Source organism: Phodopus roborovskii, unplaced genomic scaffold (assembly GCF_943737965.1).
Source record: "Phodopus roborovskii unplaced genomic scaffold, PHOROB, whole genome shotgun sequence".
NCBI classification, from domain to species: domain Eukaryota; kingdom Metazoa; phylum Chordata; class Mammalia; order Rodentia; family Cricetidae; genus Phodopus; species Phodopus roborovskii.
Window position 1 is genome coordinate 33,968,002 of NW_026126480.1, and position 139,571 is coordinate 34,107,572.

General features: G+C 46.0%; 2 protein-coding genes across 4 annotated transcripts; one reads left to right on the forward strand and one right to left on the reverse strand.

Annotated features, from left to right (window-relative positions):
* Positions 1 to 32,017: 32,017 nt before the first annotated feature.
* Kdm8 (lysine demethylase 8) lies at positions 32,018 to 50,331 on the forward strand. The gene is made up of 8 exons (XM_051192901.1): positions 32,018 to 32,223; positions 40,173 to 40,682; positions 42,793 to 42,959; positions 44,445 to 44,577; positions 44,970 to 45,014; positions 48,710 to 48,859; positions 49,744 to 49,836; positions 49,913 to 50,331. Exons 1-8 carry the CDS (start codon positions 32,116 to 32,118, stop codon positions 50,075 to 50,077), a joined length of 1,371 nt encoding a protein of 456 aa, XP_051048858.1. The 5' UTR covers positions 32,018 to 32,115; the 3' UTR covers positions 50,078 to 50,331.
* A 3,748-nt stretch (positions 50,332 to 54,079) lies between these two features.
* On the reverse strand, positions 54,080 to 82,993 carry Nsmce1 (NSE1 homolog, SMC5-SMC6 complex component). Of its 3 annotated transcripts, none has more exons than XM_051192897.1 (8): positions 82,886 to 82,993; positions 75,923 to 76,069; positions 60,008 to 60,129; positions 59,769 to 59,846; positions 58,771 to 58,917; positions 55,833 to 55,949; positions 54,772 to 54,892; positions 54,080 to 54,305 (listed from the first exon to the last, which is right to left on the reverse strand). In XM_051192897.1, exons 2-8 carry the CDS (start codon positions 76,056 to 76,058, stop codon positions 54,226 to 54,228), a joined length of 801 nt encoding a protein of 266 aa, XP_051048854.1. In that variant the 5' UTR covers positions 76,059 to 76,069; positions 82,886 to 82,993; the 3' UTR covers positions 54,080 to 54,225. The 3 variants fall into 3 exon arrangements, with proteins under 3 accessions (XP_051048854.1, XP_051048853.1, XP_051048855.1); XM_051192896.1 differs by lacking the exon at positions 82,886 to 82,993 and adding an exon at positions 77,050 to 77,067; XM_051192898.1 differs by lacking the exons at positions 58,771 to 58,917; positions 82,886 to 82,993 and adding an exon at positions 77,050 to 77,068.
* Positions 82,994 to 139,571: the final 56,578 nt, after the last annotated feature.

Sequence of the window (139,571 nt, forward strand, 5' to 3'; positions counted from 1 at the left end):
ATAGAGAAACCCTGTCTCACAAAAATCCAAAATAAAAAGAAACATATAAAGTAAAATAAAAATAACCTTAAAGTTATATCAATATACAAAAATTCATACCAATATAAAATATTTGATACTAGTAGTTATTTAAAAGTAGACTCAATAATCCACCCTTTTATCTCACCATTTCTAAACTATATCTCCCTTTTTCCCTTCAGAAAGAGATCCCTGAATCTAATCTCCTTTGTTCAGCTTTTTCCTTGACCATGATCAGTAACCAACCCCCCTAAATAATGACAAATATTCGTAACCCATTGAATGTCCAAAACCACCCATCCCACCTCCTGAGAATGTGGAAATCGTGTTCTCTAGACTGCTTCCTGTTGTCTGGGACTGATGAGATCTTTGGAGAACCCTGAGAAAATAATGATAATGGTCAAGTCCTGGAAAACTAACCATAACATTTGTTCTTTAGTCTCTGTGCAATGGAAAAGTACAAGGCTTATCTGTAGTCCTGGTTGGAGTAGTCTATGAGGCTGAACCATCTCAGCCACCAGCCTTGAAGCTGTTCTGGATATAAAACTCTGAGTAAACTGCACCCTGAGGCACTCTGAGAGGCTGGATTACCTGGGTCACCTGTTTTCACTCTGAAAACACAAACTTTTAAAGGTAACATACATATCTGCATTAATGCAAGTGTAGGATATGCATTGTACATAAACCAGCCAAAGATGATTTTTTGTTGTTTTATTTTTTAGCAGATAAAATATATGTAACCTGTTTTATAGTTTTTAAGGTTTATTTCTTTATGTCTGTAGACAGGATTTTCAGATGGTCTTCTCTGATCAAATCTGAATCCACAGCCTTTCATTTTCTGTGGAAACAAGAGTATAACCAGTGCAACGCATCTTTTGACTTCAAATTTGGAGTTAAGACATTTTTAAATGTATAGGCTGGTTTAATTCAGCAGTCTTTCCACAATCCAGTGTCTCTCAGCAGCTGTTGTCTGTCCATTAGCATTCAAAAATTAAAAATTAACAAAGCACCATATAAGGTTCAAACTCCTTACATGGCTTACTCTTTTTTTATTACTTTACTTCTCTCTTAAAGACTTCATTATTCTTAAACACTTTTTTTATTTTTCATGACTGTTTATATCATTTTTTCTTGCTTTCTTTAAGCCTACAAACATTGTTAAACACACTGAAACCTGTTTAGAGGTTTTTGTTTTTGTTTTGTTTTGTTTTTGTTCGTTTGTTTGTTTTGTTTTTCATCTGAACCTGTGTACCTGTAATCTTTTCTGTCTGTATAAATAAAACCTTAAACCATCACACAGCTTAGCTCATGGCATGCTGGTAGCTCAAGCCTGAGGCAGAGGCCAGAAGACATCTCTCTGTACCACAGCCCTCATGAGAGACTTCGGGACTAGCAAGAGCATTCGGCTAGCATTTGTGTATTTGGAGCCTTGTTTTAAACCTTCTTGGGTCTTGTGTGGAAATATGTGTCCCAATAAGGACATGGAGACTTATTATTAATTTTTGAAAGCTTGGCCAATAGCTTAGGCTTGTTCTAACTAACTCTTATAACTTAAAGTAACCCATTTCTTTTATTTTACTTCTTTTATGTGAGTCTACTCATGTTGCTTGCTCTGCATCCTCTGGCATCCCCTCCTTCTTCTTCCCAGCATCCTCCATGCCAGGAAATCCTGCCTAGATATTGGACATTCAGCTTTTTATTAGACCAATCAGAGTGATACATCTTCACAGTGTACAAAAAGATTATTTCATATCATTGCCTAATTCACTTTGCTCACATTTCTAACCCCCACTCTAACAAGTACAAAGCAATTGTCCCTAGACAGGGTCGCTATAGTCACTTTTCACTGTTGTCTTGTTGTGACAACATGCCAGGCAAAAGCAATGTAAGAATTCTTCTTTTTCTGCTATTTTGAAAGGACAGAGTCCATCAAGGGGGAAGGGCACAGCCGTAGAAATGAGAAGCACCTGGTGGCATTGCATCTGGAGTCAGGAAACAGCATGAACAGAAAATGGAGATGGGCTACAAGCCCTCAAAGCCTGACCCCAGGGACTGGCATTTTCATGAGTCTTTGCTGGCTGGAGTCTTACCTTCAGACACCTCTCCTGGTCCCAGGAAGCTGGAAGCTTCCTCTTCAGCCTTTCTCAGCTCCTGACTTATAGGATTTTCCTTTCCTCAGCCAACTGCACGTTTTTCTGTCTTTCTGTTCAACAGGTCATTCCTTCCTACTACAGACTTGAACACAAGCAGAGAGGTGTACAATAACCATGATGCCACAGTCTGAATACCATCCTGCCACCAAACCCATTTGTCCATTACTGAATTTAGCCTCCCTCAAGTTCTCAGGGCAGAAACAGAAAGAAGCCAGCTTCTTAACATAACCTGAGTGGCCTCTAGCCCAGAAACCTAGTCCTCCTCTGAAACCTGGTGGGCCGGCCCACATTCCTCTTGGTGATTCTAATCTTCTAAACTCTTGCCAGGATGGCTCACTTACAGCATCCTGGGGCTTTTGTAGCTCAAAGCCCAAACTCTTCCACATTCCTCCCTCAAAATGGTGTCAAAAGCCTAGGAACTACATGGCCAGGCTCATAACAGAAGCAGGCCTATTTCTTGTTATCAATTTTCTGTATTTTTACTTTTGCCCAACAAAAGCAACATTAAAAAGGAAAAATTTATTTTGACTCACAATTTGAGGAAATGTAGTCCATCAAGGCAGAGAAAACATGGCAGTAGAAGGTAGATGGTCACGTTGAATCTAAGGAACATAAAGAAGCAGAGAGTGAACAGACCTTAAAACCTGAAGCCCCACCCCCCCAGTGACTTATTCCTCCAGTGAGGCTCCACCCCCTCAGGGTTCTACAGCCTTACCCAACAGACACCTTACCAAGTATTTGAATATTTCATATTCAACCCATAACATTGTGCACACACATGTACAAACACACACACACACACACACACACATACACACACGCCCCAGCTCCTGACTAAACAGTGTTTGGACCCACGATCTCTTTACTTTATGATGGTGTGAAGCACACACATGCAGTCCTCCTGCCTCTCACTGTCAATATAATATCCAATAGACTACATGGCAAATTCCATGTACTGTTACAAAATGAACCTTATGTCAGGTGATTTTTGCCCAACCATGGCATATAAACACTCTGACATGTTTAAGGTATGCTACAGTCCTCGGTGAGTTTAGTGTATTAAGTACACCTTTTGAACTAGGACATTTCATTTTACAGTGAGTTTACGGGGACATGACCCAGTGTGTCCAGGAGCATCTGTGTAAGAATAAGTGGACATGTTTCCCTATCATCCCCCTTAGAGGAGGCAGACCACACACAGGCTTGCCTTTCCCCCTCATTATTTATTGGATACTCTACCACAGCAGTATGTGTAAATCTGTCTCATAATTTTTACCAGTTATGGAAAAGCCATAATTTATTTAATGGGTACCCTTCATGAGTTATTAAACATCACGGCTGGTCACCACAGCCTCTGGGACTCACTCTACTCCTATTTCACTACAGCAGTGATGAGAGTGGGAGGCCTCTACCCTGCATGCTCTATAGAGTTAGAAGAGCCAGGCTGTTGCATCACGCTTGTGGGTCCAGAGGCAGGCTCTCTACCTCCTCTCTGGCATTTGCTCCCCAGAGTCTACGATAGGCCCACCCAGGGTTTACAGTAACCCATCTATCTGTTTCTATTTTGTATTGAAGTTGCTAGGCCTTCCTGTGACACTACTTCCAGATAATTTCTTGGAAAGTTAATCTGCCTGGTCCTCCTCAACCACTATTCCTTGGAGCTGCATTTGAGTCCACCCAAGAGACAGCTGTTTCAGCAGGAGCAGCAGGGCCTTCCTTTCTGAACTGGACTGTCCCAGGCATGAATGCAGAAAAGGGTAGGTAGGGACAATGAGACAGACACTATCAGAGCAAAGAAAAGGAGGGGAGACAGGGCCAGGCACGGTGACACATCCCTGTAATGCCAGCATTTGAGAGGCTAAGGCAGAGAACTTCAAGTTTGAGGTGGCCTGGATTATATAATAAGTTCTAGGCTAGCCTGGGATGTAGTGAGACCTGGCCTCAAAAACTGAAAAACAACACTGTTCCTTCTCTGCCTCCATCCCGTCTTAGTTTTTGTTGCTGTAACAAAGTACTGGAAGATGAGCAACTTAAAAATAAAAAGGTTTATTTAGTTCACAATTCTAACTGAGAAAGGGTCCCAACTACAGACCTGAATCTCTCTAAGAGCCCCTTGGCTGTCTCACACATGGCAAAGAAGCAAAAGGAAGCCACAGGGGGAATCTGACCTGATCTTCTAAGAACTAATCCAATCACAGGAAACGTGATCCATTTCCATTTTGAGGACACAGCCAATTACCTAATCACCTCCATCAGGCCCCACATCCTAGAGGCTCCAAAACCTAGACACTGCCATACCGGGGTCCAAGCATCCAGTGCATAAACCTTTGGGGAACACACTGCCTCCACCACACCCCACCAACTACACAAAGAGGTCTTGTATTTATTAGCTCAAAAGAAATTTCCATCAAACAAATCATAAATTATTAAGACTTTTCTATCAATAATAATTACTGCTGCTACTGAATGCCTACTGGGTACTGAGGAACATAGGCATCTCTACTTGCAAGGAGTGTCATGGCGAGGAAACTACAGCCTAGATAATTAAGTGCCTAAGTGTGTCAGTCAGTATAGGTGAGGTTATACCATGGTAACAAAAAGCCCTAACAGATTCAATAATATACAACAATAATGACAAAAGATTAGCTCCCTTTCCATCATTGAGGTAACTCTTTAAGAACTGAATAGCTAGGCCTGGAGAGATGGCTCAAGGGCTAAAAGTGCTTGCTGCCTTGGGTGGTTTGAAAGAAAATGACCCCAAAGGAAATGGTTCTTTTAGGAGGTGTTGCCTTGTCAGAGTAGGTTTGGTCTTGTTGGTGGAAGTGTGTCACTGTGGAGGTGGACTTTGAGGTCTTATATGCTCAACCCATGTCTGTCTAGTACCTCAGACTTCTTCCTGTTGTTTTGTGGGTCAAGATATAGAACTCTCAGCTACTTCTCCAGCTCCATGACTGCCTGCATGCCACCATGTTGCACCATGATAACAATGGACTAACCCTCTGAAAATGTGAGCCACCACAATTAAATGTCTTTCCTTTATAAGAGTTGCCATGGTCATGGTATCCCTTCACAACAATAGAAACCTTGCAGAGGACCAGAGTTCAGTTCTCAGCACCACAGTTAGCAACTGACAACTACCTGTGACTCCAACTCCACAGAATCTGACACCCTCTTCTAGCCTCTGAAGGCAAGTGCACTCACATGGGCATACACATGCACACATATACATGAATGCAGACATAAATTTTTAAATTAAAAGAAATAACCAAAGAACGTTTTCCCCGGCTCCAAGTGCTTCTTGATGACCCTCAGAGACGAAGTGGTATGTGTGTCTGATTGTGTGAATATGTGTTTATTGTTTTACTGATACAAAGGATGCATATTGCACAGCTGAAGGTGACAAAATATGGAGCTCTAAGTGCCCTGTGGTCAGATGAGTCTCCTAGAAAGCTCTTGCAATTCATAGTCGACTCAGCAGGGTTTTGGTTTTTGTTTTTTCTGTAACTTTCCCAAATCCAGACATTCGGACAAATAACAACGTTGTGATTTGTACTGTTCATTGGTTTCCACTGGCATTTTCTCAATCTACAGAAGATCCTGCACACGGGGCTGGGAAGAGCTGTGTGATGACACAGCTCCTTTAAACAAAGCTCCCACTGCACAACTGTGAATTCCTCATCAACTCAAAAAAGAGCAAAATGTGCAACAGTCAGGAAGTTAGGACATGGTCTCCAGTTGGTGGCAATACTTTGGAGGACATGGAGCATGTGGGAGGTAAAGCCCGGTTACTGGAGTGGACCACTGGAGGATAGATGGCCTTTGGGGGTGATTTCACTCTGGCTCCAGTCTTGTGCTCCCAGTGTTTGTTGACCACCATGTGAGGAAGCCACTACCTCACGCTCCTGTTACCACGGATTGATATTCCATCCTGCTGTCCCTGCTATGGTAGACTAAACCCTCCTAAAACCATGAACCAAAAGAAAAGCTTCCTCCCTTAAGGCATTCGTGCCAGATGTTTTGTCACAGCATCATGAAAAACAGCTAATAAAGGAGTGTTAACTTAGGGGTGTTTTTTCATTTGTTTTTAAAGGGTTGCGTTTAGCTGTAAATTTCCAGTGGGTTAGCTTTTCTTGGTGGCAATATTCAAGAGCTGGTTCACAGAATTCCAGAACATGTAATACCCAGCTCCTGGTAGCTGAGAGCAGTCATGTCAAGCCCCTCCACTCTCTCCAACTTCAGCCTTTAGCAGTCATCACTGCCCTGGGACTATCTTGAGGGGAACAGCTCCATACCCCAACATCATATCATCTTCCCGGGTTTGGTCACAGCTGGAATATGGTACTGTGGGGCTACAGGGTATCACTAAAGGACCATTCAGCTCCAGAGCTCTCTAGAAGGCCCGGCCTCCATCTGCCTGGCCCTGTGACCTTTGCTCCCAGTGAACACGGGTTCTGGAGAAACTGCCTAGGACACTTCAGCCCAGGCAGTCTTGATCTGGAGCCTCTGTCTCCAGAGCTTTCATGCCGGCCCAAGTTAACAGCACACTACTGTCTGCAGCATTTGGATTGACTGTCAAAGAGAAGAGAGATCTCTGGAGGGTCTCATTTCTGCTCACAAGTCATTGGTCTGACAAAGTCACATGACCCTACCTACTTTCCCACAACAAGAGAGTCAGACTGCCCAGCAAGCAACACTAGCGATTACATCCTTTTATGCTTAGAATCTGAAATGGCTCCAAAGGCTTGGTCACCAGCTTTTCGGCCTCTGGAGGGTGGTGGGGTCTTTAGGAAGTAGGACCTCATGTGAGGAAATGAGGGCTCAAGAGCAGCAGATGCTGGGCGTTCCTTTCAAGCCCTCTGACTAAGATGCACAGGCAGGATGGGGACAAACTGATGCCCCCAGAGTGCTCATTACCAGGGGTTGGAAAGCCAAACTTGGCCCAGAAACTATCCTAGTAATCCACCTTAATCAGTCAGTGATAATATAAACAGTAAAACAGCAACGGTAGTGACCAGGGCTGGGGATCAGCAGTGGAGCACTTGCCTGGCACACAAAACCCAAGGTTCAATCCTTGCCCTGCCCAAAAACAGCAATGGTAGTTGCCATTTACAAATGTGCTAGTCAACTTTCTGTTGTTCAAATACCTAAGATAATCAACTTACCAAGAAAAAATATCAGGCCAGGCATGATGGTATATGCCTTTAATACCAGCACTTGGGAGGCAGAGGCAGGAGGGTGTCTGTAAGTTTAAGGCAAGCCTTATCTACACAAAGTTATAAAATAGAAAGGAGTAAATAGAGAGATCCTCTCTCAAAAAAAAAACAAAAAACCAAGAGAAAGAAAAAAGATTAGTCTGGACTTACACCTTAGAGCAGTGGTTCTCAACTTCCTAATGCTGCGAACGCTTAATACAGTTCCTCATGTTGTAGTGACTCCAACCATAAAATTATTTTCATTGCTACTTCATAACTGCAATTTTGCTACTGTTGTAAATTGTCATATAAATATCTGTGTTTTCTGGTAACCTTGGGAGACCCCTGTGAAGGGTCATACAGTCCCTAAAAGGGTCCCAGCCCACAGGTTAAGAACTACTGCTTAAGAGTCATCTCTCCATGACCAGCTGTTCCCATTGCTTCAATCCTGTGACAGCAGATGACAGTGGGACAATGTGACAAAATAAAAGTAAGGGTTTGACTCGCTTGTTGGCCAAACACTAATCTTTCCTACTCCTGGCAAGGCCCACTGCCCATCTGTGGGAATGACAAGTGAGTGACCTGGAGCTTGGGAGCCAGAGGACACTGAGGTCTGCAGAGCAGACTGAGAGGGCAAGGACAGCTCAACCACACAGGCACAGGCCGGCCAATAAGGAGGTGTGATCCCAGGACCAAACTCATACCCAACCTAGCTGTATATCCCCAAGGTCAAGTGCAATGTCTGGCATAGATTAGGCGCAATTTAATTCTTGCCAGCAATAACAGTGTCATAAAACCACAGCCACTTTATCTTGCTCATAATTTTATAATTCTGGGCTGACTCATGGAGGTGGCTTACCACACTGGTGAGCAGGCTACTTCCAGGGGACATCAGCCAGACCAGTTCTGCTGTTCTCCATTGGTGGGCTCTGGAGTCTACAGGCCTCAAGAGAAGACCAATCCTTGTGTGCAGTGTATGCTTTTCCAGCCTTTGCAGGCATCCCATATGCCATACAACCCAAGATCATCATGTAACCAAGCTGAAACACACACTGAGTGCTGGCCAGGTTTCACGTCCTCATGGGAGACACCTCAAGAGAAAAAGGATTTTTGTGTGGGACCCTGGAGAGACCATGAAGGTCTGCAGATCTTCAAGATGCCACCTTCCACAGTGATTGGGATGCAGCCAATGGGTAGGTGAGTGGACACAACGGCGGGAGGGAGCAGCTGATAGGCAGTGTCCAAGTTGAGCCCCTGAATTCCACCTGTCCTCAGGAAGGCTTCTACTGTTCTGTCAGACCAAGGGCAGGGAGAAGGGAAGAGCTGCAGGGATGTCTGACCAGAAAGAGGACAGCGCTGTCACGAGTTAGCCGGGTCTGTGTGTACACCTTCCCTACAACCTTGCCCCCACAGGCCACTGTGGGAAGCTGTCCCCTCTGCCCCAATATCTATACCCCTACCTCTTGCCCTCTCTGATCCTGTCCCTAGTCCCCTCTGAGCCATGTGTGCTGCATGATGCTAGGGAGTATAATCGCTGTGGTGATTACTAACAGCCATTACATTAAGTTTTAAAATGTTCCCTTCATATTGAACAATGTTTTTTCAAAGTCAACAGCTGGTTCACAGCTTGAATGCAACCGTTAGGATAAATTAAATAAAAAGGGTAATAAAATCACAGTCTAAATTTAATTTCTGAAGAGTGCAGAGGCTCCAAAAAAACTGCATTTTAAAAAATGCCTTTAAAATACAGCCTGAAAAAGCAGAAGTTAATTCACTCACTGATTAAGTCAGCTAATGGACACACTGGTGCAATTAACCACATAACTGCCCTGGTGTAGACCAAACTTCAAGCTCAGTCTCGGGTTCTGTAAGCTAAGCCTCAGGGTCCTCATGGAAAGGGGGTTTTGTTTCAGGACTTGTGTATTCAGGCATCTTTGTACCTATAATCTCAGCAATGGAGAGGCAGGAATATTTTGAATAAATTAAATGCAAGCCTGAGCTTCCCTTAAAACTAAATAAATAAGGTGGTAGCCTGGCCTCGATCCCATGAAACCCACTGTATGTGGCTACCTGCAACTTCCCTGGCAGGAAGGCAGGATGGCAGAAGCCCCTCCATACCTGCTCCTCATGGTCTACAAATTAAATTACAGAAACCTGAGACCTAAGAGTAATTCACTGAGTGACCCACCTAGAAAGACCCCAGCCCTTCAGCCAGGGAGCCTCACCCTCCACACTCTGGAGTTAGTAGGAGCTTGAATCTCATCTGGTGGACAATTGATCAGCTTGGTTATCTGAGCCTCACTCTCCTCCTCTGTAAAAAGGAAGCCGTTTATTCTTTCCCACGCTCAGCACAGGGTTAGGGAGCCCCTGCTTGGAAGACGCCCAGGGAGATGGAAGGAAGCAGCTGGATCACATGTCCCTATGAGGGGGCTACACAATGAACAAGATCAGAAAGTGATGCACATAGAATGGGAAAAGATAACTGGTGATCTTAGGAAAACAAAGGCAAGTAAGAGAGGAGAAATGCTGTGCTCCTAGATGTGGTTCTAGATCCAGAAGGAGGTGCATGAGAAAAGGAACAGAGTAAAGACCTGGAGGAGCAGTGGAAGTCAGATGTGGAGATGCCTCAAGTGAGTCTCAGGAAGGGAGCACGCAAAAGTCCTGAGGCTGGAGTGGTGCTAAAGAGACTCAGAAACTCCAAGGAGGCTGCTGGGTAATCAGAGAAAGGTGGGAAATGACGGCAGAGAGCGGGAGCAGTACTCAAAGGGGGCACCTGGGTGTGAAAGATGGAAGGGCGGATCTATGGCAACACCACACAGTATCGGAAACATGGTGTGTAAGGGCTTTGAGGCAATGGCTTGAGACATCCACTGAGGACTTGGGATGTAGTCTCTAAACATAAAGGGGGGACTGTCATAATAAAATTCAATCCAAAGTCTAACTCAATTACTCATGTAGAACTTTCTGAGTGGTGAAAATGCTTCAGAGAGTGGGTGCATCCCTGTACTCAATCTCTGAGTTAGGCCAGCAATGGGAAGGCAGCAATATTAACCACAGGCTGGCAATATGGCTCAGCAGATAAGCTTGCCACCAAGGCTGAAACCTGGGTGAAATTCTCAAGATCCACATGGTGGGAGGAAAGAACCAATTCCCACAAGTTAGCTTCTGACTGCCATGTGTGTATCATGGAATAAGTGAGCATGCACACAAAATAAATAACTGTCATTTTAAAAATTTTAAATTTCAACTAAAAATGAAAAGAAGAAAGAGGGAGGGAGGAAGGAAGGAAAGAAGGAAGATGCTAGATGACAGAGGTGAGCTCCTGGAATCTGAGACAATCAGCTCATAGACACACTTAGAACTGTGTCCTTCCCCTGCTTCTCCCCTAAGTGAAGATGTTGCCCCAGTACTAGAAAATCAAGTTTTGAAACCAATAGAGCCTCAACGTCTAAAGTCTCCTTCACAGAAATGCCCAGGCGGTTGGGTTCTTCATTAATGTCTTTCCAAACATCTAAAGTTGTCACCTCAAGAACTTTTTCCATGTCTGGAAAGGTTGTGGCTTCATGGAAAGGAATGTGATCAGGGGACTCCCATGAAGTGGACCAGGGAGAAGCCACAGCTAATAACAGAATTTATTCCTGCAATTTATTCCTCTACCTTTGTGGAACCTTGACTAGACAACAGGTCAGTTATAGCAGGATGGGGCTGTGCCTTCATGCATGTGTGTGCATGCATGTCTACATGTGTGTGCATAGAGATGTATGTATTTGTGTGGTCTTCTATATGCAAATCTGTAGCCTGACTGCAATTTACAATTTACTTATTTCTCCTTACTCCCCAACCTGGGAAACTCTACCCAGGTTGGCCACCAGGGGGCGCTCATGGTTGCCCTTTGCCCCTTCCATCAAAATAGTGGGTCCCAATGGTGGGCATGCCAGGAACCACCAGTTCAGACTTCACCTTGCATAAGCAAACCCATCTCCGATGCCCCATGCACACACTCCCTCTTTCTCCTGAATGTAATCCATGAAAAGCCTGATTGGGGGTGGCAATAACTTGAGGTCTCCTGGTTATTAGCAGTTTCCACCCTGGTACCCACCAGGTCCACTTCTATGCATGCCTCCTTTTTTTTATGGCAGCCCTGGGGGCTATCTTTATGCACCTGAACATAGAAACTAAAACAAAGTGTGACAGGCGCATCCTTCACCTCAATTCTGACTAAAGGAAACTCCATGTTAAATGGGTCCCACCTCCAACTGAAGCATAGAACAGATTGAAGGGAGATGCCACTCAAAGTCATCAATAGGCACAGACAGGCTGAGGCTGAAGACCAAGGTCTAATCTGTAGGCATCTTGAACGTGAACTGGCCAACACCTGAAATGGGGAAAATCAAGGCTGCTACTGTTGCTGCTGCTGCTGCTGCTGCTGCTGCTGCTGCTTCTGCTGCTGAAGCCATTGGGCCTGTGGCAGTGCCTCCAGCAGCCCAAGCAAGACAATAGCAGGGCCAGGGGCCATATAGAAGGCTGCTCTCTCTGGGCTATAGATCAGGTCTCAAAGTGACAGGCCCATGAACTCACAGTGAGTGGAGAGACAGGAAGCAACCTAGCTGCCCTAACAAGCTAGGACTGGCCACCTTTCCTCAACAGACCAACAAAACAACAGGGAACAGTTGGGGGGGTCAACCTGGGGAGAGGAACAAAGAATCAAAGAGGTGACCTCCCAAGTTCATCTTCTAGGTCAAAAGGCAGGCAGGAGGCATGCTGTGGCAAATCAGTCCTAGTCAGGGTGGGGTTGCCCATCGCTGACCTCCAGTGTCTGCTTTAAGGTAGTCTGACAAGCTGACAGAACTGTGTGGACTCTCTATGACAGCTAAGATCCTCTGGCCACACTGGCTTCAGCCTTTTCCTTTCCTGATTGTGAGATTCCTAGGGAAACCACACCATGGCTACATTGTCTCCACAGACAGCACAGGTGTGACCTTAGAATATGTCTCACTCCTGCCATTCTTCACATTTCTAAATCAAGTCACACCCCCATCAGTGACTCCCAGAGTCCCTCCTCTCTGTGGTCTCACAGATGTCCCAGGATTTGGTGTCAGTCCCTGGAGCTTCCCTTCTCCTATTTCTTGCTTGAAACTATAAGGCAGAGCCAAAAGGAGACTCTGTAGATTCTTGCCCAAATTCAAGTCCCTTTCTGCTACTCACTGGCTGTGTGGACTTGGGGAACTTGCTAAATTTCTCTCTGCGTCAGTGTCCTTATCTGTAAAACAAGAGTAATAATGGGGCCTATATATATTGGTGTATTGAAACCAGGGAGAGCTGTCTCAGGAGCTCAGCAAGTTGCTGATCAGGGTTGACAATGTCACCATCATGCATAATGTTCACCAGCACCTGCCGTAGGCAGTAGAAGGGGTGGTGGCAGGCGGTCCTTTCTGGTCCTCTGCATGGTTGCAGGACTGTTTTAGGGTCCATGCACTACATCCCAAGCCTCAAGAACCATGAGTCCATTCCTGATGCCGTCTGGGAGGGCCCTTTGCAAAAGAGCCGCATCTGTGTCTTTGTCTTGTCCACGTAATCCTCCTCTGTGGTGCTCTGATCTGAATGTCCTTGAGCCTCAGGCTCGTATTTGGTACCCAACTGGTAATGCTATCTTGGGAGATACTGCGTATTTCAGAAGGTAAAATCCAGCTAGAGGAGGCAGGTCCCTAGGTGAGCATGGGCCCTTCTGCCCCTATGCTTCCCGCCTGTAGTGGCGTGAAGAATGGCCTCCACCACTGTGATGTCCTGGCCAAGTGTAGGGGACTGAGTGCCCATGGACCAAACCCTCTGAAACCATGAGCCAAAGTAGATCTTTCCCTCTCTTAAGTTGATTCCGTCACACATTTTGTTCCAGGAACAAGTAACTATGCCTTCCATGGAGCTCACACACCCAGCACTCTCATTGCCCACATCAAAGTTTCATGAAGTCATTGTTAAGTGCAGAATCCTGGGCCACCTGGGTTTTTGTGTCTGTGCGTTTGTGTATAGTGCATTTACATAGATGTAGACACCAGAGGTACATTCAGTATCTGCCTTATTATTTTTTATATATTTATTTACTTTATGTGTATGAACACTCTACCTGTATATACACCTGCATGCCAGAAGAGGGCACCAGATCTCATTACAGATAGTTGTGAGCCACCATGTGGTTGCTGGGTATTGAATTCAGGTCCTCTGGAAGAGCAGCCAATGCTCTTAATCTCTGACTCATCTCTCCAGCCCCTCTGCCTTATTATTTTAACATTATTATTATTATTATTATTATTAGTATTATTATTATTATTATTAAAATATTATCATTGGGCCAGGCTGGCTCCCAGGATCCTCCTGTCTCCACCCCTCAACACTGAGGCTACCATCCCAGCCATGCCCTATTTCTTACAGGGGTACTGAGGATTCAAATTCTAATCCTCATGCTTACACAGAAAGTATAAGGCCTACCTGATAAGCTTTCTGAGGTCCCTCTCTTCCCTCCCCACCCCTCCCCTCTGACAGCAGCTCCCACCACAAATGTGGAGGAGCAGTACTCAAGCAGTAACTTCTTAGCCCTCAAAAGCCTTCCTACTCACCCATCTTGTCAGGGAACCCCCCAAGCGGCCCATACCACATTGTGTAAATTAACATCATGCAGCATAGAAATCAGGCCTTTAGAAAACTATTAGTAAAGACTCACTGTGTGCTCAAAGCTTGGAACAATGCAGACTCCACCTTACATTTGCCTCCTGACTCCCACCCCCAACCCCAACCCCACCTGGAAATGGAGTCTGGAGTAATGCTGACTTTGGAAATGAAAACCTTGCATAAATTCCAAAAAAGGCCATCTGTTTATGGGTTAGGACTCACAGTTAACCCGGTTTCCCTTTCGGAGTTTGTGTGTGTGTGTGTGTGTGTGTGTGTGTGTGGTGGAGGAGGTGGTGGTGTTGCAATGCCTCATATCAGAAATACTTGAGCATGATGTGGCCCAGGGTTGGGTAAACCAGTTTTGTTTTATTTGACAGGGCCACATGATACCCAGTCTAACCTTAAACTTTAAGCTCTCCAGCCCTTACTCCCCAGGTTTGGGGCTCAGAGCTCTTACAGCCCTCTCTAACCTGCCCTAAGTTCCCACTTGGCAAGTATCATTGAGGTGAATTCCTTGGCTCCAGTGGCAAGTCTTTTGTTTCTTTACTACGATAGACCCTGGGGACCCTGGTTTACAGTGAATACTCCTCCTTGGAAACTGCCCAAGGGAAGAGACCCAGCAGGGTCTCAACTTTCCTCCCACCCTGCATGCACATCAGAGCTGGCCGTGGGGATGCTCTGTGTGGAGCTTGCCACACAGCTTTTTCTTGCTGCTGTTCCTGGAGATGTGCAATCAAGAGCTGAAACGTGAATGTGTCATGATGGATGGCCAAAGCAGGGGGTGGGGCAGGAGCTGCTTGTTGATGTCCCAGTGTACCCCAATGTACCAGACTTAGCCTTCTCTTAAGACCTGGGGAGGTAGATGTGGTGACCTGTAATCCCCAGCACTGGAGAAAGCCAAGGCAGGAGGATTGGGAGTTTAAGGGGGGGTCTCCAAACAAAAGGACTGAGGGTAATGACTGCCTCTAACCTCCTTGATGCACTGATCTCTCGCCTGTGTGAGCCAGGGCCCAAGGGACAGCTCTCAAAATAGACGGAAAGAGTAGTACAGCAAAGGGCACAGCTGCCACTCAGGCCAGGCCCCGGGACACCTGCCAGACCTGGCAGTGCACAGGCTGGGAATGCAGCGCTACACGCTGTAAGGTCAGCTGCTCAGCAGAATGGGAGGGAAGGTCCCCAGAAGGACTCTCCCTGGGTGTCAGAAGTCACAGGGACGTTCTTTTAGCCATGAAAGAACAAAGTTTTATCGTTCGCAGGAAATCAGACACAGTGGACCCACCATATGAAGAAAATTAAGCCAGTTTCAGAAAGACAAATGTCATTACTTCTCTCTTGTGGTTGCTAGATTTTTATATAGCTACATATGACATGAGAGTAGCAATAAAACTTCCCCAGAGGACAGAGAGGACTAACGGGAGGCAGGGGGGGGGGGGGTGAGGAAGAGAGAGCAGAGGGCCTGAAGGGAATGGGCTCAACCCATGTTCATGCTGTACAACTAAAACAGTGCCTGGCAGTGTTACATTCTCCCTGCACACACTCCACTCCACACACTCTGCTGCTGCTGCTGCTGCCTGCCAGGGGCCTGCACTCAGTTCCAGAGCTGGAACTAAGAAGCCATAAGCCTCCGCCCAGCATGTGCGTTTAAGGAGGCCCTCACTCTCAGGTCTGTGTACATGCAGGGTTGCTGTGTATATGTAGGGTTGCTGCTGAGTTGGAAGGCCTCCTTAAAGGCTGTGTCCTGGAAGTCTCCCTCCCCTCTTCCTTTTCCTGGTCCTGTTTCCTCACTGGGTTTCCTGTCAGATCCCAACATATCTGAAACCTCTTAGAATTTCCTGGACTGACCAGTGTGTTTGCCCAGCTGCCTGATGGAGTGATACTATAACAAAAAACACTTCCTTCACCCTAACCTTGTACTGGGTACATGGTCATGTGAATATTCCCATGTTACAACTTCTGAGGCACAGAGAAGTTAAGGGGCTGGCCCAAAGTCACACAGCAAGGAAGTAACACAATGAAGTAACAATATGAGTGAACCTATCTCCTGACTACCTCTGTCAAGCCCTTCCAGGAAAGCTGCTGCCTGGCTTTGAGGACCACAGGAAGCAGGACTCACAATTATTACATTAATAACTCACTGAATCTTCATCTTAGAACCTAATTGTCATTAGTAGCATTTGTGGTCTGTTTTGATGATGTCACAGTTACTAAGAGAGATATGGCCATCAAGCTATCACTCTGGGTCAGGTGGTGTGACAGAGCACATGATGCCCTCAGTACAACACAAGTGGATGGTGTTATTGTCTCTGTTTTACAGGTGGAGAAACCAAGACACAAAAAGTCAAACATGTTTCTCATATCACACAGGAAGGCACAGAGGAGAGGAGAAACAGTGAGGGGTAGAGATGTGGGAGGTGAGGAGCAGAGCCAACCACACATGTCCAGCCCACCCACCAGGCTCCTGAAATGGGCAAATGGGCGAGAGCCACCACCTGCTGGCCTGCCATCTGTGGCCAGGCTCTGACGTCCGGTTTGGAACAGATGTTTTGTCAAAATCCCCACCCGACCCCCTAGAGACATCAGCCTTCCAAAGAACCACACACACACACACACACACACACACACACACACACACACACACACACCCTTAGCAACAGGAAGCAAATTTTTCTCATCTTTAGCTTTAAGCCAAGAGACAGCTCATTAAACTCCAAAAAGTACCTGCAATTCCATAATAACCAATGATATCACTCACACATTGTGACTGTCAAGTCCCAACCTCTCAAGAGGTTGGAGTTCAGGCTGAACTCTGACCCAGGACACACTAAGCATTCCTCTGAAACCTTGTAAAGTGGGTTTTTGTTTGCCAGGAAAAGCCATCATTTTCTTTCTCCCAACCTCCAGAGAGGGCATTCAGTTCTCTATTAACTCAAACAAGCCTCCAACAGATCAGAGCCCCCAGGCTGCTCCAGCTAACTTGCCGTCTTGCCCCGCAGCATAACCCTTACAACTGGCAGGAATCTGCCACCGTTTTTGCCATCTTCTCTGCCCCCATGGGCCTGGTGATTGCCAGGCTGTTCTCTCTCTGCCTTTTCTCTTTGTTCCTCCCTGTTTCCCCAGAGGTACCCATAGCAGACTCCCCCAAATGCCTCTGGCTGTTGTTGATCTCCTATCTACACTAAAACCTTCCCCCAATCATGGAGTACCCATCTCAGTGGCTTCTTTGCTGTGCTTTACTGTGTCCTTGCCTGCAATACCAATTCCATGGCATCACTCTACAAGGCTGAGAAATGCGAAACTCCACAACCAAGTTAGTCAAAGACAGCCGTAAGATGTAGAAAGGAGAGTGCTGGGACTAAGGGCCTGCACCACCATCACCTGGCAATGTAAACCTTTTAAGTCTGCTATAACCTCAAGGAAAAGCATATTCAGTTTTCCTTATAATCTCCTGAATAACTTAACTTTCTCCTTGTTTTTACTAAAAGAAGTTTGGTTTGCAGGGCTGGAGAGGTGGTTCAGAGGTTAAGAGCACTGGTTGCTTACTCTTCCAGAGATCCTGAGTTCAATTCCCAGCAACTACATGGTGGGTTATAACCATCTGTAATAAGATCTGGTGCCCCCTTCTGGCCTGCAGGCATATATGCAGACAGAACACTGTTTATGTAATAAATAAATAAATAAATCTTTAATAAAAAAAATGTAAATGGAAAGAGGAAGGGTGTATTCTCGGTGTATTCTCTCGTGTCCAGAAGGTTGTCTAAAGGCAAGCGGAGTGGGTAGGAGCAATGTCCTGCAGCAGGGGCAGCAGGGGCAGGGGATGGGTGAGCTCATACATTTCCAAGAGTGAAGTAGTGGTGTCTGGGGTTCGAGGCAGTGGGCAGTGGGCAAAATACCTAAGACAGTCAAGTTAGAAAGAGGGAAAGTTTGTTTGGGATCACAGATTTGAAGTTTCTGTTCTGTTGCTTAGGCCTATGATGGGGCCCATGTTAGTGGGAGACCTTGGTGGAGGAAACCCTCCCTCAGGACAGCTAGTGGGAACCAGCTCCTTCCTGTAGTATCTTTTGCTCATCAGCTGTCCCTCTTTCTATCTTGGCTGTCTTAGGCAATGAAAACTGGCTAGCACACCCACTACATGCAGATGTTCTGAAAATGCAATCATAGAAGGATGGTTAGATTCAATCATCACCTTGCCACACAGAGTCACATGGGAACAGGGTCTCAAGAATGACTGTCTAGATTGAGATGGAGATTTTTATTAATTGGGTTAACTGAGGTTATGTGGGCAGTACCATTTGATTGACTGGGCCCCAAACTATGAGTGAAGAAAATGTACCTACAACTGTAACATGAAACTGTAACCAAAGAACCCTTTTCTCCCCAAGCTGCTTTCCCTGGGGGTGCCTTACTACAGCAACGGAAAAGAAACAGGGCTCTGTGCTTAATGTACGCCAGGCATTGTGTGTTACTACAAGTAATATGAGCGCTGTGGCCAACCTTGGGAATATTGGAATTTTACCCAAAAAGGCACATATTTCTTGCTCATAGATACCCAAGCGTGGGGATTTCCGGCATCAAGGCAGCCAAGGACTCGCTCAGCCATGTTTTCTCCCCAGGAGTACCAGAGCCTCCTGCTCTCCAGGGGACAGAAGAATGTCACATCCTTAAAGTCAGCACACACAGCTTATGGTATGGGGAAGGGTGGAATAAACCCACAAAGACCTTAGCCTTGGAGCAGGAGAGCATATGAATAAGGCTTCACAAAAAGCCTTGACTTCAAACCAAACCCAAAGCCTAGCAGTTATCCTTATTTCTCCCTTTTCTTTGTCCAGTGTGACTGCTCCATCTAGGCAAGTGGCACACCCATTAGAGATCACTGTCCAGCTCCCCGAGTCACCACAATCCAGCATAGAACTCTAAGGAGTCCATAGATGAGCCTTGGACACGAGTGGAAACATCAGACAGATGCAGGACAGTGACCCTGAAGCCAAACCCCTCCCACCCATATCCCTGTTCTACTGCTAACCAGTTACAGAATCTTGAGATATTTCTATTTATTTGTGTCTCAGTTTCCCTTTCTGTAAAATCACAATGAGAGCAGTACCAGGATCAGAGGGTTGGGGTATGAACTTAATTGATTTAAAATCCATAGGCTACCTAGAACTGTGCCTGCCATCCATAAATATCATGGCTGGCTCCCCTGAACCCTGGGACTGCAGGCACCAGCCTCTTGGGAAATAGGATGTGAACAACCAAGGTCACAAGTCTGGCTTTTCTTCCTTCCCTGGAAGAAACTGCCCTGAGGTAGCAGTACTGACTCTTAACACTCCTGCAAAAAGAGCTGTCCAAATGTCAGCTGCTGCATGTCACCTTCACTGATTGAAAAGTTGTTCCGCCTGGTAACAGCCCAGAAATTAAGGTGCCTCTGTGTTCTACATGAACCTACATGCCATGGCTGGTTGTAAGCTTTGTCACCTACCTGTCACTTTCAGTAGAGTTGACGGGAGAAAAGCTGGGGAGCCCAGCAGGCCCCAGCAGCTGACCTGGGGGTGGCCTTCCCTCTGTGGGCTTTGCCTTGAGGTTTGAATGTAATGCACCAGGCCTTCCTGCTGCACCCTGGCTCAGGGTGGCACTGCGCCTTATTGTGCTCTCTCCTGTCTCACTCAGCTCCTGACCATTGAAACAAGACCTGCTGGACGTGACCTAGGAAGGAAGCCAAGGTCAACCTTAGCTCCACCCTCCTGCACACTAGAAAGGCTAGATCCCATCCCTGGTTAAGGGGGAAGCTACTAACAGTGCATTTCCATTGACAACCACCCTCCTCCCTCAGGGGAATAGTCATAGACTAGCTGCACATGACAATGACCTGGGTGGCGGTGCTGGTGGATTGCACACCTACTCCATGACTGACAGCACTATTTGGGAAAGCAGTGGAACCTTTAGGAGATCCGGCCTAGGTGGTGGGAATAGGTGGCAGCTGACCTGGGTCCTGCCTCACTTCCTCTTCCTGCTTCCCTGGCCCACTAGGATGCGACCAGCCTCTGCAATGTGTACCCACTGCCACAGACTGAACTGCTCAACCATGCTACCCTGTCCTGAGCCGAAGTAGTCTTTTTGCCCTTAAGTTGTTTCCTTCAGGAATGATGTCAAAGCAATTCAAAAGTAATTTACAAAACACCTACGCTGTGACCTCATCTTAGTCAAATGAGCTAGGATGGAGCTCTGACCATGTGCAAAGTTGTTGGGGGAATTCAGATGTACAGTTCCAGACGGGATTCCCAGACATCTCGTAACTCGGATCATCTTCCCCATGCTATGGAAGGCTCAGGGCAGGCAGTGGTGGTCACCTTACCCACACACACCATCTTGGTGCTAGAATAACCGAGGCTCAAAGAGAAACCACTTGCCCAGGATCACAGGCAGCAGCCTGTAGCTAAGGAGGACTCCATTGTGTGCTATGCTCCCATTCTATCTAATTCCTAAAGGATACACTCCCAGCTCCCAGAAACTCTGACTCCATGCTGTGAGATAATTAACCGATTGTTCTGGCTTTTGTGAACCCACATATTGCCGTGTGCCAGTGAGTAAGACAGTCCTTTATGGATATATACAGGGGGAGACAGACAGCTCCTCACAGCTGAGGGGAATAAAAGCAGAGCCTCACTCAGCTACATATCACACAAATGAGATCATTGTGGTGCCCACCTTTAAAAATCCCTCTAGCCTCTTCTGCATGACACACCTTCAAGCTGGCTTTAAGACCTGCTAGCAGTAACTGATAAATTCATATAATTATAATTTGAATCTAGTCTATGGTCTTTCCCCATGGGATTCAAGTGTCCCCCCAATACACACACACACACACACACACACACACACACACACACAAAATCACACAATCACATACTCACACACTCTAAGGCCATCCCAAGGAGGCAACATAACAGGCAGAAGGCAGAGCTGGGAACTATAAATGTTGAGTTCCTGTCAGGCTCCCAGGGGACCCTCAAGACAGCCCATTGCCACATGTTTTTTTCTAGACAAAGGTCACATCTGGGGCTGAATTTCCTAGAGAAATCTAAAATATCTTGTAAATTACAATTTTTTAATTTACATTTATTTATTGAGAGGAGGCTGGGGGAAGTGGTTCTCCCCTTCCACCATGCAATCCTGAATGTCCAACTCAAACCATTACATTTGATGGCAATCACCTTTACTGGCTGAGTCATCTCCTCAGCTTCACAATTAAAACAAACAAACAAAAAAATTCAAATTCTGCATGGGCCAAAGCAAGCATGACCCGGGACTCCAGCTTTCTACAAAGCTGCTTCTGCAGGTCCCTGCAGCAGCCCCAGGGAGGCACAGGGCATAGGGAGGAGAACCCATCAGATTCACTGCCCCCCCCCCCCCCAACCCCAGTCTCCTCCCCCACACAAGAAAGGCTCTACAGTCTGCAGACTGAGTCCTGATTGCCCCACATTGCTCAAAGCCCCTGGTGGCACCTTACCTGTTCTGCCTTCTCTTCTGAGAACTCTGGATTCTCTTGAAAGAGAAGAATCAAAAACCTACCTGGGCTCTTTCTTCCTTCCCCTCTAGCCTTTCCTCCCGCTGTAATCAGAAGAAAAGGGGGTGGGGGTAGAGAAAGCAGGACAAAAAATACAAAGGAATATATCAAAACATGCAGCTTTAGCTGGGCATTGGTAGTGCACACCTTTAACCTCAGCATTAGGGAGACAGAGGCAGGTGGATCTCTGTGAGTTCAAGGCCAGTGAGTTCTAGGACAGGCTCCACAGCCATACAGAGCAACCCTGTCTCAGCGGGGTGGGGGGCAATGCAGCTTTTTGCACAAAGGCATGTGAGAGGTGGTGGAGAGGTCTGGTCCCACCTGGATGGGTCCCCCAGCCCTTACCTCTTTCTTGGGTTAAGTGGTCAGTGGAGTGCTCAGGGCAGCACTGAGGAGGTCACATTGAAGCTGATACCTGAAGTGCAAAGGTCATTCATGAAACCAGCCAGGGAGAAGACTGTCCTGGAAGTGGAAGCAGCAAGTACCAAAGGCCTGGAACGTGGTCAGAGAAGCAAGATGATGAGCATGGTCAAGCCCAGGGAGAAGAGAAAGACTGCAGAGGAACCAGACCGTGGTGGAGACGGTGGGGAGGACTAGGGACTTTTCTTGAGTCATTTGGAGGATGAACTTGATCTGACTGACAGTTTCATGAGATCAGTCTGGGTAGAGATCAAAGTGCAGGAACCCAAGCGAGAAAGCCAAAACCTAGGCACTGAAGGAAGGTGAGGGTGGCTTCCAAAGAGGAGCTGGAGGCAGGGCTCGTGCGCAGGGAAGGCATGCCTCAGAGACGCTGTCGACTGCACCTGGTGGTGGTGGGCATGGAACAGAGAAGTGCAGGATGTCCTCTGTCTTTGCCTAAAGCACTCTTGAGTGTCAGCCTGGGTCACTCATCGGCCATTTCCTTGTTGAGAAAGTGTTTACTAAACACCTATTATGCTCCAGTACCTGGCACACAAAATTGGTATCCTCGGTGACCTAGGCTTTCCCTGGCCCCAGAATTTCAGGGGAGGGGTAGAAAAAGTGACAGCATGTTCGCTAACAGGAAAGGTCGGCACACTGCTTTTGTACACAGTGAGCATCGGCTCCATGCCATGCATGCATGCGTCAAGTGCTAAAAGAGACACATCAGGCCCAGGGCCCATTAAATTCTATGTAACTGATGGAAAATCCATGAACAAAAGGGGATGTATGTTACTTAGAAAGACTACACAGAATAGAGGGGGAAACTAAAAGACATGGAGGAAGAGAGGGCCTGAGAGATCTGAAGTGAGAGAGCAGGGCTATTGTCTCAAGGCTAAGCAGGAAGTTCTAAGCAATAGTCTCTGAACACAGATTTGAGAGTGGAAGCCCAGTGAAGGAGCTTGGAGGAGCAGAGCATACAGTAGGCATGCCATAAGTGTTTCCACCAGGCTTCCCTGGATGCCAGGGAGGCCAAACAATCCTGGGATGGGCTCTCACAGGCTCTCCCCACTCCCTAGCTTGCTAGCCTCTCCCTGGGGTTGGCAGCATGTGAGTTATAGGTCCCTCTGGGGGACTATGTATTTGGGGGCATCTGCTCCCTTTTTATTGCTTCTGGCCAGGGCTTTGAAACTCCACCAATCAAATCACCACCTTCCTTCCCACTAATGCAAACAGCTGCTCCCTGCTTGCCAACTCCCCCGCTCTAATCACCAAGGGAAGAATTATAAATAAATGTGTACAAGCAAACAGATGCTGTCATTTAAAAAATTGATCCATCCAGCAGAAATGCCCCACTTAGGACTGAAGTGGTGACTGTGAAGCTGTGTCTCAGTGGCATTTTAATGAAATCAGGAAACAATGGCAGAGCTTGGGAACGGATTCTAGAGGGCAAGTGAGCAAGGAAGAGAAAGGGAAGAAGCGGGTGGGTAACCATGCCTGGCCATGACATCCCAACCCCAGAGTAGAAGAGAGGCTCCTATCCTAGGCACTCTTCGCTGCCCTTTCTCTTCTCTAGTAACCCCCATTTATGGCATCTAGTCAGACTCAGTCTCAGAAGCAGTTAAGATTTTGTTGGCACAACAATTTCTTGGGACTAAGATCAAACTCGCTGCAGCTCCTCCTTGCCATCCTGAGCATGCAGCTAGTCACATCTTTCAGCTCCTGTGATCAGCAGTTCACTGAGAGACTGAGAGAATGGAGACAAAGGTGACAATCACCAGGTCTGGTCCATAACATTTCCCCAGGAGGCCTGCCTGGCTCTGTCCCCATCTTCTAGCAGAAGAACACTGAGTTCTTTAAAGGGGATGGGGCATCCAACATGGAAGTGTGGTGTCCCTGAACCCTCCTGTCCATCAACATCAGAATGTGATGGAAGGAAAGTCAGTAGATGTACCACTGAAATCCAGAAGGAATTTGTTACTGAAGGAACTCTAGTATGTAGTGAGTTCTAGAATTCATCACTTACTCGCTGAGCACATAATAAAATAATGTCTAATGATCTTTAGACATCTCAACGATTAGATAGAAAGAATAGTATAGGCCTATTTTTCTTTCCTCTTAAAATGTCCTTAATTAATGTGCATGGGTGTTTTTGCCTCATATATATCAGTGCCCATGGAGGCCAGGGGATGACATCAGATCCTGGGACTGGAGGCTGCTGGTGAACTCTCATGTGGGTGATGGGAATCAAACCAGGGCTCCCTGGAAGAGCAGCAAGTGCTCTTATCCACTGAGCCACATCTCCAGCCCTAGGCCTAATTTTCAGATGGGGAGATTGGGGTTGGGAAAGGCCAAGCACCTTGCTGGCAAGCAAATGTTGATAGCAACTACTTACTGAGCACTTGCTGTATACCCAGCATAGTGTTGGATGCAGTGTTGGATGCTTCTTGCTTATGAGACTCCTTACCTACTATATATAGTACTTTCAGTTTGCAGATGAGAAAACTGAGGCTTACAGGAATGGACCCACTGGCTCATGAGAGGAAGGAAAAGGAAAGGAGGGAAGCAGCAGAAAGGAGAGGACTGAGAAAAGGCAGAGAACTTCAAGTACACACACTGGCGCACATGCACGCATGCATGCACACATAAGTACGCACACACACTCTGTAAAGGTTAAACTCATTGAATCCAAGTAAAACATATGGTCACACAGATCCTCATTTATGATACTTAATCGGAAGGGATACAATTAAGACAATGAATATTTTAGCACTTTCTCAACATGCAGGCCACTGTGCCAAGACCCACTCATTCATTATGCTGAGTAGCTTTATGTCAATGTGACACAAGCTAAAGTCATCTGAAAGGAGGGAACATCAATTGAGAAAAATGCCTCCATGAGATTAGATTGTAGTCAAGCCTATGGGGCATTGTCTTAATTCGTGATTGATGGAGGAGGGCCCAGCCCATTGTAGGTGGTGCTGTCCCTGACCTGGTGGTCCTGGGTTCTATGAGAAAGCAGGCTGGGCAAATCATGAGAAGAAAGCCAGTTGCAGCACCCCCTCCATGGCCTCTGCATCAGTTTCTGCCTCCAGGCTCTTGCCCTGCTTGAGTTCCTGCCTTGACTTCCTTCCATGATGGACTATGATGTGAAAGTGTAAGCTGAATAAACCCTTTCCTCTCTCGTTGTTTTTGGTCATAGTGTTTCATCACAGCAACAGAAACCTAAGACACTGGCTAATGGGCATGCAGCTGGCTTTGGTGCAATTGGGCTGTCCATTACCTGCCTCCTCATGGCTGTGTTCTGATGGCCTCCCGTCCGGTCACTCCTCACTTACTCCTCAATAAGGAGCACCCCATGCATAGGAAAACTTGGAAAACCGGAGTTGGATCCCCAGAACTGACTGCTTACAAGTTGTTCTCTGACCTCATCATGTGTACTATGACATGTGTGCCCCCACTTCATAGAACACAGGGAGAGATAGAGACAAAGACACACACACACACACACACACAGAGAGAGAGAGAGAGAGAGAGAGAGAGAGAGAGAGAGAGAGTCAACTGTGACAGTGTACACTTATTATCCCATTGCTACACATGTGTATTGACTGCCGGGTGCTAGGCAGCTGAACAGACCTTCCCAGCCATCTCCTTGGCCTGACTTTTCTTCCTATAAGTTGATTTTCTCAGACATTTTATTATTGTGATATAATTTAACAGTAGATTTAGACTGAACACCTGCCCTCTTACTCTAAGCAGGAGTTCCACAATTCTTTCCTGTGAAACTATCCAGCCTTCTCTGTCAGCTAAGCATAGCCACACATACTGTCTCAGCATCATAACCACTGTGATGGGTGTCACTTACAGTAGTTGCCTTCTCAAGGGGTTTTGCTAGGACTCTTGGGAAAGAAGTTCTCTATTTTCACTTAATATGCTGGCACAGAGGTGCCAGGGCCACATAGAGGAATCTATCTGGAAATAATGACAGTTCAGAGGCAAGTAGATGTTACAGTAGCTGAAATATGTTAACACTATTTGAACACCTAGGTCCAACCTTGCTGGAAGTTAAAGCAACCCCTGGGGTTTTCTGCCATGATTTAATAATAAATGTCACTTTTTTGCTTGCACCGATGTTTGTTTTTGTTGTTTGCAGTGCTGGGGATGGAACACAGGGCCCTGTGCACACTAAGAAAGCATTCTGTCACGAACTCTGTCCCCAAGCCTACTTAGAGGGATCTGAGATCTAAGATGGATTTCTGTATTTCATAACATAATCTCATGACTATACACATAGTAGGATTTATATTTTCATTTTTCTTCTCCCCGCCAACGGTAAGCACCCCAAGGCCTAATATGCAATGTGTTTCTCCATCTTCCTAACAGGACAGGGCGCTATGACGTGTGTGTGTGTGTGTGTGTGTGTGTGTGTGTGTGTGTGTTCAGGCATGCATGCATATGCATGTGGAGGTCAGAAGGCAAGCTTGGTAGGATGTTGTTCCCCAGGCATCTTCTACTTTTGTTTCAGACACAGTCTTTCATGGCTTGGAACTTTGCCTAGTAGTCTAGGCTAGCTGGCCGGTGAGCTCTACAGATCTGTAAGTCTCTGCCCTCAGTCTCACTATCACTGGAGTTAAAAGTTCACACTATGCCAATAATTTTACAAAGGATCTAAACTCGGGTCCTCATGCTTGCGAAGCAGTTCCTTTACTGACCGGGTATCTCCCTAAGTCATGATGGTTAATTCTGACTGTCAATTTGACAGGATCTAGAATTGCCTAGAAGGCAAATCTCTTGGCATAACTATGAGGGAGCTTATAGATTGTGTTAATTGACATGGAGAGACTCACCCAACTGTGGGCAACACTCATCCATTGACTGGGCTCTGGAATTGAATAAGAAGGGAGAAATCTGAATATGGGTGCCCACCCCTCTCTGCATCCTGATAAGGCACACAATGTGACCACCTGCTTTGTGTTCCAGTCACCATGCCTTCCCTGAAACTGGAGTCAAAATCAACCCTTCCTTTCTTTGGTTGCTTTTGTCAGCTATTTTGTCACAGCTGTGAGGAAGGTGACCAAAGACATAGGAAAGACCAAACAAGACCTTTAATCTTGCCAAGTCTCAAAGTTAGTGTATTAGGCAGTTATCTCTCACTGTGACAAAATACCTGAGAAAAATCAACTTTAAAGGAAAAACGGTATATGAATATGAGGTATGTGTTCCTCATAGCTTTAGCTGTTTCAGTCATGGCCGTTTGGTCCCATCATTCTGGGTCTGTGCTAAGGCAGAATGTCATGGCCTGTGGTGCCAGGTTCACCTCCTGGCAGCTGGGAAGCAAAGACAAAGGAAAAGCAACTAGAGTCCTAGTGTGTCCTTCAAAGATACACCTCTACAAATCTGCTTTCTCCAAAAAGAAGTACCCACCACCTAAAATTTCATTATCTCCTAAAACTGTGGCTCTCAACCTGTGGGTCAAGCAAGACCCTTTTCACAAAGGTCACATGTCAAATATCCTGCATATTGTGTATTTACATTATGAATCATAATGTAGTAAAATTACAGTAGCAATGAAAGTAATTTTATGGTTGGGGTCACAACAACATGAGGAACTTTATTAAAGGGTGGCAGTATTAGACAGTTAAGAATCACTGTCTGAAAAGCATCATCAGTTGGGGACCAAGATGTCCACAAATGAACTGTTGAAGGACACCCAAGATCCAGACTTAAAAAATAGTGGCATTAGGAAGTTAGAGCTCTCTGCACCACCTGTAGACAGCCGGAAAGGTGGCAAGTCTCCACCCCTGAGTGGGCCTTACTGCTTATGTAATCTCATGGAGGGAGGTACCTCGTGCATCTGGTGAGTCTCAGGGACTTTGTGCGTCTTAAGGGGCCTCTCTTTAGAATTTCTTGAATCCTATGGAGCTTCCCTTCAGATGGAATATTTCAATTCAGAGGGAACTGCATCCTAGAAGTTCTCAGTCCTCGGGCATAATTCCACCATTACTAGGAACACATAGAGCTGGAACACATATGTTTAGAGACAGGCCAAACAGGAGATGTGGCGTGGGACGACCAGCAGACTTTTCTTGGAAACAGATTATGAATCCCATTCCATAGAGGAGGAAGATGACAGTAAGGTCCTCAGCCAGCCTGACTCGGTGTCTGGACTTCATTGTTGTTCTAACATCCAAAGTCATTTTGTTTGGAAATCCTAAGGTCCTAGCTGAGGTTATTGTAGGCTTGCTCATCAGCTCCTTGCTGAGGCAACAGTGCAACTGGAAAAAAGGCATAGCATAGTAAATAACCAGACCTCCATCACAGGAAAAGGAAGAGCCAAAAATTAGAAAGTCTCCACTCATCTCTTTGAGAAACTAGAGTGCATTAAATATCTCTCCCGCTGCCACACTAAATGTTGTTTTTGAGTTTAGAGTCTTGTTTGTATATTTTAAATAAATTTCATAATTAAGCCACAAATGTTCCCAGAGCACTTGGACATATTTAAATTATAGGCTTCTGATGTAATGGAGAAAAATCACAAATATGGGCATTAATGATTCCTTTTGTTTGTCTGGTGCCTTTCATGGCTCTCAAATGGGTCTGCCAGCTTAATGGCCAATTCCAAAGCTGCTGGGGATGGGGGGAAGGTGGTGACAAGATGACAGGAAGTAAAATCCCTACAATGGCAAAAAAAAATTACAGTTCTTTTAAGAAAACATTTCCTTTGTGCCTAAAATTCATTACAAGCCAGTTTAGAATACACAAACAAGGCTGGTGGTGTAGCTCAGTGGGAGAGTGTGTCGGTATGTGGGAGACCCTGAGTTTTATCCCCAGCACTAAACAAAAACCATAATCAAACTGACAAAGGAGTGTCTCTCTAGCTGGCAGTGCTCCATGCCATGTACTGCTGCCAGAATCCCATTCCCAAACTCTGTGCAAGTGGGCTTTGGAACCTGCAGGATCTGGGTTCAAGTCTACTTTGGTGATTGCTGTGGGATCTGCCTGGACAACTCAGAATCTGATGTCTACCCAACCACTTGTAGCAACCTCTCAACCACTAACAACTGTCAAATAAAGATCAAATTCAAACCCAGTAAAGAGGCTTTATTTTTTTATTTGAAAGATACTTGAAAGGAGGAAAGAGACCACAGCTGACTGTCGTTACTTTTCAAACCTGGACAAAGAGCTGAGTTGTCTAACATATCAAAGCAGTCCTGGCCTCCGAATTCTTCCAGTAGCCCTTCAGTCCCCACCTGTTACAGAGTATGACTGGCATAGCCTGCCCTCCACCCTGAACTCTCCAGCCCAGGGACTGGGCTGCACTCCCTCCAGAGGCTCTTCCCTAGATAGCCCAGCCATTTTGATTACCTGCTTCTTTTGTAGCTTTGGCCTCCTGGCTGCTATACCTAGTTCCTCTCCCTCTGCTCTCCCTTTCTGTCCTGCTTCTCATCAAAGGGCTCAGGGACTCTCTGCCTCTGGCTATGTTTCCTCTTCACCTACAATAAACTTTCTCTTCCACTGACCTATGAGCAGTCATCTTTCCTTTCCCCTTTCTTTCTTTCTTTTTCTTTCTTTCTGCTCTTTACTGCAGTAAAGAGCCTGTGACCAAAAGGTATGCAAGTGCCCTTTAAGGGTAGACCAAAAGCAGAGAGAGGAGTGGGGATAGGACATGGAATTCAGAGGCCAATATTAGGCATTTTCCCAAACTGCTCTCCACATTATTGAGACAGCAGCTCTCTAACCCTGGACCTCACCGATTCTGCTGAACTGACAGAACAGCAAGCCCTGGGGGAACCTCCTGTCTTTGCCTCCCCAATTCTGGAATTGCTCCTACACTTGGGTACTGAGGATTTGAACTCAGGACCTCATACTTGCAGAGCAAGTACTTAACTGACTGATTGCCTTCCCAGTTTGAGCTTCTCTTTCACAGAAAAGAAATCCAAAGCTAGAAAATCCAAGGAGGTATGCTGTCATAGCAGGTCAGAGTTACTGCACCCTGGGTCACCCTGTGTGCAGCTATATGGGGACCAACACCTCTAATTTGGTTCTCCAGCATTTTGTAGATAAGTGGAAACAAGTAGTTCGGCTAATCACTTATTAAATCCAGCATAGAGCTTTGGAGGGACTGTCTGGCCTGTCACAGGGAATGAAGGTGCATCCTGGAGTTTTCCCTATGTGCTATGGGAAGGATGTTTTCCTGCAGTAAGTTGTTTGCTGCAATGCAAAGGGATGACAAGATTTGTTTCTTCACTGTTTTCCAAGGGTACTGTATCCAGGTAAAATTCAGCACTTACTACGTGGTGGATGTAAGGTAAGCAGGTTTAGTCACCAGCCTGTGAGCCTAGTGATTATGACAGCTTTTTGTTCTTTATTTCTTCCCTCCATAGCTGGGAACAACAGCTAACTATGATTTTAAAGTTTTCTAAGGGTGTGTGTGCATGCGTGCATGTGACGTGCACATGTAAGAATGGAAAAATTTAGCCTAATTTTCCCTAGACTCTGTCTGCCCCCTAGCAGTGAGTAGGCAAAAGGTCATTCTTGACTGTTTACAACAGGGCGGTTTACCGACAGCATCTGTGAGTGAATGAGAACAAGAAATGAGCCTTATCACACTACCCAGAAGGCCTAGCCAAAGCAGACTTCCTGGGCTAAAGCTGGCTTAGATAGTTCAAATTGGTTGGTCCGCACTGGATGCTATGAGATTATTGGTTTGTGATGCGCGGGCGGGCTTTGTTGTAACCCTATAAAAGCTGTCTGATCCCTGTACCCAGAGTTCCCAGTCCTCTACCCCACATGGAGTATGCAGTGCACTGGAATATAAAAGACCTCATGCTTTTGCATCAAGACCACTTCTTGTGAGTGATGGGGGGGGGGGCGCCTTTCCTGAGTCGGGGCGTGAGGGTCCACGCCCTCCGTGGGTCTTACACACACTCCCTACAGGAAGGAGTTAAGGCTTCCAGGTGGGCACACAGATCAGGAAGGAGCCATGGCCACTAATAAGGAGTTGCATTTCCAAGATGGCCAACTTCTTGTGCACCCTTATGACCAGACAAAGGCCTGGAAGCTTAAAACAAAGGCCTTGTAGCAGGCGGTGGTGGCACTGGCCTTTAATACCTGCACTCAGGAGGCAGAGGCAGGTGGGTCTCTGTTAGTTCAAGGCCAATCTGGTCTGCAGAGTGAATCCCAGGACATCGAGGGCTATGCAGTGAAACCCTTCAAAAAGGGCCTTGTAGGCTTTGTCACCCACAAGCAGGATCCCTGTTGATCCACTGGCTTAACAAGTTATGGCCAGATCAGGACATGTAACAACAGTTGCAAAACAATCAAACATCCTTTCTTTAAACCCACCAACCCTAAATTAGGGAAGGAAAAGATTTTTTTTTTAAATCCCAGCCCTTTCAGCTCCACCCCTTCTGCTTTGCAGGGGGTGTTTTCCCTCTGTGTTTACTGCTGTCTGTTGTGTTTGAGACTTCTCTGCTGCTACCTTTTGAGCTTGAGATTCTTTCTTTCTGCTTTTTAACTCTTTAACTGGCACAGATAACGAGCGGGGTGAAGACCCCTAGACTGTATCACCAACTACAACACCCAGAAAACGATCCGTTGCACTGGCCTTGAGCAAAAACTCCCACCCACTTCCTCATCACTTAGCAGGATTGTTAGGAGTGGGGCACCAACTGAGCAGTAAACAAATTCCCTAAGCTTTTCTAGCCACACTCTAAACCCAAGCCTAGCGGATCTTTACAGAGCTTTGGTTGCTGCTACAAATCCAGGAAACTCTGAAATTCATCAGGAGAGAATGCTCAAAACACAAAATTCGTGGTGACTTCCACACCACTCTGCACCTGCCTGTGTCTGCACGGAAACCCGAGGTTGCCTCACCGAAACCAGCCCCGAATGCCATACTTATGGGTTCAAATTATACATGTGATTTCCAAAACTCTGTAGCCATTTTGTTCCACCTCAGTTTCATACTCTGTAAAATAGAATTAATCATCTGAGTTGGAAGGATTAGGTGAAATCGTCAGAAAGAGCTCAAGCTGCCACAGGCTTCGACCTGAAGAGGGCGGGGCTGGGGCATCGATCGCTCGGCGCTCCTCTAGGCTCTCGTCGCGATCAGCCGAGTCGGGAGTGATCGATGCTCCCTGGTGTAGTTCGTGTGAACCAGGCCAGCCGTGGAATCTTCGCCCTGTCGGAATCAGTCGTCGCCGGCGATAAGAAACAGGCCCATGCAAGCGTCAGACAGGTTAGTTGAAGCTCGGCAGAGCTCTGGCACCTAAGGCTCCTTAGACACGCTGCGTGGGTCGTGAAGGACGAATTGCGCAGGCGCCACACTAAAGCCCCAGAGCGGTCGAGCTGTGGGACGGCTTCGCGCAGGCGCCTTGGGAAGCTTGGGAGCCGCTCGAGTTGTAGCTGGCTGCTCGCACATCTAGTGGTGTCAAAAGCGCATGCGCAAAGTTGCTTCGCCCATCGTACTGCCATGAGTCTGCTCCGTTGTGCTTTTTCTCTTCGCACACACTTCTTCACTGTGTGGCTTTGGTTAATGTTTCAAGTGTGGAGACCGGCCGAGTGGCCAGATGGACCCACCCTACGTGCCTGCGCCGTCCTTCAGAGAAGTGTGCCTTTGGCCACTGCTAAAAAAGGGAGGTTTCCAACCTCCACCCTGGAGCCCGCCCAAACCGTCCTGGCCCCCGACAGCTGACCGAGTCTCGCTCGGCCGACCACAGACTTCCTGGGAGTCGGGGCGTCTTCTGCCTAGGCCACTTAGCCAGCCCTCCACACACACAGAAGGGCATGAGCAGCTGGGTTTTGCGGGTACTTTGAGAGAACGGCTGCACGTGCTTTCTTAGACGTTTGTTCACACTAAGGCCTCCAGCAACCCGCCTGGCCTGTGCTCTCACTGCAACCAAGACCAATTTTTGTAAGGTGCCCTAAAAAAAAAGAGCATCAGGCCTATATGTGGTTCCTTTGTCTTTAGTGTGAGCAGCAGGAAGCCTTAGCTCCTGCTAGGTTGGTTCCCTTACAAAGAACCACTCAGGTTAGATCCTGCATCCTTACTCAAAAAGGGTAGTTTTGTGCACTAACAAGCCTTTCTTTAAAATACCTTTTAGAATTAGGGCAACAGAGAAAAGTTGTTTTGTGCAGCCTGCAACCGACCTTTACCCGAAAGCGGTGCCTTGTCCTGACAAGTGGGCTTGGAGCACCTTGAAGGCCACTTTGCAAGCAAGGACACATGTTCATCAGACTGTACATTGAGAGCCTCTCCCACATTCAAAAGCAAAGCAAAAAGCCTCGTACGGCCAGCAAGACATTTTAAAGGCCTATTCCTGTTGTATTTTGGGAAGAGACTTGTAATGTGAGCATATGAGGCCACTGAGACTAGTAAATGTGGCCTGTGCTTCGGTAATTAAAGCTGTCATTTTTATCAGGAATAATCCCAGATTTTGTCTAGGCACTTAAATTTATAGCATCCTAGTTTAGATGGCAAATTCCATTGGTAGTCCTCCTATACCTGACTATTGAAAGGCTATCCAACTCAATAAACTTTTATAATGGTACTCTTGATAGTTAATTTAAAGACTTAAAGTTTAGGTGCTATGTGAAAACCTGGTTTATACACCATGTGGTTGATTCCCTCCTGTGGAGGGCCATTTGGTTAATACAGCCTTTTCTAAGAGGCAATTCAGTGAGAGGTTATAGGAAGCTAGTCCATACTTCCAGATCACAAGGTCACTCAGGCTGGTCCCACCTATCAGGGTTTGAACAAACACTAGATTGTGGACTTAAAGCCTGGGTTTGGGGCTATATAGAAAGGCAATCTAGAGAACATACACTGGGAGGCATGGTCAGGCTGCTGGCCACGTGAAGGCTGTTGCTTCTGGCCCACACAAGGCCAGCACCTCTGGAGATAGTCATAGAGCTTAGGAGCCCCACTATGAACAATTGCTGAATCCTGGAGCTCTTGTAAAAAAAGTTTGGGAAATTGGCCATAAAACCAAGGCCAAATGTGGCTTCACCTGGGGTATGTAGTATACCTATTAGTGACTAGAGTCACCAATAATGCATTAATGGCATGTTAAGGAAAGAAAAGTATTTTCCCTTTGAGTCATTTAGCCAAGATCGAGTCCAGATTTGAATTCTCAACACCATGCCCCTTGTGTATTCTGTCATCTGTCTTGTCTGTTGCATGAGTCTGAATCTGTGCCTGCCCGAAGGCTATCTTGTGAATATTTTTGGCCCTGTGTCTATGTGTTTAAGTGTGTCTGTCTATTTTGTGTGTAATTGTCTGTGTCTGTGTTGTATGACTGTCCCTCACAAGAGGTCTCACTCTGCATTGAACTAATGTGATTTCTGTTATTATTAAAACTTGGGGACAAATACTGAAGATAAAAACTGAGATAATTGCAAATGACAGCAACACACACAGCCACACCTAGACTCCACCTCATCCTTTTCTGAGGGTCTTTCTTCCTCTCCTTGAGGCCTTCAGGGAACTCCATGTTCCATTCCAAACAGCTGAATGTGAACCCTGCTTCTTAAACCAAATGCTCTATTCCATTGGACACCAGACCACAAATAGACAGAATTGCTATAACATTAAACAGCACCAAAAACATCTCATAGAGAAGGAATTGGGATACTTTAGGGGCATCTTTTAACAGAGTTTTACACTGTTAAGTCACTGACTGGCTCCAACTTACCCAAACAATGACCATCATTGTTTATCAGCTAATATCCATAAATGTTGCTTTCACCTTTTTTGGTAGATTTTAGAAATTTGTTTTCAACTTCTGTAATTGCTGCTTTTAGCAAATAACTCAATTGCATTGTCCGGTCCTGAGGCATGAAAGAATACATTACTTAAGATTACAGCGATGCATTAGCTTATGTTGTAAAAGTTAATTATTGGAAACCCAACACGAGTAACATTGATTGATACATCGTTCTCTTAAAGGCAGGTTAAACAAACAGTTTGAGTACACAGTAACATGGCAGTCTTGTCTTGAGTGACTTCAAGGTGTATTATTAACTTTAGCTGTGAGGTTTAGCTGTCTGAAGGCTGTTTTGTGGATCTGTTTGGCCCTGTGTCTGTGTGTTCTATGTGTCTATCTTGTGTGTAACTATCTGTGTCTGTGTTGTGTGACTGTCTGTCCCTCACAAGGGGCTTTACTCTGTATTGAATTACTGTGATTTCTTTAATTATAAAATAAAAACACGGGGGCAGATATTAAGGATAAAAACCTGAGATAATCACAAACAACTGCAACACACACAGCTACGGTTCACTTCCCGACTCAAAAAGGCCACACCACCCGCAGGTTCTGTCTCATCCTCTCCCAAAAGTTCTAGTCACTTAGAATACAAGAAATCTATAATGCCTGCTTTTAAAATGAGTCATTAAGTCATTTTGGATGGATGTCTGTTGCATAATACAATGGTGGAGGCTGTTTAAAGGGCCAGGTAGGTTCTGAGAAAGGCTGTGGAGGCAGCCATGAGACCACTCACTGTGGAATTTCCTCACACTGGGGACATAAGGCCCTGTGGGCAACTTGTATTTAATGTCAATCAGTAGACCTGTCAGAAGCCACTTCAGGTAGTCACCAAGTCACCCTGACAGCCACTATAGTACTGAAACTTACAACCTAACTGAAACCCCCACATCTGGAAGTTATGTTAAAACATTACTAAGGTGGGGCTCAGTGAGGGAACACACTTGCTGCCAGGATTGACAGCTTGAGCTTAACTCCCAGGACCCACATGATGGAGGGAGAAAACCAGTCCTGAAGCTATCCTCTGACCTCCACACATACACCATGATACAAGGTCACCATCACACGTGTGTATGCACATACACACAGATAAATAGGTGTCATTTAAATTACTTTTAATTACTAAGGCTAGCTCCTGTGGCTGAGAAAGGATGGTTTACTATAGCCAATGTGAGACCCTCTATAGAGTGCTCTTTCATGTCGTCTGCAACATGAGGCCCTTATCTTCAAGGCCATTGGAAGTAGCAGTGTATAAGTGTTAGTTATCTGAGGCAGCATCAAGACACACAAGGCAGAGAGAGCCCAGCATCTGACATCAATAGATGGGAATATTTATTTCAGGCAGTGAAGGACCCACACTCTTATGTGGGAAAAGGGGTGCTTCTAAGAAAAAAAGCTGATGGAACCCTTTATAGGGGCAGGGTGCTGGGCTTAGGGGTGAGGAAATTGTTGGCAACTGTAGGGACTACATATGGGTCTGAAGTCCCTATTTCCTGGAATTCTCTCTTTAAGCAAGACAGATTATCTTGGAAGACAGGCTGTCTCTGCCAACATTCCTACTGGGCTGTGATGACTGTTCTTGGTTATCAGCTCAACTACATCTGGAATTAATTCAACCAACCCCAAGTGACTGGGCCTTTGAAAGAAGTTCTTGCCATTAGCTAAACAAGCTGTGATGGTTTGAATAAGCTTGGCCCTCATAAGCTCATGTAGTTGAATGCTTAGGGAGTGGCATTAGGAGGTATAACCTTGTTGAAGTAGGTGTGGTCTTGTTGGAGGAAGTGTGTCACTGAGTATGGGCTTTGGGGTTTCAAATGCCACAGCCAGACCCAGGGCTTCCTGCTGCCTGCTGATCCCAATAAGGCCATACCTCCTAATTGCACTCCTTAAGCATTCAAATACATGAGGCTATGGGGGCCAGTCTTATTCAAACCACCACGATGGTCAGCTATCTCTCCAGCACCATGTGTGCCTTCTCACCACTGTACTTCCCACATGATGACAATGCACTCAGCCTCTGAAACAGTAAGCCATCCCCAACCTGTGGAGAAACCCAGAGCAAAGTTAGTATCTTAACAGCCATCTTTCCTACTACTCTCTTAGATACTAACACACTGGTAATTTCCCATTCCCCTATGACTATTTTCCTGTTAAGCATACGGTGCAGCCTGACCCAAAAAGAGTCCCAGAGGCAGGTTTATCGTACAGCAACTTATCTTATAACAGAACACCTGCATCCTGCTTGGAAGGACACTCTGCCTCCATCACATCCTCCCTTTGGCCCATTCCCTCATTTCTCCACTACTTAAACCCTGTGACTGTATTCATTAAACGAGACTTGATCGGAACACTGTCTTGTCTCCATCTCTCGAGTCTCTTGTCCCCTCATTCTCATTCCCTCCCTCAGGGTCCCCATCACTGACCCCTCAGGCCAGGGCACCAACTAAATGGGGTCTCTTCACAGCAATAAAAACTCTAAGACACCATCTGAGGCCAACATTTTATTTTCCCCAGTGTGAGGGCTGTTCTTGGTTGTCAACTTGACTACATCTGGAAGTAACAAAAACCCAAAAATGGAGGGTACATGTGTGAAAGATTTCTGCTTAATTTGAAGTGGGAAGATCTACTTGTAATCTGGATCTTTGAGATGGGAAGACATACCTTTAATCCAGATCTGATCTGGGCCACACCTTCTATGGGAAGCCTACAGAAGGACGTGAAATAAGGAAGGTTTTGCATCTGGGCTCAACTGGACAGGGATCTATGCCTTCCCCACACCCCCCAAACCCCAGGTTCTGTTGTCAGAATTCCATATGGGTGTGGGCAGCTACTGGACATGGAACCTCCTGCTCCTTGCTGTCTGTTAGTTATAGGCTCACTTCATCTCTTTGCCTGTGGCGTTTCCAACATGGTGTTATGATCCAACACATACTAGCTGATTGGTCAGTAGAGAGTCACTAAGGGAGCCAGATCCAAGCTCATTCGTCTGTCACTTCCCAGTACCGTTGGTTTATTTTTCTCTTGCTGCTAAGTAAGCTGCCATAAGCACTGGATGTAAACAGCAGGCTTGCGGATCTGTGGGCTGGGATCTGACCAGTCTTGCAGGGCTGAAATCAAGGGCTCAGCAGGGCTGCCTTCCTTTCTAAAAGCCCCAGGAAAGAATCAATTTCTTTGATTTTTCTCAGCTTCTGGAAGTTTCTCTGAATTCTTCTCAGCTTGTAGCCTATTCACTAGTCACCAGAGCCAGCCACTTCACCTTTCTTTGACCATTCTTTTGAAGTCACACTCCTTTCAACTCTGACTTGAGCCCAAAGCAATCCTTTTACTGTAACACATGAGTCCATCCAGATAATCCAGGATAATCTCCCACCTCAGGTCCCATTTTCAGTTACACCTGCAGAGTCCCTTTTGCCCTATTAGGTGTCATAATCACCATTCAAAGGTAGGATATGAACATCTGTAGGAGCTGTTACCTGTCCATCAGCGCAGACTAACTTGTAAGAAGTACCATGAGCAGTCTACTAACCAGCTAAGTGTGCTTATCTTTTGCTCAGGTCATTCCCACGTGGATCATCCAGGCTCAGGAGCCTTCCCACAATTCTCTTTTCCATGTGGTAGCTTCCTGCTACCTGGGATTTTTATTCCCTGGAGTCTGAGAGCACTCCACTTCCACCTTCTAGGGTACCTGTAGGAGGTGTGTATGACCAGACATCAGTTACTGCACATGTTCCTATAGCACGTGCTTCTGTCTCAGTAAATTACATGGAAAGCTTGTCTGACTGAGTCAAGAAGATAATGGTATCTTTTCTGCTTGTTGGCAGTAGCACAGGCCTTTAATCCCAGCACTTCTGAGGCACAGGCAGGTGGATCTTTTGAGTTCAGAGATGCGGCCAGCCTGGTCTACATAGTTCAACGGCAGCCAGGACTACACAGAGAGATCCTGTCTCAAAAGAGGAGGGCATCTTTTCATTCTTTTCTTTTGCCCCATGCCAGGAATGAAACCCACAGGTAAAACTCTAGTACACAAAAAAAAAAAAAAAAAAAAAAAAAACAGGAGTTGCCAGACTACATTTGGTACCCTATACTTTTTTATAAATAAAGCTTTATTGGAACAGAGCCACCCCTGTTTGTTTATTCTGGTTTGTGAAAGGCAAAGTAGTGGGAACTGTGACTGTGTGGACAACAAGCTTAATGTTTCATATTTGCCCATCTACATTCTCTGCCAAAAACATGCTGGTCTTCCTCACTCAACATCATGGGAGGCAGAGGATGCCCTGCTCTATCTAAGGTTGTTGTAGCAGACTGTCTGGCGGTTCCGTTCTCTCCAGTCTCTCCATCTTGACTCCTCCTTACTACTTCCTCTTTCCTCTTTGTCTCCTAGTCCCTCCTATCTTCCTTTCCTATCGGCCAACAGTGTTTTATTCATTAACCAGTATGAGAAACATATATACATAATGGCATCTCCTATCAAGGGTGATAACAACCACCCTTGTAGGAACTAGCCCACTCTTGTAAGATGGGTATTGATCCCTTACAACAGTGATGTCCTTGATCTAATCACCTCCATCTGGGCCCCATCTCACAAATGTCCCCTGCTGAGGACCAGACTCCAAGCCCATGAAAGTTTCGGGATAAATCACATCTAACCCACAGCAGATGACACAGCTGTTAGGACAGTGCGGAGAACATAGAGCAGCACAGATAGCAATGGTTGTCTGTGAGCTGCAGGTCCTGTTAGTGATAGTTGTCATGCCCATATGACACTCAGGCTAAGCCACCACACTCCAGTGCTGAGCATTTTCTTTCTGCTTAGGTTTCTATGTTTGTTAGCTTTCCTTTTCTGTAACAAATATCCGAGATAACTTAAAAAGAAAATTTATATTGGCTCATGATTTTAGAGGTCTCAGTTCAGGGCTGCGTGGCCCTGTTGCTTTGGTCCTGTGGCAACTCCATCCATCAGTGTGGGACTATGAGGCAGAGGATGCCTGTTCACGTTATGATGACAGAGAAACAAGGCTAGTGTCTTATTGTGTTCACAGGCATGTCACCATGACTCTTAAAAGGCTACACCATTCCCAGTACCATGACAGTCTGGGGACCACTTCAACGTCAACACACAGGCCTTTGGGGACACTTAAACGGAGCACTTCCTTCTGCACCATACTGAGACTTATCTTAGGCTCTAGGGAAACCAAGATGGGATGTGCCACAGCCCAGCCTTGGAGAGGCACACCACACTAACATGCCCGTGGATGTACTTTGTGACAAATGCCAGGCATTGTTCAGGTCCCTGAAAATAGAGCAGAGACCCCAAAAGATGGCCCTGTACCAGTGGAGCAGCCAGCAGCAAAGGCCCTGTTGAAAAGCACTGTTATGAGCTTCAGGGGTTGGGTGTGGTCTCTGATTCCTGTCTTCTTCCTCTCAGGTGCTGATCATGTCAGAGGATCCTAGGGGTCCTACAGAGCCCCTGGTGGGGTCCAACACCCTCTGGAAGGACCTCAGGGTACTCCTGCCTGATACAGAGGAAGAGCTGAACTTGGAGCTCAGTGAGAAGGTGGACAGGAGCATGACTATGCTGCTACAGCAGGCTGTGGGGCTATTCTATGCAGGACACTGGCAGGAGTGCCTGCAGGCCAGCGAGGCCATCCTGGACTTCTCCTGGGAGAAGCTCAACACTGGGCCCTGGCAAGATGTGGACAAGGAATGGCGCCGTGTATACTCCTTCGGCTGCCTGCTGAAGGCCCTGTGCCTGTGCCAGGCACCACAGAAGGCCACTACAGTGGCTGAAGCACTGCGGGTGTGTGACATGGGCCTATTGATGGGGGCAGCAATACTTGGAGACATCCTTCTCAAACTCGTCACAGTCCTCCAGTCACACCTACTCCCAGGAAAGCAGCTTGCCTGTGGCCCCCACCAGGATCAGCCTGCCACCAAGGTATGGGTAGTAAGTCATTACCAGCAGTCCAACCCATCTTCTAGAAGAATCTACTCCTCTCCCTGGGTACAGCCTCACACAGGCAGCCTCTCTGCTGAAAAAAAGCATTGTGTTGATTTGGGGAGTGAGCAGCTAGACCCTAAGTCTGCAAAGGCAGGGCCTTTTAAGAGGGGGAGGTGGCAGCTTCATTAATCTATGAGAGGCAGCTCACCAGAACTAGGCAAAGCCAGCCTTCTGCAGATCACTTCCAGGCAGCTCTGAAGGAAATCCAACATGCCTTCTTACCACCTAGTCTGGGCAAGATACTTCAGCCAGAAGACTGAGGTTCAGGAGGCCACTGTGTTCTGTCCCTCCAGTCGTCATGGAGGTTGGCCTGGTATTTAAGTGTCCCAGAGTTCCTTCCAAACCTGGAGCACAGCTTACACCCAGACTTCACCCAGTTTCTTCTGGATGAGCCAGAAACTATCTACTCTGGGCCTCAGTGTCCTCTTCCATAGATTGTCACATGGTCCTGAGCCCCAAAGAGGAAAGGCCAGGGCTGTGTTGGATACTAGCCATGGAATTCGGTACTGTTTCTCACGTATTTCTCAGTGCTTTCCTGCAGTCTTAGAATGTCCTGTTGGGTGTGATTTATGTATAAAAAGATGTGATGGATGTCATTAGCATATGAGTGTGACCACAGTGGAAAAGAGATCCATCCACAAGCCAGGAACTGGGGTATGGTTGAACCTTTCACCTCAAGAGTTGGAGGGGTCAGTAGGGAAAAGCTAAAGCCTGGACAGCCAACCACTGGCCTCTGTTTACCAAATGAAGAGAAGCTAAGCGCACATCCATAATCTGAGAATCTGGGAGGCAGAGGCACAGGATGGAGAGTTTGAGGCTAGCCAGATCTACAGTGAGAAAAACAAACATCAAGTGAATAAATAATAATAACGATAAGTTACAAATTGAGAAGCAGCCTCAGGGACTGCCAGCAGCCATGATGCACAGTGTCATTTGTGGGCCCATGACAGTCTACAATTCAAGACAAATGTGTCCCCTTTGGCCTAGGGCACACACTCCCATCTTCCCACCAAGGGTGTCCCAAGGAGATATTGTGGGGGACTCCTGCTCAAAGTGTTCCTCTTCTGTTGCTAGAGGACAGAGGAGGCTTCTGTGAGGGACTGTTACAAGCAAGGCCTATGCTGGATGCGGCAACAGTACAAAGGAAGCAGGGCCAGTTCAGCCTCGCTAGTGGTCCTGGGTACCGCATGTGGATGCTATTGTCATCATCAGTTTACAGATGAGGAAATGGAGGCCCAGGAGTGGTAAGTGACCACTCAGCTTACCTGAGGGAAATGGCTAAGGAAAGTATGGTGCAGCCACTGGGTGGCAGTGTGGAAACTCCTAGGATAGTGCTTAGATGCAAAGCAGAGCTACTTCCTCATCAAGACTACTGTTGCCAGCAGTGCTCCAAGATTATGAGATGCAAAGAAAAAAGGGATCTTGAGCTGGTGAAAACAAATAGTATGGAAATTTTGTCTACTACTGAGTGTGGTAGGCACTCTGGGATTTGAGGCAAGGGAATTCTGGGCTTCCTAGTGAAACTGTCTCAAAAAACACAAAACAGCTCAGAGTAATAGTGAACACCTTTACCCCATGCACTTGGGAGGCAGAGGCAGGTAATGTAATGTCTGTGGGTGTGAAGACTGCCAGGGCTACATTTTGAGACCCTGTCTCAAAAATAAAACAAAACATGGGACTGGGGAGATAGTTCAGTCAAGAGCTTACCACACATGTAGGAACACTAGAGTCTGATCCCTAGGGCCACATAAAAACTTGGCATGATGGCATGTTCTTGTCCTTCCAGAGCTGGGGAGGTAGAGACAGCTGGATCCCAAGGGCTTGCAAGCCAGCCAGCCTAGCTGAATCAGTGAGCCCCAGGCCACTGAAAACCCCATCTCAGTAAGGTAGACAGACAGTGCGTGAGAAAGAGCAACAGCTGAGGTTGCCCTCTGCCACACACATGTGCACACACAAACACTCACAGATCAAAACAAAAAAGAAATGCTACTTGCTGATACAGGTTCCAGAGACAGCTGCCCTCTTACTTTGTTTGGATTCTAAACAGAAGGCGAGGTGTGACTCTAACTCAGCGCCCGGTGTGGTGGTAGAGCGGGCAGTACCCAGGCTTCGCTGCCCAACCCTGCAGTACTTCAGGAAGCACTTTCTAGTCCCTGGGAGGCCTGTGATCCTGGAAGGTGTGGCTGACCACTGGCCGTGCATGAAGAAGTGGAGGTGAGTAGGCACTGTGGGGAACGGAGGCCCTGCCTCCTATCAAAATGTCCCCAGGGCTCCCTCAAGGCCTCTTCTGGCCACTCATAAGTGACTGCCCCAGACCACTCTTCAAAAGCCCCTGGATTGATTGCAGAGGATTAATGAAGACTTTAATTTAAAGTAGGATATTGTGGGGCTGATAAGATGGCTGCAAAAGCCTAGTGGCCTGAATTCAAGCCCTGGGACATACACAGGTAGAAGGAGAGAACCACAAAGTTGTCTTCAGACTTTCTTCCACACATGACACAGTGGCATGCATGCCTCCCAGCACATGGAATAATGAAGTTTTCAAAATTAACTAAAAATGTGAGGTATCCTGAGTTCTGCAAGGTCTAAGCTGCTCACTGACATGTGTTTACCCTGAGCAAACCCTTAAGAATGCCTGAATAGCAGGCTCAGCAATGTTAGGTGTTAGTGCCAGATCTCGGAAGTCCCACAGGCCCTCCTTCTCAGAGCTGGAATCACCCAAGAGATGGCTCCTCCTGGGATTCAGACTGTCTGGATACCTAAGATCTGCTGCCTGAGAGAGGTATGAGGCTGCAGCTGAGGGGGTACATTTGCCTCCTTCCCTGTTCACTGTTCTTGTCATCACTATAAATCAGAAACACAGTGGGGGCTGTGAGTGAGCATGTGGGCTGCCTGGGCACACCCTTGTTTTCTCTTGTTATTCCCTAGCTCCCCAGTGGAACAGCTCTTTCTATGGCCTTGGAATTGCAGTGGGTAGCCTAAGTAGTCATGAGATGACTTCAGACACTGGGGAGCTTAGTTCCTTCACACACTGCTGTTCTATAAGGACTGGAGAATCCTGATTACAGCATCCACAGTGGGTGTATAAGCGGTACCACGGGCACTCTGCAAGACAACTGTAGCTCAGGGGAGTAGGTTGAGTTGAGTCGGCCTGTTGTGAGTGTGCGAAGTGGCCCCTAAGAATGAAGTAAAGAAAAATCCTGTAGAAGCCACAGCATAGCAGCCATGCTCCAAATGAGGCAGATGAGGATCGAGGACTCAGGAAGGCTTACTCATGAAAGGATCCCCACCCCACCCATCCCGGGCTCAGAGTTCAGAGCTAGCACTTCACACTCAGGCACCCATACCACCTTCAGTTTGTCCCGAGATGTCTCAGCTCGTTGACAGGGTAAATGAAGAGTTAGCAGAGGTGGTCAGCTTACAGTGTGTGTGACTGAGGTTGAACCTTGAGTGTTGGGCATGGTGTAGATAACTATCTAGATCCACATGCAAAGCCACATCCACTGTGTGGTCTTGGGCAAGTGTCGTCACCTCTCTTTGGTGGGACCTATGTCGGGAGAGTGAAGGCAACAGCACTCTCCACCCCCTGAGGTTTTGTGAGGATGAGAGAACCAAAGAAACCCATTCCTGGATGACAGGGTGAGCAGCAGTGATGCAGGCTGACAGCTGTGGTGACGGTGTCAATGCCTACTCTTGTAGTCTACAGTACATCCAGGAGATTGCTGGCTGCCGCACTGTCCCTGTGGAAGTGGGTTCAAGGTACACAGATGAAGACTGGTCCCAGACCCTCATGACCGTCAATGAGTTCATCCACAAATACATCCTGAGCAAGGTATATGGGAGTTAATATTTAACAGATGGACAGTGTGACTGAACTTAAAGGCAAAATTTATGTTATGTACACCCCACCATGATTTTTAAAACAACTTCTGATGAAAAGCAGCAGCCCTGGGCTATGCACCACACCTACATTATTTACTCAAGGGAGAAGCTGCAGAGGCTGGCAGCTCATTCAGACAAGGCAGAGCTGCACCCCAGGCCCTAAGTCTCCTCCCTTGGAGGCCATTGATCACATTAGGTCCTAGGTTGGGGAAGGGGACCACTCTGGACAGTGGTGGGTGGAGCCAGGGCAAGGGCTTAGCAACCAACTAAGCAATAGAGCCACCAAGAGGTACCCAACACAAACTAACCGATGGTCACCTCTGCTTTCCTCCTCTGGTTTAGGCAAAGGACATTGGGTACCTCGCTCAGCACCAGCTATTCGACCAGGTAAGTCTGAGACCATGTTCCTGTCCTGCATCCCTCACCTGCTCCTCTCCCAGGGAGCATACATGACTATCTTCTGGTGTGAGGGGTCTCCCTCATTAGCATGGGCGGCAGAGCACTGAGGCAAGTTGAAGTGCCAGGCTTGAGAAATTATGTGCTGAGTCTGGGCCAGGTTTGAATCCCCAGGTTGAGCTGCCAATGACTGAAGGTGGAACTTGGCTGAGCTGGAGTGGGAACAGGTAGGATATTCCCATTGAGAAGCACCCCAGCACCAAAGCATGCTGAGTACAGAGGCCACCAGCCAGTAGGTCATTCACCAGAGCCAGAGAGCCAGGGGGTAGAGGTCCTGAAGGCCAGACCAGGACTCTGGATTTAATCTGGACATGGTGGAGTCCTGGGAGGCCCCTGATGAGCAAGGAGGCTCCCTGGAGATCCTGAGCACTGTGATAGACAGTGCATGTTTCTGCAGGGATCAGACCCTTAAGAGTAGATCAATAGGTCCACCCCTCCTGAAGTAGCCCCCTGCCACCCAGCACTGGCAGCTCAGGTTCCTCTAGAAAGCAGGATCAGGGTTAGCCAGTGCCTGGCCACAGCAGATGTACCTCCACAGACCTATGGAGAGAGGGCAGAGAGCTGCCTGATTGGGGGTAAAGTAAGAAAATCAGGATATACACTTGTCTAAGTGCTGTGTAACAAATAGTATAGGCAGGATAAGTTGTAACAATAGTTTATCTAGTTCTGGAGTCTGGGAAGGTCAAAGGACCACAGTTGATGAGTGCTATCTAGCATATCAATGGCTTAACAAAGGATGGCATGTGACAAGAGAATAGGCAGGGTGGGACCTACTTGGTTTTATAGCAATCCTGTACCTGTGATACACACAGTAACAGCATCGGTCTCAGCATCCATCTGTCCATGAGGCACAGCCCTCGTGACTAAATCACTTCTTAGTTTTCAGCCATAATTTAACTTTAACAGAGCACACAGAAACCAGAAGCCAGTGGGTTTTCCTCTCCTGCCTGAAGCTCCCACATCATCTTCATGTATGGCCATCACTGTGGGAAAACAGATTCTGTTTGCACCAGCAGCGAGGCTTCCCTTCCATTTAGGGTGCAACAAGAGGTTCTTAAGTTCAAGGCCAGCCTGAGCTGCGTAGGGAATCCTTCCAAGCTATCTGGTTATCCTTTTTATTCAGTGTGGTGATTCAGCCTATAGCATAGCACTACCCACATTCAAGGTGGATCCTTCCAACTTAATTAAAGCTCTCTGGAAACACCCTCCCACACATACTCAGAGGTGTCTAACTCTAAACCCAAGGCTGTAAGGCAAAGCTGCCCTTTAAGGTGAGTCAGAACTGTGTGCGGCTGCTTCAGCCAGATCTTGCTGTTTAGCTCTGGCCCTCAGCTCCCCAGTTTTTCTCTGCTGCTCAGACAACCTCAAAGAGGAGTTTGAGCAGCCAGGCATTCTGGGGACAGGGCACAGGCTGTTTTTCTAGGACCTCTGTGTCTACAGGAAGCTTAAGCTATTGACAAGTCTTAGAAGCCTCTGACCACTGCCTTGGGCTTGCCAACAGTCACATTTGCAGAGTATATATCCTCTGAGGATTTCTGAATCCTTGGCCAGTAATTTTGATGAGATCCAGCCAACCAATCACTCTTCAGAAATCCTGATGACATCATCAGGAACCAACCAGAGTTATGTTCAGCATGCTGTGGCAAGGCCTGGTGCTTTGCACTAATGTGGTATGCTAGGAACCTGGGGTTCTAGCCATGTTGGAGACTGTGAGACTCTTCAAGGACTCCCTGCAACACTAGGTCCTCCAATGCCCAGGCTATCAGGCAGCAATTCTTACACTGGCCACAGGAGATAGTGAAGTAGCTGGTACAACCTCTCTGCTAGAACATTCTGGCTTCCCAGCTGGGTTGGAAATGGCCTTGGGCTTTCTGACCTGCAAGAGGCTGTAGTAAGGTCAATGAAAGAATGTCAAGGAAGACTTGCTCTCCGAAAGGCTCTTGAGTTTCATCTGTTCCCATTCATTTCAAGGTTGAAATGTGCCCACAAGACCTGCGGCATCATGCTGCCTGGTGCTAAGGGCTAAGCCTGCACCCTTGGGCAAAGAGTTGCAAAGGGCCCACTAGGGGTAGAGGCTTCCCAAAAAGTAGCTTCTTCATGCCAAGGCCACAGCTCACACTGAACCTGACAGTGGCATTATTCCCTGGCAGAAGCTGTCCCCAAAGCTTTGTGTATCACCACATTGTGCACCTCTCAGACATGTCTCATTAGGGGTTTCTTTGCCCAGGCTTATCCTGCCAGGGAACAAGTTCATGGTAGCACAGACCTGGGTTGTGAAAGCCAGAAGCCAAGAAAAATCCATACCACCATTACAGATGTCCCCTCCAGGGAGATGAGAATGTAAACTGTTGAAAGACAGTGTAGGAGGCTGCGGAGGGAAGTAGGGGCAGAAGCAAAGGGGCATCATAGAGGCATTTCCCAATGCCACCTGGTGGTAGGGTACTCACTGCTACTCCACAGCCTCTGTGAGAAGTCACTTACCACAAAGGAACCCAGTGCATGCCCCCTTCCAGTGGCTCAGCCCATGGTGCTCTAGAAGGTTTGTACTGGTTACCAGGTCACTGTCAGGCGCAAGGTTCAGCAGCCTGTCATAACCCATTGCATCAGGCCATCTTCAGCTTTTGCTAATGTCATTAGTGGGAAATGTTGAGTGCTGCAGAGTCAATTCTGTTCACTTGCTAAGACCTAAACCCTCCCTCACCACTGATAGGCTTCTGAGTGCCTGCCTTGGTCCCCTAGTGGCTGGGAAATGTTCTTGGTTCTAAAGCCCCCTTTTCTGGCCTCTGAACACTGTTTACTAACTCTTACCTTGCTAGTCTTTGTAGTAATTCATTTAAAATACACCAGTTGTGATTTCTTCACAGGTAGTAATTTTTTGAAAATCATCCCCTCCAGAGATCTGATAAATATCCAGTGCACTTGACTTTTGGGGATTGTTTTTTGTTTTTGAAACAAAGTTTTACTATGTCACACATGCTAACCTCCAACTTGTCATGCTTCTGCCTCAGCCTTCCAAATGCTGGAATTACAGCTGTGCACAAACAAGCACCACACCTGTGGTTTTATTATATATACTTTTTAACACTTGACTGGTGTGGTAACTCATGCCTTTAATGCCAGGAAAAGCAGGTGGAGTTCTGTGAGTTTGAGGACATTCTAATCTACATTGTGAGTTCCAGACCAGCCAGGGCTTTAAAATGAGCCTATTTCAAAAAAAAAAAAAAAAAAAAAAAAAAAAAAAAAAAAAACAACATTATTTTTAGTAAATGGCAGGATGCTTTTGTGGGGGAGGTGGGATAAAGAAGCAATACCAGGTTTCTAAAAAGAAAAAAAAAATCTATGTGATAAAAACAAATATAAAGCAAGATTATAATTCTTATCTTTTATTTATATCTTAAAATTTTATTCATTAGGATATGAACCTAAGCTGGGTAGGATGGCACATACCTGCGATACCTGTACTTGGGAGGCTGAGGGAAGAGGATGAGGGAGATACAGAACTGTCTCAAAAACAAATCAATGAATCAGGGAGTGTATTTGGCTCTGTCAGGTAAGGTAGTCAGACATCAGCTGGGTCCTGGCTGGCATACCTAGCCCTGGCTTCTGCTTTCTGCCACTACCCTCAGATCCCAGAGTTGAAGCAGGACATCAGCATCCCTGATTACTGTTGCCTGGGTGATGGGGAAGAGGAAGAAATCACTATCAATGCCTGGTTTGGTCCCCAAGGAACCATCTCCCCACTGCATCATGACCCCCAGCAGAACTTCCTGGTACAGGTAGGAGTTGCTGCCAGACAGGGGCTGAGTAAGGAGTTTGTTGTGGTAAATACCCATAATTCCAGCACTTGGGAGGTTCAAGGCCATCATCAGCCACCTAACCAGTTCAAGGTCAATCTGAGCTACATGAGACCTAGTATTGGAGTGGGGGGGGGGGTGTTAGTAAAAGGGATGTAGACAGGACAGAAACATAAAAAATAGTTCTGGGGTAGGGCTTCTCCAAGGTCAAGGCTACACCCAAGTGGATTTCTCTGGGGCCAGATAGGAAAGCTCTCGGGAGGAGGGCCTAGCACATTCTGGGAGCCCCATGCCCTCTATCACCTGCCAGCCACCCTCACTCTCACTGCTAGCTTGCACCTATGGATAGGGCCAAGGGAACAGGTCTGTCAGCCATGGCTAGATGTTCCCAGAGACTCAGCCAAAGGTTGTCCCAAGGGAAGCAGTACACACCCTCTGCTGTGAGAACTTGTCACAAACTGAGGTGCTAAAAAGACTTAATGAGAGCATTCCTGCAGAGCATTGGGCCAGCCCTGCAAAGCAGCTCAGTAGCAGCTAAGAGCCAGGGCCCAGGAGCCCACCGCCTGGCATGCCCACCAGCTGTCACCTTAGTAAACTTGGCAACATTTTGCCTCTTTGCTTCAATTTCCTCACAACTGAGGTGAAGAGGAAACCTGAAATTAAGCCAGGTCCACACTCAGTGCTTGAGCTTAGCTACATGCAGAACTATAAGGCACCTGAGGTGAGCACTCTCAGAATGTCAGAGCATGTGGGACAGGGCACCAGGACACAAACCACCAGAAAGGCCTGGAAGAAACAGGCCCACAAGCCTATAGTCAGTGGGACAGCCTTGCTGTCCTGAAGCTGATGGGTCTCTTCTCTCCCAGGTGTTAGGAAGGAAGTATATCCGGCTGTATTCCCCACAAGAGTCTGAGGCAGTGTACCCTCACGAGACGCACCTTCTTCATAACACCAGCCAGGTGGGCATACGGGGGATCAGAGACATGGAGCCTGCTGTCTCTAGAGACCAGCAGATGACATTCTTGCTTTTTGCAGGTTGATGTGGAGAACCCTGACCTAGACAAGTTCCCCAAGTTCTCTGAGGCCCCATTCCTGTCCTGCGTCCTGTCCCCAGGAGAGACCCTCTTTATACCTGCTAAGTATTGGCATTACGTGCGCTCCTTGGACCTGAGCTTCTCAGTCAGCTTCTGGTGGTCATAGCCAGGGCCAGAATGCAAAGGACCTACCGGGCAGACACCTCACCCAGAGGCAGTGAGCCTAGAGGAAGCAGAGGCCCTGGATGCTGCTAGATTCCAACAGTCCTGCTCCCCCAGCCACTCTCTGTAAGACTCATGTGGGGCATGAGCTGCTGTGTATTCCTAGGCCATCTATATTATAGATGCTTCATTTCTTTTCTTTGTAACTTAAATTTTTTTCCATAACATAAATAAAAATATTTTCTGAATGTAAAAAAACTGTTTCTCCAACCCAATTCCCGTGCCGACCAAAGAGGCATTGGGAAGGGAGGGTAGCGAGTATGGGCCCTAGAAGAGAGACACCCCTGTCCATCCATGGACTCTTTAGTGGCAAGTACTGAAAGGAGCCACATATGTCACATAAAGGATGCTGGCCCAGAGAAACAGAGACCAGAGCAGGACAATGAAAGGGTGGACAGACAGGAGCTGGTTAAGGTCAAAGGGCCTGCACAGTGGGTGGAGACTCTGGAGCCTTGGGAGGATGGCAGATAACTGAAGGTGTTTAGAATGTGCAGGCCCAGCTCTGGATGGGCTAGACTAGCCTAGCTTGTTGGTGATAAAACCCATCCTGGCCAGGTATGGTGGTACAGGCCTTTAATCCCGTAACTCAGAGGAGGCAGAGGCAGGCAGATCTCTGTGAGTTCGAGGCCAGCCTGGTCTACAGAGGGAGTTCCAGGATAGCCAGGGCTACACAGAGCAACCCTGTCTCAAAAAAACAAACAAAAAAATTCTGAACTAGTTTAGGTAAAACATGTGGGTTCCTACAGCACTCTTGGGTGGCTCAAAACAGGTCTAGACTCAAGGCCACTGTTCCCTACTTCCCCTCCTCCACTGCTCTGGTCTCCACTTGATTTCACTGTTTTTGCTCTTCTGGAAGTGGAAGAAGGGGGGAAGCTCTGACTTCATCTCCCTCCCCACATCCTGACCCCAATGTCAATTGCTGGTCCTTTCTGTTCAAACCAAGGATCACCAGTAAGGATGCTGGTGGCTAGGCCTGGGGCAATCCTTGTGGCCTAATGATTGACAGGCCTAGTTCATCACACCCCATATCATAAGGTGACCAGGCCAAAGAATGTGAGCTTGGCCACACAGGGTCTGAGAGTCTAGACCATCAAAGTATGCCTTTTTAGACAGCTAGCTTTGGCAGGGAGGATGTACAGCAGGCTGAGGCTGCCCCCAGGGAGTAAGCAACCAGAGGCCTTAGAGGTTGTCATCCTGTCTGGCACTAGTAACAGTAATCTCACCTGACCAATTACTGCAACAGCTGTGCTGTACAGAGTACTAAGGCATAGAGTAGGAAAAGCCAGTATTCCAGGTCTTGTAGCCTAATGAAGAGCCACACCTCCCCTGGGGCTCAGGCACTGGCACTCCTCACTAGATGTGCATCAGCTGTATTGACTCCACCTTCACACAGTGGCCTGGCCCTTACAGTACACCCTATGACAACCAACCGGTAGATTCAATACTATCCTGGGCCAAGGCTGAGCAGGTGCCATCACCAGGTGGGAAGCAGGGAAGATGGAAGGTTGCTGGAACCTGCCTGCAGGCCTGCCTTCTCACTGGGAAATGAGGGAGGGCTCTCAAGCTGGCTTGGAAACAGCACCAATAGGCCCCTCACAGCCAAGAAAAGAGCAAGCGTGAAGATCCACCAGCCCATCATTCACACAGCACACTGGATCTGCTCCACACCACACACCATGGTCCTGGGCCAGGCACTGGAGACATGGTACTCAGCTATGTGAGCTTCTTGTCCTGGTGTTGAACACACCATGGAGGAGGGATCGGCAAGACCAAAATAGGATAAAATGGAACCAAGCTAAGTATAACAGGGTGACAAGATAGGAAAGGGCAACAAAGAGGGATGGCGGGACGTGTTTGGGTGGCTGACAATATAAGGTAAAGCGATGAGGGGCAGAACAGGACTTCAGAGTCCCAACAGCAGGGACAGCAGCTCTACTCTTGTTGGGTTTTTTGTTTGTTCTGTTGTCACCTTGACACAAGCTAGTCATGGGAAGAGGAATCTCGGTTGAGAAAATGTCTGTCAGACTGCCCTGCAGGAAGTCCGTAGGGCATACTCCTGATTAATGACTGCTATGTGAGGGCTCAGCCCATAGAGAACAGTGTCACCCCTGGGCAGGTGGTCCTGGGCTCTATATGAGAGCAGGTTGAGTAGGCCAAGAGAATAAGCCTACAGTAAGCAGCATCCCATGGCCTCTGCCTCAGTTCCTGCCTCCAATTCTCCCCTACCCTGAGTTCCTACCCTTCGTGTTAGACTGAAAGCTAGAAGGAGAAAGTCTTTCCTCCCAAGTTCCTTTTGGTCATGGTATTTATCATAGCAATTGCAGTAAACTAGGACAAGCCCCAAGAGGGACAACCAGGCCTGGGAAAGAGAAAGGAAGAACACAGCTGGCGCAGCATCATCGCTGGGAGTGGGATAAAGCCACAGTATAGACGAAGACCGGGAAGCGGAAAGACTGGGAGCCGGGAAAAGCAGGAGGGGCCTGGTCTAGTCAGTGATCACCACCCAGTGGCACCAGTGGGACCAGAGGTCAGTGGCAGAGAGGGCAGGGCAGACTGCAAAGGCCTAGATGAGCAACAAACTAGGATCTGGGATTGTGAAGGCCTTGTGTGGGGAGTATCAGTTCCTTTGAGATGCTTACACAACTGGTTGCTACCATGGTAAAATACCAGAGACAGGGAGCTAGGTAGCAAGAGAGCTGCTATCTCCAGAACTCCTTGCTCACCCTCAGGAATGGCCTGAACTGTAACACTGAAACATGGGACAGGAAGGCAGCTGACCATCCCAAAGCATGGAGTGGAAAGCCACTTTACCCAGTGCAGTCCTGAGGGTATGACAACAGGGACTGCCCCTAAACTACACCATGAAGACTCTGAAGGTGCAGGGCATCCTGAAACTAGGGACTCAAGCTCCCCACCCAAAGGCCCTATCTCCAAGCTCTGGCTTTTCTAGATGGGTTCTGCTTTCTTGCCAGAGTTCAGCAGAGGTAAAAAGTGGGGTGACCTGTGACATCACTGGATCCACCACCCTAGCCCCTCCAGAAGGAACCTGTGGCCATCCTTCCTCATTTGGACCAGTATGGATTCTGACATGTTGGGGCAGAATAGAAGCAGGCAGGGAACCACAGTGTGGCAAGAGTTGATCAAGGAAGGACCTTGTGGTGGTGAGCCCAGAGACCAAAGGGGAGGGGTTGAGGAAGGAAGGAAGGCCTAGGTGAGGAGGTGAGAACCATCACTGTGAGTCCTAATTCAACCCAACCATCTGTAATCAGCAGGGTGTGGCATGTCCAAGGAGGATGGAATCAGGGGCAGAGCAGGGGCTGAGGATGAGGGGTGTACTCTGGTTTGGACAGCCAGTTGTTGGGGCTAACAGCAAGGGCTGGAGAGGATCTGAGGGCAGTGTGGTGTAGATGCAAGGGCTGGAGAGGATCTGAGGGCAGTGTGATATAGGCGCAAGGGCTGGAGAGGATCTGAGGGCAGTGTGGTATAGGCGCAAGGGCTGGAGAGGATCTGAGGGCAGTGTGGTGTAGGTGCAAGGGCTGGAGAGGATTTGAGGGCAGTGTGGTGTAGGTGCAAGGGCTGGAGAGGATTTCAGGAAAACAAGAGCTTGATGCCAGGGACAAGGAGGCTTGACTGACTCTCAGGCTACTTGCCGAAATAACTGGTGGGTAGATGGGGAACAAAAAGCCCCATGGGAAAGCACAAATCTAGCCCAGCCCAGCCTTCAGGGGGCTACTGTACTTGGGGCCACAGTAAGGTCGTACTGTAGCTGTGGAAACCTAGGCCAAGTTAATGGAGCAAAACCGCAACAATAACAAAACCACCCTGAACCAGACACAGAGGCCCTGCCCAGGGCTGACAGTGGCTCAGATCCAGGACTGCCGCTGAGTTCACCCACCTCACCATGGGGAACCCAGCCCCACATAAGCTCTAGTTTGCAGAACATAGCAACCATCAGAAAACATTTACTAAAAATGTGTTAAGAGCAAATATCAACAAGGGAGGCAGTTCATGTGCCATGTGGATGGCCAGGTCTCTGGTCTAAATGGGCTGTGAGGGTCAGCCCACCAACAGCTGGAACCATACAGGATGCAGCTAGTGCTGACGGGTCCGCAAGGACTTTCTGCTCGACTTGGAGATGCCAGCCTCCCTGTCCTTCTCAGGGTCGAAGACTTCTGTGTATAGAACAGCAAGGAGACACAGTGAGCAGCATGATGAACAGACTGATCACACAACACAGCTGATGTCTATAGCTAGCCCCCATGAAGAGGACCTGTCCTGACTGTAACACTCATTGTTAACCCTCCTCCCCCAGCACGTGAGCCAGGCAGCAAAGCTCACTGAGGGAGCTGGGAAGTGGCTTTCCCATCCCTGTCTCTGGATGGCTAGGAGGAAGGAAGGCCTTGTTTGGGACTCTCACAAGCCTTGAGGTTTCTAGTGCATTCTAGAGCCCTTTAGAACAAGGCAGGCAGGCAGCTTTCACCTCTGCTTCATCAAGGTCACCAACACTGGTCTTCATGCTCAGAGTCCTTCTCAGCCCGCCCTCCAAGGGTGCTCTTGATGCCCAGCCTAAGAGCTGAGGTTCACAGACAGCCTGTTACAAGGCCACCCCATCCCACGGGCACTCCAGAGGCCATGTACCTGGTATGTCATGGGGCCAGAAGTCATTACAGTGGGGACAGCGTGGTTCAGAGGTAGACTGGAAGTACTTGGCCACGCAAGGCAAATGCATCCTAATACCACATGTCTCACAGCTTTGACCCTGAAACAAGAAAGGCTGATGACCATGGAGCCAGAACATCCCTCAACTTCACAAACATCCAGAAAGCTGCAGGGTTGTAGGGTCCAAACTTCCAAACTCCAACTTAATGTTAGTAATAACCCAAGCCCTACTGCAGATCCGTACTACACAATTTTGAACAAGTGAACATAGGTGGGAGAAGCCGAAAACCACACTCCCCACCAAGCCTCTGTAGCTCCAGACTCAGGCTCACTACTCAGAGATTCTCCCCAGTGGGAGGCATAGACCTAGAGCTTTTCAGTAAGCCCAGTGGCAACATGTATCACATGCTTAGGATCAACACAAGCCTGGGGTAAGCCACAGACTCCACCTCTAAGAGTCTGACCATGGAAACATCAGACACCCGTGGATAGTCATGCAGAAGCTCAGCATGGAGCCTGGTTGCCCAAGATAAAAAAGTGTGGCCACCCACCCTGCAAAACTGAATGGTGGGGACAGATAGACATTTGTCATAGAGCCACCAAGACTTAAACTACTTGGGTTTTAGTTAATTCCAGATACAGTCAAGTTGGCAGCCAAGGATAGCCATTACAACCAGTAAAATGAAGTTTTGCATCTGTGTTGTGATATAGCTGTGCTGAATTTGGAGAGAGAGCTGCTCAGTGGTTAGGAGCACACTCAGCTCTTGCGGAGGACCCATGTTTGGTACCCAGCATCTATACTGGGTGGCTTTTAACCAACTGTAACTCTAGTTCCAGGGACCCTTTCTACTGAAAAGTTATCATCCAACACCCACCAGCACCTTGGGCTAGGAACTGAATGGCCAGGGGGAGATCTAGGGATGCACCAGCAGGGGAGTGTGTCATGGCCTGTCCAGAAGGTGCCTGCTCCTGGTGGCTACAACAGTGGAGGCCCAGTGGAGCTGAGCATCAGGATCCAGCTCCCACTGTATCATCAGTACCTGGATAAGGAGGCCGTGGCAGATGTTGCATATCTTCACAGCATCCGGGTAGGTCTCTCGGATGAACTGTTCCATCTCCAAGATGGCCCGGCCATGCAAGGTGAACTCCCCCTCCTTCTGCAGAGACACAATACATGCTGGCTCAGTGCTGACTCCCTGATCCCACAACCTAGAGTGCAAGAGGACAAGGTCTAGATGCTCTAGTCGCTGTAGGCTGTCACCAATCCCAGCCAATTAATGTCAGCAATGTCCCCTTAACCAAACCTCAAGAAAGAGAAACTAAAATAGAGATCAAAAGGACAGTGGAGGGGAGGATCCTCACCCTCAGACCATCTCTTAGCTTTTACGGATGTAAAAGACCATCTTCACAGCTGCTCCTCAAGTGAGTCACAGTAGTGTCTTCAGCAAAGGAAGACTGAGGCCACGTAAGAGAGGCAGTATCCCGCTGAGTGACCCAAGACAGCCCCAGCCAGGTGCCCACTTTCCTACCCTTCCCACCACTGCTCCCACATCACTGCCAGCCCTGTCACTTTACGAATGAAGCAGGACAGAGGCCCCGTATCAGTGTGAGTGGCAGAGCCTACAAAGGAAGCCAGGCCTCCTGGTCCCCAGTCTGCACACAATCCACACCCCAGGAAGGCCAGGAAACATAACTATGTAGCTATATAACTATGTAGCAAACACCGCCACCTATCAGGCAGAGGCAATCTGCTGGAGGGGCTATCTTGCTTCATTGATGGGAAGCTAGAAGAGCTAGCATGGAGTCTCGGTGGTCCTGGGCATGTGAAGTGGGCAGAGGGAAGCTGACAGCTCAGGCCACATAAAAAGATGGCACTGTAGTAGAGGGAGGCTGAGATGGCAGTCCCAACAGTCCTCCTCCTGTCACTGTCTTTGACAAGCAAGAGCTGACGAGTTTGGGACAGTCACACGCTTCGGTTCCCTCCCAACCCACCACATGGTGGGAGAGGGTGCTTGTGGATCCCAGATCCATAGTGGCAGGCCCACTACTTAGCCAGCTTCCTGACCCACCTTCCCCTGCTCTTGAGGCCAAACCCCACTAGAAGGCAGGAACCTAGCATGTAGGGAGATGTGGTTAGTCAGTAGTGGACCAGGCTCTGATGCCTGCACTTACCACCCTCCAGTCCAGAGCCTCCCAGTGGGCCTCCCAGCTGACAGTACCCCAGAGCCAAGCCAGAGCCCCCAGAAAGGAAAAGTGCCCTTGAGCCCTATGTGGGAAGCCTTCTTTAGCAGATGAAGACTGCATATCTGAGGCCAGAGATGACTCTAAAATTCAGTCCCCCTGATCAAGGAACCGGCTGCCCGGGGAAGGCTTGTCAGGGACCATTCAGTAACCCAGTCATCTGTCCTTCAGTCGATCCCACGGAACACACAGCCACCCTGCCACAGTGAGCAAGCTTTTCTACTACCATCTGTAAGTTTCAAGTACACTGTCTCTAGCTTCATCTGCTAGCCCAGGCACCCATTCAGCAAGATTTATTGAGCACTACAGGTGTCAGGCACATTCTGCAACAGGGCAATGAAGTCAGAACCCCTGCTTTCAAAAAGTTTGTCTCAAAGAGAGCACACCAAGAACATTCCACATTGACAAGCCCAGCCCAGAGGACAAGAAACTGAGAGTCACTGATTTGCGCTACAGGCACCTAACCAGGCTTGTTATCTGGGCTTCTGACAGCAGGGTGTCAACATAAGCAAATCACAAAGGTGTGGTCAACACACCTTCACAGGACACACAGGATGTCCCCAAGCTGGCCCTCACTCCCCAAGGCCACTCCAGCCTCTCTTCCCAGTGATAGCCAGTTAGAATCCAAGCAAGCTTCCCAGAAGGGAAGTTAATGGCAACTGAAGCCACATACAGCAGTCTCAGGCTCTGGGTCTGACGTCCCAGGGAAGAAGTGAGAGACGATGTAGTTCTGCTAGCAGATGAGGGCTGGGGCTCTCAAGGGGCAGAGTTGTGATCAACCTGGCCAACCTGAGTCCAGCCAGGAGGCTTCATCACACAGCCTGTTTCTCTCCCAGACCCATGGGAGAGAAACCCATGTGTCTACATGTTCTCTTTGTACCTCTATGGTCAGTGTAGCAAGTGCTAGGACCAGAGCACTGGACCTCAGCAAGGTCATGCCAACAATGCCATCACAACAGGCACTCTAAAAGCCTCCTATGGCAGGAGGCCCAGCAAGGTACTTAACACTCTCACACTTGTCCTTTTATACCAGGATTCATTTCTCCCCAGGTACAGGAATGAAAGAGCAGTCACCTGCACCAGGGATCAGACCCAGGCAAGTTTTGGGCCATGCTCATCCCAGCAAATTGTCCTTTATCTTACTTTGTCATTGCTGTGACTGAGGAAACTTACAGAAGAAAGCATTTAATTTGGAGCTCACAGTTCTGAGGGTTAGGACCATGACCACTGTGGCAGACAGGCTTGGCACTGGAGCAATAGTTGACAGCTTACATCTTGATCCATAAGCAGGAGGCAGAGAGCACACTGGGGATGATGGGAGACTTTTAAAACCTCAAAGCCCACCCCCCAGTGACACACCTCCTCCAGCAAGACCATACCATACCTCCTAATCTTTTCCAGACAGTTCCACTCACCGGGACCAAGCAGTCAAACATATGAACTGGCTGGTAGGGGCTATCCTCACTCAAACCCCCGCACGATAACTCTGTCTGCACCAGGGATAGAATGAATCCTTCAGTGATTCTCTGGCCTTTTTCACTTGTGACTGCAGCACCCAAGACAGACCATGTGAGTGTCAGGAAACACAGGAACTCTTCATAGGTCACAAAAGCTTACAGCAGAGAAGGAAGGGACCCGCCTGGCTCCACTGACATTAGGTGGATATGCATATGGATGGATTTGGAAGAAAAACCGTTGTGTACTTTCAAGTGAACCAGATGGAAGGCCATCAGGTACCTCAATCAGCCACTTGCTCTGCACGAATTTCTGCAGCACCTGCTCCGCTTCCTTCTTCCTCATCTTTTTGCCTTTGAGTTGATCAACCAGGTTCAAAATGTTTGTAGAAGAAGCAAAGCCAGTTTCTGAGTCAACAATCAGTTCTAACTGCAAGAGAAAGAGGTACCTCCTTCATCTACTGGGATAGCAAACACAGGACCTAAGCCACCTGCTAGCCCTGGCAGAGATGGGCTAAAACAGCCCCAACCCTGGGAACACAGGCCCACAGACAGCTCTTCAGCAAGATAATTTATAATATATATCAGGAGATATGTCCACTCTAACTGATAAGATGACCACTCCTGTCATGCCACCCCAGAATAGGGTTCCTGCCCTGCTACCATCTCCCGGAAGGAGGAGAAAAATGAATTGTCTGGGTACATGAGGCAGCATCTCTCCTCACTGAGAGGTGGAGAATCAGAGCCAGTGTGGGTCAGGAGAGGCAGCAAGGGCTTGGACGGGCTAGGCATATTCCCTAAGACTTTTATCTGTGGCAGGACAGGTGCCAGGTGTTCTATGTATGCCCAGGTGTGTCCCAGCCTTATTCTCCACACCTCTGCTGACAGCCCAGATCATCATAAAACCACAGAACTAGAAAGTCTACCTGTCCTGGGCCAGAGGGGCACTCCTTTCTTACCTTCCCAATAACTGTTATTTATATGTTTCCAGGACTGAGATGCACGGTGTTGGGCTGAGCAAACTGCTCCAAAGCTTAGAAGAACAGGACCCTGGCCAGTCAACATTCAGTGCAGGTTTGGGTTCAGCATTCTCAGGCAGGGACTGCAACCATGCATTCCAACAAGCTCTCAGGTGATTTGTTTGGCATGTGGTTTAAGGCCTGTCATTCCCTGTGAGACCCAGGAAGCTAGGGAGCATGACAGTGACCTCCATGACCGCAGTTTCTATTTCCTCCCATTAGAAGTACAGCCAAAAGTAGCAGGGAAAGCTACTGTACTCACAGCCTTTCTAAACAAGTCCAGCTCGTTCTCTGCAAAATCCGTGGCCATTTTGGAAACTGAAGTTGTAGCAAGATTCACCTAAAAATAAATTGCAGAGGGATCAGGCTGGGTCTTCACCACAAAGTTGATCACCACCAGCTTTCTCCTCCCTCTCAAGAGTGGATCAGGAATGAGCCACCTGTAGAGCCCTCTGCTCCAGTTTCCCAAAATGCCACTAGAGGGCACTTTCTCACACATACCAGAGCATAAATGGGTCTCCCATCATCTTCCGTGACTCCTTTCTTTATCTCAATATACAAGGACTCCAAGACACTGTTGATATTGTTGATGAAGTCCTCCAGCTTATCTACAGTAGCATTTCCTGGAAATAAGCGGGTAGAGGTGGGGTGGGGGTTGGTTCGTCAAAAGAGTACACACAACCTGTTTCAATCACTCTGGCACATGACCTCACTGGCAGCCCAGCCAGAAATGTTTGGGCTCTCTTGGGCCAATGCCAATGCTGTGTGGTTTCTTTCTTCATGGAGTGCTCAGAGATAAGCCGAGACAGAGAGGGTGCAATGAGGCAGAACGGCCCCGGAGATTGCTATCTTAGACCTCCTCTGTCCCCAATCTTCATCCCCAGAGCTCCACAATTTTCTCCTTCAAGGAAGCCATCCAAGACACACCTGCAGACCCTGGACCAGCCCAGGCCTAAGTAAAGAGCCACAGCAGGGTAAGAGAGGCCCGTGAAGCAGCCATAGCATAAGAGGCCCTGTTCTGAACAGATTCCTTGGAGCCATAGCCCAAACTGACCCTGCTCAGGACCCAGCACCCCTCTGGGCACAGGCTAGGCTGGTATGATCTGTGGGAGCCTAACTCTAGCAGAACCTCATGCTATGCCAGAAGGAGGCTCCTCAGGAGCCCTGAGTCTGAGGAGGGGTATAAATCCAGAACCACTACTGCAGAGGACTCAGGTGAATAGACATTAATTAGCTGGTGAGGAGGAACAGGAAAGCCTGCAAAGAGAGGGGGACACATTTTACACTGTCCCAGCTCAGAGACCTAGCCCTTCTACAGGCAGCAGAACCTTCTTTGACACAGAGAAGGCAGACAGCCAGCTTTGAATGCTGGAATTATACTTCCATCGTGTGACACTTTCAAGCCAAGAGTATTACTGTTTTCATTTATTAAAACAACTTCAAGTTGGGAATTGGTGGCACACACCTTTAATCCCAGCACTCAGGAGGCAGAGGCAGGTAGGTCTGAGTTTTAGGTCAGCCAGTTCTACAGAGCAAGTTTCAGGACAGCCAGGGCTATACAGAGAAACCCTGTCTCAAAAACAAAACTAAATAAAATGTTTTAATTTTTTTAAAAAAAAAAATCACTCTAGGGGAAAAGTAAGAAAAAACAAACAAACAAACAAAAAACATGCCACCACTCATGTTGAAAACCATACAGAAACAACAAAATCACACAGAGAAAAAGGCTAGGTTGCTCCCCTGCTCTGCATAGATGACTAAGGCTAGACTAAGAAGGACACTCATCTAAAAAAGGTCATCACAGGGACCTAAGCTGTGGCCAGTTGGCTTCCTCCAGAAAGCAGGCATTTCTAACCTTGTGTAATGAAAATGAAGACAGTTTAAAAACAAAAGGTCATATTGGTAGCAGAGGACATACTTTATTAAAGGCATATAAGGACCCAGGCTCACTGGGTCACCAAAGAACAGGCAGTGGAGATAATGACAGATCACCACTGTAATAGTAACATACATATGTTTGCATTGCCTTTCTTTTCCTTTTCTTTTTTAATAAATGCAAATTAAATAAAAAATCAATAGTAGTTAATAGGTGAAAAACAGTGATGGGGAAGGAAGCCAGGACTCAGAACCAACATTCGCACCTCCCACTGCTGCCTTCTATCACAAGAGCCAATGCAAAGGGCTTCTCATGAAGTGCCTTCCTTGGCATGTGAGAGGGCGGTACACACAGTCCATGGCCAATACAGGTTGAGGACCCTTTCTGACCCTCAAGCACCAACTCTGGAAGACTGACACTGACTCTGGCAAAAGAATCAGGTGTTCAAGACCCACTTTAATAGAAATGGCATGCCTTTCCAGGGAGGAATCACTCACATGCTTTGGAATGAAAGACCAGTATGCCTGGCTCTGGCTGATGCACAAGGAAGAGCTGGCCTTGAACAGGTCACACTAACTGTGGGCTTATGCAATTTACATACTTTGTCATCCATAAATTTCTTTCAGGTTCCAGCCCCAAGGAACACTTTGAACAATTTAAACAGAGACAGGAGACTGCAAGTCTGTCCACTTGGGCAGATGGGAGGTTTACAAAGAAAAGATAGAAATAGCTCTTGAGTCTACCAGTGTTGTTCTTTTCTAATAGTTGCTGCCCAGGTCCATCTTGCCCACCTGGCAGAATAGTGCTTTTCCTGCTAAGAGCACAGGGATTTAATGCAACCGGGACTGTTGATGTTGGGACCCTGCACTGCCCCTTGAGCTGCTATTCTTTGGGGACAGTTCTAACTACTGGTTCTGCATCAGTGCAGTGCTGTGTCCTTTGTTATGGGGATGGAGCCTAAAGGTTGGTCCATCCTGGTGAACAAACATTAACATCCTAGCACCCTAAATTTCCCTTATCTCCAACAGGCCTGGTTAGCAGACTACTTAAGTTTGGGTATTTTGGAGGCAGAACTCAAAATTCCACTGTGTGACTTAAGGTTTCCTATGCAAATCTATTAGTGAGTCCTTTATAACATCAATTCTATTACGTTGAGTTTCTTCCACATCATCACCTCTCACTGCATGACAATATACCTTGTAAACAGAATCATCTCTGTCCACCCCATGTGACATAAGTGATAAGTCTCACCTCACTCTGAAAGGGACAGTTCATATTTTCCATCAAAGGAGAACCTCAAGGTGTCATTCAGAAAAATGTACTCTGTGGGCAGATCAAAGGCACTCTAGCAAACTGTACTTTCCAAGTACCCTGGGGGCGAGATGAGATTCAACCCTCTTTTCACACAACCCTCTAGATGGGCCACATCCATGTAGCTGCCTCTACTGATGACCTTGTGTTCAACAGGTCCCCACACCCTCACTGTCTCCAATTTGGCTTTGCTATTTGGTAGCAATAGGGACAGTAGCAGAGACCTGCTTCTCTGATCTTATTTTCTTTTTCATTTCTGAAGGCCAATACATGCTTTTACCTCCAACCCTCTCTCAACCACTCCAGCTGACCTACACAGCTCTCAACAGCATCCTCTATTCTCCACAACCTCCTAGCCAGGCTCATCCCTAATGAGACTAGCCAGAGTTCCCAGCTCAGCCCTCCATGGTTCTCAAGCAGTACCTCTGCATGGCCACCAATTACCACATCTGGCCACCCACCCAGGCAGGAGTCATCTGATAATGCCTGGCTATCTCACAGCCAATCAAGACCAAGACCACACCCTCCTCTCTTCTTCAAGCTGTCTTTCCCTATCATGTAGCTTGGGTTTGAGTAATTCTAGGGACTTCTATTCAGAAAAGCAGATACAGGAGGCCCCTGAGAAGCCAAGAGCTCAAGTCAACCAGAAGGGGACCCAGAACCCAGGCTGTAGATATGTGCTAGGACAAGGACAAACTGGTTATGCTGCCAGCCCAGTAGCCACTAGGAATGGGAAGACTACTCTTGCATGTGTTTTGTGCCTGGTCCCAGATGTCAAGCAGCCCCAGGTCCTCCCAAAAGCCTCCTGGGACACTCCATTCTAATCTAGTCAGCACTGGGGTCTCTTGTGCTATCAAAATTGGGGATGCTGCCACTCAGTGTCAAGGTTACACATGGTGGTGCTTTCCACCCTGTAGTATTTGAACAGTGAATGGTCACTGGTCTACCTCTATTGCTCTGGGAGGTCTTGGTCAAGAAACTACAGTCTACAAACCTGCAAAGTCACAGGGATAAAGCATTGTGTCCCATATTCTGAGCGCATAGGAAGAAAGAGATACTGTACCATGTGACTCTAAGGCAACTATTACCAATCATGAAATCCTACTGTGAAGGATTTAAGAGAATTGCCATGACTCACACCAAACCACTCTTTAGAATCTTGAACCTACTGAAAATAATGGCATATACTTCAAACACCGAGGGTCACACAAGCTAATCAGAGGCTGCTTCCCCAATGGCATCAACCCACAGCTGGCAGTATCGAGTGCCCCTCTACAAGGAAAGCAGGCTCTAGGCCTAACCAGGATCTATTTCTTTACTTGTCATGCAGGCATCTGCTTTTCTTCTAGGCTATGATCATGTAACTGTAATGCACCTTACAGCCTGCAGGGCAATGGGCACTGGTGGGGGCATTCATCATTACAACCACCCTGCCAGGTGTTATTATTAATATCTTCTTTATACACTGGTTGCCTAAAGAGAGTAAACAACTTGCTCAGAGTTTCCCTAACTTGGACATGGAGATGGCCTGCCAGACTCCAGATCCTGAGTCCTGGGAACTAAGCCATACATCCTCAGTAGAGAAAATCTGAGGCCCGCCCACACCAGACCCCAGCATCATCGCACCACTTTAGGCACAAAAAGGGGCTCTGCTAGAGGAAGGGAGTGCAGCACAAAAACCACAGCACCCCGGATGAAGGCATCAGAGGGGCTACTGAAGTCAGAGATGCTGCACTGGAAGCTAAGTAGCTGACACCAGTCCAGCCCCACTCCTCTGGTATAGTCATTGACTGGTCCCACCCAGCATGGGCTGCAGAAGAGGCCCGTGAGGGGTGAGCTCTACTGCTTCTCTATCAGGGCATGCCTGACAGAGAAGGAATTAGAGGCTGGAGCCCAGCTTTATGGGGTGGGATCACACTAACCAAAGCATGCCTCTCTGACTGGAGTTTAGTCCACTGAGACAGACCACTTTTCTGTGGCTTAGATGCATTTTCTCCCTTTCTTAGTCTGCCTTTCCTGATGAACTTCCTACTAAATCAGAACCTGCTTCTACAGGCTGTGGGGCTACAGTTCACTGCACACCTTACCCTAACAGCAGGAGGCCAGGAAGTCTGCTGCCCTAACCTCCAGCCAACAAGTATTTTTGTTTTAAATGAGGTACCAAAGATAGAAAATGCTATTTTTAGGCAGAGAAAATAAGAGTAAAAATCAGCCCCTGGGGACCAAACCATTGTGAGCCAACTTGTCCCGTGACGGCAAGAAAGCAGCTCTACTGAGTTTACCAGCAAGCCAGGCCCTGCCACAGATCCAAGTGCTGGGCAGAGCTGTCTCAGACTCTTCAGCTGGCACAGTGGTTCTCAACCTTCTTAATGTTATGATCTTTAATACAGCTCCTCATGTTGTGGTGTCCCCAAACCACAAAATTATTTCACTGCTACTTCATAACTGTAATTTTGCTGCTGTTGCAGATCATAATGCAAACATCTGATGAGAAGGATATCTGGTATCTGTAAGAAGACTGTCCAAACCCTGAAGGAATCTCAACTCACAGGTTGAGAACCACTGAGCTGGAACAAAGGAAAAGCTGGCAAGAAAGACAGACACAAGGGCTGCATGGGGCTCTAGGTTTTCCTCCTTCAGCGTGCATCACTCATCAGTCCTAGGGAAAAGGCTACCTTGACCCCTAGACATGTGCACACAAAAATGAGAACACCAGAGTTTGGCAGTGTGCCATGCTGGGAGGGACAAGGTGAAAGGTGAAGCCTTTCATTAAGCATAGAATTCATCTGAATCATAATCGCACAGGGCCACCCTTTTGGTTCAGTGGGGAGGGGAGGATGTCCTGCATTGGTTGCCACCTACTATGGTTGTTCTTCCATGCAACATTAAGAAAAAGTGCCTGGGCTCACAACTGTCTAACTTGAATCCTCCATCTTCAGGGGTCAAGTCAAGAAAGAGGAATGCAGACTGCCTGGTGCCTGGCACCTGGCAGACTGACTCTAGGCTGGGATTAGGAGATGGATTTTCCTGTTTTAGTTGGGGTTCTACTGCTATGATAAAATACCATGACCAAAGCAACCTGGGAAGAAAGGGCTTATTTCAGCTTATAGTTTCACATCACAGTCCATCAGTGAGGAAAGTCTGGGCAAGAACTCAAGGCAGAAACCTGAAAGAAGAAACTGAAGCAGAGGATGTGGAGGGGAGCTGCTTACTGGCTTGTTTCTCATGACTTAATCTGCTTTCCTATTGCACCCAGGACACCAGCCCGAGGGTAGCACCTCCCACAGTGAGCTGGGCCTTCCCATTCCCATTCAATTAGCAGGGGAAAAGCACCACAGACTCGTCTACTGGTCAATCTGGTCTGGGCATTTTGTCAATTGATGTTCCCTCTTCACAAATAGTTCCAGCTTGTATCAAGTTGACACGAAACTAACCAGTGCAGTTAACAAATAGATTCAGGTATTTTTGTTTGGTTTTCTTCCAAGCATGCTGCAACCACTGTTTAACAAATGAAGACAGACATGCTAGCCAGCAAGTCTATTCAGCTGCACCAAAACAGGATGGCATCTCACTGCACAGCACCTAACTGCCCTGCCTCTGCCCATGAGCACTGCCACCCCATGCACAGTCCAGCCATGCAAGCACATCCCCTGGCCAGAGGCCTGCTGTGCAGCACTGCTCCACACTGCCACTTTCCCACCATGGTTGAGTTCTCAATGTCAGCATGAATCGTCACAGAATATGCAAACTTGTTAGCAGAATTTTACTGGTGACCTATTAGTATAGATTCCACTACAACTACTCTTACTGAAAGCAGGCATCCATCTACCCTTTACACAAGTAGCAACTGTGACAGCTCTGTGCCACAGGTCTCCCGCCTGCTTCCTGGTGCCCTTGTGGAGTACCTGGTAGAGGGTGCTTTGAGGGGTGGGAGAGGCCCAGCTGAAACCACAGCAGCCCACCTTGCTGTCTCCCTGATGTGCAAATATCTTCTCAGGTTTCTTGAGAGCAATGCTGGCTGGCAGCAGGAAGTGCCACTGTGAGAACAGAAGCCCACCAAGAGGGCAGGCTACGGCAACTGCACACTCAAGTCAGGTTTTTATTAAAAACAAACATACACAAACCTGGTGTTTTCTTTTTGGCATGTTAACTGACTTAGACCACTACAGGGCACTGCATACCACCGGGCTGTACCATTTTCAAACTCCAGTGAGGGCTAGAACCCTGGGAAGAGACTTAAAGGATCCACACCCTGTTCCCTGGCCATTTGATAAAGCTGTAGTTTCTGACTGAGGCAGGATGGTAAACACTTTACTCCAGAAACTGGACAGACAGGCAGTGGCCAACCATACATAAAGCTTAACTGTGAGCCAGCAGCCCAGGCAGCCACAGGCCTACCTCAGGAAGCTTAAGCTCCAACTACACTTGTGGTAAGTCAGACCACAGCCCTAACAACCAGCCCAGGAAACAAACCACCTACCCAGAGCTAACAAGATTATGACAGTCTGGCCATGTTAACAACTAAAAGCTTCCTACTTCAACTCAGGCCAAGTGTGCATCCCCCCCAGGATCTGCCTGCTTCCAGCTTTCCCAGGCCAGCAGCCTAAAACGGCCTATCCAAGGCCTCCACACTCTTCCTCCCAGGGCGGAGCAGCCCCTGTACAGAACAGGCTCAAAGGGGGCAGCTCTGCAGCCCAGCTGTAGTCCTTCAATACCTTATCCTTTGGGTGTGAGGCAGCGCACAATCCAGGGGGCTAGATGTGAGTGCTGCCATGCACTGTCACAATGACTCTGGGTTCACACTCTGCACAGGCCACTCCTTCTCTTCTTTTGAGCCCCTGCACCTTGCACTCAGGCAGTGGACTAACTGTTCTGCTCCATATATTGCCTGAGTGGAGCCAGATGCCATGTCCCACCTTCAGGCTGATCTCTTTACTCTTAACCACACCCTCTCCCTCCACAGGCCCTCCTCTCCTGATGAACTTCATCACCAGTCTTGGCTCAGAGTCCCACTACACCTCAGCACTCCTTCCAAGGAAAGCAAACCCAGACTCAGGTGTGCTTATTAACTGTTCATCACAGCCAAGGAAGACAGGTGCATAATGAATTCATTAAAAATACAAGATCATTTTATTTGGATTCAGCTTCTAATTACACTAAGTCCTCTCTGGGAAGAGGTGTTTACAGTGTGACAGAATGGAACATAACTAAAATGTCAGCATCAGTATGACTCACCAGGAGAACAAGGAAAGAGCTGTGGGTGTGTCAGCACCTTGCTACAGTCACACCTGGGAGATGCAGGGAAAGGTTTGCAAACACTGGGAAGACTCCCATGTTCAGTGGATACGGAACTTACAGAGCTGTTTACACAGCAGATGCCAGGAACTTGTGTTAGGCTTACTTCGAAGTTTTACTTACTTATTTAGTGTCTATGGGTATGTTGCCTGCATGTATCTCTGCACTACATATGCAGGAAAGGGCACTGAATCCCCTGGAACTGGAGTTACAGATGTTTGTGAGCCACAATGTGGGTGCTGGGAAGTAAGCACCAGGATCCTCTGCAAGAACAGCTACCTCATATAAGGGCAGTGGTGGCACACACCTTTAATCCCAGAATTTGGGAGGCAGAGGCAGGCGGATCTCTGTTTGAGGCCAGCCTGGTTGAAATAGTGAGTTCCAAGACAGCCTGGGCTCCATAGAGACCTGGTCTCAAAACAAAACACAAAAAAAGAACAAAGAAAAGAGAGGAGTAGCCACCCCTGAGCTCTTAACCCCTGAGCCATTTCTTTAGCCAATAATCTTTTCGTTTGTTTGGTGTTTGTTTGTTTGAGACAGGGTCTCTCTATGTAGTCCTGGTTGTCTTGGAACTAGCTCTGTAGACCAGGCTGGCCTCTAACTCAGAGATCTGCCTGCCTCTGCTTCCTGAGTGCTGGGATTAAAGGCATTCATCACCAAATCCAACCCCTAATTTTTTGTATCTAAATTTGAGATATTTTATCCTCAGAATCGTAAATTTTAAACTTGACTAAAAGTTGGCATAAAACTTAAAGCAAAATCAGTAACAAGGTGTCAGGTGGCACTAGCAGCCCCTAGAGGAAGAATTTAGGGAGAAATGCTAATGGATGATGAGCCAGTGGGTCAAAGTGCACATTACCTTATCTCAAAATGCCCCTGGGGCTTCGGAGATGCTCAGTTGGCAAAGCACTCATCATGAAGGCAGTAGAACCTGAGTTCAAGACCCAGAACCCACATAAAAGTGGAAGGACAGACCACACAGAAGCTGACCTCTGACCTCCACAAGCACACCTTGTAGGCAACCCCTACACCCACATACATACACGACAGTAAAGAGTATTTCTTAAAGCATCGCCCCACATAATACATATTGGCCCCTTTAGAGAGCAGACAGCATCTCCTCCACACTGCAGCTCACCTGGTGGGCAGAGAGAACGCAGCCCCAGTTTTACAGATCTCTGCACACGCTGAAAGCAATCTGGATCTAAGCAGGAGAGGCTTCAGACAGCAGAAGCTGGGGAGCTGCCTACAGTTCTTTCATGTAGCTACTGAGCACTTCAGCTGTGGCCACTCCAAATTAAGATGTGTTCTAAGCGTAAAATACACACTAAACCATACGGCTACAGCATTTTTAAATAAGCAAAATGTTTCTTTAGTAACCTTATATGAGTGTATGGTGCTGAGCCTGGAACCCAGTTTGTTAATAGGATGAATTATATAATTACTTGGGTTGACTTTCTTTTCTTCTATCATGCATTTCCAAGCCAGTCTTGAACTATCTCTGTAGCCAAGAATGAACTTCTGATCTTCTAGCATTCACCTCCTAAGTGCTGGGATTGCAAGTGTGCACCACCATGCCCAGTTTATGTGGTGCAGGGCTAGAACTCAGGACTCCATGCATACTAGGTAAGCACTCTACCAACTTGAGCTACATGACCTCACTGGTTGACTTTTGAATTTTAACTAACCCAACACTCTTAGAATAAGCCCACTTGATCATGCTGTATCATCCTTCTTATACAACTCAGCAATATTAGGTTTAGATGCTATGGTAAACTACAGGTCTATGATTTCTTTCCTTGCAATGCCTCCTGACATGGCAATGATGTAGGCCTCATAAAATAAGGGAATAAGTACTATCTTGTCTTCGTCACAGTTCACTCAGTCAGGGCAGACTTACTATTAGTCAAGCATTTTGGACCTTTTCAGATTTTGAAATACCTGACTATATATAACAAGACATCTTGGGATGAGACTCCAGTATGAACATGAACTTCACTCAGGATTCCTATACACCCGATGACAAGCTAAAGGTAATTTTATATAACAGCTTAAAAGAATGTTGTGCATGAAAGACTCAGTGTAGAACCTTCTACTTGTGTTAGACTGGTGCTCAAGAGGTTCCAGACTGTGGAGCTTTTGGTTTAGATATGCTTAATCTCCATTGTTAATTTTATGTTCCTTTTACATTTGTTTATTTCTAAGAGGGCCAGAGACTTTGTTTTCTCTTTCCACTGTGTAGGTCCTGGGAATTGAACTTAGGTTGTCAGGCTTGGTGGAAAGTACTTTACCCATGTGCCATCTTGCCAGCCAGCTGTCAATCTATATTTCTTACTTAAATTTACTGCAGAGGGTTCTTGAACTTAAAAGTGGCAACTCTCCCAGTCTTCACAGAAGCCATGTGACTCTCTGGCCTTCAAGTGGTCATTTATCTGGTGATGGGACTTTCCTGACACACTGGGAACCTCTGAGGTGCTATAGATGTGCTTCCAGCTCAGTCTGGGCAGGCTGCTGTGGCTGAAACCCTGCACAGCTTAGCGCCAGGACAGCTGCAGTATTACCCCATTGCAGCCTACAATACAAGAAATGACACCAGCCTCTGTCCTCGGTTTCTGGCACAGAACTCCTAAAAGCCCTGGAATTTCCAGGCTGACAAAGGTGACAGGGGCTCCTTTTGTTCTAATGAGGAAACTCTAGGTAGCTTCAAGGTAGGGGCTGGTCACCAGAAAGATGACGCGTCAGCATCAAAACCCCCCAAACTCTAGAGAGAGAAAGGACGAGAGACTGAATTAATCATAGATAGGTATGGTCTAATCAATCAGACCTAGGTAATGAGACCCTCATAAAACCCTTGAACAGTAATGGGGTCCCAGGACCTTTAGGTTCCAGGAGGGTGGTACACTTAGAAGGTTCAAAAGCACCACATCATCTCGCCTTCCAAACACCACCCTATCTGCCTATGTCTGAATTATATAATTGACAGCAGGCATGTCCAGCCTGAGGCCAACATGCCCCATGCATCTCAGGACAGCTGCAGATGATGACATCATATCACAACATCACTAGGCCAGAGACTCCACTCCTAATCAACCAGCAATGTACATAGAGTACTTTCCTGAGTGCTCAGTCAGTCTAGCAGAATATCTAACCAGAGGATGGGTCACAAAAGCCTTGCTTTACAGCCAGAAGCACAGGTGACCCGAGACTTGCAACTAGCACCTGGAATTGGGACAGTGTGTGGGACTGTCACCTTTAACTTGTGGGATCTGATGCTAAGCTTACAAAGACAGTATCAAACTTAAGTCAATTGCTGGACAGCAGTTACTCTCTGGGAAATGGACAAACTGGCATGTGTCTAGTGTAGGGCAGGGGACCCCACAGTATGTCTCTCAGGAGCTCACTGGCCTTCGTTGGCATCTTGTCCATCTTTGGACTGTTAGGTCCTAACCTCAACTTGCCATGTCTGTGGCTACTAAGATTGTCTACAGACTTGATATGACTTACGAGATTCTGGTCACCAGTCCCTGGCACTGAGCTGAGCTGACAGTCTCAGTACGTATTGCTGGAACAATGTACATGCACATGGATAGAAACCATGGATAGAATCCAACCTCCTCTAACAACACAGACAAGTATCCAGATTCTTTCTGTGGAGTGAGAAGGTGCTGTACCAGGACACCAGGACAAAATCTACAAGCTGCCCTGGCAAGGAGAATGGGGAATAAACATTCCCCTAAAAGCAGTATAAGAGGACGTCAGGACAAGCAGGGCTTTTGGTGTGCATGAATGAGGCAGGGCAGTGGTCTACAGGCCATTCAATACTTTGTACCACACTTCTCTTACAATGGTTTCCCTATTGTAAGGGACATTCCTGGGCATTGCTTCAAAATATAAGAGAAATAACACTCGAAGTCATGTAAGCATTTTTGATCTCACATCATTTATCTCCATCATCACTTGTTTTAAAATCTTTAGTAACAAGAATTCTTGGAAAGCAGCCCTTTTCTTTCTTTAATAGTGGACAGGAAATGACAGACTGGCTATACCCTGTTTACCTCAGCATATGCAGGCACTAAAACTGTTGCACATGGCCAGGAGTGTGGCACACCTTTAATCCCAACACTAGAAGGCCAGAGTTCAAGGCCAGCCTGGTGTACAGAGTGAGTACTAGGACTACAGAGAGACTCTGTTTCAAACAAGAAAGGGGAGGGAGAGAGAGATGCAAACTGTGACAGTTGCAGAAGCCTCCCTTAGCCAACGTACCACTTTCTGGTGCTTTACTCACCAGATGTCTGATGGGAGATGTCATTCTGTATATGTTTCTCATACTGGTTAATGAATAAAGCACTGTTGGCCAATAGGAAAGGAAGATAGGAGGGACTAGGAGACAAGGAGGAAATAGGAAGGAGGAAGGAGGGGTCAACATGGAGAGTCTGGAGAGACTAGAACCACCAGCCACCTCTCGCTGGTAAGACCTCGTGGAAATACATAGAAATGGGTTAATAATTAACACAGAGCTAGCCGATAAGAAACTAGTAACTGGCCAAAAGAATTATATCATATACAGAGTCTCTGTGTGTTATTTGGGGCTGGCACGGCGGCGGGACAAGACTCGGCAGCGGGAGGAAAAACCTTACTCCTTACAGATGTCAGCCACAGTCAAGTCGGTACAGGACAGTATGGTGGCATGGGGACAAGAGCACACATTCACTTGACTTTTATCACTGTTTTAACTCTTCTATACAAACACTGTGGTAGTCTCCTGCTATGCTTACTTCATACATTAGACTTTATTGCAGGCATGTATAAACAGAAAAAAGCACAGTACATTCATGGTTTACTACTAGCCCTAATTTCAAGATTGCAACTGGGGATCGTGGGACATATCCCAGCAGATAAGGGGGCACTGCTATAAATCAACTCCCAGACACATTCTATAGGACTTTCCTAAATAGGTCATAGCAACTTAGAGGTCAAATAGAGGCAAGAACACTTTCATTCTGAGTACTAAGACATCATACAGCTCCAGCACAGCACCACAAAACTGTCCTGTCAACAAGAAACCAAAAGGAAGAGGCAAAAAACCGCCCTATAGTTAAGGGATGGTCTTGTGCCAGGGAGATGTGTCTCAGCTGGGGAAATGGCAGTTACGTAAGCATGAGGGCTGGGTTGAAGTCTCCAGCAGCTATAGTAGTGCACATCTGTAATCTCACTGCTCATATGGGGAGATGGGGCAGAAGAGTCCCTGCAAGCTTGGGCAGGAGACTGTCTCAAACAAGATGGAAGATGTTCTCCTCTGACTTCCACATGCACACCTGCCTTATCCTCCCCCCCCCCTCTCTCTCACCTCCCCAAAGCACAAGAGACGATCTTGTGGCTCATGGCCAGGCCACCTCCTGAAGAGGATGCTGAGGGGTAGATGTGAAGTCCTGAGGGGCTTGAAGAAGGGAGGAAAGGTGTAAGACTCCCTCTCAATCAAGTTCCCCTCCCACTGCTCTTCAGACAACTACAGTTCACAGACTTCTTAGAGGACAGTTCCCACGCAGCCACTAATCACACTTCCCTGCTTCACATCCTCCCAGAGGTCTGCACTGTGCACAGAGCTCTTCATCTGGAAATACCTCTGACCTGTCTAGGCCAGCCAGTTTTAGCTCCAGAGCAGAGGACATGTCTGCTGCCCTGCCCCAGGCCTCCAGCCTCTGCTTGCCCTGTGCAACAGGTCATTCTGGAGTTTCCCAGAGTGTTTCCAGTCCCACTGCTTTGGAGAACAGGCTTCATGCTGCCTTCGTTCATTCTTTCCCCATGGCACATCTTGAAAGAACCCCATTTCTACACTCTTCTTCCCCCTTTCAGTCCCCTTACCTCTGTACAGCTCCAACCGCACATGCTTTCCTCATTGCTCTCCCGTGAGTCCTCCACCCCCATGATCCCCACTCCTCCTGTGAGTCCTCCACCCCACCCCTTCCCCCTCCTCCTCTCAGTCCTCCACCCCACCCCTTCCCCTCCTCCTGTGAGTCCTCCACCCCACCCCTTCCCCCTCCTCCTGTGAGTCCTCCACCCCACCCCTTCCCCCTCTTCCTGTGAGTCCTCCACCCCCATGATCCCCACTCCTCCTGTGAGTCCTCCACCCCACCCCTTCCCCTCCTCCTGTGAGTCCTCCACCCCACCTCTTCCACCACTCTTCCTGCCTTGGCTCACTTTTCTAACGCCATTTTTGTTCCCTTGAAAATTAGAAATACAGGGACAGAAACAAAAATGCAGAACAAAACCAAACACCTTCATGGGCACGAGTTAGAAGAGACTATCAAGAGCACACTAACTTTACAATGTGCTCACTTCCAGTTTTTTGTTTGTTTGTTTTTTGTTTTTGTTTTCTCTCTTAAAGGAACACAGTGGAGCTGAAGAGATGACTCAGTGGTTAAGAGCATTGGCTGCTCTTCTGAAGGACCTGGGTTCAATTCCCAGTGCCCATATGGCAGTTCCCAACTGTCTGTAACTCTAATTTCAGGGGATTTAACACACACACAGACACACATGCAAGTAAAACACCAAATAAATAAATAAGAACAAAATAAACTAGCCAGGCAGTGGTGACACACAACTTTAATCCCAGCATTGTAGAGGGAGGCTGGCAGATCTCTGAGTTAGAGGCCAGCCTAGTCTACAGAGTGAGTTCCAAGACAGCCAGGACTGAGAAACCCTGTCCCCAAAACCAAAAATAAATAAATAACTAAACAAACAAATAAATGGACAGCATAAGATGAAGTGTCTCAGATTCCCACTGACTATCCTCTTCTACTACCTACCACACAAAAGCCAGCAACTCTGGCACACACAGCACAGCCTTCCAGTCCACTCTGGTACTTTCCTGAGCAAGGAATGTAATTATTGCACTTTCCCAGAACCTAACAAGCAATATCAGAGAGCAGGGTCAATTTTCCTTTTCAGTCACCAATTCCGCCCATAGAGACACTCAACATGCTGGCTTTCTGTGATTCCAGGGGTCTTTTGTTACTGACCTCATTGTTTCTATAGGAGGCCTCAGTGTATGCCAACTCTCATCCCTAAGTACCATCTTACACCTCCCAGTGACCTGCAGAGGAGATGCTCCAAATGCATAAGGCTAGCACAGGACACAGCTGGCATGCCTTCCAGGGTTGGCTGGGTCTAAAGCCATGTCCTGCTGGTGTGCTAAGCTGCCCTCTTCCTAACAACAGCCACCTGAGCACTCCTCCCACGCCAGGCATTCTGCTTAAGTCACTCCTCAACTCCCAGGATCCTGTGAGTTACACTCACTCTTCCTACCTTAAAGACATGGACACTGTGATGGTTTGAGAGAAAATGGCCCCCAAAGAGAGTGGTACTATAAGGAGGTGTGGCCTTGCTGAAGTAGGTGTGGTCTTGACAGAGGAAGTGTGTCACTGTGAAGGCGGGCTTTGAGGTCTCATATATGCTCAAGCCACACCCAGTGAGACAGACCACTTCCTGTTCTCTGCAAGTTAAGATAGAGGACACTCAGCTATTTCTCCAGCACCACACCTGCCTGCATGCCACCATGTCACACCATGATAATGGACTACATCTCTGAAAATGTAAGTTACCTCAATTAAATGTTTTTCCTTTGTAAGAGTTGCCGTGGTCATGGTGTCTCTTCACAGCAATTGAAATCTTAATTAACTAAGACAGACAAAGCTGGAGCACATACTGGAATCTTGCTGTCAAGTGTAACTTCACACCTTCAGAGTCCAGGCTTCTGCCTATCAAACTAAACCTCAGAGTCACTTCAGGGAGGTGGAGAAAGATGAGATCAGAGTTTTGAACGGTCAGGTCAGGGCTACCAGACAACTTTTCTTGTATCGTTATCCCAACATTGCTAGTCTCTGATCAATACAGTACCAGAGGCTGGCTGCTGGGAACAAAGACACAACACTTACGGTCATGGACCTTGTAGCAGTGGTTCTGCAGGCGCCTAACCTCCCACTCCTCCAGCACACCGTGAGTCATCAGCAGCTGGAGGAAGCGCCGATGGACATCTGTCATGGTACCCGCTCTTCTTGTGCTGCCCTGCATGTTGGAGGGACCTGAAAAAGAAGTGTCACAGTCACCTCCATGCACACAAGGGCAATGGTGCAGGGTCTGCAATGGTTTATGCTGAGAAGCAAACACTGCTTGTGGTTGTCAGAGTTCAGCTCCTTGTACTGATGACTCCAGAAATGAAAAGAACAGGGGTCAGGGCTCAAGTTCATTCCACAGTTCTGAGCAGTGTGAATTGAGGGCTTCTGGAGCTACAACAACTGATTCACTGCCCTCCTGGACTAACTACTTATGAAGTGATAGACAAGGAAACTAAAGTCCCCATATTATTCAGTTTCTGGTCTGCAGAGTGGGAACAATGACAGAAATGTTCTCCCAAGAACTCCTATAACTCAGGTGAGTTAGTTAACACAGGTAACAGCCTACTACCACAGCAAACACCAAACCTGTGCCAATTACTACTGAACAATTCCGAGTCTGGACCCTGATTGGACCACTTACCAGCTCGACAGTCTTGGAGGAACTAAGCCAAGGCTTTGTGTTCTCCCTATATAAGTATGACACACACTACCGAGAACACACCTGAGAAGCATCTAATAGACTGGAGTTTCCTTCCCCTCTTCCAAGCTGCCAATAAAACAGCTGTCACAGGAGGACTGAACTATTTCTACAGTCCTCTGCAGTCTCACAAAAAGGTATCTTCTGGGTCCAGCAAGACATTTGCCACTAAAGCTCACATCCTGCGTTCAATCCCCAGGACCCACATGGAAGAAGGAAAGAATCAACTCCTGCAATTTGTCCTCTGACTTCTACACAAATGCTATGGTCCACACCCACACAAAGACATACATACATACAAAAATAAATGTAATAAAAACGTACCTTTCTAGAAACCACAAAGATCAGAGCTGATAAACATACAACACAGGGCAGATCAAAACACCTGCCCCTGTCTGGCAGGCGGGGCCCTGTAAACAGTAAGCACATGGGTTTGAAGCTGGGTGGAGGCACTGAGAGTTTTCCTTACTAGTCCTACCTGGTCTTCACACCATCTAAACCGTACTACAACTGAGCCCCTTTGCCTGGCTGTTGCCTGCAGTGTGGCTCAGCATGCTGAAGCAGTTGCCATTCACCTGAGGTGATCCTGTGTTCCAACAAGAATATTGCCAACATGTTAGGTCAAGAGAATGTGGCAACATTTTTAGCTATTATGCCTAATCTGTTTATCTATAAAGCAATAAGAAAATATATCTTTAAGGCAAACAAACAAACAAACAAACCACAATAGATTTTAAGTGAGACAACACTACCAAAAAAGGCTTAGCAACACCCTAAAGGCACACTACCTGTGTCCACTTTCTGTCTTCCTGCCAGCCATCTTCAAGAACACCTCACCAGCAAGCCCCAAGTCTGCCCTTCTCCTTCACCCACTCTTGTCCATGGAGGCCCTCTCTGTTTGGACAGTGCAGGCCAGGTAACCACATACCTGAGCATCACACTCCGGTCCTCCTCTCCCCAAACACAAGACAGACTATAAAAAGGAAAACTCTGCTGAGGATACCCAGAAAAGCTCCATGAGTCTTGGAGGCTAGGCTGACCCCCAGAGCAGAAGGCAAAGACTGCACTCTGGAGTGACTGACAGCCTGCTTCCTGCCCCCTGTCAATCAGCTTTCTGAAGATGAGAAGAGGAACACAGACTTCTGTTTGTTTGTTTTGAGAAAGAGTCTCACTATGTAGCTCTGGTTGGCTTATATGGCACTATATAGACTAGGCTAGCCTCTAACTCATAGAAATCTTCCTGGCTTTGTTTCCTGAGCATGCTGAGATAAAAGGCATGCACTACCATGCCTGGCTCAGATTTTTCTTTTTTTAATCTAATTGTATCTTCCCAGCTCAATGACTAAGCATGGCGTAAGGATTCAATTTCTGCCTTTGCGTGACAGACAACATGAATTTCAGTTATACAATCAGATTAATAATAACAATGAAGAAAAATAGTATAATAACCGGGAGCTCACCTACAATGCACCAGGCCCTAAGTTCAACCCCTAGGACATGGGAGGGGAGAAAAGATTAGGGGAAGAAAAGAAAAGGAAGGAAACCAATTTAAAGATTAAAAACTCTTTGACCAGATTTTAAAAGTATGTACTGTAACTTCTAAATGCTAGAAACCAATCTGTCCTGCAAACTGAGAGAACTAATGTGGTTTTATTATTGAGTCAAAATAGACTATGGTAAAATAAATAAATGAAGGATGAGCAGAAATAGAGATCATCACAAAGTAGCAAAAGGTCACACAAGAATACACAAGTACTTGAAATGTTTATCCCTTTACCACGAGGCCTACGAACCTCAAGGTCAATTCATCAGGGTCACAGAAGCACACTCTAGTCCACACTAGGGTGGGACAGTTCACAGTCCTCTGGTTCACATGATGAACAGAACATAGTGCACTGGGAGAGGTGATGTGCATGACAGTAAAATGTGAAGGGGATGACCAGGCCCACACCCTTGCTGCGGAACAGGACAAACCAAGGCAGCCAGAGAGCCAGGCTGCAGACTGTACTGACCAAGAGGCAATGAAGTCAGAAGCCAACACCAAAAGGTAACTAACAAGTCCATTTGTTCAAAATTTAAGGAATGCAGTTATAAATAATCCCTTCTAGCCAGGTCTGGTGATGCAGGGGCCCCATGATTCCAGGCCTTGGTAGGGTGAAGACAAGAGAGAATAAAGGAAGATATATAAATAATCCATTCCAGTAAAATTAACGCAGTGGGAGTCAGAATAAAGGAAAAAAGCAGATATGAAGTCAGTACATACAGAAAGTAAGTTGTTAAAATGTGCTCACACTAAAAAGCTAACAAAAACTGAATGGAAGAGAACTACGTGCATGCATGCATATGCATAATACTAGGGGGTCCAACCCCTGGCTGTACCCATGCTAGACTGGTTCTCTACCACTAAGCTACACTCTTGTGCTGAAGGAATTGTCTTGTATCTACGAAATGACACATAAAAGTAACTGCAGCAAACAAAGATGAAAGCAGCCACTTCAAAATGCAATTGGATTCAACACTTCTGAACCAATCCAAAGCCAATCAAAATTCGAGTAGGCTTTATGAATTATCTGGATGTGATTGATGTGCTGATTCTAAAACTCATTACAGGCAAAGCATCAAATATCTTTAAACAAAAGGCAGGAAGACTTGTCCCACCAAATGTCAAAAAGAGGACTAGTGAGCAAACAGTGACAATGGTACAGAAATTGACAGGTAAGACCAATGGAACAGAATGGAGAACTCAGAAAAAGGTACGTATGTGTATGGAGACATGAGATGCTGGAGAACAGGGCTCAGACCAAAGCAAACCTCCAGTGAAAGGTGCCACGGACGGTTTACTAGACAACTCAGTCAGGGGTAAAGATGCTTCCTGCCACGCTCAAACCCGACAACCCAAGTCTGATCCCCAGGCCCACATGGTGAAAGGAGAAGCAACCCTGAAAGGAGACTTCTGCTTCACCTGCATAGAGTGGTGTAACACACACACACACACACACACACACACACACACACACCACACACACATTACACACACACTATACACACACACCACACACTACACACACACATCATACACACACTACACACACACCACACACACTACACACACACATCATACACACACTACACACACACACCACACACACACACACCACACACTCACACACACACCACACTCACACCACACACACACCATACACTCACACACACACACCACACACACACACTCACACACACCACACACATCACACACACACTATACACACACACACCACACACACTACACACACACATCATACACTACACACACCACACACACTACACACACATCATACACACACTACACACACACCACACACAACACACACACACACCCCACACACACACCATACACTCACACACACACCACACACACCACACACATACACACACCACACACACACTCACACACACCACACACACACACCACACACACCACACTCACACACACACTCACACATTCACACACACACACCACACACATACCACACACACACAAACCACATACACACACCACACACACACTCACACACACACTCACACATTCACACACACACACACACCACACACCACACACATACCACACACATACCACACACACACAAACCACATACACACACCACACACACTCACACACACACACACACACACACTCACATACGCACACCCACACAATGCTGAGGCAACTGATTAGCCATATGTGAAATCTAACCCCTACCTCACACCATATGCAAACTCAAACCTAAAGAGCCATGATTTTAAGAACTTTACAACTTTAAATGATACCATAGGAGAATATATGATCCAAAAGTAGAAAAGGATATCCTTAGAAGATACAAAAGCTACAAAGGTCAAAGCAAAAAAGAATATATTACTGACTTCATTAAAGAACCTCACAAAAATACCAAAGGAGGGGAAGGAAGCGGAGGAGGATACAAGCTGGAAGGTGTTTAAACTACAGATAACCACAAGAGTCTTCTTTAGAATACACTAAGAACCCCTGCAGATCAAGAAGGAGAAAAATAAAGAGAAGAGTGAACATAGAAAGAGTGGAAGAGGTGATGTATAAACAAGAGTACATCAAGAAGCTGACCAACCTAAATGTGATCAGGCAAGTGAGTAAAAAGCCACACGGACACCATCACAGTAACGCATACCAGTAATCCTGGAACTCAGGAGGCTTTGGCAGGAGAAAGAGCAAGTTTGAGGTCTCAATCCCAAACACAGCGAGTTTCAGGCCAGTGTGAGCTATAGGAAGAGACCGTCTTCAAAAAGAAAAGAGAAAGGAGAGATAGCTTAGAGGTTACAAGCATATGTTGCTCTTGCTGGGGACCAGTGTTCTGTTCCCAGCACTCTCAACAGGCCACTCACAACCACCTGTAAGTCAAGCTCAGGGGATCCAAGGCCTCTGGGGGCATCATGCACATACCTATACTCAAACACACATATACATACATATAAAAGATAGAGGAGAAAAGAGGAGAGTATGGGAGAGGAGTGGAGAGAAAAGGAGGGGACGGGGGGAAAGGGGATCTTCGGATGGGTAAGAACAGGGGAATGTCTGGCTGTGACTTTACTCCACTTCTGGGAGAATATAGATTCCAACAAGATTGCATGTCCCCAGAAACACCATTATTATATACATTCCTTACAAATATGTCCTTACTGGCCCCAGGAAACATGTTCATAGAGGCATCATGTAATGGAACTCTGGCAACACTATGGATGCCTATTAACCAAGGAATAGCCATATAAAGGGATTCTAATCACATTGTGAAATCCAAGACAGTAAAGAAGGAAACTGGAAGTCAGGCAGTTGTGGCTCACACCTTTAATCCCAGCACTTGGGAGGCAGAGGCAGAGGCAGGCAAATCTCTGCCAGTTCGAGGCCAGCCTGGTCTACAAAGCTAGTTCCAGGATAGCTAGGGCTGTTACACAAAACAACCCCCCCCCAAAAAAAAAATGTATCATTAAAAGAAGGAAGCAGAGCTACTTGCATCAACATGGATAGTGGATCTCTCTGAGTTCAAGGCCAGCCTGGTCCACATTGCCAGTTCAGGGTCAGCCAGGGATACACAGAGACCCTGTTCAAAAAACAAACAAACAAACAAACATACCATATGCAAAGAACAAATCACACATTCACACAGGATGACAAACACCAAAAGAACTGTATATGGTAATCACAGGCCCACACAAAAGTCGGTGAGACCTACCAACAGCAAGGAAACACAGAATTCAGAGCAGGGAGTACTTTGAGGAGGGGAGAGGACTTAATGGTGGTGTGGGGGATGGGATAATATACTTGTTGGTAGTGCACATGCAGGAATTCACTTTTTGTTTTTCATATATTTTTAGAGACATGTAACATAATGAAAAATACATAAGGCCAACTTAAGTATCAAAGGGAAGTGTGGTGGAGGAAATGGTCAGATGGTGTGATTTGAGAGGAGGCGGTCAGAAGTGGGAGTGGGAAGGATGCACAGGAGCTGCGCTTGCTCATGGCTATGCCAACCATCTACAACCATTGGTACTGGCTGCTTACCCAAAGGGTTTAAAACTCAAGTGTCCGCACAATAAGGAAAGCTTGGGCACAGGATGGGCGGTCTGTGCTAGGTGGTGTTACCGCTCTGACCGCACAACCTCGTTTGGTTCGCCCCCAAAAACCTCATGAGGGACACTTTCAGAGGAGGGGACTGGAGCTACACAAGAGATAAGTCTTCCGTTTGAGAACTTGGCCTGGGTTAGAATGTTATGTGAGGTTATCAGTACCAAGCGCAACTGAAGACGGAGCACAGGAGCCCCAGACCTTTCCAAAATCGGACAAACCGATGGTTCTGAACACATTTAGCCTCTGGCTTTCAAATACGGGCTCCACAAATGAAACAAGGGGCCACTGGGAGAGAGGCACAAGGTGGAGGTGGTCGCTTTTGGAGAGAGTGGCACATGAGGCTATCATCTAACAGTGACAGTAACCAGGCGCACTTTCTCCGCCTGGCCCAATAAGAGACAGACAGCTTGGGGCTACATGGTGAGACCATGTCTCAAAAAAAAAAAAAAAAAAAAAAAAAAAAGTTTTAAAATTTAAATTAGAAATAAGTTGTTACGGAGCTAGGTCCCAATTCGTGCCTTCTACGGGCCTCAATAGCCCCGTCAGCGCCGGACACCGCTCTCGTACGACACGCAGACCCCACTGCAGTCCTCCCGTCACCCCACCAACGCCCGCTTTGGTCCCCACAGCACCCCGCGGCCTTCATACGCACCGCACGCCCGGAAACCGACCAGCAGCGGTCACGCCGGAAGTCGCTCTCGGGGCCCGCCTCCGAGGCAGGGAGAGCTCCAATGTGTAGCGCCTATTGGTGAGCTACGCACGTTCTCCCGCCCACCAGGGGAGTATTTCCGGTTCCCCATCCGCGCCGTTGCTATGGCGCCTCAGCAGCTGTTTTTGTTGAGTCCCGAGCTACGCAGTTTCCCGCGTGCTTTTGTACTTCCCGGAACGACTTCCTCCGCCCCCGGTTCCCTCTCGTAGAGCCCACGTTCTGTCTTGTGGGTTAAAATGCCGGCGTAAGACTGGAGAGGAAGAATGTGGGTTTTGTTTTCCTGTAGCCTGAGCTAGAAAGAATCTCTGCCGTTTCCGGTTGTGCGTTGGCGCTTCGTAGAGCTACTAAATGAGGTTCATAACAGTCGGTTCTGGGGTAGTTACATAGCTCAGTAAAGTGCTTGCTGGGCAAGCAGTGTGTCTCAGAAACCAAAGTGGAGGTCATCCGAGGAGCCACATCTAAAGTTGACCTCTGGCCTCCACACCACGAACACGAATACACACGCAAAAGTCCTGAATACTGAAGTGTTGACAAGATTCTTTTGAAAATACATCCCCCCCCTTTGGTTTTGTTTTGTTTGTTTGTTTGAGACTCGATTTAAAAGAACTAATGTGCATCAATGGCCACGATGGCAACTGAGATGTGTGGCATGGCAGTGCTGGTTAAGCCTTAGCCACGCACACCTAAGCATTGTAAGATTACCAAAAGGAGTGACTTCAAGAAGTCACTTTCATTGATTGCTGAAGGCATGTTCTTTGCATGCATTCTAGGCTCGAATCTCAGAGCTGGAAATAAACCCTTCCCCAGGAAAAGTGACTAATACTATACAATTGCACAAAGTGCATAGTCTAATCTCTGAAAGCACATTCTTTGCCTCTCATCAACCCTGGAGTCTTGGACAGCTCCTTAACCTCTGAAGAGGTCTTCATTCGAGTAGGTACACTTAACAACAGTGCAGAGCTTGAACTCTGGAGGTGGAAGGCCAGGGTCAAATACTGGTTCTTGAACGAAGGCCAAATCTATTGAGCTCTAGGACAAAGCACTCAATCCACCCCTGGCCTCAGCCTGCCCATTTCTAAAGGAAGGATAATAGTATCGGGCTGTGAACAGAGCTGTGAAGATGAACTGTGAACCAGTGAGGGCAAGGTTAGGGTGTGCCCATTTCCCCTAATGTCCAGGCTCCTGAAAAGTCCCTTTTGTTAGTCATCTGTCAGATATGCTTATTGGACCAGATATAATCTGCTACCTGGAATGCCTGAAATGCTTAACTGTGTAAGATATCCCACATTCTCTCTCAGCTCTCTACTCCCTTTCAGGCTATTTTCTAACTTAGCCAATCAGGAATAGATTGCAAGGTTGAACATCATCTAATGAGGAACAGCCAAGCTCCCCAAGAATTACGGCTAATACAGCACATTTTGGATACGTATGACCGTCTAATCAACCTGGCACATCCTTTTGACAAAGACTGCCTTGCTGGGTAACTTTTGATTTGGTCATGTATTTCTTTGTGTGTCACCAAAATATTAATTTATCAACTAGGCCCACATGGTGAAAGTACTGACCCTACACATGCATCATACTGCCCCCTAACACACACACACACACACACACACACACACACACACACACACACACAAATGCAATCTAAGTCTAAGTCAAGGCATCTCACAGAAGACTGTGGCATATCCAGCCAATCTGGAAAGTGAGACACCTGGCCACCACAGGACAGCATTTTGCCTTGGCAGCATCTGTTTGGAGCTGGGGAGAAAGCCTCTCCTCTTTTGTCATGAAGTTGTGTTTTCCTTTTATGCAAAACAGAAAAGCTGAGGAGCAAAAGTAAAACCCCAGAACAGCAGCATTCTTAGGGTGCAAGGACCAAGGAAGGAGGGTGAAAGAACAGAAGGCTTAAAAGGGAACAAAATGCAGGGCAGTCAAGACTGGAAAGACTCTTGAGGAAGCATAGGCTGTGGTCAGGATTGTCAGGGTAGTCTAAGGAGATCCAGAAAGATGGGGCCATAGATTTACAATTTAGACAACGGAAGTCTCCACAGAGCATCCCAGGAGCCCAGAACAGTCTCCAAAAGGAGTGAAACAGAGAAGTGGAGGCAGCTGAAAATTCTCTTAGTAAGCATGGTATAGAAAGGGAAGATGTGTCATAAACATACTGAGATAGGATCACCCCCACCTAAGAGAGGAAGAACCATCTCTGAAATGGGAGGCAAATGGCTAAATATAACCTGACACTGCACTGTTGGCTTCCTATCTTTCTATAAATGAGTATCATTCTGCCTAGTAGGAACTGAGGAAGTATTCAGGACGGATGTTGAGAGGATAGAGCTGAAAGATTTGGAACACATCAAGATGGGTGCAGAAGAGAGGTTAAGGTTGGCACCTTGGCTGCAGCTATGGCAGTTACTTGAACCCTGCTCCATCTCATAGGCAAAGCTAATACAGATTCATCTTAAGCGGCCTTTGGTTGGGCATGTGCAGCTGACTTCAGGATGTAAAGCACCTGTAGGCAGCTGCTTTGAAGTGATGGTAGAAACCAGAAGGATGCTGGGATATTTGTATTCAACCCAGGATTCAGGAAAGTTCCAGAAAATAAGAATGAGAAGGGTAAATCAGTCTGAGGGATCAGTAAGGTAAACTGGTACAGTGGGCCTAAGAATGTGGTATTGAAATCCAGTCTGCAATGTCTGCAGTAAGCCTTTCCTCTGACCTTCTGAGACATGGTCTGTGAATCTCTAATAGCCCTTCAGGTGCTAAGAAACTGAGTTTACATCAAAGAAGGTATTAGTCTTGGAAGCACAAAGCAAGGCTGCAGGCTTGTGCTGTGAAACCACCCCATCCTCAGAAAGTATTACTCCTGCTTCTGCTATGTGGGCACTTTATTCCTCTCTTCAGAGCCCTCTCCACACTGTTATTTGTCTGTCCATGGCATTAATAACTCTTCTAATTAACTTCATATTCCCAACAGTTTGTTTCAGTGTCCCTCTTAAGCCCACATCCAAGACCTTTCAGTAGGAACACATACTGAGAAATGACAGATCCACCAGGGAGAACAGGCCTGTCACCCCAGTAATGAAGATTCAAAGTCTCTTTTTGGCTCTGTGTTACCATTTTTTATATACCAAGCATTGGATTATCCACTCCATGACAATGTAGATGCTCAAATGCTCCCAGGAAAGTTGAGTCTAAGACGTCAGAGAGCTTTGCTCACATAAAAGTACTGCACAAGACACAGAACATTGAGGGAGGTGGTCAAGGCCTGAGCTGAAGAGGAAAGTTCCGGACAGGGGTCTCACTGAGCAGGTGGGTCATTTGCCTGGATCCTATGAAAGAGACCATAGAAATCATGAGCTTAACTTTGTAGCGTAGAGAAAGAGCTTTGATGTGTTCTTTTTAGTTATTCTTGGAACAGGTACAGAAGCTGACTGTGTGTTGACCTCAAAGCCTTGGCAGCTTCCAGAGAATCTTCAGATCACACTCAATGAACCACAGCACTGAGAGACTAGAAGTCAACAACATGCCAGGTCATAAACCCATGTGCAAACTGTGCCGAAATCAGTTACTGCAGCTGCTTCTGAGGAAGGGGCCAGGAAGTCAGGCGATTTTTTTTTCTTTTTTCTTTTTTACTGTAAGCACCTGTTTGCAAAAAATAAACTTAAAAATTGTAAGTATACATTTGAGTTTTCTTTCTGAAGCTAGATGATGCTCATGGCAAATGTACCCACAGGTATTTGTTTTATTCATCTTTATGGCCTTTCTAAATGATAAAAATATTTTTGTTATACATTTTTAAAAAGAAAAATAACCTATCTGGAAATGGAAAAATACATGTAGGTTAACAAGAAAAGCAGTCTGGTGACTAAAGCTAGCATGGCAAAGCAGCCTGCAGACCCAAGGAACAAATCAGAAGGGAATGAATACAAAAACTGGCATATCATGGCAGCCTGGGATCCAACAGACATTAGGAGGGAACTCTTGCTAATGGCATCACAAGGATAAGCTACTCAGTTAAGCAGCAGGAAAATGTCAGCTAAATAAACGGAGAAAGCAGAAGGAAAGGCATAATAATAAAAAAAGCAGAAATGGATTAAAAATGAAGTTATAGAAACCAAAAGCTGGTGCTCTATTACAGACCTGGGAAATAAACATCGTCTAAGGTTGATGAAGAAAATGGTACAACAAATACTATAAATGGCAAAGGAACACAGCAGATGCAGTGACACTTTGAGAAAAGAGGTAAATGGAGAATTTAGCTAAGGGAGGGCAGACTTTCACTGGACTGGTACTATAATCAAAGCATGCTGCTTGGGATCCTTCTGCCTTCCACTTCCTGGGGTTGGGACACTAGCTTGCACCACTGTACCTGGCTCAGTATGAACAAATTTGTGATGAAAACTTTTGAAAAGTTAAAGAGCTACTTCCTTGATAAGAACATGAACTCTAAAACTTGGCTAAAAAAATAGTAGAACAGTAATTATCAATGACTTTGAAATAATAAGAATGGATTTGCTCCAGCTCCCAGAATGGCCAGGCCAAGGTCTGAGGACTCAGTCACAAGGAAAGAAATGAGAACTGAGAAGGGCAGAGAGATGAGGAGAGGGGATAGAAGAGGAGATGGGAAGGGGGGTAAAGGGAAGGCGAGCAAGCAGGGAGGGGAGAAGAGACAGGGACTGTATTAAGCAAGTTTCATAAGAATATGAAGATAGAAACACATATAATAAATTCTATGAGGCTAATTATCTTACCAAAATGACAAAATCAGAGATAACACAAACACAGCTACTTGTGGAAAGATTCATTTTTAATTCTATGTATTTGTGCATCTGTGTGTGACTAGGAACTGGAGTTACAGTTGGTTGAAAGCCACCCAATATGGATGTTGGATACCAAATGTGGGTTCGCTGCAAGAGCTCCTAACCACTGAGCATCTCTCTATCTAACTCCAGCACAGCTGTATCACAACACAGATGCAAAACTTCAGTTTACTGGTTGTAATGGCTATCCTTGGTTGCCAACTTGACTGTATCTGGAATTAACTAAAACCCAAGTAGCTGGATGCATCTGTAGGATTTTTTCTTAATTAAATTATTTGAAGTGGGAAGACCCACACCTTTAATCCAGAATTTTTGAGGTGGAAAGATCCACTTTTAATCTGGATCACACTTTCTGGTAACAGCCTATATAAAGGACATGGAAAAGGAAGCGTTTGCTTTTTGCTGCTTGCCTTCACTCTCAATTTACTGGTCTTAGAGACTACTACTTCAGGAATCTAATGTATACTGAAGACCAGCTGAGACATTCAGCCTCGTGGACTGAACAACTACTGGATTCTTGTACTTTTTGTTGGGCTAGCTGAATCACAGCCTGTAAGGCACTCTAATAAATCTTGTTCCTCTTGAGAACTCTGACTAATAATACACTGGTGTAACAAAATATGTAAAGGGGTCTGAGAGATAGATGGCTTCATGACTAAGAGTACTGGTTGTTCTTCCAGAGGCCCTGAATTCAATTCCCAGCACTCACATGATGGCTCATGATCATAAACTCCAGTCCCATGGGATCCAGTGCCACCTTCTGTTGTGCAAATGTACATGCAGACAAAACACCCATATACATAAAATACATAACTATATCTTCAAAACAAGATGTGGGGAAATAATCAGCCTTATTACTCATTGAAAGTAAAAACAAGAAAAAAAAAGATACATTTTTACCCATAAAAGTGGTGAACTGTTGTCAAAAATAAGAAGAGACCAACATTTTACGTTTGTGTGCTGGGGTAGAAGCATCCTAGCTACCGCAGAGCACAGTTTCGTGTCTCTGACATTGCAAGAGCTCATCCAGCAATTCAACTTGTAGGAACTCAGTTAGAGAATCCCGCTTACATGCCGAGAAGATTGCTGCAACAGAGGAAAGATGGGAACAGACTACGCATCCACTAACAAGGAAATGGAAAAGCAAAATACACCCATGCCAAGATCCTGTGGCCTTAAAAGGAATGAGCTCACTCAGACTCATAAGCACCTACATGTGTGAGTCCTGAGAGCATAGAATGAAGAGGAGACACAATTTTGATCCTGGGGGCTGAGAACTGACAGCTTTAAACTATCCTCTGCCCTTTGCACACACATGTGTTCACTCACAAGGGGAAACACACACACAAATGCAAATGTAAAACCACATGATGAAAGGATGAAAGCATTAGAGTTACCATCTATGCAAGATTGGTGAGATGCAAGAAAAAAAAAAAAAGGTGTGTGTGACACCTCTCCAGTCAAGGGCTCTATCTTAAAGATTTTAGTTTATTTGTTTTGTTTTGTTTTTTGTTTTGAGACAGGGTCTCTCTGTTTAGTCCTGCCTGTCCTGCTTGTATGTAGACTTGCTATGTAGACTAGACTAGCCTCAAACTCACAGAGAACTGCTTGCCTGCCTCCCAAGTACTATTATTAAAGGTGTGTATCCCTAGATCCAACTAGACCTTGAACGTTTGCTTTAAATTTCTGAGTAGCTGGGATTACACACATGTGCCCCAAATCCTAGTTCTAATATTTGTTCTTTCTTTAAATATGCTGCTGCATTATGGTGGATTTTTTTTCTGACATTCTCATGATCTTTAGGCTACCTAATATTTGCAAAATTATCATTTGCTACCATCACTCTTTTAAGGACTCACTGAAGCCAGGTGGCGATGGCACACACCTTTGATCCCAGCACTCAGGAAGCAGAAGCAGAAGGATTTCTGTGAGTTCAAAGCCAGCCTGGTCTACAGAGTGAATGCCAGGACAGTAAGAGGAACATAGAGAAACCCTGTATCAAAACAAAAAACAAAACAAAAAAAAAACAAAAACAAACAAACAAAAAAAAAGCACATGCTGACAAGTGGATGTTCCTGGACACAATGGTGTCTAAGATGCATTCTCTGCCCATTAACTGCTGAGAACATCTCTGCTTACTCAGATTCCTAGAAGCAGAGTTATGGGGTTGAAGAATGCACATATCTGGGCTCTTGGTGAGCACAGCCGACTGTCCTGAAGACAGATGAACCAGTTACACTGACTCTGTCTGTCACTCCAGGTCTGGTTATTTGCTGGCTTTAGACCAGACTCTTAGGAAAAGTTGTTCTTAGGGGCCTTCACCACCCTTCTAAGATGTTACGCTGCCTGATCCTGAGACTGCCTCTGTGCCATGGCATTGTGTATAACTGAAGTCTGGTTGGTACCCCATTTAGGAAGTCCTGGGTGGCCAGTGGTGGAGTCTCAGCTGATCACAGAGCTGCACTCCCTCCGGCAGGCCCGATGTCCTGGCTCTTCCACTTCTGTCTGCGGTGTTGGCTTACAGCCTTGGATTCCTTTGGATTTGTTTTGCTAATGAATTAAATAAGTAAACAAAAAAATCTACCCAGGCATATTAAAACTGTTTAAAAATGAAAAGCAGGACTACAGAGTGAGTTCTAGGCCAGCCAAACAGTTTGGTGAGGCCCTTCCTCAAAAAAAATCATCTGGCAAGAAGGTTCAGCAGGTAAAGGTGCTTGCCAAGAAGTCTGCAGTCTAAATTCATTCTTGGGACCCAGATGGTATAAGGAGAAAACCAACTCTGCAAATTGTCCTCTGACCTCCACATCACACAAGCCTACACACAACAAATCAATGTGATAGAAACCTCTGGAGCAGCTGGGAATATGAATGCCGGGAAAATTACATTCTTTTGATGCTACAGAGCCTGTATGGTCAAACAGAAAAGCTAAAGTCAGTAAAGTGCCCAGGTTTAAGAACCTGCCTCACCTGTTTGCTCTCCTCGCCCTATTTGGCCTGCTTCCACAGTCTGACTGCTTTCTGAAAAGGTAGAGAAATTATTTCCAGATAAGATGCCAGATGATAATGATTTCCCAGCATCTCAGCCAACACTGATGAAAAGCTGAATTCGGAGCAAGCTAATCAAAGCCCCAGATCACCCTCCAAGGAGGCTCTACTGCACTGCTCCTCCTATCTACAGTTGGCCTTCTACATATAGTCAGAGAACCACCTGGGAGCTAGGAGACTAAGGAGTCTGGTGGCTGGAATCCCTACTCTACATCTACAAAGAGAGGAGCACAATGAGACATACCAGTGTGATCAACCCTAACCCCATGTTTACTCCTCACACCCTGCCCCATACTCTCTTCTCGTGCTCATTCTCTTGTTGGGAACAATCTCCACACTCATTGCTTTTAGAGGAGTGGGCTCCCTGCCATACTCTTTAGGCTACAGCAGCCTCCAAGGACCATTTTGTCTGACTTGAAGGTGATTCATTCCTCTGGGAACAGCAGACAATTCATTCCACATTTCCAAATCATTCCTGTTCCTTTTGTCTCCAGTAAGATGTTGGAAACCAGCCCAGGGGTGGGGTAGGGTAGGTATAAGGAGTGAAAAGATAGTTTGTCAAAACTTAGGAGGTGGTGATCAACACTGTTTTATTTATTCTTTAGGACAGGACAAGACAATGTAGGAGTTCCTCCATCTTGTATTCTTGCTGAGGCCTCTTCAGGTTTAACTAGAATTTGATCTCTTTGATGGAGAATCCATCCCATAGAAAATTACCCAGCTTTATTCTAGGAACCCAAGGCCAAGATGCCCCAGCTAACTTTATCTTAGCCTCTGTTAAACTGCTTGCCTGTGCAGAATCCCTCCAGCGAACTCCTTCTCTCCGCTTCTGTCAAATTGCTTGCTTGTAAGAAGCCCCCACTGCAGCTGCCCAGTGAGGTGCCAGGAAATGGTTCCTGCCTTCAGAAACCCTGTGTTCTGGACACTCTGTTCTACACTTAGGACCCAAACACTTGAGTGTGGTCCCAGCCACCTGGAATAAAGACTTTCAATGGACTATAAACTGGGTCTGAGTGGTCATGTCTGGTGGACTCCCCGTAACAGAGGCATGGACTGTAAGGTGATTGGCAGCATAGACAAATGCCATTATCATCACAAAATAGGGATTTACTGGAGTATGACTAGAATTACAATGACAATATAATTCTAACATATATTACACATGTGGCATTCATTTTTCTAAGATGGAAGTCAAACCATGTTTTTAACTCTCCTTTACTTAGAACTCACTTGAAAATAGATGAGGAAACCACAGTTGAAAAGAAAGTATTGAGTTGACTCATTGAAGTTTTCATTTTCATTCACTTTTGGCATTCATCCTAGCATTCATTAAGAGCTTTAGAAGCATACAGCAATACAGCAAGATATGTGTGTATTATGTATGTGTGTGTGTATTATGTATGTATGCTGGCGATCAAACTCTGGACTTTGTTCCTACTAGACAAGCCCCCTACAGCAAGTGATGTTCTCAACCCTGCAGAGATGAACTTAAATAGTCTAAGACAGCCAACAGAAAAAGATGCTTGTTGCCAAGCCTGATGACCCAAGTTCAAGCCCCAGTACCCACATGGTAGAAGGAGAGAACCAGCTCCTGCTGATGCCTCAGGCTGTCCTCTGACCTCCATGTCTGGGCTGTGGCAGTGCCCACCAATCCCTCACCCCACCACATACAAAATAATGTAATAAAAACTTTAAAAAAAATAGTCTTTACAAGCTGATCAGTGATGACATGTGCCTTTAATATCAGCACTTGGGAGGCAGAGGCAAGCAGATCTCTGTGAGTTCAAGGCCAGCCTGGTCCATAGAGTAAGTTTTAAAACATTCTCCAAAGCTATAGAGAAACCCTGTCTCAAAAAACCAAGCCCCCCCCCAAATCCCTAAATAAAAACAAACAAAAAAAAAATAGTCTTTACAGGCAAGTTGCTTGCCGCTCCTAAGAGGAAATTAGTAAGTAAAATCTAAAAGGAAATTACTGAATGCTGATAGAGTATTAATTAAGCCATTAAGTGCAAAAATATTGACTATAATTTAGGCAAAAAGAGTTTATTGGAAGAGTGTTGGCACTCCATTAGTCACGATAGGCTGTTATACAACTGTTGCTCTAGGTCAGGCTACATATGCCCTATGGTCTGTGGATCAGGTTAGCTTTCATCACTATTACAAATGTTTGGGATAATAAAATTAGAAAATGTGTGTTTGAGGTCAAATTTTGGAACTCGCAGTCCATGATTTCTTGGCTCTGCCTGTTGCTTTGAGGCCGCTGGCAAGGCCCCCTGGAAGGAGCACACAAGGAGGAAATGTATTCACCTCATGACCAGAAAGTGAGAAGGAGAAGGACAGAGAGGCTAAGGGTAGTAACCCCACTTTAAGAGCATGCTCCAACAGCTTAAAGACCCCAGGCCCTGTCTCTGAAAGACTTATCCTCGCCCCAAAACAGAATGCTTGGAGTATTTCAGACCCATTCTGTGGTAGCTGCTTCTGCCCCCAAGCTCACCCAGGAACTCCAAGAAGTGGAGGGTCCACCCTCTGCAACTGTGCCACATGCACAGGCACACGGACACACACACACACACACACACACACACACACACACACATACACACACCTCTAGTTTGTTCTTTTTGTTTGTTTTTGTGTGAGGGTGTTTTGCTGCCTGCCCCTACACCAACTGTGTGCCTTGGAAGCCAGGAAAGGGCTTCAGATCCCTTGGGACTGGACTGCCTTGTGGATACTGTAAATCAAACCCATGCCCTTTCAGAGAGCAGCCAGCACTATGAAGTGCTAAGCCATCCCTCCATTCCTGTTGCATCCTCCTCCTCCACCACCACCAAAAAAAAAAAAAAAAGAAAGAAAGAAAGAAAGAAAGAAAGAAAGAAAGAAAAAGAAAGGAAGGAAGGAAGGAAGGAAGAAAGGAAGGAAACGGTAGTGTGATAAGTAATCTTTATTGTCAACTTGACTGGATTTAGAATGACCCAGGGCAGCAAGATGTTGAGTAGGTAAAGGCACCTGTCACCAGTCTGATCATTGTATTCTGTGTCCATGCCCCATGAGGTGAAGAAGAGAACCCACTTCTGCAGCTCCTGTTCTAACCTCCATTTGCATGCTCGTTGCATGGTGTGTGTCAATAAATAAAAATATTAAAAAACAATTTTAGAATGACCTGGGAGGCCTCTAAGTGTCTGTGAAGTGTTCCCTAGGGTAGTTGAGTGTGGATGATACCATCCCGCAGGAAATTAGGGAATCAGTGGGTGTGGGCATTCCCATGCCTCCCTTTCTGGATCCACCTTGACATTCATTGTGTTGTCCTCTCCAGCCCACAATGCTGGGAACCATGTGAAACCTGAGCCAAAATAATTCCTTCCTGTCAGGTGGTTTGTCACAGCAAGAAACAAAATTCCACAATGGTTTTACAAGAAGAGAGTATTCAAGAGGAGGCTTGAAGAGTGGGGTTGAGTCATTGAGAAGGGAAGCCAGCTCAGAGTAAGATGGCAGAATAGTCTCTTGCAAGGAAGAGAGGCTGTGTGGGTGACTAGCGGAAGGGACCTCTGGTTACTCCCTCACTCCAACCCACCTGGTTCACTAATGTCCTATGTAATGATGGCTTGGGGAACATGAGGAGGTGGGGTGGCATGTTGCTGAATTTGAAGCCCCAGCCACACCCTCCTTGGGCCTTTCCTGGCAGCTATTTTACACTTCCTCACAGACTGACTCAGAATATCTGGGTTTCTTGTATCAGTGGCTCAAGGCTGCTTGGCAGAGCAGAAACAGCTTTTGCTTCTTAGGGTCATTTGCTGTTCCCTTTGAATACTGTATCTGTCACTTTCCCTGTTGTGGTGAAAACATACCTGACAACAACAGCTTAAAGAGGAAGGATTTGTTTGGCTCATAATTTGGTTTGATGTAGCCTGACTATGGGTGTGAGGCAGCTTGTCACATGGTATCTACAATGAGGAAACAGCAGAAGAGACAAATGCTAATGCTAAGCTTGCTTCTCTCTCTCTCTCTGTCTTTCTCTCTCTTCCAACATAACATTTTTATTGATTATTTGGGAATTCACACAATGCATCCTGATCCACCCTTCACCCCCTATAACAAAAAGAAAAAAAATACACCAAGTCCAATTTATGTTGTCCATACTCACTGGAGCATGATTGCACTCCCAGTGTCCAGCCCATTAAAGAAAAATGACTCCTCCCTACCCACCCTGCCAGAAGCAGGGTGATGAGCTACGCTTTAGCATTCCTATTGCAATTTTTAAGGGCTCTTGTCAATGGTTTCCTGTAAAGATGGCTTCTTTTTGGGGGGGGTGGTTATCACCAAAGCCATCTATGTCTCTCATTCTCAACTGTGAGTCTGCAGTCATAGAAACCACTGCAAAATAAGCTTCCTTGCCTGTAGCAAACAGCAGCAGTATGGATCATGGACTTCTACATGATTTCTGGTGACAGCACAGACCATGGACATCAACATAGCCTCTGGGGGGGGGGAACAGACAATGAACAACAACACAGACTACAGAGGCAGCACAGACCACAGATCTCAACATGGCCACCACCAGCAGCACAACAACAAATCAATACAGCCCTCAACTGAAAAGCATAGACTAAGGACATCCACACAGCCTCCAGCAGCAGCATGAACATGGATAACAACATGGTCCTCAGGGGCAGCATAGAGCATAGACATCAACATGGTCTCTGATGGTAACACAGGCCAGACACTGATATGGCCCTGAGGCCGTGTCAACGAGTGGCATCATGGACCACAGACACCAACATGGCGTTAGGCAGCAGCACAGGCCACATATGTCCATATGTCCTCCAGTGGTAAAACAGACATGGACATCACCATGGTATCTGGTGGCAGCACAGAACACAGATACCAACGTGACCTCCGGTGGCAGTACAAACCACGAAAGTCTTTCAAGGAGGCCCAATCCAGAAAAGGAACCCTTCTCCATCTCAGACATCCTGTAGCTGCTCAGAGCTAGGTGATCATGCAGGTAGGTAACAAATCCAGGAGCAGAGCCTGTGCAAGCTCAAGGCTGCTGCACACCACACTTTCAGCCTTACTTGGCAGCAACATGTTCCCTCATTCACTGAAGTCATGGTCCCCACCTGCTGCTGCCATTGACTCTCAAATCCTGCCTCTCTGTGCATACACTGCTCTGTTCTGATTTTCTTTCCACCTCTCCATCACACATTTTGTTCACCAAAGTGACATTGCAAACTGCAGTGTGTGTGTGTGTGTGTGTGTGTGTGTGTGTGTGTATACTTATTGCAATGAATCATTGGTCTGGTTCAAGGTTTCTGGGTTCTGTTGTTGCCCAGAGTCAGAGAGACTATGAAGTTCCCTGGGGCATCCCAGAGTAGGATCCAAGCAAGCTCCAGGCCACTGCAAACTTCCCCGAAGTGCTGGCTGCCCCTGGGCCTCCATGGGTCTCTCATGCCTCTCAGAGCTTCTCTGAGATCCCACATGAAACGATGCTGTCCATATTTAAAATAGTTTTCTTGCCTCAATTAACCCAATCTAGAAACTTCCTCACAGACATGTTCAGAGGCTTATCTCGAGGGGTGATTCTGGGTGTAGGAACCCAGCAGTCTGCTGACCCCGCCCCCTGACGATGGGTGGAAGGCTCATGGCCTGGCAGGCCATGTCATCCTACTTACCTGGCTTACCAGCAGGGGACTCAGTTACGAATGTGCAAATTTCTCTTTTAAAGCAAGCATGCCAAGCGCTTCTCTCTCTCTCTCCCTCTCTCTCTCTCTGTCTCTCTCTCTCTCTCACTCTCTCTCTCTCTCACTCTCTCTCTCCCCTTTGACTCTTCCCCTCTTTCTCTCTTGCTCCCCTCCTCCCCCCTCTCTTCTCTCTCTCCCTTTCTCTCCCCTCTACCAATAAACTTCTGGTGGGCGCAGAGACTCGTGTTTGTGTTTCTTAGGCAATAATTGTAGCAAAAGAACTACACTGAGTCTCATCAAATTGACAATACCGGTCATCACACACACTGAGTTAATTCTACCCAACTTTCTTAAGTTATCCAGTCTACCTTTTACCTCTGAGCTTTTACCATTCTCTGTTCTATATGCCTTTCTGTGGTTGGCAGTATTGCTGGGTGGCTGGCCCCTGGTGTCCTATCTTTCTCCTTTTCCTCACTCTTTCCATCTTCTCTTCTTCTTCTCCTCCTCCTCCTTCTCCTTCTCCTTCTCCTCCTTCTCCTTCTTCTCCTTCTCCTCCTTCTCCTTCTCCTTCTCCTCCTTCTTCTATTTATTCTCTCTGCCTGGCAGCCCTGCCTATCCTTTCTCCTGCCTAGCTATTGGCTGTTCAGCTCTTTATTAGACAAATCAGCAGGTGTTTTAGACAGGCAAATTAGCACAGCTTCACAGAGTTAAACAAATTCAACATAATGCAACACATTTTGCATAATTAAACAAATGTTCCATAGCATAAACAAATGTAACACATCTTAAATTAATATTCCACAACAAAGAAGGAAATAGATTTCAACAAAATTAAGGATGAATACAGATCCTGAGAAAGACATAATAAAACACACAGGCCATGTGCTTGCATGTAAAACTTTATTCCCCTCAATGGACAGAATGCAAAGCCTGTAGTGGGTTTGTGCAAAGGCTACACTCTACATTCTCTTTGTGGGTTACTAGTCTATAACAAGTGTTTCACAGTCCATATATTCCTACATTCCACTGACCTAGAAATAACCCAAAATATCATATTTGCTCTTAAAAATCTCAGGAAAACAACACCTAAAAATAACACTGACCATTTTCTCAGCTATTTCAAAACTGGGCTTTGTAAAGAACGCAGATATCAACAAAACCCAGTACACATATTCCCATCCCCATTTAGCCATATTAGGAGTCATTGATCTATCTCTTTCTCTCTTTCTTTCCTTCTTTCTTCCTTCCTTCCCCCTTCCTTTCTTTCATTTGTTTCCAAGTCAGGGTATAACTGTGTTATGGCTCTGACTGCCCTGGAACTCACTTTGTAGACCAGGCTGACCTGGAACTCACAGAGATCCATCTGCCTCTGCCTCCAAAGTGCTGGGATTAAAGTCATGCATCACTACTTGCCTGGCAGAAGTCATTGATTTCAATGGAAAAGGTGGCCTTGTGTTTAGGCAGACTATGCACTGATACGAGAAGTCCTCCCCACCCCACCCCCTTCTTTTTTCTTTCTCCAGAGAAGAGGCAGAAGGGCATCTTTCATGTGTCCCCCATTCTTGCAAGTTTAGTGAGATACACATTCTCTTTATTGTTTGATAATTTCATATAGGTATGTCATGTGTTTTGACCAAATCAATCTCCTATTCTTTCCCTTCCAACTCCTCCCCTATGCCCCTCCACCACATTTCCCTCCAATTTCATGTGTCCTTTTTTTCAAAACAAAGTCCACTTAGTGCTGCCTCCATGTGCATGTGTGTAGGACAATCTACTGAAGCATGGGCAACGTCTTGAAGGCAGCATCTTTGAGAAAAATAGGATCTCCTTCTCCCAGAAGCCCACAGTTGCCAATATCTCCTCAACTTCATGATCCCTCCATCCATCCATGCTGGGATTTTGACTGGATTGATCATTTGTAGGTCTTATGCATGTTGTCACAGGTGCTGTGGCTTCATATATGGTCCTATTTGTCAAATGCCTGTGCTGTTCAGGAAGTCATTTCCTATGACTATAAATTGAATTGTACTTATACTTCAGGGTATCAGGTCTTATGCTGATGTCCTTGATCCATCTGGAGTTGAGGTTTGCCAAGTGAGAGATAAGCATCTAGTTTCATTCTTGTATGTGTGGCTATCCAGTTTGAGCAACACCATTTATTAAAGATGCTGTCTCTTTTCCAATATGTATTTGGATTTTTTTTGGTCAAAAATTAGGTGGCTGCAGAAGCTTATATTTGGGTCCTCAATTCTATTCTATTGATCAGTTTCTCTGTTCTGTGTCAGTTCCCAGCTGTTTTTATCACTCGGTAGTATAACTAGAAATCAAGAGATGGTGATAATCTCTAGTAGGTTGTTGTTGTTTTAGATTTATTTTTTACATTTATGTGTATGTATGTATGCATACACACAAGTTTATGTGTAACACCTAAGTACAAGTGTTCTGAGGGGGCCAGCGAGTTTCAGGTCTCTTGGAACTAGAGTTGCAGGCAGTTTGGAGCAGCCTGGTGTAGGAGCTGGGAACTGAGCCTGGGTCCTCCACAAGTGCAATGTATGCTCTTAACTGCTGAACCAACACTTCAGTCTTTCTAGTATTTTTATTGTTCAAAATTGCTTTGGCTCCTGTGTCTTCTGTTTCTATATGAATTTGTAGGGTTCCCCCCCCCAATTCTTTGAAGAGTTGCATTGGAATTTTGATGCAGATTGCACTGCAATCTGTAGATTGCTTTTGGCAAAATGTCCATTTTCACAATCTTAATCCTACTAATCCACGAACATAGAGTATCTTTCCATCTTCTGGTGTCTTCTTGAATGTCTTCAGTGTCTCAAAGCTTTTTTTGCACGTGGTTTGTTTGGTTGGTTAGTTTTGTTTTCCTTGAAACCTCCTGTCTTAGTTAGGGTTTCTATTGCTGTGATGAAACACCATGACCAAAAAACAACTTGGGGAGGAAAGGGCTTAATTGGCTTTCATCTCCACATCATAGTTCATAGTTGAAGGAAGTCAAGACAGGCACTCAAACAGCCAACCCTAAAGTCAGCAGAGACCATGGAAGGGTGCCGCTTATTGGCTTGCTTTCCTGGCTTTGCTCAGCCTGCTTTCTTATAGAACTGAAGACCATCATCCCAGGAGTGGCCCAACTCAAATGGGCTGGTTCCTCCCCCATCAGTCACTAAATAAGAAAATGCCTGACAGCTGGGTTTTTTAGTTTTTTTGTTTTGTTATGTTTTTTTTTTTTTGAGACAGGTTTTCTCTGCTTAGCTTTGGAGCCTATTCTGGCACTTGCTCTGTAGACCAGGCTGGCTTCAAACTTACAGAGATCTGCCTGCCTCTGTCTCCCCAGTGCTGCACCACTACTGCCCAGCTGACAGCTAGCTGGATCTTATGGAGGTATTTTCTTAACTGCCCTTCCCTCCCCTCAGATGACTTTAGTGTGTGTCAAGTTGACATAAAACTAACAAGGACACCTCCCATTTCTTAGTGGCCAGAATTGAATTACATCCATATCTCATGCTATAGAGGAGCCAGGGAAGTGACAGTTGATTTTAGGAATTCAATCAATTAAATTAAGGAATACAGAACTCTGCATGAGCAGATTTGCTCTCTCTCTCTCTCTCTTTCTGTGTGTGTGTGTGTGTGTGTGTGTGCGCGCGCGCGCGCGCGCACGTGTGTGTGCATGTGTGTGTATTGAGGAACTGTTTCAGAAGCCACTAGCATCTGACTCTCCATGGGCTTATGGGGAAGATTCCCTTAGTGTGTGTGAACAGCATCCAGTCACCTGGGGGCAGATGGGTTTCCCTACTTCTCTTCTGACCTGGGATGTCAGAATTCCAGGCTCATGGCCTGAGAACTCACAAAAGCAGTATTTTGGGTCCCCTTGTCTTCAGAATGGGACAGAATGTGCTCAAAGTGAAAATTCTAGATATGAGCTAAGTCACTATAATATATCAGATATCCTTACATCTCTGTGTCCAAATACCTAAACAGACAAATTGAGGAGGAGAAAGATTTGTCTTGGCTCACAGATTCAGACATTTCAGTCCATGGTACCTTAGTTCTGTTGTTCCTGGACTGAGCAAGGTAGAGCATCACTTTGGTAAGCATTTAGGACACAGTGCTACTGCTCCCCTATGGAAGCTGACAGAGAGTCAGAGAGAAGGGTCCAGGAACAAGGCATACTTTTCAAAGGGATGCCCCAGGGACTTTTCTCCATCCAGACCCCACCTAACATCCTGCTCAGCTAGGAACTCATAAATGGGTCAACCCATTGATTGTGTCCGAGTTCACAAGACCCTTTTACTTCTTTTTTTAAATTACTACAACATTTTAAATTAAAATATAATCACATCAGTTTTCTCTAACACCTTACTCTCTCTCAAATTGGTGATGCCTCTTTTTCTTTTACTATTACTAATACACACACATACATATATGCATAAATATATGCATACAATATACTTGGTCCATTTAGTGTGCCTTGTGTGACCATTGGATAACCATTTTGGAGACTCATCCCTGGGTTCTTTGCCTCTAGTTCTTTGTCTGGGGGTGGGACCCCGTGAAACTGCCCCTTTCTGTGTTAGCATGTCTATAAGGGACTTACCCATCAGCTGACAGGCAGACCCTTAATGTAAGCCTCCAGGGAAACCTGAGATTCCAAACACAGAGCCAGTCACCCAGCATCCTGAGGTCTCCAGCCTACTGACAGTTGCTGTATAATGCCCTATATTTCCTTCTTGTATGAGCCAGTCCATGCAGCAAATCCATGCTCATCTTTTCTAGATACACTATTAGTGCTACCTCTCTGGAGAGCCCTGACAAACAGGGCAGGAAGCCACTAAGGAAAGGTGAACTGCCAGGGCCATTCATTCTCTGGGCAGACATCAAATAGCAATGGAAATGGCGGGGGTGGAGGTGGGGGGAGGAGGGGGTAGGGGGAGGGGGGAGTTATTGTTAGGATCCATACAAAGTAAGTCACAAGCAATGGAAAGTGGCTGGGAGATGTCGCTTCTGACCTCAGGTGTGAGGGACAGAGCAGCAGGAAGGGAAACTGAAAGCAGAGTGGGAGTCATAGGGCACACAGGTCACTATGGTCACCAGAGAGCAGGAAGTGAGAGAAAGAAGGTGAAGGTGACAAATCACATCAGCTTGCTACACTGGATACTTACTGACACTATTCCTGAGGCTGAGCATACAGAAGGAGAAGTGATCCTGGGACCAGACAATGACTTTGGCCAAGGGACAGCTAGAGGGAAATGGCCACAAGGTGGGTCATAAAACTCTGGACTAGGTGAACAAGGGCAAGGCTAAAACTAGAGGCCAACTCTCTTCAGACCCTTCAAATGCATTTTGGTACTTCTTAGTCAATTGTTGGCATCACAAAACATCTGAGGCTGCCTACTTTATGAAGAAAAGTGGGTTATTATTCATGCTTTGGAGGCTGAGAGCCCAGGGCTAGGGAGATCTATCAGCTCAGTATCTGGCAAGAATCCTCTCTAACACACCACAATATGGTGGGTGGCCACGTGTGGGAGCATGTGCAAGAGCAGGAAAGTCATGTGGCAAGATAGGAATCTAGAGGGACTCACAGACTCTCCCCTTCTCTCTCCTCCCCTCCTTCTCCTCTTTCATCCATCCTTTCTTTTTTCCTTTCTCTCTTTTTCCTTTCTTTCTTTCTACCTTCCTTTTTTGAAATCAAGGCTTCAAGCATGCTAGATAAGCATTCTACTACTGAACTATGTCCCTGCCCTCATTCTTTTTGGAAACTATTTATTTATTTATTTATTTATTTATTTATTTATTATTTTAAAGGTGTGTGTGTGTGTGTGTGTGTGTGTGTGTGTGTGTGTGTGTGTGTGCTGCATCTATTTAGGTTCCTGTGCAAGCCAGAAGAAAGCACTGGATCACCTGAAGCTGGAGTTACAGGATGTCCCTTATGAGCCATTTGATATGGGTGCTGGGAACCAAACTGGGATCTTCTGCAAGGGTAGCCAACCATGGAGCCCTCTCTCCAGCACCCCTCCCTAAAAAGCTTGCTCTTGGGGTAGGTAATCAAAGTTGCAAAGGAGCTACATTAACCCTGAATGACCTAAACACCTCACAGTAGTTGTCACCTCTTAAAGGCCTACCACCACTCATTTCACCCAATTAGGAACCAAATTTCCATCATATGAACCTTTGCAGGACACACAATGTCCGTATCCACACCAAGGTGACTGACAGGCCAAGAAGTACAAAGTATTACATGACCCTGCAAGGGGCCATCAGCTCTTCCTGCTGTGCTGGAATTACCTCAGGATCATCAGCTGCTGCCTTAAAAAGACGATTAACTGGAAACACAAGAGGCAGAGCCCACCCACAGTTCTCAGCAACTCAGGTCTCCAAGCTAAGAGTGAAAATACTGGAGCAAAACTAGAAAGAAATATGGGCAGGTGCTAGTGACCAAAGCTTGTGCACCCTGTTTCCATGAAGGGGACCAGCTGCCCAGATAAATGAACATGGCTGAGATAAAACAAAATGGAAACAGCCTGCTGACATGAGCTCATTTGCTGTGATTTGACTCCATCTACTTTCTCTTCCTTTGCACTAAAAAATGTCCTACACTCTACTTTCCTGTGAGTGTATGCCCACACAGGTCAGAGGTGGGAGGGTCAAAGATGGGCCAAACTCAGGCCGTCAGAATTGGCAACAGGTACCTTTTACCCACCTCAACACCTCAACAGCCCTCTATCTTTTATATGTATGTATGTATGATGTATGTATGTATGTATGTATGTATGTATGTATGTATGTATGCATATTTTTTCAGAGCTAAAGATGAAACCCAGGACTTCATGAGTCCTCTAGCAAACACTCTACCACCAAGACCCATCTCCAGTCCTGTGCCTTATTTTTCATGAATCTATCTGCCCTTCCCTGAATGGTGTGTGAGGCATGACTTGGGAGCAGAGGACACTCTTTGGAGGGTCTTGGCTCTTGGTCCTGTTGCTGTCTTTTAACAGTAACTACATATAAATTTCCATAATAACATATTCACTAGACCCAGAATACCTGACTAAAAGTCACCTTCATAATGAAGACATTTCAGATCTGGTCTGACAAAATCTTACAGAGTGGGAGGTGCCAGGTTGGAGCAGAACAGCGTGTTAACTTTAACCTTAGTTCTGTTTTCATGCTCACAAGACAGAGACCATAGCTCCAAACTTCTCTTCTCTTTCCATGACAGTGTCTAAAGTCTCCCTCTTTCTCTCTCCCCTAATTATAGAGAAAAATCATTCCCAGACACATTCTACACACTCCTATTCAAGTTCTGTTGCCTCAGATTGGATCATAAGCCCATGTCCTTGCTACAAGGGAGGCTGGAGTGAGCATCTAGCACGTTTGGTTGCTAGAGTAGAAGAACGGAGTTAGAATGACTGTTCGATAGGTGAACCAGGACAAAAGGCATTGATGATGTCAGCAATGGCTGCATCATTTTGTAAAAGCCCATCCATTTTGGTTAAACAATGCCTATCTCAGAAACATATGCAATGTGTTTTTTTTCTAGATTGTTGCCTGCTCCCCTCCATCTACCCAGTGTTGGCCAACAAAGAGAGGCATTTATCATTTTGCTGACATTTTTCTTTAACTCATTGCTCACCTTATCTCCCTAAGCTATAACTAACTGCAGCCAAATAAGAAAATTTGTCAGTCCTTTCCTTTTCTGCCTTTTAACTTCTCCAGCATGTGAACAGACTTGAGCTCTAACTCCTACATGAGTGACCTCTCCATGGGTACATCCTTTCTCAAACAAGTCCTATCTTGTCATGAGTCATTTGTCCCCTTGTCTGTCTTTCTCTGTGATCTGACAGTGACTACACACAATGCTATGAAATCAGCAGGCAATGCCGAGTCAACGCAAGATCAATGTTATTGGGGGCTGGGGAGATGGTCCAGCAGCTAAGTGCACATACTGCTCTTCCCAAGCGCCCTTCACTGAAGTCAAGCTGCTCACAACACTTGACTCTAGCTCCAGAGAGTTTGGTTCCTCACGTGAACACCCTCTCCCCCCAACACACACTACACACACAAACACACTTCAAACACACTTAATTAAAACTAAAATCTTCTTTTAAAAGTCAGTGCTCTCACTCCCTTGTGTGTATAGCAATACAAGTTATATCTCCCTTGTATTGGCAGGAATACTGAGGCTCAGAGAAGCACAGAAACCTTGCTCCTGGTCCTGTAGTTAGAAAGCCCAGACTCAGCCTGTGGATGCTAAGATCAGTGGGATCTTATCCATGACCTCAGAAGTCCACAATTCAGAAGAAGGCCCCAAAGGGGAATAAGTCCTCATAACACAGTGAGCTAAGATAATGAGCAGGGGTCAGGGTGTGGCCTCTCCTGCAAGCCAGGCCAACAGGAGGGAGGGCTTCCTGGCAAGAGCCCAGTGCAATCAGGGGCTTTGGCTTGGAGGAGCTCTCCCAAAGGAAGAAGCAAAGAATCAGAAGACTGCCTTCTGCCTGGCAGTGGGAATGTCACGGTGTCCTGATGACCCTTCCCCCACCTCAGTGTCACTCTGGAGGCCCAAGCAGTATCCAGCCAACCACTAAAAATGATTTATTAGACTCTAGGGCTTCAAGCCTTGGTACCAGGCTTCATTTTATTTGGAACAACAAATCCTGTGGTATTTCATACATTTTGAGAGAGGCAGCTGCAAGCCCAGGTCAGTGGAAGCAAAGAAAGGAGCTGCCTGCCCCCTGTGCCTGGGAAGGAATCCAGGGTCCACATTGGGGAGGCTGGGGCAGAGCCAGGTTCTCAGGGCTGAATATGCACCAGGGGCTCCAGCAGAGCGAAAAGACAGAGAGGGCTGTGAAAGAGTGGATTTTATCTTGACTTTCAAACCCCGAAGCTTATAGGAAAGGCAGGAAGGAATGGCTTAGGGGTGCAGCTCAGAGCTAGAGTGTTTGCTGAGCTTTCATGTGCCCTGGGTCCCCCCAACCCCCCCACCCCCTACTACATGAAAAGACAGCAGTGAACTCTGCAACTTCAACACACAGAAGGTGGGCCAGGGGTAAATGTCCCAGACCTAACTGTTCTGGAAGCAGGAAACCAGCCCTGTTTCTAGCACTTAAACATGGTAAGTTTCTGTTACTGTGAGGAGACCTTCCCACTGGAGTCAGACGCAGCCAAAGTCTGATCGAGGCCAGATGGTGCATGGCTGTGTTGTCACCATCACACTGGTGGCTTCCAGAGTATGGGCTGCTCTCTACCCTCCCCCAGGCCCTCTCCCCAGTACTTCCCCGAGACCCTTCTCTCCCTGGAGTCCAGTTTCCACAGGGACAGGAGTAGCCATTTCCCTCTGAGATGATTGGGAAGGAAATGGGTCCCAGCCCCCTACCCTACACACCAGGGCCTTCAACCAGACCTGGGCTCAAAGCAGGAACTGGGTCATCATCTCAGCCTTCTGACCTCGAGGGCACAGACACCCTGGCCATAGCCTACTCTAAAGCCGTGTCACAGCCACTGTACTGGGAGTGTTATCACAAGCCTGTAACTTCAGCCCACAGAGACAGGGCAGGAGAATCACTGTGACGATAATCTTCCTTATCAACTCATCTGGCTTTAAGATCAACGTGGGTGAGTCTGTCTCTAGAAAAGTTTAACTGAGCAGGGATGACCCACCCTAAATGTAGGCAGAACCGTCCCTGTGGGCTGGACCCTAAGACTGAATGAAAAGGAGCAAACAAGCTGAGCACCAACCCTCACCTCTGCAGCTTCCTGACCATGGGATCAGCCAGTTCATGCTTCTGCCACCTTCTGCCATCTTCTGCTATGATGGACTGTAGCACAAATAAACCCTTCCTCCTTCAAGTTGTTTTGTCAAGTATTTTGTCACAGCAATAAGGAAAGCAAATTATATAATTAACTAAGTCAACTAAATGGTTTTTTTGTCCCACTCCCCCAACCCCTCCTGCCTTGGCATAGTAAGTTTCTCCACCAATACAGAAAGCTGGATCAAGCACATTTGAAAAAGTACAATAACTGAGCAAAGCAACTCCTGGGTGGGTTCTCAGTTCCCAGCCATCAAGGCCAGAGAAGTTGTGCATCCAGGCCAGAGCAGGAAAACTTTACAGATTGTTGTCAAGTGTTGATGATGTGTCTGCCACAAGTTTGTGCCCAAGTGTGGTAAAAAGCTGAACATTCAAGAAGGGGACTTGGGTAACTGGCAGCATCAGGGGAGGAAGCTGCAAGAAGTCTGAAGAACAAGGAACAGGGCTTTCGGCTCCTTTCCTTTGTTCAGAGATTCTCTGAATAGGTGGGGTTTGGAGAGAAAGAGATAGGAACGGGGCTTCCAGGACCACACAAGGAAAAGCAGGGGGGGGGGGCTCTAACAGAACAATAGCAAGATCTGTTTCAAAACATACAACAAGGGGTCAGAGATAGCTCAGTGGGTAAATTACATGCCACACAGTGTGTGAACATAGGTTTGAATGCCCAAAACCCATGTAAAGCTGGGAGCAGCTTCCTTCATCCCGGGGCTCCTCTGGTAAAACGGGAATCTCAAAGGCCACCTAACCTAGATACACAACATCAAACTACAAAAGAGAAACTCTGCTTCAAACAAAATAGAAGGCAAAGACTGATGGCTGAGGTTGTCCTCTGACCTCTACACACACACTGTGGCACATTTGTACCTACATAACTACACTTAAACAGACACACACACTTTAAAAAATATCAACATATTGGGTAAAGTCGTAGTTCCAAACATACCAAAAAGTTGAGAGAATTAGACCCTACACCTAGATTCTACCAGTGGTGTGTATTTGAAAAACTTTTTTTTTTTTTAGATTAAAGACTGATATAGTAAGGTTTACTTTTTTTTAAGTTAGGTGTAGTAGCACACAACCAAAAATCCCAGAACTCAGGAGTCTGATGCAGGAAAATTTCTGAGAGTTTGAGTTTAGCCTGAGCGACATAGCAAGACTGTGTCTAAAAAGAGGAGGTGGAGTCTCAAGAGATGGCTCTACAGTCAAGAGCATTTGTTTTTCCAGAGGACCTGAGTTCAGTTCTCAACATCCACATGGTGGTTCACAACCATCTGTAACTTTGGTTCCAAGGAAGTCAATGCCTTTGTCTGACCTCTACAGGAATCAGACACCCATGTGGTATGCACACATGCAATTAAAACATCTATGAACATAAAATAAAAGCACAAATCTATTTTTTCAAGTTTGAGCCACTAAGATGGCTCAGTAGGTATAAGTATTTACCACCAGGCTTGACAACCTGAGTTCGTGTCCTGGAGTTTTCCTCTGATCTACACATGTGAGTCATGGCATGCACACACACACACACAAAATAAATGTATGTTTACAAAAAAAAAGATTTACCCCAAGGCACATGTGTGTGTATATTCCCATTTTGGCATGCGTGTGTGTGTGTGGTGCCAAGAGCCTTGCATGTGCCAGTGCTAGGATTTTTGTTTTTCTAGAGTGAACAGTAGCATGCTCTGCCACTGAGTCCCAACAGACCCTTAGCCTGCAGTTCTATGTATAGCTCAGTATCCACTGCCACAATCAATGTGGAATGGTCTACAGAACCCAAAGCATTCTCCCACACCCTTTGCACTTGACCTCCCTTCCCACCCCTGGCAACCATTGCTCTATTTTCCATCCCTAAACTCTCTCACACAAATAGTACCCTATGGAAGTTTGCATTTGGAGCCTGACTCCCTTCCTGATGCATAATTTTCTAAGCATTTACAATCTATCATGGTGCTCTATAAACCAAAGACCTCTGGTCTCTTGGCTGAGCCCTTCCCTTGTATGGGCAGATCCAATTTTTAACCCATCAATGGCTAAGGGGCAGCCAACTGGTTCTATTTCTTGGCAGTTATGAATAAAGCCACTGACACATTTGAACACATTTTTAAAAAATTATGAACAGGAGTTTTTGTTTCTCTAAGATGAATAGCAAGGGGTAGGGAAATTGACCATGTTTCACCAGGTGTTTAACTGTATGAGAGGCTTTCAGATCTCTGAATCCATTTGTGTTCCTATCAGTAGCTCATAGATATGTTCAGTTTTCCAATATTTTGACAAATTTGTATTACATTTATTTATTGTGTGTTTTTCTATGTGTGCATGTGTGTGCAATGGCACACGTGTTGGAATGAGAGGACAACTTGCCAGAGTTGGTTGGAACCATGTAATTTGCTTTTTGCTTTTACAGGTGATTGCAATTAAGAGACTGCCTTGAATCTCAGAGAGATTTTGAACTTTGAACTTAAAAATAGTGTTGAGACTGTGAAAAGCCATGGTGACTTTTGAAGCCAGACTACAATTCTGGTCAAGATATTACCTATCCCCTTCATTCTTATCCCGATTCTAGTATATGGTGTGGTCCCTATTGCTTGAGGGTGTAAATTAACTTTAAAAGATAATTGCTTCTACTTACAGCTAGACACATTTTTCCTACTGAGCAATTGCCCTCTGATCAGACATAAGAATAACTTATGTCTGTGCTTTTAAATATATTTTGTATATAAATGAGTATATATAAATACAAACATGTTAAGAATTTTAAAGATATTTTAACCAGTACAGCCTCTTTTAAAAACAAATGAACAAATAGATTTTCAAGTCAGTTTAGCCAGGTATACACTAAAAAAACAAACAAACAAAAACAAACTAGGAGCCATCTCTTAGAAAGCAGTGCTTCTGTCCTGTCTTCTAAGTTAAATCATTGCTGTCCTCATACCTTCCGCTGTGCTGCGCTAAAACAATCACAGCAGCACTCATTGAATGTGAGTATTCCTTCCCCAAATGGGGAGATGAACGAACCATCCCAGTCAATTTTACATAGACAAAAGGGGTGAGGGGTCCATCTATACAACTATAAAAAAGCCTTCAGCGTGCTGAGTAAAGACTTCTCAGTGACTGCTTCTGGGTCATTCACATTCCCATCAATAACCCCTTACCAATGCTCTGTAAGTAACCCAATAAACCCATGGTTTCCCCGGGGTTCAGTTGATGAATCAGACTTTGGTTTGTCATGGGACCTTATGAGGAGGGGATAATCATTGCTTAGTCTCCCCTTCCCTTAAGGGGAAAATTCTCACAACAGATAGTAAACTCGTTGTTAATGATATTAGATCTCATTAAGAAATAAAAGAAAATGTTAGAAGGATGTAAAGATGGAAATTGTTTTAATAAAGATTTATACGTACTGTGCTGGGTAGTTTTACATCATTTTGACAAAAGTTAAAGTCATCTGAGAGGAGGGAACCTAAATTAAGGAAATGCCTCCATAAGGTCAGGGTTATAGGCAAACCTGTAAGACATTTTCTTAATTAGTAATTGTGAGCTGTCCTTGAGCAGGGAGTCTTGGATTATATCCCTAGGAGGCCTGCTCTTGGGGGGGGGGGTAGTGGATCTGGGAGAGAGGGATGTGGAGGAAGGACTTGGAGAAGTGGAGGGATGGGAAACTGTAGTCAGAGATAATGTATGAGAGAAAAAAAATTAATTAATGAAAAAGGAAGAAGGAAAGGAAGGAAGGAAAGAAGGAAGGAAAAAAGGAAAAGAAAGAAAGCAGACTGAGCAATCCATGAGGAGCAAACCAATAAGCAGTACCCCTCCACAGCCTCTGCAATAGCTCCTGCCTCCTCCAGGATCCTGCCCTATTTGGCTTCCTTTAGTGATGGACTACAATGTAGAAGTGTAAGCCAAATGAACTCTTTCTTCCTCAACTTGCTTTTTGGTCATGGTGTTTCATCACAACAGCAGAAACCCTGAATAAGTTCCATACAAAGATTAAGATGGCTGAATGTTTTCAGAATGGAGAAGAAAACTAAAAAGGTTTTGCAAGTTATGAAATTTATTTAAAAGTGTCTGACTTTTAAAATACTAGACAGTAGTTAAAAAAGTATCAGACTTGTATAAATGACCTTCTGGGTGCTCAGTAACCATATCTGGAGGCTATCTCAGTCACTGTTCTATTGCTTTGAAGAGACACTGTGACCAAGGCAACGATTACAAAAGAAAGCATTTAACAGGGCTTGCCTACAGTTTTAGAGGGTTAACCCATTATCATCATGGAGGGAAGCAGACAGGCATAGCACTGGAGCAATAGCTGAGAGCTGCTGTGAAATATTAGTTGAAGATGTGTTACATTTGTTTATGCTGTGGAATACTTGTTTAATGATACAAATGTGCATTGCATTCTTTTTTGTGTAATTCTTTTATGGTGCATTTGTTTAACTCTGGAAAGCTGCGTTACCTTACCTGCCTAAAGTACTTGACTGGTCTAATAAAGAGCTGAATAGCCTATAACAAGGCAGGAGAAAGGATGGACAGGGCTGGCAGGCAGAGAGAATGAATAGGAGTAGAGTAGAAAAAGAGGAGCAAGAGAGAAGGATGCTGGGGGCCAGCCATTCAGCCACGGAGCCAGACAAGGAATAAGAAGGAAGGAAAAGATATGCAGAAATAGAGAAAGGTAGATGGGATAATTTAAATTAAGAAAAGTTATCTAAGCCAGGTGGTGGTGGCACACACCTTTAATCTCAGCACGTGGGAAGCAGAGGCAGGCAGATCTCTATGAGTCTGAGGCCAGCCTGGCCTACAGAGTGAGTTCCAGAACAGGCTCCAAAGCTACAGAGAAACCCTGTTTCAAAAAACCAAAAGAAAAAAAGAGCTAGCTGAAAAAAAAAAAAAAAGTCAAGCTAAGGCCAGGCATTCATAAGTAAGAATAAGTCTCAGTGTGTTTTTGTGGGAGCTGGGTGGTGGACCCCCAAAGAGTAAAAACAAAACAAAGCAGACAAAAATGCAACTACAGAAGGCTTTACATCCTGATCTACAGGCAGTAAAAAGAGATACATTAGCCTGGAGAGAAGTTTTAAACCTCAAAGTCTACACCCATTGACACACCTCCTCCAACAAGACCACACCTCCTAATCATTTCTGAACAATTCCACTAACTGGGGCCAAGCATTCAAACATATGAGCCTATGGCAGTCATTCTCACTCAAACCTCCACAGAGCCCCGTGCTAATGTGTTCAAAGGTATGAAAAGGAGAATATTTCCCTCTTGGCCTCCTAAGGTCAACTAGGTCTCAGGGGACTGTGAAGCAGCTCTTGAAATGTTCTGTTCCCATGAAGACTCACCTGTTCTCTTCTTCAAGGAGGGCATGGAGACCCTATCAGGTGCATTTTAACCAATGTCTAATCTACAAAAAGGAGGGTTAACACAGGAGAAATTTCATCCACATCTATATGACAGTGGTCAAGCAAGATCTCTGGCTCACCCTCACATAGTTGGACAATTGGTAAAAGAAGACTGGAGGAGTTCCTCCCACACCTAAGCGACCCCTCAAGACCAGATCAATTGTCTTTGACAGAAGACTAATTTGACAGAATCCTAAACACTCATGTTGCCTGATTAAAGGAGGCCGCCAGATACTCTGTCATCAGACTCACAGGTTTGGGGAATTGTTCAGGAAATCCAAGTGGGTGCATAGAACCTTGCTAGATAACCCTATAAAAACATCCCAACAGGATTCTATCTCTTTGACTTTATCTGACTTTTCCTATGAAGGCGCTTGTTCCTTATGCAGGAGTCTGGTGTAACAAACAGATGATGACAGCTACCTTACCCTTCTATAGGGCTCTGGTCCGTGGTCCAGCAGGTAGTACAGCTATATTTTATCTTACTAAACAAAAATGTATGTTAATTATGTTAATTTTTCTCATTAATTGTGTATCTCAGCGTTCCCCACAGATTTAATAAAGGAGATTTAATGGCCTACTCTGAACTTATGCAGGCCAACAAAAAATGTCTTAAGCTCTTCCATCAAACCAATGGTCTTACTTTGCAATGGACAGCAGTGACAAAAGTCATCAGTCTTTCTAAAACCTACAACCAAGCCCAGTGAGTTCCTTTAGATGGTTTTCTTGCCTGTTCTTTTCCTCCATTAAGGGTAAAACTGCCCCCAAATATTTTCTTAACTACACTCTCAGTAAGAATTAAAATAGTACTAACCACTTCATTTTTTTTGTGTCACAGATACCATCTCCCTCATAGAGCGCACTCCAAGAAGATACAGCATCACCAAACGACTGTCTCATGTTCTGGATCTTAGCATCTGTTCGATGGACCTTCTAAGCCACTCTCAGCTACTGTCTTTTCTACATCACCCCTACTGCCAGTTTGAAGCTCCCTAAAACACCTACCAACAGTTCAGGTGACCTCTGAAAGGGCCAAATGAGCCATCCAACTCATCCCTCTTCTTGCCGTTCTGGGCATTTGGTGGGTGGGGGATGGGGCCCTTACCACTGAAACTGCTGGACAGGGTATCTGCATCAGGTAACCTATCTGTCTAACTAGCTCTCAGAAAACACTGAAGGAATTTCAGAACAGCTCAATATCCTTCAGGACCAACTCAATCCTTTGGCAGTGGCAGCAGTCCAAATTAAAGAGGATACCCTTTCCCCATCCTTCTGTCTGTCCTCAGGGTCTGGAATGGAAGGTTAATGACCAAGAAGCCTCAGGGGAACTGAAACTCTGGACAGGATTGACAACATCTTCAGGCCACTAAAAGCTGGGAAACTCCTTACGAGGTCAACATAGTGACCTCCGTCCGCATTACAACTCAGAGACCGCTGAAAAACGTATCTACAAAGGGAATTTTCTATTCCCTTTTCTGCCCTATAACCCATCCCCATCTCTCCCTCCCACCCTGACACTCTATCCTTCCCTTCTCCTCGGAGCAGTCATGTTCTCATTTTCATTCAATATATATCTACTAATTTATATGAATTCCACCATTAGTAAAAAAACATATTTAACAACTTTATATTAAGTATATTTTGAAGAACTCATGTGAATTTTATGTTACTCATTATATAAGTGAGATAAAAATTTATGTAAGTATATATATTTAGAATCTGTTTTTGGAAAGCAACTCTTACTAAATTTTATAGCTCAGTGAAATTTTATGACTCTAATAAATGTTTTATATAAACAATTAGCATTTTAAGTTTTGTGAAACATTTAATATACCCAAATATATCACTGTAATAGGTTTTAAAGATGTTTAGAGAAACAACATTTATAAAGTAGTATGTATTTATAAGCCTTGATTACAATATTTAAATTTGTGAATCTGCACATGTATTTTAACTGGCTATGCCAAAACTTATTTTAGTACATAATAAAAATGACTTTTTAAAAAGAGAGAAATGAAGTAGTCATGGCTTATTAAAAAAGACATAAAGAACTTAAGAAAGCAACCAAACATTTGTAAATAATTATGACACACATAACACAATTAGATGAGATTAGGTGTGCTCAGCTTAGTAGAAAATTTATTTCTTTAAGATGTGAGAAGGGATTCACAACACAAAAGATCAAAAGGTGAGGTATGTCTTGTAGACGTAAGGTGCTTGAGGAACCCCTCACAGCTGAGGGGGGAAGCCATGTTTTATTGTGTTCCAGGCTGATTTCTAGGAGGTAAGAAATTATCTTGAGATGTGTAGATGCTATTGAACATGGAGGTCACTGCTTGTGCCCTAAGTCAGGTTGGGCCACCTTTTCTTCAATAAGGCCAACTAAAAGAGCCAAATTAAAGGTAGAAATCAGGAAAGGAGATTTATTCATGTAGCCACATTGGGAAGAGAAACAAAGAGGTCCAGCAGACCCCTCCAGAGGTCCAAGGATATGCACACTTAAGCATCTGTCATACCTACCATTGACTCATCATTACCTGGGTTTCAGTCTCATCAAATAAGGTGGTTAGACAAGTTGTTAGAACTGTGTGAGATCTCTTTCAGGGAGACAAGGTACCCCCAGCCTGTGTCTTTTCCTTCTTCCAGCATGGGACTTTTAGGAAATTCCCATATTAGGGGGTCCAATTGTACAGGCAAGCCTTGTGTCAAGTCAATTTGACACACAAACTTGAGTTATCTAAAAGGAGGGAAATTTATTTGAGGAAATGCAGCCATAAGATCCAGTTTTAAAGGCATTTTTTGAATTAGTGAGTGACATGGGAGGGCTCAGCCCTTTATGGGTGGTGCTGTCCCTGGGCTGGTGGTCATGGGTTTTATAAGAACACAGGGTGAGCAAGCCATGAGGAGCAAGCCAGTAGGCAGCATCTATCCATAGCCTCTGCATGAACTCTGTCTCCAGGAGCCTGCCTGTCTGAGTTTCTGTTCTGACTTCCTTCAATGATGGACTACAGTATGGAAGTATAACCAAATAAACCCTCTCTTCTCCAATTCGCTTTTTGGTCATGCTGTTTTCTTCCCATCAACAGAACCCCTAATTAAGACATCAATATTTCAGTAGTCTGATAGTCTTAAAGACACAAGTGCCCTTTTAGAATATCTTTAATTCTACCAGACCCATTACATGGGGAACTGAGTTTTATAAGACATTCCCCTGAAAAGCCATATGTTACTACATATGACCCAGGAGCAAAGTATAAATGGGTTTAGGAAATAATCTGTTTCTGGTGTCAGTGACACTCAAACATTTACTGGGTTTCTGGTTAGAAAAACAGAAACAAAGTAACACAGAATGGGATGGATCAGCCAAATGACAGACTGGAAAACTCACCAAGGATCACCCAAATGACAGACAGGGAAACTCACCAAGATCCTTAAAGATGGGTCTCAGGATAGTTCCCCCAGAATGATGTTGTTGGTGGGCGGTGACGGGGAGGACACAAACATAGCTTCATTTGGTTATGGTTGACAGCAAAGTTTCCCTAAGCTTTGGGAACCAAACAGAGTTTTGGCTTCAGGCTGAAAGAAATTTTAGAACTGGTTTATATAATAAAGACACTTTACTGCAAGCCTGAGAGCTTAAAAAGCTGCTCAAGAAAAACTGTAAGATAGGTAGGAGATAAAGGGGTCAGAGGAGGTAAGTGGGAGCTATTTCAGTGTATCTTTAGTTTTTATTTTATTTACTTTAATTTTAATACAATCTCTAAACAAGTTTTTAAATTAATTTTAAATTTTACCATTTAATTTAACTCACATGTAAATTTTTAGAGCTCTTTATTATCACTAATTACCAATTTACTGGTTTTTATAGTTCGTTTTCTATTTTAATTAAAGTGGGCTGCCTATTTGTGATTTTTTAAAAAAAAAGGAAAGGAAAAAGAAAAAAATTATTGCCTTGAACTTTGTTAAGCCCCTTTAAAGGTAATAAATATTCAGGTTATCTTTAGCTATCCCCATTTTCCCCAAAACTGGCAAGTTAGTCAGTAATTAATCACACATAAAGCCAACTAGAATAGAATACCAGGTGGCAGTTTATCTCCAAACATTTCCTCCTTTATGAAAAGCTTAGTGTGTGTGTGTGTGTGTGTGTGTGTGTGTGTGTGTATACGTGCGTGAGCGTGTGTGCACGTGCTTGTTTCTCCTAAGAGTGCCTCTCTGTGCTGTCTAGGAAATATGTGGTTGGGCTCACTTTTGTATGCTGCTTTTGGATATAATTTTCTCAGCTTTCACCCTGAGGCCATCTTCTCCCACTGGGTCTCTGCACTATCTTGCACATTTGTGCAAACATGAAGGGGGCTCAAGACCCCTGGATGATGAATCTCTCTTATATGTCTTCCTGGGTAAGCCAATACAGTCTCTTCTGATCCAGGAGCCAAGGTTGGGTTTTCTTATGAGGCTGTTGTATGTCACTGGTACCGCCCCCCCCCACACCTCCAAACTTGGGTGGGAGGGAACAATCCCTATTTTCTACAGTGTCTATTATGAGGTGCTCATGGACTCCATAAGTCAAGGGCCTATAGCAAGGTCCCACGAGAAAGCAGCAGGAAAACAAATGTATAATTTACCATTTGAGAAGGAACATCAGGAGAAAAAGGCCAAATGATATCACATCAAAGTATTTTAAAGGTAACAAAACCTGAGAGAAACAAAACAGAAAACAAAATGCCTTCAAAAGTTATGAAAGTGAACAAATCCGAATGCCTTTAGATATTCCACAGCAACATGCAAACAGAACTGAGCAAAATGTCTAGACCAAAATACTTTCAAAGCAAATAAACTATGTACCTTAAACCAAAAACTATGAAAGCAGAACAAAAGACGTATCTAACAAATTAGGATCCTTAATTAACCACCTCAGAATAAATAAATGGACTGTGAGTCAAACCAAGGGAGGTCTGGAGCCCTAGAAAGAGCTTAGCAACAGTCCACTGGAGGAAATTACACCAGATGGCCTGGACTCAATGGGTCTGCACCGGTGATTCCTCCAGTGGATCAGTCTCAGACCTCAAGTTGGGTGACATAAGTCAGTCCCAAACACCATAGCTCGAATCTTAAAGGGAATATGAGTTTATTCTGAAGCCTTTCTGAGTAATCACGGCCCAGGAACACAGGCTTAGGTTACCCCTAGGTCCATGCTTCCACATGGAAGAAGTCTCACAGTCGTGTGGAACAAAGAGCATCATAAATTAAGTTTAAAATATGATGGTGGTTACATCAAAGACAAGTACAAGGTAGAGGAAGCTAATATAGGCCTAAGACACTGTGCTGGTTAAGAGTTTCTACTGCTGTGACAAAACACAGTGACTACAGCGACTTGGGGAAGAAAGGGTTTACTTGACTTGCATATCCTGAATCATAATCCATTGAGGGAAGCCTAGGCTGGGACTCAAACTGGGGAAGAACATGGAGGCATTATCTGATGCAGAGGTCTTGGGGGATTGTTGCTTATTGGCTTGATCTTTATGTTTTACTCAGCCTTGCTTTCTATTAAAACCCAGGGCTACCAGTACCAGCCCAGTGGTGGCACTACTTATAATGGATAGGGCCCTCCCCTGTTAATCACTGTGGTAGTTTGAAAGAAAATGGCTCCCAAAGGGAGTGGCATTGTTAAGAGGTGTGGATTTTTGGTATGGTATGTTTTTAGGTATGTTCTTGTTGGAGAAAGTCAGTCACTATGGAGGTGAGCTTTGAGGGTTTATATATACTCAGACTACACACAGTGACACAGTCCACTTCCTGTGGCCTGCTGATCAAGACATAGCTAGCACCATACTTCTGCCATAATGATAATGGACTGAACCTCTGAACTGGAAGCAAGCCACCCCAATTAATTGTTTTCTTTTTATTAGAGTTATCCTGGTCATGGTATCTCTTCACAGCAACAGAAACCCTAACAAACACTAGTCAAGAAAATGCCCCACATTCTTACCCACAGCATAATTTTATAGAAGCAATTTATCAACTGACATTTTTTCCTCTCCAATAACTCCAGTTTTGTAAGGGCTAAAAATATGCTTTAAGTTATAATTGCTGTGGTTTAAGAGCACAAAAAATACTTCTACCTGCTTTCCCAAGGATAGATAACTTCTTGGAATGCTGGGGGCTGTTGTTCATGTAACATAACAAGCCGTGTGTTCTCACTTCTATAAACAAGGTTGCTTCCCCCAACTGTACAGGATGTGATTTATCACACATAGGCACAGAGTACGTAGGCAGGAAGTAAGTCAGGGTGTATGCTTTCCTTGGATTGGATGAAGACAAGGAGTACGTAGACTTGTGGATTTTGCCTTTATAAACACTGGACTAATATAATTTGTGGCCATTCTCTGGGAATCCTGGGTATGGACCTGGCCAGTGTCCATCATCTTGGCCAGTATTTAATAAAGCTTGCTTCAAATTTGGCTCAAAAACTGGGGTAGTGGTCTTATTCTCAGCTGGTGGGATTAACAGTTTGTGTCAAATAGCCAGCACAGATGCTGTCTAGTAACATTCTTAGCTTTGGAGATTGTGGAAGCTAGCAGTCTGCTAAATTGATAGATTTTAAAATGCTTTTTAGCTACTAATCACAGGAATGTTCGTTCTGACATAGAAGTGGGCAAGGAATGGCTGTTCCAGGGCCTAAAACTAACCCTAAATAAGGCAATTAGCCTCTGGACCTGCAACTTCCCAACCTCTCTAGATCATTGGAGTTCTAATCCATTAACTCATCTTTGCAGACAGGGCCTCTTTCCAGGAACTCTTGTTCACATGAGCATAGGGAGTTCAAATATGTTTTACAGTATGCAGAGTTTTTCATGAGAGACACACAATATTGCAAGCTGACCTCTGGGAATAGCAAGGCCATAAAAATGGTTCAATATTATTTTAATGTTCTTGTTTGGAAATTCATCTACATTCAAACTAATGACATGACTGCTCTATGGTTAAGGGGAAGGTTTTGTTTTGTTTTGTTTTAATTATAGATATGAGAGAGAACAGCCAGAGGCAGAGAAAGAAAGAAGCAAAGAGAGAAAGAAGGAGACTGGACATGACCAAGAAAGAGGCAAGGGCAGAGCAGAAGAGAGAGCAAAAGAGGGTGTAAGCACAAGGCCAGCATGGGTCTGCTAATAGAAACCATTTATCTCTTCTGCCAGTGATAAGGGAAATAACTCCTTTTGGTACAGGGAGGGGGGACTTCACAAGTCCCCAAGAAATGCTGGCTTCTATCTAACCACCAGAAATCCCTCTGTTGTCAGGTTGAGCCCATTTCCAGATATTTGGATTGCAGTGGATGGAACTCGGGTCATCAGGGTTGGTGGCAAGAGCCTTTACCTGCTAAACCATCTTAGCCCACTTTCTACTGCCAAATTGTTAAAATCATCCAAAACATTTATTCCATTCATTACAAAGTTTACAGTAAAACACACAGATTTCTTTTCCTGCCCTGCCTGCCCTGCCTGCCTGCCTGCCCTGCCTGCCCTGCCTGATGCCTGCCTGATGCCTGCCTGCCCTGCCTGCCCTGCCTGCCCTGCCTGATGCCTGCCTGCCCTGCCTGCCCTGCCTGATGCCTGCCTGCCCTGCCTGCCCTGCCCTGCCTGCCCTGCCTGCCCTGCCTGCCCTGCCTGCCCTGCCTGCCCTGCCTGCCCTGCCTGCCTGCCCTGCCTGATGCCTGCCCGCCCTGCCTGCCTGCCTGCCCTGCCTGATGCCTGCCCGCCCTGCCTGCCTGCCTGCCCTGCCTGATGCCTGCCCGCCCTGCCTGCCTGCCTGCCCTGCCTGCCCTGCCTGCCCGCCCTGCCTGCCTGCCCTGCCTGATGCCTGCCCGCCCTGCCTGCCCTGCCTGCCTGCCCTACCTGCCCTGCCTGCCCTGCCTGCCCGCCCCTGCCTGCCTGCCTGCCCTGCCTGCCCGCCCTACCTGCCCTGCCTGCCTGCCCTGCCTGCCTGCCTGCCCTGCCTGCCCGCCCTGCCTGCCTGCCTGCCCTGCCTGCCTGCCCTGCCTGCCTGCCTGCCCTGCCTGCCTGCCCTGCCCTGCCTGCCTGCCCTGCCTGCCCTGCCTGCCTGCCTGCCCTGCCTGCCTGCCTGCCCTGCCTGCCTGCCTGCCCTGCCTGCCTGATGCCTGCCCTGCCTGCCCTGCCCTGCCTGCCCTGCCCTGCCTGATGCCTGCCCTGCCCTGCCTGCCTGCCCTGCCTGCCTGCCCTGTCTGCCTGCCCTGCCTGCCTGCCCTGTCTGCCTGCCCTGCCTGCCTGCCTGCCTGCCTGCCTGCCTGCCTGCCCTGCCTGCCCTGCCTGCCCTGCCTGATGCCTGCCCTGCCTGCCTGCCTGCCTGCCTGCCTGCCTGCCTGCCTGCCTGCCTGCCTGCCCTGCCTGCCCTGCCTGCCCTGCCTGATGCCTGCCCTGCCTGCCCTGCCTGCCCTGCCTGCCCTGCCTGCCTGCCCTGCCTGCCCTGCCTGCCCTGCCTGACTTCCTCCTTGCTCCTCCCCTCTTTCTTTCTTTCTTTTTTGAGACAAGGTTTCTCTGTGTAGTCCTGGTTGGCTGTTAACCTGGTACTTAGAGACAGGTCTGCCTCTGCCTCTGCCTCCCAAGTACCATGACAAAAGGCTTGCCATGCCACACCCTGGCTACACACACACACACACACACACACACACACACACACACACACACACACACCTTAAGCAGCCTTGCTGATGCATGTTGACAGAATGAATGGATTCATCTGCATAAGGCAAATTCCCCTTCAGGCTCTAGCTCCCTCACAACCCCTCAAAATTCCTTGTTTTTACATATTTAATTTTGAATGCTTGTACCTGAGCAAGCTCTGCCCAAGTCAAGGCACAAGGCATTTCCATCTCCTAGGAGTTTCTCTTTCTCCTCTTCCAGTGAAGCCTGTCCCATTCTGTCAATGCCCAGATTGCTCCATCTCATCTCAGTACTGTAGATGATTTTTATTTACCCCATATGGAATTCCCCATAAATGAAAACAGATGATAGGCACTATTTTTGTGCCCAGTTTCTTTCATTCCTGACAAAACAGAAAGTGGATAAACAGCTGTGTGTGCAATTCTGCTCTGACAATCTTCATTTTAGAACATAAATATTCAGAATAGAGTGTTAAGGAGATAGGGTTCAGGGCATGAGTGTATTGGGGGGTAGATAGATGGAGGAGAGGGAGAGAGAAAGGGGGAAGGAGAGGGGGAGAGAAAAGGAGAGGGAAGAAGGGGGAGGGAAAGGTGGAAAGGAAAGGAAAGGACGGGGGAGGGAAAGGAAGGGAAAGATTGACTTACTGACCTGGGTCAAAATAGAAACCATTTCTCATGTAGCCCAGGCTGGCCTCAAACTCCTTAGATAGCCAAGAACAATCTTGAACCTCTGATACTCTACCTCTGGAATGTTATATGCAGTGCTAGGAATTGAACCCAGGGCTTTGTGCATGTTAGGCAAACACTCTACCAACTGAACTATATCCCAGCCCTGAAAACTTGTCTCTTAACTGTGGACTATAAACAAGATTACTTAAAAGCAACTGATTGAGCTGGGGTTGCAGCTCAGTAGCAGACCTTGTGCCAAGCATACTCCAGTGCCAGATTCAATCCCCTGCAACACTACAGCACAAAGAACAGCAAGTCATTCCCCTTCTTTCTCTTTTTCATTGTTAGGAGCACAAGGGTCCTTGCACCCAAGATCTCCGAGGAAATTAGGAATGCTAAGCACACAGGACTGTCCTCTCAAAGGAAAGAATGTAAAACCTGTTTTTTTTTCCAGCCAGAAAGCTGGGGGTTGGAGGTGATTAATAGCCTGGTGATCTGTGTTATCTGTCGGGTCATGCCATATCAAGCTTCCACAGCCAGAACTGGAGGTGCTAATAGCTCAAAAGACCTCTAGACTATCTGTATGACCAAGACCATGACAGATGCCTCCAGATAGCCTATCTCCAGAGCCCATCTTCTTGGAAGAAATGGCACATACTTTGAGTTCCAATGTGATCATAGCTCATGTCTCATGTCTCCCTGTGTCCCTGGTGTTGCATTGCATCAGGAAATTCTTTTTCCAAATTGTACTGTGTTTAAATGTTGGCAATAAATGGCCTGGCCTCACCCTCCCAAGATTTGATCCAGCCTGTCCAAGTCAGGCTAAACCCGGTTTTCATTCTTAGCTCTTCAAAGATGTTTTCTCACCTGCCTTGACACCTGTACAGGCCCCTATAGGTATTGCCCAAGCCTGTGCATGCTCTCCCTGACACTTTAAGTTTCTCACTGCTTCTCTGAAGCCCCCCTCCCTTCTACTATGCAGCTGTTTGCTGACCTCCATTACTGAACATACTGGCTGTCCTGGATTCTAACTCAAGTAGGTGAGACATTCCTTCTTCCTCATCTCCATTTGTCTTCTCCCAGAAACTGCTGAGATTACAGCTTGATCTGTGTTTTTTCTCTTAACTCTTTAAAGCTTGTCCTTCAGTTTTAAAAGGGGAGGGGAGAGTTGGAAGAAGGAGGAGGAGCTTACTCGTTCAATGTTCCCATGGGTCAGGATTTGTGACTCTTCCTATCTGTCCTGCCTCGTGCCTTCTCAGCCCCTATTGGTTACCTTCTGCTCCTTCCCTTGGGCTACTCTTTTCACTTCCCACCCTGGCCATGAAGCTAGAGAACTCCTGCTCCCCCATCAGATGCCCTCTTGACTAGTCCTTCTAAAAACCTTTCTTTGCTCCTAGGTTTCTCTCTCCAAACCAGCACTATGAACATCCAAGTTCCTTGTCACTCTCCTCCAGCTGACCACAGGCTTTGTGGGGACAAGGCATGATTTGTTCACTTCTGTAGTCCCTAGCTACTACAGGTGTTGGCATGTTATGGGCATTGATAAAATATTGACCGATTAACCATTGAACCACATGATTCTGGGTGGCAGGATTGTAATACATCAGCCTAATTCTGTTCCTCTTTGTCTTATTGTCTCCTGAATCTCCCTGGAATTTCAGCATCAGTGTCCTACAAGGTCCTCCAGTTCTCCTCTGTCCACCCCAGTACCAGTACAATACTCATTGTCTCTTCCTCCAGTCACATAAGGGTTAACAGCTATTCTTTGTTATTAGAAGGTAATACTATGCCTTCATATTCACGACATTTGTCCTTGAGCTGCCCCCATCTTGTCTTAGTTCTGTGTCTATAGAACTTGTAGGTGTGAGGGCCTATGCGCACATCTGTACAGGGGATGCATTCATGGCATTGCAAACTCTATGTCTGCAGTCTTTCAAATCCTGGCTTCTCTTTGCAGAGGGTCGCATATGCATACATGCCATAGCACATGTGTGAAGGTCAGACAACAAGCCTGGCATTGGTTCTTGTGGTGATTTGAATTAAAAATGATCCCCATAGGCTTGTGTTTGAATACTTGATCCTAAGTTGGTAGGATCCTTGGGAAGGATTGAGGAGATGTACCTTTCTCTGAGGAGGTATGTCGCTGGGAGTGGGCTTTGAGGCTTCAAAATCCCATGGCATTCCCAGTTATCTATCTATCTATCTATCTATCTATCTATCTATCTATCTATCGATCATCTATCTCCTATCTACCTTTCTACCTATCTATCTATCACCTACCTATCTTTCTATCTCTATCTCTCTGTTTCATAATTGTATCTCAAGATATAGCTCTCAGCTACTGTTGCTGCACCATGCCTGCCCATGCTTCCCACCATGACGATCATGGATTCACCCTCTGCAACGTAAAGCCCCAGTAAACTCTTTCTTCTTTAAGTTGCCTTGGTCATGGTGTCTTCAAAAGTAACTAAGTCAGTTCTCTCCAACCACCTTGCCCCTTCAGCCATGCTGCTAGCCCCATGGCAAATGGGTTTAAAGAGTGAATGTCAGGGTCAGCAAAGGGAAGACGTGTTTGTGCTTCTGTTCCCTTCAGTTCAGCGAGTTTGATCCTTAGTATTTTTCCTATGTAGACAAGTGTACTCTGACAGACACCACAGTGTGGTTAGCATGAGGGAAAGACGGGAAACAGCCTAAGTCTTTACCAGTAAGAGGTTGGTTAAATATACCTCATGTTAGTCAGCTTCCCATGAGTGCAACAACAGCTCAGCTAGTCAACTCAGATAGAGGGATGACTTCTTCTGACTCACGTTGGAGAATAGTCTGCAAGTCCATTGGCCCTGGGCCTGTACAGCATATACAGAATCGTGGCAAGCAAAGCTTTACCTAGGCACAGATAAGGGAAAGAGACTAAGACCCAACAGTACCCTCCAAGGGAAGGGTTTTGTTTTTGTTTTCATTTGTTTGTCTGAGTTTTTAGAGACATGACCCAAAATGCACAAGAGAATTCACAGAGGAAAATTTACAATTTACAAAAAGAAAAGATTTCATTTTGCTCATGCTGTCAGAGCCAGAGCATTGCCCCAGGAAGGCACATGGCAGAGGATGTGTAATTCAGGAAGCAGTAGAGAGGAGAGGTCCATGGACCAGGTAGAACCTTCAAAGGTATATCCCCTGTGGCCTACTTCCTCTGACTTTCCCCTGCCTTTTGAAGTTCCTGCCAACTCCCCAAATAGTGCCAGTGGCTGGGAACCAAACACTTAACACAGGACCCTGTGGAAAATGTCTCATACTCAAACCATGACACTTCCCTGCCCTAAAACCTGTAGTTCCCACCTCTTGAAAGTCATGGTCAGTGTGAATTGTTAACCCAGTGAAATCTAGAGTCACCAGAGAGATGAGCCTCTGGGCGTGTGGGTTGGATTATCTTCATTGGGTTAGTTGCTGTGGGCATCACCATTTTCTAGGCTAGACTCCTAGACTATAAGAAGAAAATGTGACCCAAGCACAAGTGTTTACCGGCCTCTCTCCTTCCTGAGATGCAGTATGACCAACTGCTCCATGCTCCTGCTGGCTCAATGTCTTTGTGAACCAAAAGCTATTCTTCCTCCCTTAGCCACTCTTATGGGATATTTTCTCACAGCAACAAGAAAAATAGCTAAGATAGCTCTGCCATCTCCCTAAAGAGCCACTGAGAAGGTATTTGACATGGGCCTTTGGGGCCAATCCAGATCCAAATGCCAGAGCCTGGACAGTAGGACTGTGTACTGCCAGCTATGGTGTATGGCTGTCTGTGGTGGGTGGAAAACCTTCTTCTCTAGTGTGATGAGTAGAATAACCTTCCTGGGACAAATGGTCTCTGTTGCCTCTAATCAAACCCAGCTGTGCTAAAACTATAGGTATGGCTGTTTACCAATAAAGCTTTATTCATACTTGATTAGTTTTGGATTCAAAATGCCAAGAACATTTTTTTTCTCATTTAAAAATACTAGGTAGAGCAAATTGGCCACTGGACTACAGTTTGTTGATAGGGAGAAATGACCAGTTGTTGGTGAGCACTTCGTTCACTTGGGGAGAAATGTTTATGTAAGCTTTGTGTGGGAATTATTCATGTGCACACGCACACATAGAGAGGTAGTTATCAAAACAACACCAGTCAGTACTTCTGAGATTTCACATGACTTCCAGTTACATTTCTGTACTTTTCTGCATAACTTCAACTTTCTAATTGAAAATTGCAGTGTCTTGGCTGATGTCACACTTTGACAGCCTCAGTGGCATGTGGCATGTCTGTGGCTCCCATAGTGGTAGATGTCAGGTGACTCTGTGGATCTGGGCAGAGTGCCTGCCTGGACTGGCTGTTTCAGATTGGCTTTAGTTGGGACCATTAGGGCAACCTTGCTCTCCATCCATGTCTTTTCTTCATGGGAAAGCCCAGACCTGAGACATTTTCCTTGCAAAGCAGAAGTGCAAGTAAGTCCAACCACAGGGCTGAGCAGGCTCTTGGCCCCTTGGCCGAAGCAAGCCCTACGGCTGAGGTCAGAACCAAAGAGAGAACAGGCACTGGCCAGTCTGCTGGTGAGGGTCCTGGACGAAGGAAGGGGTAAGAACTGTGACCATCAGTGCAGACAGGCACACTTCTGCAGTCACCAAAAGCAGCAATGTCCGCAGAAGCAGGATGGCCATCCAATCTCTCACCTGTCTCCACTATGTGGGTCAAGTGACAGACACCTGCAGAAAGCATCCCAACAAACCTCAGAGGGCCTCCTTGGCACCATCCCTTGTTCACATTGGCTACCACAGCATCACCAACTGTTCTGATGGGCCACCCTGGCATTACTTGCCCACTCTGCTAAAGGGGGATTCAACTCTACCTGTATGGATGAGAACTGAGGGGAGTGGTTTACTGCAGGCAGGTTAATGACCTGTCTCATAGCAGGTATCTGACTTAGGTTAGCCATTGCCCAGAAGCTGGCCTGAGGCATCACTGTGGAGAAAGTGGTTCACTTTGGGGGTGACCACAGGGGGCACTAGGGAGGAGGTAGGAAGTAAGTAGAGAGGTGAGAAATCCAGTTCAGTGAGCATTATGAGCAGGGTGGTGCTAGGGGAAATCACACACACACACACACACACACACACACACACACACACACACACACACACCACAATTCCCTGGACTGTGAGTGACCGGAGACACACATCTGCCATTTCCATTTACAGTTGGTTGAGGGCTGTTCCTGGGAACAATACTTCAATGGCCTGCCTTGGTATAGGTTGAGCAAGTTCCTGTGACTCAGGCAGAGAATCATATGTGCTTTCTGTAAGAAGCTGATAATGGCCAGTGCTGGGGACACAGATGTACCAACTCAAGCAACACTGGCTTATTTCATTCTGTGAGTTACTTTGTTCTAACCCTGTGACAAATATCTGAAAGAAACAATTCTCAGGCTGTGGAGGCACCATTCCCTGGGCTAGGATCCTGAACCCTATAAAGAGAAAAGTAGGAATAATCTGTCTTGGTTTGCTGATTCAGAGGGTTCAGTCCACCAGTGTGTGTGTGTGTGTGTGTGTGTGTGTGTGTGTGTGTGTGTGTGAGATGGAGCAGAGGTTCTCATCACAGCAGCCAGGAAGCAGAGAGTAACTATGCCAGCCAGTGGGGCCTTGCAGCCCACAGGCAGGGCAGGTGTCCCTTCAGTTAATCCTCTGTGGAAAGCCTCACAGTCACACCCAGACATGTGCTTCCCTAATTTGATAAGCATCTCTTGAAACAATCAGACTGATAATCAAGAAGAAGCTTGCACACTGCTCTCCAGGCGAAGAAGCCAGAGGTGGGGCCTCTGGACAGAAATCCCAAAGAGGAAGTGTGTTTCGAGCACATTGTGTAGGCAGGGGTGGGTAGGTTGGTCTCTGCTTTGCCAGTTCTGGCCAGAGAGATGTGGACACTGGTTTTGTTTTTTGTGGGTTTTTTTTTTTTTTTTTTTTTGGTTTTGTTCTTTTGTTTTGTTTTGTTTTAAATCTCTGGGCCTCAGCATTCCATAGGTTCTGAGGAGACTAACTGAGCTCCAGGGAGCAGTTTGATTATATGATGGTGGGCACGTGGGAAGGTTTCAAGAACTGAGAACTCCAGGCCTGAGAATAGTCTGGGACATTTCTGAGAAGAATGTCCAGATGCTCCAAGACAAGGAGAAGGGAGAAGATGCTGCGTGAGAGAACTGAGTCAAGCCTGAGGACATGGGTGGCACTAAAGGGACAGTGAAGGACATCATCAAAAAGAGCAGCACAGATGCCGGTAACAGACTGAGAGCCGAGCAGCCTGGAGCAGGCAGCCACCCTGTGTGGTGGGCCCCTCATGCCCCTTTTCAGAAAACCCGGTGCTGCCTTCCCATCCTCTTGCAAAGTAGGGAGAAGGTGGCGTAGGGTGCTGCCCTGCTCCCTGCTCACCCTCAGTGTCTTCATGCTTCCTTTCCTAGGGACCAACCTATCCCAGCCCTGTGGCAGATAAGATGGAAAATCCAACCAAGTGGCCTAAGGAAATAACCCAAAAGTCCAACCAAGTAAAGGGGTGGGAGGCAGACCTGGCTGCATTCCCAGAAGGAGTGCATTTATTTATTATTTACTCCATATGGAGCTGCAGTCTGGCAGGGCCCGATGCTGGCAGCTGTCTCTGCTCTTCCCGGTGTCCGGTTAAAACAACAGCCGCATTCATTCTACTGATGATTCAGCCAGTAGGTCAGAGTTCAGTGGGCTTGATTATCTCTGTTTCACTTGGTGTCAGCTGGGATGACTCAGGGCTGGCAGTGGGAGTCACTTAAGACTTGCTCAAGTCTCAGTACTATCCAGGCAGTTCCAAACTTCAGTCTCCACTGTACATGGGCCCTCCATGGTGCTCTTCCCAGCATGGTGTCTCCAGGCTAGTAGACTGGCTGCTCACATGTCACTCGGGGATCTCAAGACATGTGGAGAACTGGGCATGATGGCACACACCTGGGACCCAGAAGAGGGGAGGCAAGAGGTCGGCAAGTATAAGACCAGACCTGGCTGCATGATGGGGACCATCACCATCCTCACTACCTCAGGCCTCTGAGATAGAAAATTATTGCCTCTTAAGAAGTAAGCAAGCAGAATGTTTAGCAGAGCATTCCTAGATACAACCAGTTAAAGAATAGCTCAGGATATTCCTCCTGCTGCACTTTTCCAGACAGTTAAAGATTAGTTCAGGGCGTTCCTTCTACTGACCCTTTCATCCTGCCCACTTGCAAACCCTGCTCACATCCTGCCCATGGTCCTATATAAGCCTCCCCTGAGAATATAAAATTTGACAGCTTGATCAGAATATGGACTTTCTGTTGTTCTTCTCATCCCTTACCCCTCGATTTCCCTAGGTGTCTCCCAGTTCATCGCTGACTGCCCCGCTGGTCAGGGCAGCTGCAGAGTGAGGGGCGGCCACAAATAACCTGTGTGCAGGGCGCTGCAAAACTGTATCTTACATTTATCTTGGCTTTAGAAGGCACAGAGTCATTTCTAGCACATTCTATTTGTTGAAGAGTCACTGAGTGTAGCTATGGTGAAGAAGATTCTTTTTTTTTTTTTTTTTTTTTTTTCTTTTTTAATGGGAGCAGCCATGAAGAATGGGAAATGTTTGGACCATGGCTGTCACCAACAGCTGGAAATATAATGAATGGGCAGTAACGCATTATGTAGGAGGAAGAATAAAGTGTGTGGTGAAAGTGTTCTAAAACCTCCTTCTGAGGGTGAGGGATGCAGCTCAGTGGGTTGAGGGCTTGTCTAACATGCACAATGCGGGAAGAAGTGCCAGAACGAAAGGCCGTCCTTGGATACTATAGCAGTTACCTTTCTTGATGCTGCCCCAAAATGTCTGACAATCAGCTTAAGGAAGGGGGAGCTTATTTTTATTCAAAGTTCCAGGGGTCTTGTGCCAGCTAAAGGGTTCAGCAGCTAAAGGTACTTGGCCATCACACCTGACAACCTGAGTTCAATCCCTAGGACTCACATGGTAGAAGGAGAGAAATGTCTTTCCAAGGTTATTCTATAACCTTCACATAAGTGCTGTGGTACATTTGTACTAGAAAAATGAACGAATGAATGAAGAGTTCCTGGGTACAGTCTGTCACAGGAGTAGGAACTTGAGGCAGCCAGCCCACAGTCAGGAAGCAAAGAGCAGTGAGTGCTGGTATTCAGCTTGCTTTTTGCTTTTTATGTAGCTTACAACTTCATTCCAGGGACTGGTACTGCCCACAGTGAGGATGGGCATCTTTGTTACCTAGTTAAGAGACCCCCCCTCCGCAGATAAGTACAGAGATTGGTCCCCATCAGGCTGACAATCAACATAAATGATGTCAGTGACATAGCAAGCTCCAGGCCAGCCTGAGATCTATGAGATCCCTTTCAAAACAACAACAAAACCGGGAGACAGGTCTTCCAGCACAAAAGGGTCTTGGAAATGAATCTTTTGTGTTATGGTTCAAGTCTGAATTGTGCCCACAGCTCTTGTGTGGAAGGTGAACACAGCCTGGTTGCACCAAAATTTAGTTATTTCTGGATACTTGGTGCTAGCCGGGTTATACAAAATTATCACCCTTTTGGTTGATATTAGCCCTGTGATGTGATCAGTCACTTTCTGGACAGTTGGTATTGGTACAATGGCATTAGCAGTGAGCTTTGGAAGGGTATACAAACCCCATTGAAATGGCTTCTCAATGCCTAGTGGCACCATCATTAACTCAGCTCACAAGCATTTGCTTTCAGAATGCTTAAGATAGTCCCAGCTTAAGATAGTCCCAGGAGTCACAGCCTGAATGGACCATACCAACCATTCACTGTGGCATTTACCTGCTGAATGATACTAATTCAGTCACACAAACACTCTATCATCATCGTCGTCGTCATTATTTGATTTTGTTTTAGTTGCTTCAAGACAAGATCCTCATACTGTAGCCATCCTGGACTGTTGCTTCCTGTATACTGTATCCTGGGCTTGAATTGTGGCAATCCCCCTGCCTTAGCTTTTCCAGTGGTGGGATTATAGACATGAACATGATGTCTTCTCCTCAATGCTAGTTTTAAATGTGACTAGTGTAAATACACCAGCTGAAGGGGATTTTCACAATGGAATCTTTAAAAAAATTCAAGTAGTGGAAGTGGTGGCACACACCTTTAATTCCAGAGCTCAGGGGACAGAGGCAGGTGGGTCTTTGTGAGTTTGAGGTCTGCCTGATCTACAGAGTGAGTTCTACATCAGTCAGGACTACACAATGAGACCCTGTCTCAAAAAAGAAACAAACAAAAACCCCAAGTATATATTGCCTATAGGAAAATACATATAAAAACAAATATAAAAGAAACCAGGAGTGCCCACAGTTATCACAGTTATTTCCAATAAAGCGGACTTCAGATTGGAATATTAATATAGACTTAAGAATGCTATTACCTATTTTAAAGGAACAACTATACAACAATAAAAGAGTAAATTCTCTATATTTTTATGAATAAATGTAAATGAAGATCCTTGACATATATGCACTCTCTTCCAGCAGAGTCAAAATGCACAAGGCACAAACCAATGGAACATTAAGGAGAATAGACTAGTCCACAATGACTCATCGATGTTAGAGGCTGACACTTCTTTCAATCACTGACCAGTACAGCCGGAAGAAAATCAGCAAGGCTGTATTGCATTGCATTCTCGGTACTGTCAATCACTTATATCCAACGGGCATATAAATGTAGTGTAAACAACACCTCAGCCACCCCTCCCCCACCAGAACTTTCACCAGGAAAGACATCAATCCATTGTGTGAAACAAGAAAGATGCAAGTCATTCAAAGGATATTTTAGGGCACGATGGCATTAAACCAGAAGGCAATAGCAGAAAGATAGCTAGAAAACCCCAACTACTCGAAGATGGTTTTTTTTTTTTTTTTTTTTTTTTTTTTTTTTTTTTTGGTTTTTAAGACAGGGTTTCTCTGTGTAGCTCTGGCTGTCCTGAAACTTGCTCTGTAAACCAGATTGGACACCAACTCAGAGATCTACCTGCCTCTGCTTCCCAAGTGCTAGAATTAAAGGCATGTGCCACCATGCCTGTCTAAAGATGGTATTTTTTTTTAAAATAACACACAGGGTGGAAGAGAAATCACAAGAAATGTTAAAAGAGAGAGAGAGAGAGAGAGAGAGACTTTATAATATATGAAAATCTGGCCACAAACTCATGATTCTCTTGCTCAGCCACCCAAATCTTAGATTACAGATTTGTGCACTGTGCTGTCTTACACATTTTTCAGGCTGGGAAATTATCTTGGTGGGTAAAGTTCCTCCAACACTCATGTAAGAATGGGCTCCTATAACCCAGCCCTGGGGGAGCAGAGACAGGTGGATCCCAGGGGCTCCTTGGCCAGCCAGTCTAGTAAGACAGTAGGCTTCAGGTTCAGCCTGAAACCCCCTCAAAATTAAAGTGAACAGTGATTAAGGAGAACATCCTTATGGCCTGTACACACACACAATTTTCTCACTAAAAGAACATTTTAAATGTAGTACACCAAGTTTATAAGACACAGCAAATGCAGTGCTTAAAGAAAACATAGCATTGAACACACGTTTTTGGAACACAGGTCCAAAATGATTTACCAAAGAAAATCAGTGTAAAATCCAAAATGTAAAAGAAAGTAACAAAATATAGAGCAGATATCAATGAAATTAGAAATGGAAAATCAACTGGAAATAAACTGATGAAAGGAAGAGGCACCCCTTGAAAAGGTCATTGAAACTGGGAAATTAGTATCTAGTTAAGAGAAAGATGACAGGATAATTATACAAAGGAGGAGGTTCTGGAGAGATGGCTCAGTGATTTATATCACTGGCTGCTCTTGCAGAGGACTCAGGTTTAAGTCCCAGAATTTATGTGGTAGCTCCCAACCTCTGTAACTCCAGTTCTGGGGGTTTCAATACCCTCATCTGGTCTTCTTGGAAACAGCACACACACACACACACACATACACACACACACACACACACACACACACACACACACACAGTGTCTACACACATGCAGGCAACCCCTCATACACATGAAATACACATAAAAATTATAACATCAGAAAGGAAAGTGAGCTTGTTACCACTAATTCTATGGACAGAAAAGGAGTAAGAACGGAATATTTGTTGTTGGTTTTTTTACTCTTACTCTTTGTGTGTAGGGGGCGGCACATCCAGCTCCCAAATAAATATACAGAGACTTATTATTACTTATAAATACTCACCCTTAGCTTGGCTTGTTTCTAGTCATCTTTTCTTAATGTAAATTAACCCATCTACCTTTTGCCTCTGGGCTTTTACCTTTCTCTGTATATCTCTCTTTCCTTCTTAATCCATGTCCAGCTGTGTGGCTGGGTTGCTTGCTCCCATCCCGTCCTTTCTTTCTCATCGTTTTCTCCTCTGCTTCCCTTATTTATCCTCTCTGCCTGCCATCCTTTCTTCTGCCTAGCTATTGGCATTCAGCTCTCTATTAGACCAATCAGGTGTTTTAGGCAGGCAAAGCAACACAGCTTCACAGCGTTCAACAAATGCAACATAAAAGAACACAACACATCTTTGCATCATTAAACAAATATTCCACAGCATAAACAAATGTAGCACACTTCTAATGAATATTCTACAACAAAAACTATGAACAATTTCTCTTGCCACAGTTTTAAAAAGTATTGAATTATTTTATTGTACATGTGTGGGTGTTTTGCCCGCATATATATTGTGCACCATGTGCGTGCAGTAGCCTTGGAAGCCCAGATGGATCCCCAGAACTGGAGTTAAAGATGGCTATGAGCTGCCATGTGGGTTCTGGAACTCAAACCCGGGTTCTCTGAAAAAAACAACCAGTGCTCTTAACCTCTGAGCCATCCCTCTTGCCCTCTTACCACAAATCTGATAGAATATAAAACAGATTAAAAGTCTTTGAAACACACAAATTACAATAATGCAAGATGGAGAAATAACCATCTTGATTTACTTGCTATCTACTAAAGCAATGGAATCAATAATGAATAATAACAAGGTTGGGACTGGCAAGATGGCTCAGTGGGTGAAGGTGCTTGCCTCCCAGCCTGATGACTTGAATTCATTCCATGGGAGGAGATGGAAGGGCAGAACTGATTCCCAAAAGATGTTCCCTGAATGCACACACAAAATAAATAAATAAATACATAAATGTATGTAATTTTAAAAATTGTTGAAGGTATAGGTGGTTGCGATAGTGAATTCTAATAAACATTTAAGAGGGAAAAATGATGCCAATTATCTATGACACTTTCCAGAAAATAGTAGTAGAAAGAGTTCTTTCTAAGTTATTCTGTGTGACTGGTGTTATTCTAACACCAGAAACAAAAATGACATTATAGGATCAGTATGTGCTCATAAGCATAGATACAGAAGTCCTCGGCAGAATGATCAAACCAGATCCAATTACATACGGGAAGAATCATAAGCTGCCGTCAAGCAGGATTTATCCCCACTGTGTAAGGCTGATTCAACAATAAGAAGTGAAGTAACGCCTTCTTTCACATCCACAGACTGATGAAGAAATCACCTTACCATGCCCACTGGGTCAGAAAGAGCATTTTACAAAAATCTAATGTTCACAATAAGAAAAAAAAGGGGGGGGGGTAAATAAAATCTCTCAGAAAACTAGGAATTGAGTGTGTGAAAAAGGAGAATGAGGAGGAGGAGGAAGACTATGACAATGATGACTAAGAACAGAGTGAAATTTCTTCAGCTTGATGAGGAACATCCACAGAAAGCCCCACAGCTAGCATGACACTCATTGGTGAGACTCTAGATGCTCCTCCACACCCAGATCAGGAACAAGATAACACTGTCCCTTCTCCCACCTCAGCATTACACCAGAAATCCTGCCTAATGCAAAAATACGAAGGAGGCCAGGCGTGGTAAACATGCCTTACATCCCAGCAATTGGGAGACAACAGAAGTCAGTTTTCCATGAGTTTGAGGCCAACCTGTTCTAGATAGAGAACTGCAGGCCACCCAGGAGACTCTGCTCAAGTAAGCAAACAAACAGCAATAGCAAAAGCAAACAAAATAAAAATAAACAAAGAAAGACAGCTTGAGAAGGAAGAAACTAATAATATTTATATTTTTTAAAATCTGGGGACTTGAAAGATGTCTCAGTGATTAAGTCCACTGGCTGCCCTTCCAGAGGGCCTGAATCAATTCCAAGTACCCACATGATGGATCACGACCATCTGTAACTCCAGTTCTAGGGGATCAGATACCACCATCTGCTCTCCATGAGCACTGCACTCATGTCGTGTACACACATTTGATGTGGGATGTCCTTCTGTATGCTGTGAATATTGGTTAATAAAGAAACTGATTTGGCCAATAGCCAGGCAGAACAGAGTCAGGCATGAAATCCAAGCAAAGTAACAGGGAAAAAGAAGGGTGGGGTCTGGGAGATGCCATCAAGCTGCCAAAGGAGAAAGATGTCTGAGCATTACAGATAAGCCACGGGCCTCAATGGTAATACAGAGCTTAGTAGAAATGAGTTAATTTAAGTTGTAACAGCTAGTTAATCATAGGCCTGAGCTAATAGGCGAAACAGTTTGATGGGAGATGTCATTCTGTAAATATGTTTCTCATACTGGTTAATGAATAAAGCACTGATGGCCAATAGGAAAGCAAGAGAGGAGGGACTAGGAGACAAGGAGGAAAGAGGAAGTAAGAAGGAGGAGTCAAGATGGAGAGTCTGGAGAGAGCAGGACGCCAGCCGGCTCTCTGGTAAGATGAGACTGGTAAGATGTGGAAATACATAGATTAACAGAAATGGGTTAATAATTAAGACAGAGCTAGCCAATAAGAAACTAGTACCTGGCCAACAGCATTATATCTAATACAGAGTCTCAGTGTGTTATTTGGGGTTCGCGCGGCAGTGGGACCAGACCGGCGGCAAGGAAAACCTTACTCTTTACATATGGTGCCCACGTGGCTAATAACAACTTCCTACTCCTTACAACAGTTTGTAATTAATATTAAACCACAGAGTGGTTATTTGGGAACTGGTGGGTGGGAGAGAAACTGGTCCAGCGAGACCAGGTGAGACAGAGAAAAGCTTCCAACTACATACATTCACACACACAGGCAAAACATTTAAACACATAAAAATAAATAATTTTTGTTGGTTTCTTTGTGTATCCCTGGCTGTCCTGAAACTAGCTCTGTAGACCAGGCTGGCCTCAAACTCACAGAGATCCACCTGCTTCTGCCTTCCGAGTGCTGGGAACAAAGGCGTGTACCACCATCGCCTAGCAAATCTTTTTATTTTTATTTTTTCATCCTAAAAAGTCAATAACAACGATAAGCTCCTGGAAGTAGTGGCTGTTTGAGGCAGAGATACAAGATATAAGATTAGTAAATAAGAAGTCAACTGCTTTCCTATAGGCCAGGCATGGAAAGCTGGGCTTGAAAGTAAACACACAAAGCTAGTCACATTTGTACCAGAAAAGGAAGGCATTGTGCTTTACACCAGCATCCCAGAACTTGGGAGAATGAGATAGGAAGACTGACATGCATTTGAGATACCCGCCTGGAGCCATGTAATGAGATTTAGGATAGCATGAACAGCATAGCAAGACCTTGTCTCCGAGGAATTAAGGGAAGGAAGGAGGGAGGAGAGTTACTGGCAGACTGCAAATAATATATACAAATGGCAATTTAAAAGAAAGCATATGAAAGAGTGACTAAAGTCCAAAAATCAACAACACTAAATGCCAGAACAGATGAAGCACAACCAAATGGGTTTGTTGTCTAGCTGCTTTCTAAAAAACCCATGTTTGCATCCATGGGTTCAGGCTGCTCTCAGCCTTGCTCAAACAAGCTTTCCCCCCCCCCCCAGTGGGCAGCAGTTAACAGGCTCATAACTGGTCCAAGTACAAGAATGAATGACTACTGAGTGCTCAGCCCTAAACACGTCATCTCTGTCACTGTGCCCAAGGCTCAGAGAACACTGTAGTACAGGGAGTGGAAAGAACGTAAGAGCAGGATGTTGTGGATGGTTACCCTGAAGCACTGCCTTCTGGACACAGCATGGCCATTCCGCTCGTGAAATCACAGCTGCAGTGGTTGACCTGCACAAGGCTGGACACTTCAAACTCTCCATTACAGAAGCAAGTAGATCCTGGGAGACGCAGCCTGTCTCTGAGGAGCCACTGGCAGTTAGTGGCTACCAGAGGGGAGGGGTTGTTTGTTCAGTGGTATAGATAGCCAGTGGTTAGCTGCCCATGCCCTGGTAAATACTCCCCAATCATGCTTATGGAAGGACCTTCACCGAACTCATTGAAAAAAAAAAAAAAGACATGAAACTGGGAGGATGATTACGACAAAGAAAGGGTTCAGTTGTGTGTGAGTGTGAGATGACTCAGAGAGGCGATTGGAGAATATAACATGCATAACATCCAAATGATACATTTTATTACATGTACTTATTTATTCTCAAGAAAAGGGTGTATGCCATGTGTGGGGGTCAGAGGACAACTTGAAGAAGCTGATTCTCACCTTCCAATGATGCCAGGAATTGAACTCAGTTCCTCAAACTTGGCAATAGGTGTCATCACCAGATGAACCATTCTACAAGTCCTGTTCTGTGGGTTTTGATAAATGCATGATGTATGGAAAGATGGAAGAAGTGAACCAACTCCATAAAGAAATTCTCTGACTTGCATGCCAGCAGTGGCACACATGCACCTCCTTCCAACAATAACAAATAAAATAAAGGTTAAAAAAATGCTACAGAACAGGAGAGTGAGCATTAACGCCAAGTCCGGACATTGGCAATAACACATTAACTTTACAAAATGCTCCAGGGAGAGTGTATGTGAAGTCTATATCTGCATTAGATCTGCATTAGTCAGTTGTCATCTCATCATCACTGTGACAAAGCACCTGTCATAACTTAGACAAAGGTTTGTTTTGGTATATAGTACCAGACATTTCTGTCCAAGTTTTGGCTTGCTCCATTGCTTTTGGGCTTGTCTAGCTGAGCTGGTGGGATTCAGTCTCAGTATGTCTGCATATGATGGTGAAAGGGCAGGGAGGAGGAAAGCTGCTTGCCTCTAGGCAGCCAGGAAGTAGAGAGAGCAACAAGAAGGATCCAGGGACAATCTACTTTTACAAAGTGCATTCCTGGTGACATATTTCCTCTGGCCAGGTCCTGTCTTCTGGAGTCCAGCACCTCCCAGTTGAGCCATCAGACAATGAATCCATTGGTGGGTCATTCCAGGGAGTACGTTAGAGGCCTTAGGATCTGGTCACCTCTCAATGAACCTCTCAATGACTGTGTCCATAGGCTGGAGACCAAGCTGCAGCACGCCAGTCCTTTGAGGACTCTCCACATGCAGACCATTTGCATTAGTATATGCTCAATTCTTTGTTTCTCTTGCATATGTACATATATGTGCAGGAGGTTGTTTATGCAGGTGTACATGCCTGTGGAGGGCAGAAGTCAAGTTTGGGTGGTGTTCCTCATGAACCGTGTGCTTTTTTTTTTGGGGGGGGGTACTGAGCATTCAACCATCTACCATCAAGCTATAGTAGCACCAGCCCTTACCTTGTCGTTTGTGTTTGTTTTTGAGATAGGATCTCAGGTGGCACATGCTGGCTTCAGACTTGCTATAATGACCTTGACCTTCCTCTGCCTCCATTCCCCCTCCACGTATAATCATGCACTGAGATTACATGCATGTGTCACAACATTGAGGTCATGTAGTGCTGGGGGTTGAACTCAGCATCTCACTCATGCTAGGCTGGTACTGTACCAACTTACGAACTGAACTACATCTCCTCCCTCATCTTGGTTTTTGAGACAGGGATCTAGGCCTCAGTGATCAGTCTGGATTGGCTAGCTATTAGGCCTTAGGGATCCATCTCTGCCTCCCCACTATGCCTGGTTTGTGTGTGGGATGTATGTGCATGTGGTGTATGTGAACATGTGTGTGCATTGGGTGCCCTGCTCTATCATTCTCCACTTTCTTCCCTTGTGAAAGAGTATCTCACTGAACCTGGGTAAGTCTGGCATCCAAAAAATCCCACAAACCTCCTGTGTCCACTTCCCACAGTGCAGAATTGCAGGCAAACCCAACTTTTCACTCCGATGCTGGGAGCCAAGGGTAGGCTCTCATGCTGGTACAAGTGCTCTTATCCACTGTGCTGTCTCTCCAGCTCCACTCACAGCTTTTTACATGGATGTAGGGGTTCAAACTTGGACCTACTGAGGGAGTCAAACAGCTAAACAGCTTTCTCCCCAGCCCTATGATTGGTTCTATCACACTGCCACTGTTGTAAAACAAACAAAAAAAAAAAGTCTATTAAAAACGGAAGCAAGCTCTGAGGCCACTCTATCTGATGTGCTAGGATGTGCTCTGAGCTTGCAATGAGGCAAGCTTGGGAAGCCCCTGCACTGAGATATAAGCCTGGATTATCTGGGAGTCCCAGCCCACTCTCAGGCTAGGCAGAATGGTCACTGAAGTCTGGGACTGTGGTGGGAATGTAAACTTCGTGCTGTGGTCTGTCTTCTTGGCCAGTTTCCTTGTCTCTGTTTTGACATCAGCTCAGATTCATAGAAAGATTGCAAGAGGAGTGCTAAGAACCCTTGCCACTATGCCCCCAATGTTTCCCAATGCCTGATCATATGTGCACTGGCCTTCCGGTCTGTCCACAGTCTAGATTCTGATTTCACAACCAGGCATGCAGGCTCTGGCCCAGCTACTTTCTTGGCCTAATTCTACAGAGCTTCTCTGAGTACCTAAGCCAAACAGGGATGGTTCCAATTACCATCACAGGACAACCTATTTCTGCCACATGTAGATGCAACTCTCCTGGTCCCTCCTTCCAGGCTGGGGTCATGGGGTGTGACAAGGATAGCCTACCCTACCCTAAGTCATCCAGTTACCACAATGCAGAGTTGGAGCACAGACAGGTGGCCCAGGAGGGATCAAAAAGTGACTTACAGACTCAGAAGACAGCAAAGTGTGGTAGCTTATGCCTGCAATCCTAATTTGGGAATGTGAGACAGGATTGCTTTGAGTTCAAGTTCAGACTGGGCTACAATATGAGAGCCCAAGCCCAATAGCAAGATCCTGTCTCAAAAACCAAAAATCTAAGTAAGATCAAACCATAATTCAAAAAACAAGCCAGTGGGATGGCTCAGCTGACAAAGGCTCTGGCTGGCCACAGTTGCACTGTGGTGGGGTGAGAGGACGACTTTGTGGAGGCAGTTCTGTCTTTTTACACTTTTACACGGATTCTGGGGATAGAATTTATGTCCTCAAACTTGCAAGCCATCTCACAGGCCCCCAAGCAAGTTTCTTAACTGCTCCATGCCTCTGTTTCTCCATCTGGAAAGGATGGTTGCACAAGACTTGGAAGGTAGTGGCAGCATGGAGTACTGGGACCTGACAGGAGGTACTCGCTCCTGATTGATAAGGTGTTTTGCTTTCTAATTTCTCTGGTGCAGGCACGGGG

Excerpts from the sequence above, each read along its gene's own strand:
- Kdm8 (XM_051192901.1), top strand. The coding sequence starts at position 32,116 with ATGCTCCCTGGTGTAGTTCGTGTGAACCAGGCCAGCCGTGGAATCTTC. Across the intron at positions 44,578-44,969 it reads ACAAATACATCCTGAGCAAG|GCAAAGGACATTGGGTACCT; the intron begins GTATATGGGAGT and ends CCTCTGGTTTAG. Across the intron at positions 45,015-48,709 it reads AGCACCAGCTATTCGACCAG|ATCCCAGAGTTGAAGCAGGA; the intron begins GTAAGTCTGAGA and ends CACTACCCTCAG.
- Nsmce1 (XM_051192897.1), bottom strand. The coding sequence starts at position 76,058 with ATGCAGGGCAGCACAAGAAGAGCGGGTACCATGACAGATGTCCATCGG. Across the intron at positions 54,893-55,832 it reads GCCACGGCCTCCTTATCCAG|GGTCAAAGCTGTGAGACATG; the intron begins GTACTGATGATA and ends TTCTTGTTTCAG. Across the intron at positions 54,306-54,771 it reads CTGGCCCCATGACATACCAG|AAGTCTTCGACCCTGAGAAG; the intron begins GTACATGGCCTC and ends TTCTATACACAG.